This window comes from Eschrichtius robustus, chromosome 3, assembly GCF_028021215.1.
Source record: "Eschrichtius robustus isolate mEscRob2 chromosome 3, mEscRob2.pri, whole genome shotgun sequence".
Taxonomy (NCBI): domain Eukaryota; kingdom Metazoa; phylum Chordata; class Mammalia; order Artiodactyla; family Eschrichtiidae; genus Eschrichtius; species Eschrichtius robustus.
The window spans coordinates 3655095-3799273 of NC_090826.1; positions in this window are offsets into that span (position 1 = coordinate 3655095).

Consider the following 144179-nt stretch of genomic DNA (forward strand, 5'->3'; position numbering starts at 1 on the left):
CAGAAAGTCTCGCTTTTCCAGGGATAGGCATCCTTGGCATCTACCTCCTTGCACAGAGAAAACACTCAATAAACTCAATAAACACTCTTGGACTCAGGGAAGCCAGTTGGACTCTGAACCATCAAGCTCTTATTGTTACGATACCCTTATCAATGTCCCAGTTGAGTTTTGCACTGTTTGGGCCTCGTGTGGGGACTAAGGAGTGAGGGGAGAGCCTGGCACTGGGCTGTCTCTTCTCACTCTGAATATTTAGCAATGTTCATCACGCCCAGCCCATGTCTCTAACAAAGCTGAAAATTTAAATTCTCATTAGGTAAAAGAGTCTGTTCCCTACTTATTTCATCTGGGTAAGAAGGCTGGAGTGAGTGCAATCAGACGGAAGTTGCTTAAGTGTCTTTGGAGGTACACGCCGGGGATGCAGCTGCAGCCTGATGGTGTCCTGCGTTCGGCTCTTTCCTCAAGGCCACCTGCTTCCCCATAACGATGTTTCCCTACATCATGCTATACATACCTTCCCTCTGTCTCACATACACACACATACACAGTGACACACGCTCACACATAAACACAGTACATGTAATCACCATTTCCATGTGGACAAGTTCATCTGGGTATAATCTGAGCTAAGAATCTAAATTTGGTCCAAAGAAACCCCCATGTCCTGGGGAGTGTAAGTGTGCAGGTGCACATACATACACACACACACATCTCCCTAACTCTGCCGCAGACCCCCGGGTCCTCACTTGATGCATAGAAGGTCATCACATACTCAGAGCCATGATGATTTCTTTGCTCTCATTCATCAGACCCAACAACCTCTTTCTGACAAGAGGAAGAGGAAAAGCTGCTGTATCACTTTCAGCTTGAAGGTAAAACTTCAAGGACACATCCAATCACCTCAAGAGCAATAGGGCTTAAGTCGAGCCCAAGCCCACCAGCCAGCAGCCTCCTCTCCTACACACTGGCCTTCTCATCCCTGCGGGTCCCCTCACTCCCATGGAATGCTAAGTGCCCTCAGGTGTCTCTCCCCCTGTGCCCTCCCCCACCCCGCCCCAGTTAAACCTTGAGCCACATCCTTGGAGCTTCACACCTACTCTGTTGTCTCTATTCCCGCCCCTCCACCCTGTAGTTCAGCATCCCACGGACAAGGACCATCCCCTGCACTGCCATCCTCTACCCAGCATCCTGTATCCCACACCCAGTGTCACCAGATCAACCTGTTTTCTTTGACTGCCACTTTGAAACTGCTTCTCGTCCAAAACCTTCAGCAACTTCCTATTACCTGTGGGACAAATTCATCTGAGCCAGGTCCCTGTGCTGCAGGAGACCCTCTCCAGTCTTTCCAATAGAGAGGCACGTGGCCCCTTTCCAGTGATGGGGAACCCCGTACACAGAGGCAGAGCGACCTTGGACCCAGACCTCTTAAAACCAGAGTCCAAGTTCAAAGTTCCCTAGGTTGACTCTTCCTTAAACATTTCCTGGTTAATGTGAGGGTTTCCAGCAAGCAGTGCCCACCCAAACAGATGTCCTTCTAGAGGAAACAGTAATAGAGATCAAGAAGGAAAAGTTTGTTTTCAAGCCTGAGTTGTGGGAGTGTGTTAAGGGCAATAGTTAATTGTATCCAAGTATCAGGATTAAAGTCAGAGCACACATAAAACAATGGTGATCCCACAAGGGCCACCCTCTGAGCTCACATTGTTCACATGGAGCTCACCTTGCCCTCAGCGGACTTGCAGGCCTGCCTTGAACAGCTGATGAAAGATGCAAATCCCATGGAAAGATGCGTGTTTGTTCACCTTGGCTGCCTAAAGCCGGCCATCCCTGCACACAGGCAGCCAGAGGCCCTGACGCAGCTGACCAGCAGGTATCTCCTATGTGGCCAGGAAATGGTTTCAACTTCCTGCAGTGCTCTTCCCACTGCCTGGGCCCCTGTCACAGAGATTAGCTGCCAGTGCCCGGGAGATGCACAAGGACATGGGTGCAGGAGAGGAATGGACACCTGGGAGGTGAAGCAGGGCATCCCCCATCCCTGGTCCATCCCCTCCTCCCGTTAGCCAGCCTCATGCCTGGAGGAGACAGCTCACTGCTCCCCCTCTGGGGAGGTGATTTGTATTCCAGCAAAGTTACCAAGGGACTCTGAATAGATGAAGATTCTGCTTAATATTTTTAGTAAAGATAACACTTTGCAGGACAAGTGCTTTTTAACACTCAAAGATGGGGGATCTGGAGTGGCATTTAAAAATGGAGCTGTTAGACAAGATTTTGCAGTAGCCCTGGTAAATGTCAAACATCTTATCAACTGGGGAAGCAGCATGTGGGCTTGTTTCCCCAAACCTGATTAAAACAGAAAGTGCCTTTTGAATATTCGTTTCTGTTTTGTACTGTGGTAGGTTGGTGGAAGAGAAACAAAGGGAAAGAGAGTGGAGAGGGAGGGGAGGGAGCCTTGGGGGACTGGAGCATAAATTTAGGCGTGTGTGCGCAGAGGAGGGAAAAACAACCCCAGAGGCCCAGAGGGGACAATGGCTTTTTTTGAGCAGAATAAATACTTTGAAGAACTAACACTGGAGAAATCGGAGTGGGGTGTCTGTGGCTGATTGGCTGAAGGGCTCTCTCTGGAGTAATTAGGGCCTCGTGGGGAAGCATATTTATGTTGGAAAACAAATTCTCCAGCATAGGGAAAACATGTGATCTCTGATGGCATCCGAGTGGCTTCTCCTCCGGTCCAGGGGCTGGATTCTCACACTGAGCTGTGCTCTGAGCACACCAGTAACAAATTAGCACAGGGCCCCACTGAACCCCCAGGTGGGGCTGTGCGAAGGACGGGGTGGTGGAGGTACTGGGCCTTTGGGCTGTTGGGACTGCCGAACAGTTGGCCAGCCTGCATCCCCAGCAGTGAACCGACCAGAAATCAATCCTACAATCAGGTGTGTTCGCCACCTGCTTCTGCACACAGAAAATAAAGGCATGTTGGTGTGTGGCCAGAATTAATTGGGCCTCCAGGATTGCAAGTCCTGGCAGCCTGGTAAAGCTATCCTGAAGAGCCAGAGCCACAAAAACGGAGGGACCGGGACAGATGTTTATTAAAAACCCTCGGGGTGTCTCCCAGAGCTGGGGAGCCAGCATGCACGGGAGCTTTTGGAACCCATGCGTGGTGTCCCCATGGCTCCGTTTCTGCTCCTCCAGGCACACCTGCTGCTCTGAAGACATCTGGCACCTCTCAGCCCCTACACAGGACGGGTCCCTTGCTCTGAAAAACAAGGTTCCAGTGGCCAATTCCAAACTCCCATGGGAGGGGCATCAGTGGCTCAGTGGGGGCCATGGTCAGCCAGGGTCCTCCCGTGGTCCCGTCAGGTGTGGTCAGAGAAGGGGTGAGTCACACAAAGGCTGCGGGCTCACCATGGGGTGGGCAGGTACCAGGAATGCTCTTGTCTGCTCTGGGTGGACTAGAAACAAGGTCAGGTGTCGCCGATGGCCTCGGGGACGCAGAGAGGACAGAGGGAGGCCTGACACTCACCCAGGGTCAGGTGGGACCGGGGGGCACTCTCCTGGAGACCCCACGTGGGCTCAGAGCCCCTCTGTTCCCTCTGCTTCTCCTGCCCCCACGGTCCTCTCCTGGACAAGCCCGTTATTCACCATGGCCGTGCGTTTTACAAGTCCACACCCCAGGGCCACCACTGGGCAGCTGGGCAGGACTAAAGTCCCAATGCCATCCTGGCTTCCCTTCCTTACCACTCACCTTATCCCTCTGGGATTGTCTTGTCCACCACTGTGGCCTCACTGCCCGACAGCAGACTGTGCCTGAGCAGGCACTTGGGTCAGTCTGCTCGGTCCATTGTCACCAAGCACCACAGACCGGGCGGCTTAAACAGCTCAGATAAGGGCTGCTTATTTCTCCCAGTCCTGGAGCCTGGACGTCTGAGATCAAGGTGTCAGCAGGGTTGGTTCCTCCTGAGGCCTCCCTCCTTAGCATGTAGACAGCTGTCTTCTCCCCATGTTCTCAAGTGGTCATCCCTCTCTGTGCGTCTGTGTCCTGATGTCCTCTTCTTATAAGGACACCAGTTATATGGGATTTGGACCTGCCCCTATGACCCATTTTACCTTAACTACCTCTGTAAGGACCTATCTCCAATACAGTCACGTTATGAGGCTCTGGGGGTCAGGACTTCAACCTATAACCATGGTGTGGGCACAACTCAGTTCATGGCAACTCAGTCAAGGGTCACTAAGAACTGGAGACTCCATCTTGGTCTCACACCCACTTGCCATCAAGATGAGATGCGGGCAGTGCAGCAGGAGCTCATGCGCTCAAAGCCCACCCATTTACCTGAGGGTGGACACTGCACCTGCTCCCCAAACACAAGCTTCTCTATGATGCTACTTTGATGCCCTGATCTGATCCCCAGAAGGATAAGTGATCCCAGGACAGTGAGGTGTGTGGTCCGGTGAGTCTGCTATGGCAGTGATGGGCTTCGCAAGTAAACAGTGAAACAAAAACATGTCAGATTCTAAACCCACGTTCACATCATACACAGGTATTACAGACATGCTTGTGAACATCATTGGTGATGACGTTGTGATATTTTGTCAACTCAGACGAATGTTATCTGGTTGCACAGAGTAGTTACCCCCATAAAGGCAGGGACCGTAGACTAGCAGAAGGCTTGCTCGCTGTGGGTGCGCTCCTGGTTGTAGACGAAGCTGATGTGCTTTCCCCCACAAAGACCTTGTCCTGCGGTGAAATCGTCCCGCGTCCTGCACACGGGTTCAGGCCATTCAGTAACACACATTGCTAGGAAAACAGCAGTTGTCCATATAATTCTCTCAGCTGCCCACACAGAGGCACAGGCAGCCAGACGGCCTTAAGCAACCTGTCCTGAGCCCTGGAGCGCGTGGCAATGTTGCATATCCAAAGCTGTCGTGATGCGCCCATCCTTCCAATGCACTTTTTGAGCTTCCTCCGAGGAAATGGAGTATTTTTCAGCTCTGCGGTTTCTGATGTGGAAATTGCCCACGTTCTTAATGTCACATTAAGCGATAAAATGACATGCAGGTTTACAATCGGATATGATCTGGGCGATGCGCGGAAGCGTGAGAGAATTCTTTTCGAATTCGAGAACCGCGGCTCTGACTTTGCAGCACGGGCTGATATTTTTTAAATGAGCTTTTGAACTTCACTTTAAAATGGGTCTCCTCACACACAACCTGAATACATTAGGAGTGACTGAACGTGAAACTGTCACCATCGTATCATTTTCTCCTCATTTTTGACTCTGAGCCCCTGTGGCAAAGTCGCTGGCCGGATTACTATTTTCGCCCTCTGGCTTTATCAGCCTCTGCGTTGATTTCTTCTCTTTGGGGGATAATTTGATTTTTTTTTTTTTTTTTGAGGCAATGGCTATTTAAAGAGCTAGCCAAAATATGAGTCCTGCTTTTCTTTGACTGCTGTGTTTTTCTCCCCTTCCTCTACTGATCCCAAGGAAGCACAATGGCTGGAATGATATTAGAAAGCTTCCAGAAGTTTTTTCTTCTGGTTTGTGTATTTGTTACCATAATCGTTTGTTGACAGTTTAGAAACACATCCACTTTGTTCAATCACAGAGAAAATAAACTCACACAATATCAAAACAAGGTAGTACTGAAATAATGCAGAACGGCAGGGCCCATCCTTCTGCAGAGAGGAGGATGAGCTTTTCCCGGGGCCCCTGATGGAGTATTTGTGGCTGGCGTGTTACCTGCTGGGCATCGGAGCTGCTGCAGCGGGGGAGGGGGGGAGCCACACCCCTGCCCTTGAGGGGAGGAGGGGAGCTGAGCCCCAAACCTGCATTTCCCAAAGGTAGAAAATGATGAGCACCCCCAAAAGGGGCCTTGCAAAGCATCTGGAGCTCAGAAAAGGGCTCCAGAGCCTGAAGTCTCTACCAAAAGGAAGGTGAGGGGACGAAAAGCTACATTTAAAATTTTTTGATAATTCCTTATATATAATTGGTTGTTAAACAGATTTTCCAGGAAGCTAGGTGTTTCCTAGCTTCCGAAATGGATGTGTGTTACCTGCAGCCACACCCACTGGGGAGCTCCATTCTGCGCTTTCCTGGGGCGCCCCCTGTTTGGGGTGACCCAGTCCTGTGAGATGCACCCCTTGGGGTAGTGACCCTTTGGAATGAGGAAGGAGACACCTTCTGCAACTTGGGCAGAAATCGGGAGAGGATTCTTAGGGAAAGAGTTTGGGATATACAGAACGTAGACTTCTTTTTAAAATCAATAACAGATTTCCAAGGGAAACAGACGGCACATTCAAAATGGGTATTTGAGGAGAATTTAGGAAAAAGACTTTTCACAAAGGTGTGGGCAGGGTCCTGGGCTAGTAACAGCTAGTTTCTGGGCCTGAAGGGAAGGAACACATAGCTCCTGGAACCCAGAGAGACAGAGAGAAAGGTCAGGAGAGGCGCCTGGTGGAAGTGATGTCTTCATCCAAGGGTCCCCGCTAGCATACAGTGACCCTGAGAGGAAGCCAGTGGAATAAATACCCCAACCTCCCCTTCTGCCCCATATCCTGCAAGTGTTCCCTGATGGCCAAGCCCAACCGGACGCCCAAGGGCATGGAGTCCACAAACGTAGGGCAGCCTCCCTGTAGGGGGAGAACAGAGGAGAACACGTCACAAGGGGTCAAGGAAGGTATCCGCAGATGGTGATATTCAGACATTCCTTCTACTACTTGGGTCACTTTTTCCCCGTTTCTTCTTGGAGTCTTTCTCTTCCCATCCCTTAAGTGCTATAGTTCTTGGGACCCCAACCTCAGCCCTGTTTAGCTCTGTGTATTCTCCTCTTGTCTTGTGTTTCTAATTGCCGCAAACACGCAGGTGACTCTGAAGTCTGCACCTTCAACTTTAGCCCCTCTTTGTGAGTCAAAGAGTCACAAGTCTGATTGCCAATCAGAGCACCACCTGGGTGTCCCCAAGCCACGGTGTACACAAGCAGTGTGTCTGAAACTCTGCCACCTCCAGCTCTCTGCCAGGTAAGAAGCTCAAATTCACCTCTGTTCCTTAATTTTGCCATAACCCACACCTAGTGAGTTATTTCCTTTTGTCTCCATTGCTTGTGTACAGTCTGGGGCTGTCTCCTCTCCACTCCCACCTGCATGGTCTCGGGTCGGTCCCTGGGCCATTCATAAGGCGGTGGACACTGTCATGGTCACATCTCCTGATATCACACTTCTGCTAAACATGAAATAGTTTTCACAGTATATGAAAAGTTCATATAAAACTTGTATATGAACTTCAAAAAGAAATAATTTGTATGAATGGAAGTTAAAGAATAAAATGCTGTGAGTCATTCACTTTATGAAGTTTGATTAGCATGAGGGAACTTTTGGGGTGATGGACGTGTTGTAACGTCTTGATGGCAGTGGTGGATGCCTGGGTAAATACACCTGTCAAAAGTCACCCACTGTGCCTTTAAAATGTGTTCGTGACATAGCATTTAAATTACACCTCAAAAAGGTTGATTTTTTTAAAAGTTCATTAGATCAGGTTCAAGGTCAGCCCTGATTCTAGCATTGCACCCACATGCACTTGCATTCTTAAGCTCCTGAACTAGTTGGAGGGATCACTGCTCACTTCCGTGAAAAAAGGCCTCCAGATCTCAGTGGCCTGTACAAGAGCTTTGTATTTTGCTCATGTCCTGCTGGGTTCAAAGACAGCCTTCCAAGTGCTGAGTCAGGGAGCCGGTCTCCTCTCATTCCATCCTGCGTCCCTACTGTTTGCTGGGACCTCAGAGCCCTCGCTTTGCATCCAGCCAACGGCCAGGAGAGGAGAGAGAATCACACAGACATTTTAGAAGCCGGGTCTGGAAGTGTGGAATATAACATCCACCCACACCCCAGTGACCAAAATGAGTCAGAAGGTCCCACCCAGATGTCAGGGGGCTGTAGGTGTCTGTACGTCAGTAGGGGAAGAGATGTGGTGAACCTGTCCCACTGTCCGCACTTCAGGCTTCTGGACAGGGACATAGCAGATGGAGTCAGAGGCATGTCTTTGGTTCCTGGGAACTCTACAGAAGCCAGAGTGTAATTTATCTAAAACACACCCCCAAGCTGTACATGCCTTTCAAATCCAAGAGCCTGTGACTGCAGTAGAAGGGGTGCATATGCCTGGGGGTGCATACCATACATGTGAGGACCATCTGCCATGTGTCACAGGGATGGGCTGAGAGTGTCCAGCTGCAGCTCCAAGCTTCTGCCCATGCCCACCCTCTGCTGGAAAGGGGACTAAACAATCTGGCTGCACTGTGGAAGTTGGGTTGGAGGAGCCAAGAGCAGAAGCAGGAGACCAGCTGGGGCAGCAGAGGCTGCCGAGCATTACCAGCGTCCATGCCGTGGATGTAGCAAGGATACCACAGGGTGTACCTCAAGGATACCACCCTGGACACTGGCATTTGACAGAAGGCGGTTATGACCACCGACCTCTAGGGATACCCCTTTCACCTTTCACGGCTCCATCACTCACCATGAGGTCAGTGGCTCAAAAGACAGGAAGTTCTCCTTTGAGGATGACACACAGGGGAGAGAAGTTTCAGGAGGAGGATGTGGGATCCCTCCTCTCCCTTGTCTTAATTTGGTCCATAGATGGCTGTACTAATCCTGCTTTTAATTTTCTGTATCTTATGACATTTTGACATCGTAAAAATCTTCTTTTCTTTTGTAAATAAGTTCATTTATATCATTTTTTTGTAGATTCCACATTTAAGTGATATCATACGATATTTGTCTTTCTCTATGTGGCTTACTTCACTCAGTATGATAATCTCTAGGTCCATCCATGTTGCTGCAAATGCCACAGTTTCATTCTTTTTTATGACTGAGTAATATTCCATCATATATATGTACCACATCTTCTTTATCCATTCATCTGTCCATGGACATTTAGGTTGGTTCCATGTCTGGCTATTGTAAGTAGTGCTGCCATGAACATTGGGGTGCATGTATCTTTTCGAATTATGGTTTTCTCTGGGTCTATGCCTAGGAGTGGGATTGCTGGACCATATGGTAGCTCTACTTTTAGTTTTGTAAGGAACATCCATTGTGTTCTCCATAGTGGCTGCACCAATTTACATTCCTGCCGACAGTGTAGGAGGGTTCCCTTTTCTCCACACTCTCTCCAGCATTTATTGTTTGACATCTTAAAAATCTTGCTGGCTGGGAAGAGACTCCTCCCAGGGCTCAGCAAATCTGGAAGACAACAAAGGGCATGGAGCACGCCTTTCAGAGGCAAACCAGCCAAACTCTGATCTATCCCCCGGTCACCCCCTTCCTCTAAATCTCACACACAAGCCAGTATTTCCCCTGCCCTAGATCACCCCAGGTCGGGTGCCAGGCAACTAGATGCCACCCCTAAAATCCAAAGCCCACCCAAATTACTCAAACTGGCCAGTCCTAAACTGTCGCCCCTGCCCTGCCCTTCCCGTGAAAACCCCACAAGAAAGACCATGGCCTATGTTTTCCCATTCATTCCTGCTTCTGCCTCTGGGCCAAGACCTGGTGCTACCCATGTGGCCCTACATGGTGTGATGTCATCTTCTCTTGGAAAATGTCAGCAATGCATCTTCTCTCAATGGCATTGGCCCCTTCACATGGTGTCACTGAGTCACACCCATTAATTAAAATCCTGAAGGTACAAATTGAGCAAGGGTCAGTTAATCCTTTCTACAACTCAACCACCATCACTGTTACAGGGGAGGTGACGCTGTGAGTCCTTACTCCACCCTCCTTCCAAAGCCTAAGTGCCACGTCCCACCTGGGAGTCTGTTACACGCATTCTATTCATTATCATCCTAAAATCCAATTGTTCGGCTCTAACTTTGCTCCCAACCCCTGATTAAGTGCAGTGTCAAGGTGGCCAGGCACCCCACTCCCTGACTGCCTTGGCCACGTGCACATCTTCTGTGGGCTTCATATCAGTGAGCCATGAACTAGAGCAGCACATTGTATTGTTAATGAAATTACCGATTCCACTGCACATCTGCAGATCTCTCAGTCCTTTTCAGAGCAATTCTGCAGCTTCCCATGTGGTCCTAAGAATACCCGTGTGGGTCTGCAGAGCAGGCACTGTTACTTCTGCCTGACCTATGGAGAAGTAAGGACCAGAGTGTGAATTGCTGGCCCAGGGACACACAGCTGGTCGGTAACAGTGCCAGGAACACACCTGCATCTCCTTCTGTTTCTCTCGAGCTTGGTGTTTGTTTTTATCCAAATACACATCCACACATCCATGAAAGAAGGGTGATAAAGGAGAGCTGAAAAATCATGCTTCACTGTGTGTCTTGCTGGAAGGTATGACAGCTTTGCCTCCAATTTGTTCAATCGCAGGGACTTGCTCTGGGCTTTGGGGTTGCAAACGTACAGAGAACAGAGCAACCAGCACCCACAGGTTTCAGGGTCTCATGGGGAAGAAAGGCTACAACCACATAGCAACCCATACCCACAACCACATCTGGGACAGGTGTTCTGCTGCAAAGAACACCATGTCATGTGGTCATCGAGGGCCAGGGCCTCACCTGTGCAGGTGTGGAGAGAGGTGTTCCTGGGGAAGAGATGTGTCAGCAGAAACCTGAAGGCTGGGGAGTGAGTGGCTAGGCAAAGGGGAGATGAGAGAGGTAGGTAGAAGGAAGGAGTATCCCAGGCAAGGAGGGAGGGTTCAGAAGCCCCTTGTGGCAGGAGAAAACGTGTGGCCCCAGAAGCCCCAAGGGACAGCCAGGAGGACTGCAACAGAGAACAAGGGAGCGATGGAGGGGAGTGTGGCCTGAGGAGTGGGCAGAGCCATCAAGCAAGACCCTGGAGGCCATGCCCAGCAATTTGGTCTCTGTTCTAAGACTAGTTGGGTGTCTGGGAAGATTTCAAACAAATGAGATGATCTGATCACATTTGCATTGAGGAAAGTGCATGTTTTCTCCTCTGAGATGGATGGAGGAGGCAAGAATGAGAACTAAGATGTTGGATAAAAGGCTGAGGCCAGGATCCGGGCTGGAGCTGATGCTGGTGTAGTCTAGACAACCCGGGAACCTCGCGAAGACCACTGAGTACCCTGCCTCTGAGAGCGGCCGTGGCTTCCCAGGAGCTCCTCGAAACATATGGCACCCACACAAAATTAACATTCAGGGGTGCCGTTCCTCCAGCTGCACTGGCACATCTGTGGGGACCTCCAGCGGCTCACCCACTCTGCGGGTGATAGATGGCTCTGGAAGGAAAGGAAACCGATGTTCCAGATGGAGGTGACCAGCTTAATTTGCAGCTTCTAAATCTGTTCAGATACAGTGTTCTGTCATTAAAGATTCATTTAGATTTATCTTAATAGGAAACAATATAACTCAGCCCGACCCATGAATGACAAATCGCCCTTCATCAGGAGAAATCTTAAAGCAAAAGATGTAACTTTCCATCATTTGATCCTGTAGTTAATTTCCGCATAGCTGACGGTGCTTTGCTGCATTCAGAATGATGAGAGCTCTCATGCTGTCCTTCTCTCCAATGTTCTACAACCGACAACATGAATTTAGGTTCTTGGGCAAATAGGAGGACCATTGGTACCAGCTTTAAGAATTGGTCAGATACATATACACACTACTGTATATAAAATAGATAACTAATGGGTTCCTGCTGTATAGCACAGGGAACTCTTCTCAATCCTCTGTAATGACCTATATGAGAAAAGAATCTAAAAAGAGTGGATCTATGTATATGTATAACTGATTCACTTTGCTGTACAGCAAAAACTAACACAACATTTTAAGTCAACTATACTTCAATAAAAATTAAAAAAAAAAAAAAGAATCGGTCAGATAACAAGTCGTGGAACCAAGGGAGTTTACAGCTTAAATATCACTGATTCCACATCACTCCTTGATTGTAAGAATGGAGAAAACCACAAAGCAAAGGAGAAAATGACAGAAATGAGTCCCCTAAGTTATATAGCTGCAAATATGCCCTAAGGAAATTCCAGCTGTATAAGGTATATGGTAGCTACCAGGGCCTTGGGCATCCAGGGTCACTGTTTTCTTTGTAAACTCCTACAAGCGGAGGCAGCATAATTTAGGGTAAAGTGTATAGAATTTGGAGTCATACAGCTCTGACTTTGGTTTCTAGCTCTGCCACTTCCTAAAGAGTTAAAACAAGGAGAGGGTCAAGGAACGTGCCCCAGGAGGCCAGCCAGTGTTTGAGCTCCAACGCCCTCAGGCAAACAATCTGAACTTCTAAGCGCCAGTTTCATTCTCCATGAAAAAGAAAGAAAGGAAGTCATTAATCCTACCTCACACGCCTGTTTTTAGATTTAAATGAAATAATGCATGTAAAACATCCAGTACAGTGAGCAGGGTCTGAAACTCACAGCAGCACTGATGGACATTTACTATTTCTGGCTGTGATGGCACATAAATCCCCTCATTGCATCTCTTAGTGTATCTCAGGCCAAATTAAATGAAAATGTGTGCAGAAGGCCTATTTCAGCACCTGGCACACTCTAGCATCTGCAGGGTGAGTTTTATTCCTCACTCTCTGTTTGAAAGCTGGTTGTATATCTGCCCCATCCTATAATCAAATAACCCCATGGTTGAGACACTTTTTCAACTGTATAGCAAAGGAACACGCTTTATTTATCAGCTAAAACTCTAGGATTCTGGCACTCAGACAGTGCAGTGTCATGAATGCCTCACCTTCAAGGACAGCATTGGGATTCAGGATTTGGTAACTTGAGCCTCACAATGGATAAAAGAACTTGGGTGCCATATCATTTATACGTCTCTGATTGCCAGGCCCCCTTGCATCCAGGAGGTCACTCACATCCTCCTACACAGAGAACTTGGCTTAAGGACCCAGCTTGAACTCAAACCATCTTGGGCCCCAAGTGTGCATGTGAAGGGTGGCTGAGGTATTCCCTTGAGCCATACTGGAGTGCTGGGGTCAAATTGCACAGAAGTAGCTGGGAAGTTTAAATGGAATCAGGTAAGTGAAATCACTTAGGAAGGGAGACACATGTGAAGAAATGTATTAGTTATCTATCGCTGTGTAACAGTATCACCATAAATTTGGTGGCTTTGAACAACACACATTTATTGTCTCACAGTTTCTGGGGGTCAGGAATCCAGGCACAGCTTAGCTGGGTACCAGCAAGGCTGCAATCAAGGTGTCATCCAGGGCTGAGTCCTCATCAGAGACTGGACTGGGAAAGGGTCTGCCCCCAAGCACTTGTGCTTGCTTGCACAATTCTGTTCTTTGCAGGCTGCCTGACCGAGAGCCTCCATTTCTCACTGGCTGGAGGCAGGAAGCTGCTTTCTCTCCAGCAAGGGAGTGAGTCACCTGGCAAGACAGACCTTACCATCTTATATAACAAGATCACATACAAGGAATCCCATACATCCTGTTGCTGTGGCTGCATTCTATTGGTTAGGATCAAGTCCCTGGTTCCATGCACACTGCTCTCAGGAGAGGGGAGGGAGGGTGTGAACACCTGAAGGTGGCGGCATGGGGGCCACATCAGAGCCCATCCACCACAGCCTGCAATGCCTGGGTGCAATGACAACTGACCTGTGAGTTATTCCCTCAACTGGGCTGTGAGCCAGTGGGGGGAGGGGAGGATTCTGCACGAGTTTATGTTCCATTTGGGAGAAAAGGAGTGTCTGAGGAAGAGGGTCAGATGAAGGATAAATCAGGGCCTCTAGCTGGGAAAATAGATGACTTTTTAAAAAGAGGGATGTATCCCTTCTGAAAATGGATCTGTCCAGCCTCCTGCCATGAAAAATGCCTTTCAGCCCTGTCCACTGGGGAGAGGCCAGCAGGGCAGCTCTGGGCACCAGGCAGAGGGACTGTCTCTGCCCAGTTAGGGCACAATTAACCGCAGGCCCATCAGCAAATCTGGTTCCCTCAAAGGCTGCCTGCTCCAAAACGTTGTGACCCAGCAACACAGAGTGACGGTCATCTGTCCAGCTGCCTGACGCCTGGGTCATTAGTGGCCTTTCCAGAAAAGAAGAGAAGCCTGTGGGGATGACCAGGGAGCATCTTACACGGATCTCATGGGAAGGTGATGCAGCAGCCACAAAACTCTAGGCGTTAAAAGCACTTTTTAGAATAGGGATATTGGCACAGATCTCTGCTGGAGGCCCTGGGTCTGCGGTTCAGGCTAGATTTGGGGGGAGGCTGTACCTGGCTTGAACTCACGGGGCCTCACGGGGCAACCCTGGAGTTTTCACTGGGAGTTCTGGTGCTCCTGGAGGCCCCGAGTCTCCCTCACGGGTCTGATAAGCACCGGAGTGAAGCTCGCGTTCTCCCATCAGGCCAAGTCCGAGAACCCATAATCAGATGGCCTGGGGGCCCTAAGACACGGCTGAAATGTCAGCCCCAATCTCCACCAAGGTGTTTCTCTCTCTCCACAGGGGGAGGGTGCTCATGAAGGACTCAGAGGTCACCCCAAAGTGTGCTCTTCAATGCATTCGTCCCACAAGAGGCTCACAAGCTGGTAGATTTGGGAAAGCGCACATGGCATCTTCCTGCTGGCATTCATAGGAGTCCTCAGAGAAAGGAATGCTGCTTGACTCGGAATTTCTTTAACATGCTTGCACCCAGGGCTTTTGTTGTTTATTGGTAACAACTCTTATTATTTCACTAAGCCTGTGCAATACAGAACACACCAGGACATGCTGATACACCCCCAGGTCCATTCATCCACATGTGTCTACCAAATGCCAGGCACTGTGACACGTTTGAGGAACACAGTCATGGAAAGAACAGACAACAGTCCCTGCCTCCAGGAGCTTCCATGCCAGCGCTGGAACAATGAAAAGACAGACAAGGAAGACACACACGGTGCCAGAGGTAAGTCCTAGAGAGGAAAATAAAGCAAAGAAGAAAACAGACAGGGTGGAGGATGTTGAAATTTGAAATGAAGTAGCTGGGGAAACCTCACTGAGAGGGACATTTCAGTCAATACTTGAAGGAAGTGAGCAGGTGCACATCTGGGGAAAGAGCACTGCGGGCAACAGGAACAGCAGGTGCGAATGTCCTGAGGTAGGTGTAGCCTGATGCTCTGGAGATGCTACGAAGGGGTCAGTGTTGTTGAGCACAAGATACGAGGTGATGGAGACAAAATCTTATGGGGTCTTATAGGCAACGGAGAGAACTTATTCTGTAAGTTTGATAGGTAACGAGGGCCAAATCCTGAAGAATTTAATGGGTAAGGGCGTATAATCCTCTAGGGTCTGATAGGTGGGGGTGGTAGTGTTTAAATCTGTTAGGGTCTAATAGGGAAGGAAGGAGGGCAAATCCTGTAGGGTCTTGTGGTTAAGGGGAGTGGAGCAAGTCCTCTAGGGTTGGATAGGTTATGGGGGATGTATCCTGCAGGGTCTGAGAGCTCACACTGAGGACTTTGGCTCTGACTGTAAAATAGGGCACATTTGCAGACTCTGAGCAGAGAAGTCATCTGGCCATGATCTCACGAAGAGTCCCTCTGGGTAGGGATTGAGACAGGACTGAGGAAGGGGTTTGAGTGGAAGCAGACAGGCTCATTTCACAGGTCACTGCTATAATCCGGGAGAGCTGATGGTGACTCCGGCCAGGGTGACAAGAGTGCTGTAACGTTGTCACTCACCAGAAAGAGTCATCCTCTATTTCTCCTTTAAGCTCTGTCCCAGATCTCCTCTCCATAAACTGCAGTCTTTAAATCTCATGCTTTGCACAAATCCTGGGCGATCCACAGTTAGACATTATTATGTTTTTTTCCACCTAATTGAGCAAGTGGCTAAGATTTTAAGACATTTTATGGTACTTATTAATCTTTTGTCAGTGTTTAATTTTATGGACAGGAACCAGTTAAAAGGCGAGCTGTAAAATTTCACTATGGCTTCCAGGCCCTTCCTTTAGATCACAGGACTCACCGCTGGGGAGGGAAGGGAGTCAGGGACTCGAGGGAAGCAGATTTCATCCCGCAATGGCCTGAGGCTGGAAGGTGTCTGGAGCCCTCCTTTTTAACTCACATCAATCAACTCAATGAATTGGTGCAGAGAGCTTCCTACCAAGCAAACACTAGGGCAAGCCATGCCCTCAATATGACCAGAGCAGCTCTGTGGTAGCCATCCAGACGTGCCCTGGGTATGCACCAGTGACTTTCCAAAAGGACAACCAGACAAGGACTTCAGCATCCCTACCGAAGTCTGAAGGGCTCCTTGCACAAGTAAATCCATTCTTATTCTCGGGGAAGCATTTGCAAAACTCTTAGGATGGAGTCACCTAGTATCTCATGAATATTCCATGAGGCACTGGAGTCTTATATTCTTCCATCATGGAAATGGACGCTGGGTGACTTCTATTTTCAAAACTCCCAAGGCCTGGGTTGTCTCATCCAATCGGTCCAAAGATGCTCCTTGGGAAAGGTCTTGAACGTTGCACACTCCTTCCAGAAGTGAGCTAGCTGTCCATTACAAAGAATACCAGGCCCGGCTCTAATTTCCCACCCCAAATACCGACTGTGTTTCCTTCAGGCCCCAAACAAGCTAAACAGGTTACCTTCTTCTATCCCAAGATATTTCCTCATTACTTCATTGGTATCAGGTGTTCAGAGATAAGGACAAACTGAAGCACACGGTGATAAGGGTGGGACTAGTGAATCCCAGGACACAGGTGCTATGGGACACACAGGTGCAATGAGTTCTGTTTTGCAGGGGCAGAAGCAGGATTGGGACCAGGTAAGATTTCCCTGAGGTAGGGACTTGTGGTTGGATTTGTAAGATGTGACAACAGGCCAAAGGTAGGACAGATGACCACACAGCACATCAGGTACCCTGCAGATAATCCATTCTGAAGGTACATTCTACCCTATGCCCATCCAAGCCCCCTGCAGCAGTAATTGAGAACCAATGAGTCATCCCAGGGCTGCTAACTGAGAGCTCTGGTCCTGTCCGTGAACACAGCCTCATAGGAAGCTACCCACTTCTGCCTCAGGTCCTGATTATCCCCCAAATGACAAGTTATAGTTTACCCTTGATGGGCCTCAAGTTCAGTATAAGAAACTGTCATATGTATGGTACTGAAATATGGGTCATTATGGTGTTAAAGTCACCTGTTATGACCCACAGGACAAATCCCTCTTAGAGGGAGCGCTGGGCTTCTCTGCCTGACATGTTGAGGCCACGTGCCTCTGCACACACCCGTTTTCCTTCCTCCCAAGACATTCAAAACAAAGCTTTATGCTCTGCTGTCACAGCATGTCCTCTCTTGAGAACTTTTTAAGCTACAATTAACTTTCTTCCTTCTTTTCCCTGCCCCCAAATCATTCACACAGATTTCATCACTTCGTTACTGTCCTTTTGCTCTTTTAATTCACCTCTAATCTTTTCTAGAAGCAACGTGGAGATTTAGGGAATTAATTCAACTGTTTCTTATCTGTGAACTCACGGTGACCACTGCCCCATGGTGGAAAATCACTCTCGGTGCAGACACAGTTCAATTGAGATACTAAAACTTCTCAGCATGGAGTCTCTCCAACAGCCATCGAAAAGCCTGCCTTTGCAGAATATTAAGAACTTGGGGAAAGGCGGGTGCTATGAATTTATTTCTGAAAAAAAAAAGATATATACCTACATACAATGCAATGAGGACCTCATTTTGTAAAAACAAATATGAAGTCCAAATATACATATAAAAATGAGAAGACGTTATACTGAAAGGTTAATATAATTGTATCTTGGTTATGGGATTAATGATCTTTCAATTCTTCTTTTCAGTTTGGTCCTTATTTTTCTTTTCTATGAGCATTGTCTATTTCTCCTTCTCTGACTACTGTTTCCAAGTTTACCCATGTTGATACATACATATCTGGATCATTCACATATAAACCACTGTGTAACATTCCACTGTATGAGCATATCACAGTTTATTTATCCATTTTCATATTGGTGAACATTTAAATAGTTTCCAATCACCTAGAGTTACCACCACTTGGCTATAACTTCGTGATGCACAGGTTCAAGTGTGTGTTCCCTGAGGATGTATGCTGAGCAGTGATACTGCTATATCTTAGAATATGTGTATCCTCCAATGTGATCACCAACACACCTCCAAAATAGGTGTTTCCTTATCAATTCTTGATAGAATGAGACTACTTTTTGTATTGTTTTGTTTTGTTTTCGCCAATATGATTGGTGTAGAATATGATTGGAGTCTTGGTATTGTTTAAATACACAGGTCCTTGATTGCAAGTGAGGTTAAATATCTTTTCCTGTATTTTGGCTGTTCAGGTTTGCTCTGATAAATTGTCTGTAATATTCTTTGCCCATCTGTCTATTGAGTGACTCGCATTGTTCATATGGATTTCTAGGAATCGTTTCTTTAAAATGAGGATCTTTTTACAAGATATTTACCCGTCTTCTCTAATCATGTTTTGACCTATTAATGTAGATGGCTTGCTAACACTAAATTGTTTCATGTCTTAAGCCTACCCCATAAGGTCACAGCCAGACCCTGCCCATCCCAACTTGAATTGAATTAATGATGGAACTTGAGCTGTGTTCTTCCCACAGTCCCGACACACACACACACACACACACACACACACACGTACACACTCAGAGGGGTCGTCAGGGAAGAAAGAATTTTGGAGAAGTGGCTTTGGTACCCAAGTCACAGAAATGTAAATTCCACAGAGAAAGAATAGGCCAAGAACTTGACTCTGGCCCAGGCATCAGACAGATGTACAACACAAGGCATTGTATTTCTCGTCTCTCTTAGGAGCTCTGATTTGAATCAAATGACTGCAGCCCTTTCCATTGTTCTGATGGAGGAAAACATATTCCTTGCATAAAGAGCTTTCTCTCTTGACAAGAACTTCCAAGCTTGTCCTTAACCAAAGTCTTTGGGGAGTGCACTCATTGAAGGCCAGACCCTTTAATGAATATTTCATCGTCTAGCTCATGGAATGGCTGGCCTCTGGGATGACTCTACAAAGACCAGTCTCTCAGCACAACTCACAGCCTGTAATACTGTCTACCAGAAGCTCAGTTTCCCGACGTCTGGAGACAGGATCCCAGTCGAAACTATGGTTTAATTTGCTCTCCTTCCTACTCTTACTGGCTGGTAAGCTGTCAATGAAGACGGTGGTTGAGTTGAAAAGTCATGATGCTACCCCTGAGATCACCTGTCTCAGGGTGCGTTGGTCAGTATGCAGGATTCCTGTACCATGAAGGACTTCTCATGAAAACGGGCTCTCATTACCATGCCTCCTGTGCCAAACTTAGTCAACATTATTAATTGAGGGTATTCTCTGTACTGGACCCTGTGCAAAGCATTGGGAACTGAGCTGTCTTTGTGGATACAGATAATACTTGACTTACCTAAATCTTGAGATGGGGTGACAAGGATGCAAAAGGAGTCCTGAATGCCCCCAAGGAGCCACCGTGAGAGGACCAGGAGGCAGTGTTTGACAGGGAGAGGAAGTGGAGAGCCTGCTGAGCATCAGGACCAGGAATAAGGTTGGAGTCAGAGAGATGGGGAGGGATGGAGATGGGGAGGGATGGAGATGGGGAAGGAAGGAGATGGGGAAGGATGGAGATGGGGAGGGATGGAGATGGGGAGGGATGGAGATGGGGAAGGAAGGAGATGGGGAGGGATGGAGATGGGGAGGGATGGAGATGGGGAAGGAAGGAGATGGGGAGGGATGGAGATGGGGAGGGATGGAGATGGGGTGGGATGGAGATGGGGAAGGAAGGAGGGGAGGATGGTAGGAGACAAAGGGAAGGTAAAGCCATGGCTAATGGCTGCAGAGCCTGCTGGCCACGGGAAGGTATTGGATTTTATTCAAAGTACAGTGAGATTGACAGGAAATGGGAAGACCACCAGAGCAGTGTGAAGAATGCATGGAAAGGGGGGGCTCAAGGGAAGCCCATAGGCTGACACAGCAGTGCAAAGAGAGATGAGTTAGTATGGACCACTTCCTTCAACCTGACCAGCAGGTATAAATGGGGGCTGGGGAGCCCCACGAGAGGACCAGGCAAGATCCAGACACGGCATCAGCTGCAGGCCCTCCCCTCGTTTGGAAAATAAGTAAGAAATTACAAAAGCCATTTTCCCAAAGAATCAGTAGCTTCCGTTTTAATGAAGGCTGAAGTCTGAATGATGTTATTCTAGCCAGGGACTTTGTTTCTGTCAGTGGTTTTTAACTAATTACCATAAATATCGTCCATTTAGAATTTCACTGTAATTCCAGTCCCTATTAGTGTGTAAGCAATGCCTTATCTTTGCCGCAAGCTACTGTTTATTCATAGAAGGAGACAGTACATCACAGACATTGTCATATCAAATAGATGTTTTTTGTATTACGTTGTGTGTGGTGTGAATGAGCCAGAAGTGATTTGCTAAGTAGGAAGTGCATTTAAAAAGAATTTTGAATTTTAAAAGAAATCCACTTCCTATTGCTTGGGTAGGGGGTGCCTTGTGTGCCAACTTCCCTTTTATCTTTGAGTTTTTGCCTTAGGGAAGTATAAGCTGGCTGGTGGGCTAGAATGTTGGAGAAGGGCTCTTTTACAATGTCCCCAGGCCACCAGATGGTGATGCTGTCCACCGTCGTTATGCATGAGGGTGGGTGTCTCGCTGGTTGCAAGGACCACACTTCCTCCATTTCTCTACTTGTCATCAACGAAGATGTCAGCTATCTGGCACGTCAATTTGGAGCCATAAGGAAATCAAGCTGGCACATTTTGCAAAGCTTAAATGCTTGGTTGCCATTCGGATTTGGAACTGTACCTCCAGGAGCCACCAAATGGAACCGCACATCTGCAGGGACCCAGGGAAAGATCACCTCTCTCCATCTATCAGAGCACATATGGAGGCAGACAGATGTTTCTGACGGAGATGGCCAGCCTAATTCGCAGTTTCTAAATCTGCAGAGACACCATGTTCTGTCATTAAACATTCATTTAGGACCATCTTAATCGGAAACAATATAACAGAGCAATGTACCTAGATGGCAAATGGTGCTTCTTGTGCATGAAATATTAAAGTGACAGCTACTAACTTTTCTCCATCTGACCCTTCTAGTAAGTACTTGTTTGGGTAAAAAAGTGCTGTGTTTCCTCAAAGCTCAGTGAGGCAGACGTTGGCCGTGCGCTCACTGGTGTTGGACAGTGTGCCAGAGGCAAAATGGGATAGACGTTGGTAAAGATGCAGTATGACCACTCAAGAATCTTCCTGGAAGGTATTCTGAGCATTTAAGAATAAATGGAATAAACTCAGGGTATGTCTCAGTAAATTATCACTCTTCTGCTTTGGATTCACTTTAAAATGAGTTACATTTTAAAACTTCTCAAGTCCATTTGACATTTCTCTAGATGTTATCAGTGCCATTTTGAAAGCTTTCCATGTGCCCGACACTTCATAACACTTCTTTCTTATTCAAAGACATATTTAATTAAAACCCAGTTTTATGGTACATGCACTAATTATTACTCTTGGCTTGAAGACTCCATTGAACCTGTTTTTAACTCTGTGACTCAAATCCTTTGCAATCATTTTGGAAGCCTGGATGTTTTCAAAATTATTCAATAGTTCCTATATAAATTGCTCATTGATTTTTTTAATGTAAAAATGAAAATAAATAGAACACCCAGGAACTGGCTATAATACAGCTAATATTGTAGTATATAATATAAAGCATATAGTATATAGTATACTATATAGTATATAGTATAATATTATACTACATATATAAGTATATATAGTATATAATATATAATATAATATGATAATAATATTATAGTATATATTATTATGGTATATAATAATATGGTCCTCCCTCTGTGTGTGCATCCCTGGTGTCTCTTTCTCTTCTTTAAGGATACCAGTCACATTGCATTAGGAACCCACCCTATTGGCATCATTTAACCTTAATTACCTCCTTATAAGCCCCATCTCCAAATACAGTCACACTGAGGGTTAAAGCTTCAATATATGAATTTTGAGTTGAACACAATTCAGTCCATAACACCCCTCCCTCGACAAATTGAATTGGAAACTGTAGGAGTAAGGGATCATTAATATTTTAATGACTTTAATTTAAAATTTTCAATTGAGGTATAGCTGACATACAATAAACCATGCATATTTAAAGTGCACAATTTGATACGTTTTTGACATATGTACATGCCAGTGAAACTATTACCACAGTCAACACAGTAAACATGCACATCTCCCTCAAAAGTTCCACCATGTCCCCTTGTAATCTCTCCCTCCTTCAACCCCCACCCCCAGACAGCCATGATCTGCTCTCTGACTCTATGAGTTTGTGTTTTATAGAATTTTACACAATTGGAATTTTACAGCATATACTTTTTCCCCCGGTCTGGCATCTCTCACTCAGCATCATTATTTTGGGACTCACCCACGTTGCTGTGTGCATTCTTAACCCACTCTTCTTTGTTGCTGAATTTTATTGCATGGTAATCACCCCAACTTTCTTTGGATTCATGTTAGCAAGGGATACTTGCTTCTATCCTTTAACTTTGAACCTGTCTTTACCTTTGTATTTAAAGTGGGTCTTGTAGGCAGCGTATTGTTTTGTTGAGGCTTGCTTGTTAATCCAAATTGACAATCTCTGCCTTTTAACTTGGGGATTTAGGCCATTTATTTTTTTAAAAAATTTATTTGGTTGCATCAGGTCTTAGTTATGGCAGACGGGCTTCTTAGTTGTGGCATGTGGGCTGTTTAGTTGTGGCATGCGAACTCTTAGTTGCGGCATGCATGTGGAATCTAGTTCCCTGACCAGGGATTGAACCCAGGCTCCTTGCCTTGGGAGCACAGAGTCTTATCCACTGCACCACCAGGTAAGTCCCCTAGGCCATTTACTTTTAATATGATTATCAATAATGCTTAGGCCTGAATCTATCATCTTACTATTTGCTTTCTATTTGTGCTGTTATTTGTTCTCTTTTCCCCCTTTTTCTACCTTATTTTGGATTTCTATTTCATCTCCTTTGTTGGCTGTTTAGCTATAACTCTTCATTTTTTAATTTTAGCGGTCACTTTTGGGCTTATAGTCTACATGTTTAACTTATGGCAGTACACTTTTATGTACTACTATATCACTTCATGTATAGTATAAGAACTTTTAAAGGTATACTTGTATTTATCCCCTCCTAGCCTTTGTGTTATTATTATTTACATTTTATATGTTATAAATCCCAAATTAAATTATTATTTTCAAATTATTTTCTTTTAAAGAGATTTAAATAGTAAAAAAAAAAAAAGTACATATTTATATTTATTCATGTAATTACCACTTCTGGTGTTATTCATTCTTTATGTACATCTCTATTTTCATATGAAAATAGAGATGTACATAAAGAATGAATAACAGTTTCCTTCTGTCCACTTACATTTTTTAAAGGCTTTATTGAAGTATAGTTGACTTGCAATGTTACAGCAAAGTGATTCAGTTATATATATCAGTTTCCTTCTGTCCATTTACACTTTTTTAAGTTTTTATTGAAGTATAGCTGATTTACAATGTTACAGCAAAGTGATTCAGTTTTATATATATATAACTGAACTATATTCAGTGTCCTGCAATAAACCATAATGAAAAAGAATATGAATATCTCAGGATATTGAATAAAGTTCCCTGTGCTGTACAGGAGGACCTTGTTGTTTATCTACATTTCTTTTAACATGGGTCTGCTACTGATAAATTCTTCCAGTTTTTGTCTGTCTAGAAAAGTCTTTATATGCCTTTATTTTGAAAGTATATTTTCACTGGGAATATAATTCTAGCTTGACAACTTTTTTCTTCAGTGCTTTAAGGATGTTTCTCCACTGTTTTCGTGCTTGACTACATTTGACAACAAATATGCTGTCATCTCTATCTTTATCCCTCTGAACCTATGCCTTTTTCCTCTGACTACTTTTAAGACTTTTCTCTTTATCACTCTTTCTGAACAACTTGATTATGATATGCCTTAATTTAATTTTTTAAAATTAAAGCTTGTTTCTTGAATTTTACTTTTCTCTGAGTTTGTTGGGCTTTTGGATATGTGGGTTTAGAATTTTCATCAAATTTGGAAGAATTTGAGCCATTATTTCTTTAAATATTTTTACAGCCCCTCTCTCTTCCTCCCCTTCCTCCAAGACTCCAGTTATACATATATTAGGCTACTTTAAGTTATCCTACAGCTAACAGATGCTCTTTTCTTCTTGATTCTCTTTTCTCTGTGTGTTTCATTTTAGATAGTTTCTATTACTGTCTCCACTCTCACTAATTTGTTTTCTTTTGCAACATTTATCTCATCCAGTAAATTTTTCAGCTCAGACACTGTAGTTTTCATCTCTAGGAATTTGATTTGAATCTTTTTTATATCTTCAACATCTTTACTTAACTTTTGGGGCATAAAATGGAGTTCTAATAATTGTTTTATTGTCATCTGTTAATTGTATAATCTGTATCAGTTCTGGGTCAATGTCAGTTGATTTTGTTTCCTCCTCATGTGTCATATTTTCTGCTTTTTGCATGCCTGCTAATTTATGATTGGATTTTAGACATTGTAAATTTTATCCTTTGGGGTGATGGATATTTACTCAGAAACAGTGCAATCCTTTACAGTGTTGCCTGTAAGATTTGTTAGGTTAGATCAGAGCAGCATTTAGTCTAGGGCTAATTGGTTTCCACTACTGCAGAAAGACTCTCCTGAATGATTTACCCAGTGTCTTTTGAATAATGAGGTTTTCCAAGCTGACTGGTGGTAGGACGCATTATTCTTGGCCCAGTGTGTGTGCTGGACACATTTGTCATTGTTTGAAGGTTCCCTAAATATCTCTCAAGCACAGCCAGAGTGGCCTAATTGATAGTAAATGAGATTGTCCATTAAGTGTCCACTTCCAGGGTGGAGGGAGCCTTCCTGCGGCCTTCTCAGCGCCCACACCATGAGCCCCTTGTTAGTTCTCTGGAAGCTTGACTGGACTCTGTTAGATCTTGGTTTCTAAAGCTTTGAGAACCCACTTGAGTCAGATGAAGCAAAGAGGTAGACTGTCAATTATGTGAGATAAGTGTTTCTCCATTTGTCCCAATTACATGATACAGAAAATAAGCTCTCTAAATAACATGCCAATTCTCAGGGAAAGACACACATATGTTAACCACCCTGGATAAAACCAGGCTTCTCTTGTGTCCTTCATGGATTATAGAGGTCAGCATCCTAAGAGTTCCACAGACGAACCAGCCTCCAGGATCCAAAGCAGAGTTGAGACCTGACTTAAAGGGACATGACATGAAAGGTAATACTCAATTACCTGGTACCTGAGCAATGCCTCAGGGCACCTGAGACATCTAAAATCCCCCTGGATCTCTTGTGGAGTCAAAAGTACCTTTATATTAGAATAACCTTTAGCTACATACTGTTCTGCCCTCTCAAGATGCTTGAGACAATTTCATTTGGTTAATGGAAATATAGAAGCCCTCGTCATTTTAACAACAGAACACTCACTTCTTTGAGCCTTGATATAGGGACGACTTGCTGGTCATCTTCCTGGAGGACATAGTCATCTATTTCTTTATTCAACAAAAATTTATCAAGCACTGTTAGAGTTCTAGATCTTTTGCCAGGCCAGGGTTAAAATAAAAACACAATCTTTGCTTTGCAAATAATCCCCTCTTGCTCAGAGGGGCATCCTTTTATGAGGACGAGCTTAAGGGAAATCTTGGGTGCAGGCTGAAGGAATATGTAGGGTCATTTATTAATTCAACAAATACTGAACATATGCATATGGCAGGCACTGGTCTCTGTTGGCAAATGGGTGGTTTCTGGTCATTCCTTGAAGTTTAAAACCATTATTCTAGTGTATTCTGTCCTTCTCCCGGTAGCTGGCAATCCTTTTTAGTTCTTGGGTTTGCTGTCCTCACAGTGCACCCGATGGAGCTAATTTGACAAGGATTTCTCACTGAAATGGGTGCACAGACACAACACTGACAGCAAGACTGCATGAAGACTACAGCTACAAAATGAAAACGGCAGGACTGAAGTCCTAGTCCGCTTTGTATGAAATATTCCAGTTTACCCCATTTACAGTCTCTCACAGGACGGGCTGGACCAGAATATTAAATGCCTATCAATATCAGAAGGGCTGCTCCTAATCAAGTTAGGTAACGAATGAAGAGAATTGGAAATATTAGAATAGTTGGCTGTTTATCACCAAGAGTGAATTACTGAGCAAGAATGAACTTGTGCTACCCACTAATTGTCAATGTGGCCTCTCTGATTGTTTCAATTTTAGGAAATGAGGACGGCTAATTCAATTGATGGACTTTTCTGACTTAATTGGCCTCAGGGTTCTTTTTGCCTATTTTTAAAACAATGAATCAATTGTCTACTATGTTCTCAGAGAGTAGGAGTAACACCCGTGCCCTGAGCCCCTAAGGAGCTTATAACCAAGTGGTTAAAATGTCAACAAACTAAAATCAAACTGCAAATCGTTCTTTCATTCGTAAAATATTTGTTAAATATTTTAATCATTCTACAGAGTGCTATGGGAATTCTGAAGAGTCCATCCAAGTGAAATACCTGAAACACAGAAGGTGCACAATAAATATTTATTATATGAATGAATGAGTGAGTGGATATATTTGGGATCGGAAGAGACTTTCATTTAGAAAGGACATTTGCTAGGAGGAGAGGTGTTTTCAAGAGAAAAGGCATGGAGTTGGAAAAGCAAAGGCTGGATTTGAGGAAGAGGAAGATGTACATTTTACCTGGAGCATGGGGATGTGCAGGAAGATGTGGAAATAAGTCTGGGTTAAAAGGCAGGGACATCTTGTAGCAGGCCATGGTCTCTGGCTGAGGAACTTAGACTCCTTCTTTAAGCAAAGGGAAACCATCAACAACTTGATGAATGTGACCAGCCAAGGCAACATCATGAGAGGGTTTGCTTCTCTTCAACATGTTTGTGGATACCAGAGCCATTAGTCCATGTATTACCCAGGGTTCTCCAGACAAACAGAACCAATAGGGGATACACACACACACACACACACACACACACACACACACACACACATACATGAAGAGATGTATTATAAGGAGTTGGCTCATGCAATTATGGAAACTGAAAAGTCTTACCATCTGCCCTCTGCAAGCTGGAGACCCAGGAGAGCTGGTGGTGTAATTCCAGTCCAGTTCCAAAGGCTGAGAACCAGAAGTGTCCAGGGCAAGAGAAGATCCAACGCCCAACTCAAGCAATCAGGCAGGAGGAAATGGATTCTTTCTTTCTCTCTCTTTTTCTTCTATTTATGTTTTCAACAGTTTTGATAACGCCCACCCACATGGGGGAGGACAAAGAGCTTTACTGAGTCCACCAACTCAAATGCTAATTTCATTTGGAAACACCCTCTCAGACACACTCCGAAATAATATTCAGCCAAATATCTGGACACCCTGTGAGCCAGTCAAGTTGGGACATAAAATCAGTCATCGCAGTTCATTTAGAGAAAATCAACTAATTTCACAAAGCAGCTTTGCTCTCTGGAATTGAGGGTTTTATCTATGAAAGAACCTGATGTTCCCCAAAATGGAGCCAACTCACTGCAACCTTGATCCCACCTAATGCACATGAGGTGGAAACCACTGTTTATTACATCTGACTTTAGGGGAAATCAGCCTAAGTAGCTGTGAGATCCTATAGTATAAGACCTGTGTCTAATAAATCCTGTGTCTAATTCAGAAGGAAACTATTGGCCTTTATTCAGCCAAAACCCAATTCTGCAAATAACTCATTCCTCTCCACAGTGCCAACTGCTCATCACTGGCGAGGAAAATCACTTTAACCAAAATAACCTGGTCTAGACCATTCTGATATGGGGTGAATATAAACAGCCAACACATTGACTCAATGAGGAAGTGGCCAGCTATGCCCACAGGATTCTGGACAGTTACGAGGGCATTTATGGTGCCTCCTGTTCCCATTATAAAGTCAATTTTATCTTCCTCCAGTAACTCTTACCATTCTCTCTCCTATGCCTATTGCCTTTATAGATCATGTTTTTATTATTACAGATCGATCTTTACGAGGCTACTCCGGTGTGGCTGAGGACACCGTATTTTCTGGAATTTTTTTTCTCTCTGAGCCATCAATAACCCCCTAGAGAAAATGTTGGAAAAGGAAAGAACCATTTGTCATTTAGTAATCATGTGGAGGTAAGATCATTCTCAGGCAGCTGGTAAAATCTGCAGCAGCAATAAAGATGATTTGAGATTCTAACTGCTGTGCTGGTTAAACAACATTGGATGGAGACTACAGGAATTGGCCACCAGAGCCAGGAGAGGGGATGCATCTCAGGTGCTGTTGATTTCCCAGGTGTGGAGAGGAACAGTATAATATTGGAGCCTGTAGACTCATCCAGCCGGAAAACCATGGATGGTTGCTGATGTAGGTCAAAGACAGTTTTCTGTGGCTCTGAGGTCCCCAGGTCGATGGGAGTACAGAGGGACTTAGAAGTAGCAATTTCCTTAGAAGTGGAATGAGACTGAGGACTTACCATGCAGCTGCATTTGCATGGCTAGCACCCTGTTTTTACTCAGAGTGCCTGTTTATTTGGGGTGTCCTTCGGGGGCTGATGAGGATTACAAAAGGGCTGGCCAAAGTCTGATGCTATCAAGGCCCCTCTCCAGCCTTGGTCTCTGACTTTCTTGTTCCAGGGATCGTCACTAAAATAACCCCTTAATCTTGAGAGGTCTCCAGTGAATTGGTCTCATCCCCCGCCCCCACCCCTTCTAGCTTGGATTCCATGATGCATCATCATAAGCCTCCGTTGCAAATAACTTCAACTTCCTTAGCCTTCCTCCCTTGATTCTTGGAATAAACTCCTACTTTGTACCCAAGAGGGAAAAATACGCTGGAGGTTCAAAAAAAAGAAAAAAGAGCGGCTGACTGGCTCACTTTAAACCCGTGATAGGAAACCTCAGCTGGAGTCCTGGGTTGGGTCTCAGGCGAGTCTAAATGCTCATCTAGCTTCTGACACGACCGTCTCCTCACCTTGCTTCTCTTCTTCAGCCACATCCTCACTGCTCTGATGACCTCCCCTCGCAGAAGCCTCCAGACAGCAACTCCTGCATATTTCTCAGCCAAATTTAAACCCCACCACACACACCTCCTTTTTCCCTCTTCTTACAGAGTAAGACATACCCCTCCACTTTTTTCTAAATTGAAATGTAGTTGATTTACAATGTTGTGTTAGTTTCAGGTGTACAGCAAAGTGATTCGTAGATAGATGATAGATAGATTGGTAGATAGATAGATAGATAGATAGATAGATAGATAGATAGATAATAGACAGATAGATAGATTCAGTTATATATATATATATATATATATTATATATATATATATATATATATATATATAATTTTTCAGATTCTTTTCCATTATAGGTTATTACAAGATATTGAATATAGTTCCCTGTGCTATACAGTAGGATGTTGCTGTTTATCTAATTTATATATAGTAGTGTGTATATTTTAATCCCAAACTCCTAATTTATCCCTGCTCCCCCTTTTCCCTTTAGTAACCAAAAATTTGTTTTCTATGTCTGTGAGTCTATTTCTGCTTTGTAAATAAGTTCATTTGTATCACATTTTTAGATTTCACATATAAGTGATATCATATGATATGTGTCTTTGACTTACTTCACTTAGTAGGATCATCTCTGGGTCTATTCATGTTGCTGCAAATGACATGATTTCATTCATTTTTTATGGCTGAGTAATATTCCTCTGTATATATACAGCACATCTTCTTTATCCTCCAGTTTTTAAGGACTTCACTCCTAGGGCATTCCCTCTGTGCTACATCAGTAATCTCTCTCTATTTGATCATTTATCCATTAGCATAGAACAAGCTCTAGTAAGCTTCTTAAAAACTAAAGAATGTTTGTTCCATAGCCCTCTCAGACATCTGTATGGAGTGGTGACTATATGTTCTCTCTCCTACCTCTCACCATGCAGTCTCTCCCCCAGACCCTCTCATCTGGTTTCTATCCCAGGATCTCTCCCATAAGACTCCTATTAAAGTTACAAAACGCAAAGGGAAAATTTCTCTTTCCCCTGCCATGTCCTCTCAGTGGAGTACAACCCAAGTGCCCCTTCCTTCTTTCTCTATGTACTGCCTCTCAGCCTGCAAACACCGCTGTCTTGGTTTTCCTCTTACTATTCTGGTTTCCCTTTCACTGTCATTGTCATGGGCTCCTCCTACTCTGATTTCTAAGTGGTGGCCCCTTCCGAGGTCTGTTCTTTTCTTCTTTATCTTTGCATCCCCCCAATGATCTCATCTTGTGGCCTTAAATAGCATCCCTACAATAACCCCCTACTTTTATCCCCACCAAAGAGCCCTCTCCCCTGGGTTGCTCCAGATGCATATCTCAACCTTTCTGCCTCTTGGGAATTTCACATTCAAGGCTGAGATCTCGATCCTCGCTTACCCCATCTTTTCCATTTTAATAAGCAACAAAACCATGTGCCAAATTCTCAAGCCAGAAGCTCAGAGTCATCCTAAATTTTGCCCTCTTCCTCCCAATGCACCCCAACCCAGCCCTCCAGCAAATTTCATCAATTCTACCTCCCAATAATGCTCTAATCCACATCACCTTCCCCACGACCATCACCTTAGTCCAAGCCACCTCCATCACTCACCCAGACCCCTGAAAAAGCTTTCTCAGAGTTCTCTCTGCTTCCACATTTGCCCTTCAAACTTAGGTCCCACTAAAAGCCCCAGTGAACAGTTTAACACAAAAATGAATCTTTATTCCTCTGCTGAAATCCTGCAGTGACACCCCACTGCACTTCAAACAAAATGCAAATTTCTCTCATGACCTACAGGGTCATGGTTGGCTCATGTCTCTTGTCCAGCTCCATCCTCGGTCACACTTCCTCTTGCCCACTGTGATCCTGTGGCACTGGACTCACCAATTCCAGGGATGCACACACTTCTTTCCCACCTCACGGGAGCCCTTTTGCCTGGGGTCCTTTCTCCTTACTTTCCCATGGGTGGCCTCTTGCACTGCCTCTCTGCTTTCAGCCATTTCCTCAGGGTTGCCCTATCTAAGTGGTCCCCTTCTTGTATGTTTTTAATCACTGCACCCTGTTTTCATTTTCCTTTAGAGTCCTACACAATTTGTAACTCTACATTTAATTATGTGTTTTTTGTTTATTGTCTGACCCTCCAGCTCAACAGAAAGTATCATAAGGGGAAAGACAACATCTGCTCATTGGCCTTTGTATCTCCAGCCCTTGGTTAAGGGTCGGCACCAAGTGTGTGGTCCGGGGATGTTGCGTGAATGAATCTGACTCTCTGTTTCTTCCATCCATCCAAGCTGTGCTCTACTCTAACTGCCCCTGTGCTTTATTTGATGACTCCCTGACTCCATGCCTTGGATCCATGGCTTCTTCTGTCCAGAACACCCTCCTGAACTCCCCCAAATGCTCAAATGACATTCTATTTGAGGCGCAGTCGGAAAGCCATCTCCTCCAAGAGATGTTCTTATATTCTCACAGTCACATTAATCAGTTTTTCTGTGTTCTCCTAGCTAAGCTATCTAATTGGACATCCCTTGTGTTGGGGTCACCTACAGCACATTGTGAGCTGAGGTAAGTGGGGGGCCATCTCCCCTAAGGGACCAAGGCTCCTGCAGACAGGGACCAGGTCCTGCTTTCTTCTGTACCCTGAGTTCCTTGGCTCTATTAATGACTCAAAGGTCTGTTGAGAGAAACTCTTGTTCCCTGTCTCTCTTTCCTGTTATTAGAACATGACAGAACAGAGAATATTTCAAATGAGATAACCTCTGTGGTCTCCCAGACAAACCATCTTATCTACTTCAACTAAATTAATATTGGGTCAGAAAATGGTCTGTATCTTACCTTGCATCATACATGTTATTCCACATTTACAAAGGTCCCAAGGGCAGACAGATGGGGCACAGGAGGTGCAACCTCGGGAGTCCCTTATTGAATGTTAGACTAGCATCTTCCCTGGCTTATTTATTCCATCAATAAGCCAGGCACTGAGCTGAACAAAGATGAGCAAGACATCTTGCTATGCTTAAATTAAATCCTGAAGGGCTTAATCTAGCAGAGCACCTAAGTAAGATGCCAGAGCTTACAGTCAGGTGCTCTTCCATTTGGAAAAGACCCACCTATGCCCAGGTGCATCAACGCCTGTGCCTTCGGGAATGCTGTGAGCAGACAGTGTGATGGTAATACCAGAAATATTTCATCTTCCACCCTCTATTCTCTGTGTTAGATTAAATGTTAGGAACGTGTATTTTTAAATTGACCAATCAGGCTATTCCTCTTCAAATGGCAATCTTTAGGGAACAATGAGGCCACGGAGACAGAGTTAAAGACTAACCACTCAGGTATTCTGGGTTCAAATCTCATCACTCCTAGGGTAGCCTTGGGAGAAACATTTTATCACTGTGGTGACCCAATTTTGACACCCAAAGCAAAATAAGGGAATGACCTGTCCTATCATTACAGGTCAAGGTGACAGGGTTTGAGCCTTTATATCACCAGAATGACTAAAAATTTCTGTTTGTATTTATTCAAATAATGTGTCAACTCATTTCTTATTCTTTTCAACACTGTGCAAAGCTATAGTCGGAGGCTTGGGGAAAAACGAGGTTAAATCTAATTCGGAAAAGAGTACGTATGTATGCATATATGTATGTATGCATATGTATCTATATATCTATATATTTTATTCTGCAATATACTCCCAGGCACGTACAAATATTTATTTTCAATGTAAGTGAATCCCATTAATCCCCTTTGATTGCTCATAGGATCCACATCTGCGACTGACCCGCTAGCCCACGGCTTGCTGTCATTCATTGTCAATGCACAGGATGGAAGATGTTGTGCATCGTTAACTTGACCTTGAATGCAAGCTCACCAGGGATGCGGAGGGCGGGCTGCGGCCATTTGCGGCTGGGGTGGTCACGTTGCCATAGTGTCAGTGAGCACATCTGTTTCCAGCTGAGCTGCTTTTGTTTAAGCTTCAAGCCTTTCCTTTCTCCTGTTTGAAAACAGTTACCAGGAGGCAAAATGATTCAAAGTGACATCTGGGTCCCTCTTGGCATGTGCATGGTAATTCCCTTCCTTCCATCCTGTAATTAAGTCAATTAGATTCCTAAGTCTTCTCTGAGGGGATTTCCAGAAATCCTTCCTCCAGATATACACCACTCACCAGATAGAATCAGTTCCCTCAAAGCACCACCTCCTCATGCCCGCCTTCTCTATACTTCCTTCATCGAGCAAGGCCTAAATCTAAGCACAGCAATTGAAATGTCCTCCAAATACGGACCAGTCGGGCAAAGAAGAGAAACCAAGTGCACACTGTCAGGACCCAGCTCTGGATAGGAGTCCCCAGCCTGTCTATGGCTGATGGTCTCTCCAGTTCTGGTCAATCTAGGAAGGCCGTTTCCTGAATGATCTTTATTAACTGAAATATTGACGGATTTAACATAATGCTTTAGACGTGCATCAGAGTTTTGGGTTTTATATCATCCAAATATCAGGGAATTAGAGGGCTTAGTGGATGTACTTCTTGGCACATACACATACTGTCTTAATCAGTTCAGCTTGCTGTAACAAAAATGCTATAACCTAGGTGGCTTAAACAACAAACATTTGTTGCTTACAGTTCTGGAGGCTGGGAGTCCAAGATCAAGACACATGATGAGGCCTGGTTTCCTGCTTTATAGATGGCTGTCTTCTCCTGTGTCCTCATGTGGGGAAAGGGGTGAAGGAGCTCGCTGGGGTCTCTTTTATGAGGACACTAATCCCATCCACGAGGGCTCCACCCTCATGATCTTATCACCTCCCAAAGGCGACACCTCCTAACATCATCACATTGGGGGTTAGGATCTCAACATACGGATTTGGCTGCGGTGGGGGGGCGGGGTGTGACACAAACATTCAGTCCATAACACACTCTAAAAAGCAAACAGATAAGTCATTTTTTTCTTGTTTACATTTTCTTGATGAAAACAGAAACTGCACGTATGTCTCATCCAAAATTCTCAGACATGTTTGATAGGCTTCATATCTGGTTTGGGAAGTCTCCAGTTACATAGAAAACCTGCTTTAACATCTTAAGTTCCATTTCCCTAAATGCCCATTTTCTGAAATTCTAAAGGGAGTTCTTCAAGGAAATGATCCACAACGTCCTATTAGTGCACATCTGTATCCTTTCCAATGAAAGAACCTGTCCTAGCAAAGAGCACCACCAAGACGCATCCATCAACTGGGAAATGCACTTACTGAAACAAGCGTCTTGGAGAAGGAGGCATCCTCTGTGATATTCTGTCATGGGCTTATTCAGAAATCCAAACCCTTAAACCAGGAAAACTATGGACACACACAAACAAATGCACACACACAGTGTTGCTGTTCTAATTCAGTTTGATTTATCCACCAACATAATCAATTCCAAAATCCCTGTCAGACTTAGGTCATTAAGACAATTGAAGTCAAGCGTGGTGATATCATTAAAAATCAGTAAAGAAAACTCTTATGTTTAAGAGTAAAACCTTTGTTTTTGACACAAACCCAGATGGAGGAAGAAAAAAAATGAGAGAAAACTGAAATTCATTTTCTTTCATAAGGTAACTTCAGCTAAGGATTCTGATTAACATGAGTGCTGGGCAGATTTAAGGATCTCACGGGCTTGTTTGCTTGGAGAATTGAAATTTCAGTTGGTAATGACATTTGCTGAAATAATAAACACTAATAACTCCACACCTAATTCAGTCCTTTCAGACTTGGCAATTCATCCTGAGATCTGTGTTAACTGCCTAGGATAATCCAGAAAACCCAAGCAGGACCTGGAAAAAAAGCTCTACACTTAGTAGGGATTCTGTAGATATCTATTTAACTTAATGGACTATTTCAACAAATAATTATGAGGCCTGCTATTTGCAAATTACTATAATAAGCTTCGGATTCATCCATCTATGCGTCCATTTATTTAAAAAGTAAAAATAAATTGAGTACCCACTCTGTGTCAGGTACTGCTCTAGGTCCTGGGGCTGGAGCTGTGTATAGGGGATTCAAGGAGTCCAACAAAGGACCTCTTTGTCCTCTGGCCAAATTTGGAACTACAAAGATATGGAAACAGGATTAGGCAGATGAAGATCAGAATGTCAGAATCATTGCTGAGGGATGCTGGCTGGAGGAGTGCAGCAATAACGGGCTTTTAACACAGAACCCAGAATTGGGCAGAATCAAGCATCCATTTCAGGTATGGATGAAATGCAAGCACCCCAGCCCCCTGCAGGGTAGAGACCTTGCAGCTAAGCCTGTCTAGGCAGCCAGACCCCAAAGGGGGAGATTTGCAGGGCCAGTTCTCTCTCCAAACTCACCAGCTACAGAAGTCACACAATAAGCAAGTGAGGAAGAGAGGCCAGTATGTCATCCCACTGGATTTCCCATCACATGTAAATTTAAAGACAGAGAAAGGAGATTTCCTTACCCTCTGTCTCTACCATGAACAAAACAACCCACTAGCATTGACTGAGTTTGCAGGGGTTTCAGACTCTAATAGCCAAGGGGTACAAACAACGAACAAGCAAACAAATAAATAAACTTGGATATTTCAAAAAAGGATAATTGCAGTAAGAATGTAGAACAGGACAATGTGATGTACGTAGGAGTTGGGTGGAGGTACAGATATGGATGTGGCAGCTATGGGTCTGCCTATGGAGCCCACATTCCAATAGGGCAGACAGACATTAAGCCAGCGATAGTACAGCTAACTGCTTCATTATAGCTGAGATAAGTGGTATAATGCAAAAATGCATGGCGCTAGCCGAGCCTCTAACAGGATGAGGACAGCCCTGAAGTCAGACACAGTCTAGGGAACCAGGAGTTCCAGGGCCCCTTTCCTCTAGACGTTGGACTTGATCATTTCCTTCAAACACACCAGTCACCAAAATGAAACACCATCTTATAAGATGCTTTTTAAAGAGCTCACACTCTATAAACAGTGGGAGAAAGATATTAATTTAATACTCTTTTGATTTTTGAAACCAATCCAAGTGAAGCTGAAAATGGAGCTGCTTCTGCTGCCCCCATCTGGCCCCCGCCCCACTCACACACCCTACAATTTAAAACAAACCATTAATCCCACTATTCTTCCCACACTACCTGGAGCAGCGAGAACATTATGGGATGGAGGGGGGAAGGAGCCACGTGGCAGAGCGCAGAGGTTGCAGCAGTGGAGTACCCAGTGAGAGGAGCTTTCCTCCCCAAAGGAGGCTCACAGAGAGGTCCAGTCACTGCCAAGAGAATGGGAGCAGCGCGTGATGAATTTTCCAGCTGATGTAAGAGTTATTTCCTCAACAATTCCTCTCTAAACACTGCTGTTCCCTCCAGATACCTTAAGCCCCTGAACATGAGTTGTTTTTCAATCATGGGCTTTCAAGTGGCTTCTTGCCCCTAAACAATTCTCCTTTTTTTGGCTTCTCCATGAGAAGTTTGGAAAGATCTTTCTCTTTTACTATTGAAACTCCAAGGCCACAGAGCACAGCAGAGGGTGCTTTTCAGACAATTCTCTCTCCAGCAGGAGCAGCTGAAAGCCCCAGACACAGCTGTTCTCAGCTGCCATGTACCTGCAGATGGGTGGAAAATACTCCCTTGCTTTTTGTTCAATCCACAAATGTTTACTGGGTGTGAGTGTGTGCTGTTGTAACAAATGATCACAAAATGGGAGGCTTTTATTTATTCTCTTTATTTACACACGTTTATTCTCTTATAATTCTGGAGGCCAGAAGCTCAAAATGTCTTCTGGGGCTAAAGTCAAAGTTCTTTCTCTCCCATGCCCTTTCTAGCTCCTGGAGGTTGCCTGCATTCCTTGGCTCACAGCCCCTTCCTCATATTCCTCCAACCTCTTGCTTTAGTTGTTTCATCCCCCTCTGCCTCCCCCTTACAAAGACCCTTGCGATTACATTAGGGTCCACCCAGATAATCCACATGTAATGGGAAATCCAATGGGATGACACACGGGCCTCTCTTCCTCACTTACTTATTGGGTGACTTCTGTAGCTGGTGAGTTTGGAGAGAGAACTGGCCCTGCAAATCTCCCCCTTTGGGGTCTGGCTGCCTAGACAGGCTCAGCTGCAAGGTCTCTGCCTTGCAGGGGGCTGGGGTGCTTGCATTCCATCCATACGTGATATGGATGCTTGATTCTGCCCAATTCTGGGTTCGGTGTTTGGTTGTTGCATCCCCCTCTGCCTCCCTCTTACAGGGACCCTTGTGATTACATTAGGGTCCACCCCAGATAATGGGGAGTGCAATGTCCCCATCATGATCTAATTCCATCTGAAAAGTCCTTTTGACATATCCTGTAACATAGTCACAGATTCCACGGACTAGGACCTGATACCCTCGGGGGCCATCTTTCAGCCGACCACCCTGGGTGAGTGGACGTTCACACCTTTTGATCACATGTCATCTGAACCTTCTCTCTGTGCTTGTGTAAACACCACCTGGGATGCAGAGCCAGCTTCCCACCCTAGAACAGAAGATTCAAGTTCACTATCTTTGCTTTCCCTCCTCCTCTGGTGCCAGGACTTCAGCACAGGACTCAGGATCGAGCAGCCAGATACTACCCACAGGTTTGATTCAGCAGTTGATGGTGCAAAAAAAGCAGGGATGTGGGGATTGATTCCAGCAAGGTGGGGGGTGGGCACAGCATCTATATTGTGTTTTGAGCAGCCTCAGTGGCAGGGGTTTTAACAACATAGCCATGGAGCATGGTTGATATGTCAGTGATGCAGGACCAGGTCTGAGGTGTGATTCCACCATGGAGCTCATAGCCTGGTTCTCTGGCTCTCCCAGAGGCCTCAGTAGGCGATGTCCTTGGATAGATTCATTTTCTACTTAAATTGGCCAAAGGCTTTCTCCTGCTGCTTGCAATCGAGAGACATGGTCAGTACATGTCGAGCGGGACTGCTCCTGTTGTCTCAGAACTGCTGCCAAGGCCTCCAAGCTGAATAAAGGAGACTCCACACCGATAAAGAGAGCTGGGAAGCCACAACGGCACGTCACCTGAGCTCACTCAGGCAACACAGCCCTCCCCATCAGCAGCCACACCAGCCCCTCAACCCAAGCTTGTAAAAAGGAAAGAGAATGAGGGTTATCAGGATTTCCAGGCTGGAACCATGGAGCAGGAACATGGGGCTGTGGGAAGAGGTCCCTTCCTCCCCTTCCAATGGGGGACGAGAGCTTCACCCTTCTCTCCCTAAAACCAAATAGAGAGTGCGGGGGCTTTAAAAGAATCACTTATAGATAATAGGATGATAGTACCTCCTGGTTTGCTTGGGACAGGTTCACCTATTTTCCTGGAGTCCTTACTAATTACAGCGCTCTCCCTCTCATAAGTGTCTAGGTTTGGACAATTGGTTCTGTGGTCATCTATTACTAAACACTTGCTTATTCCCTGGTTGGGTCTTGCTGAACTGCAAGACCTGCAGTCCTACTCTGGTCCTGGGGGCATTGTAAGAGGGTTCTTGTGAGAACATGGCCTGAGTCCCCTGAATTTTGGAGGTGAGCACGTGTGGACATAGATTCATGCCTTTGTTTTTTTGTTTTTGAAAGGAGAAATCCTGATGAGATACCAGCTCCAGCAGGGCAAGATGAAAGTGATGTGTAACAAGTCTGTGAAGGTAGCAGAAGCAACTCCCTCCTTATCCTGACCCTCCACAGCCCTCAGAGGGCACAGAGAAACCTTCTGGGCTTCTGGTAGTTTTATGTGAAGGATTAGAAGGTTTGAGCAGGGTGCAGAAGTTGTGGGGGCGCTGCAGCTGGGGAAGGGAGGGACATGGAGACCTGGACCCCCTTCTGAGCCATCCTCAGTGATGGAGGCTCTTCCATAAAAGTGAACACTACGCCCCGAGAAAACCACACTCAGCCTCTATATATAGGCCATCAGCAGCTGACAAAAATCAATGGAAACGTTTCAGGACCAGGGACAGCTCACTCACTACCAACACCTTCTCCCTGCAATAAATGACCACTGTTTCCCTATCTCTTTTCCCTTAACTTCCGTTCCAGATGTGTTAGAGCCTAGGAAAGCACAAAGCAACAGGAGTGAGCTCCACACCTCCGCACCACCACCCCCAACATGCATACCCATTCTCTGAGCTCCTCAGGTGAGGGTCTGGCCCATATGGGATCAGGAAGGGTTTTGAAACATTTACAAAAAAGAGAGTTTTAAACAGGACTGGATTAATTTTAATAAATGATAGTGACTAGAAATTAGATCTGTCAATTAAATCTACCGAGGCATCATTAAGTAAAGGAAAAGAGGGTTTGACAGAGCACAGTTAATGAAGGAGATCAGGAAAAAAGAATTCCCATGGAGTTGAGACAGCTCAGTACACCAGGCTCAGGTTCATGGCAAACACCTTTTGTCTTTGTGTACCTGGCATTCTCTTCCCCCTGTTTTCCAGTGGGGAAATAGTCTTCCCCCATTCTCAGTCTATATGGTGGGGAAGGGGATATCTACTGTGCACCTTTCTCCCACCTCCACTACCCCCACCTCCACTCGAGGAGTAGACATATGACACAAGCCTCCCCAATCAGAGTGAGTATCAAAAATCTGCTGGAACACCATGGGAAAGAACAGACATTTTTGCATTGTTGTTGCTCAGCTGCTGGAGCCATCAGCCAGAAACTATTGGTTCCCCTCTTTCCATCACAAGAGAAGAGCTTGGCTAAGGAAGATGCTAGTGTGGTAAAAAGAAGAGCCAAGAAAGACAGGGCACCTGTATCCAGCTGTGCCTGAAGCTAGATAGATGCCCTGAGCTCTTTAACTTCATGAAGCCATAAATTCCCTTTATTTGTTAAGACATTTTGAAATTGGTTTCTGTCATCTTCACTGAAAATTACTTGTCTGATACAGGTGTTCAAGTAGGTGGTAAAGGAAAGTGTATCAGTCAGGTCCTGGGAGGAAACAAAAAGCAGGGACAGATTAAGGCAAAGGAACCAACAGGGACTAGCAAGAGTGGAAAGCTTTACCAACCACAGCCTTGTGTCATCAGAGCCCCATGAGAGGAGGAACTCAGGGAAAAAGTCAGCTGGAGGAAGTCACAGCCATTTCCAGAACTGCTGTGAGGCTGAAGCAGGGGGTGAGAGGTGGGAAGCATACCTGGTCTCTCACCTTTGACCTCCTCCTTAAACCACTGGCCAAACCCAGAGGGAAGGAAGCCTGGGTGATGCAGAAAGTAGGGGTCCAGGATGCTTCTAATCTCCTAGTAACGCCCTTGTTCAGACAAGTAGCAGGTTTGGGAGAGGCTTTCCTGTGTCCAGGGACTTTACACCTGGATCAAATGCCCCACAGGAATGAGATGACACACCAACATCACAGAGGGTAATATCGGGGATGCTGATCTTGGGTCATTTCACCCTGATTTCAAGGCTGGTTCACTCCATACCTTTACACACATCATTCCCCTGCTGGTGTGTTCTCCCCCACTCCCGAATTCCACCCTTTGTTCAAGACCTGAAGCCTCATCTTACCCATAAATCTGGTCCTGAGCACCCCCAGCCTGCAGCGCTAGCTCCCGTCATAGCTTCACCGCCTTTAACTCCATGCACCTGACAGAGCGATGCATTTGGAATCAACCATGGCATCAGCGGGTCGGTGCTAATGCCTCGGATTCACTCATGTGACTTTGTCTCATCTCCCTCATGAGAGTTTGCACCACCACCGCCCCCCAAAGGGGCTGGTTCGTACACTCATTGTATTTGGATGTCTCAACCTGCCCTACCTCCATCACACATCTGTTGCCTGTTCTCCCATCCCTGCTCACTTGCCATACACTGGGGTGCAAAGAGTAGGCACTTGATGAATACTTATGGGCTGAAATGGGTTTGGGGGAGGGCTGAGGCTACATAAATCCAGAGTCCTAGAACCATAATGTCTGTAAGACATCTTTCTGAAAAGAACAGAGCAACTTCAAAACATGGAAAATGTGTGAATCAGTACAGGAAAGATGATTCCAAGTTAGACCCATGTTCCAAGCCAGGGTAAGGTTCTGAGCTTATGGGGGCAACAGGAGACCTCAAAGCTTTGGAAAAAAACTCACCCACTCAACATACCATGTCCCCTTAAAATCTGACTTAAGCCATTATTTTCTGTGCTTCTGCCTATGTTTTTTAAAGAGCTAGTCAACCTTGCAGGCTTTCCAGTGAAAAGCTCCACAGAGTTTCTTACCCGCTATGAGAAACGCTGCTTCCTTTCATGTTACTTGATATAACATCTATCATCATCTTTACCCCATGGCCCATGGCAGAGCAGGGAAGCCCCTGATGGGCCAGCTGCTGCCTTCTCTATGCAGAGAGATCCCACTGCAGCCGAACCAGAGCCCACACTCCTCCACGTGGGAGCCCAGTGGCCTGGACTTATAGCTGAGATATTGATGCACCTGGAGAGAGCATCTCGCCACCTTCACTCAGTAAGAAGGTTCTGAACTCCCCAAGCACAGGCACAGGAGATAGATATTCTTCCTAGGTGCACAGTCCAAGGCTCTGGTAAATTCTCAAAAGAGCTCTTATTTCTTATCCACTGATTTCAGCATTATTTTCTTCTGGAATTGCAATGCACGGCTCTTGGAGACCACTGGCATGTTAATAGGCTGGTTGTATGGAAACTGAGAATATTTCTGCGTTCCTGCTGCTGCAGGCCAACACTTACGAGGAGCCTTTGGTTGGGAACCAAAGGCATCACCTTCAAATGCCATTTGCTTCCTTAACTTCCAACTCAATCTGATGCCACCCTCTTGTTTCCAGAAATATCATAAATAACAACATGGTTCTCAAGCAAGAATACCTCTAGCAAGTTCATATTAAATATTTTTAAATGTAAAACATTATAGAATTACAAAAAATTCTTACAAAAAAGGAGTCTTAACTAAAAATAATAATAAATGGGGAAAATTCTGCACAAAACTCAACATAATTTCTGTTCCAGTTCACATCAGGGAGAAAGGATGCTGATTGATGGAGGGTGATCTTCATTAACAAAGGTGACACCAAAGCAAGTATGTCATACCAGAAAGGATATTGATGGGGGGATTTGAAAACATATCTCAGAGGAGGGCCAGAGCTGCCCTGGATACTTACAGGATGGACAGCACCAGAGATGAGGTCTCTGCAAGAGCACTAGCCCCACATATTTAGCTGAGAGCAGTTCACTAGATTCACTGAGCTGTTAGGACAATGAAATGAACTGATCTGATGAATCCCCTTTACATCTGCCAGTTTGGACCACAGAGAAGAAGAGGTCATGGTTTACAGTGCAAGCAGATATCTGAAGAAAGAGAGTGAGTTCTCTATTTCAAAGTCAGCAAGGGACACACTTCCTCTGGGCCACATGGCTCTGAGTTCTGCGCATACACCACTTGGGAAGACATCACCTCCATGCTGGGTTAATTTCCTGAGTTCCACAGGGGCAGCTCCTCTAGCTCCAGCCTCCCCAGCTTGTCTTAATTTTGTTTGTTTCTCCCTCAGAAAGAGCTTTGCTATTTATTCACTTCCAAATCAGATACCATCAAGTCTTCCATGATAAGGTGGTTGGGTGAAATGCTCTTTGATTACAAAATGTCAGAGCCAGACACTTGTGCCCCTGAGTCCACTCCAAACGCCCCCGACTGTGAAAATGCAAAACAAGGGGAAAGGATCCAGCACTCCAGAACTTGCCAACCACAAGCCTCTCCTCATTTATGTGCTAATAATCCCAGTGACCCTGAACTGCAGGGGCGTGAGATGAGATTCAACACTGCTTAGGTCAGTAAGAATCTCAGTGCACAGGAAAATTCTGTCCTTGCCATCCCAGACAGGGAACAACAAATCTAAACACTCATGCTGAGTAGGGCACCATCGAAACCCAATTACATGCTGCAGTTGGAACTCAGCATAACATGAGCTAAGGGGAGACTTCAATTTAAAAGCTTTATTTCAACCAGCTTTCTCAGTTCCCTTCCCTGAATGCAATTCAATCCATGAAGACTGAACACCTACTGGGTGCCAGGGTGAGTTTGCAGCATTAGTCCTGAAGGAGTTTGTAACATAAAGAGTAAGGCCAGCATATCTGTAACCAGCCAGGCTGCTTGCCAGTGCAGTCTGAAATTCCACCTTCTTTCCTCCAACTGCCTTCTCTAAGTTAAAGGACCCAGGAAGCAGAGATATACCTGAAGGTGTGTAACAAGAGAAAAAGAGACAGACAGGTGCCTGAATATCTACTTATTACACAATTGGCATCACATGCTTGTAATTTGTGCCTCAACAGGTCCAAGAGATGATAAACCCAGCTATATCGAGAAGTGGTGAACATCAGATGGATAAGATCTATAAAAGGTCTAGCATACCACCTGTGTTACTTTCTACTGTTGTGTAAAAAATCACCACAAACTTGGGGGCTTAAAACAAGACTCTTTTATTATCTCATGGTTTCTGTAGTTCTGAAGTTTGGCACAGTGTGGTGGGGTTCTCTATGCAGGGTTTTGTGAGGTTGAAATCAAGGTGTTGATGGGCTGTGCTCTCATCTGGAGGCTCGACCAAGGAAGGAACAACTTCCAAGCTCCCTCAGGTGGTTGGCAGAATGCATTTCCTGGAGGCTCATGACAGCTTGTTTCTCCAAAGCCAGCAAAAGAATGACTCTGGTTTTTATGGAGCTTCTGACTTCAAGGAAGGCCTAAGGTCCTATTTTAAAGGGTTCACCTGATTGGGTCAGGCCCATGCAGAATAATCTCCCTTTTGATTAATGTAAAGTTCAACTGATCAGGGGCCTTAATTGAATCCTTTCTCCTTTGCAATATAAGATCACCTAGAAGTGACATCCTGCCCACACACCAGAGGAAGATATTATACAGTTTGTGATTCCCACAGGAGGTGAGAATTTTAGGGGGCATTTTAGAATTCTGCCTCTCTCAGTGCCTGACACACACACACAGGCCCTTAACAAGAGGTAGCCATGCTCGTCTGCATCCTCGCCAATGTCATCATCTCTACTACATATTAGGAAACTGAGGTTGGGGAGGGTTAATTAACCAGCTCAAGATCTTACAACTGCCTGGTAGCAAAGCCAGGATTTGAACCCAAGCCTTCTCATTCCACACTGCGTGTTCTCTTCTACACAACAACCTGCTATCAGGAGCCCATTTTAAACCAAGTAGAGTTGTCAACTGTGTTCAGCCTGATTCTCTGCCTTCCTTGGGGTAGGAGGGGAAAGAGATACAGAGCATTAGCTTCTTCCTTAACAGTCATTCGCCATCTAATTTTTCTATTGTAACTCCAAATGTATTCAGCCCAGGGCACAGATATTTATGTCCTCATGAGAGGTAGGTCCTCACCCCAAGCCTAAGAATGCATCATTCTTGCTCTAAGCCTATCCTGGGACTCTAGCTCTTCTTTGCCCACTGTGTCCAGTGATTTAAGGGAAGGTCTACTTAGGGTTACTTGGAAAGGTCTCCTTCCCAATAAAGGAGAGAGAAATAAGGGGAAAGTTTATTTGTTCCTTTTCTTTCTACCCCTTCTCCATGATGAACACAGTTGCATGAGGTTGCAACGCTTGGAACTGGCCCAGAGCCCTGACCTTGTCAAGAGCTGACCTAACCCTGGCACTGACCTCTGCCAGACTTCTTGTGAGCTGGGACACATGGGCACATGATCTAATCCCCATATGTTGGCTTTCAGCTTCCAGCAGTCTCAGCTGAGAAAGAATGAGAACGAAGGGATGTGGGAAGACAGGGAGAGAGAGAGAGAGGGAGGGAGAGAAAGACTGGTTGTAAAAATGCTGCAGGAAACCCAAATACCTGTTAGGATGTGAGGAAACCCATCTTCCCTCTCACCACAAGGACTGATGCACCTGCAGCTCAGGTCATGTGTTTCAGAGCTGGAGGGAATGGGACAGACACGGCCACTTTAGGTCAGTTGTTACATTCTGTTAATCTCTCCTATATTTGCATAATGACTTTAAAGTTTTAAAGAAAATATTTTTTGATCAGGAATCTGGGGAACATTTTCGGGACTTACACTTATCACTAAAGGTCCTGAGATGGCCATACCAGAATCAGTGGCTAAACACAAATAAATATGATTTGAGTCAGAGGCTTTTTTCATCAGCTGCTGAAACTTTCCATTAACTAACATCTAACCTCTCCTTCTGCCCTCTGAAATCTCTACCCCAGACCAAATTCAAATAACAGGCTCCTTCCCTTTCCCCACTTGCCCCTCCCCACATCACCTCTTGCACCTGTACCATCACTGGGGCACCTAAAATATTGATAGAAAGAAGGAGGCAGAGAAGCAGCCGTTTACTGCCTGCCTTGAGCTCTATGTGAGTCACAAACTCCACCATTTAAGGAGAAAAGTGGAGAAGGGAACTGGGAACAGCTCAGATGGTTTGCGGTACTCTCTAATGTCCTCAATAAGGGTCCATAAAGTAAAAGAGTCCCTCTGTTTGAACATAAGCCTCAGGAGGAGGGGCATTAAATAAGCCTCCTTTCTTGATCGAAAAGGACAAGTAATTTGGGACTAAACGTGCACTAAGCCTGATAAAAATTAATGCATTAGTATCTGATTTGGCTCTTCTGCAAGTATAATTTCCTGTGTCCCAGACTGAGCTAATATTCTCATTAGCAAGCATGTGACCATGATCAATACACAGATATATTCCTTTACCTGCAACATCACTATGTTAGGTGGGATATAGGCCATAGGGTTATAGGCCCTGCCTCAAGAAGCTTACATTGCAATGGGGAAGCAAGATACTTCTGTGAACAATTATATAATAAGAGAGTAAAATGTCCATTCTAGATAATGAGAAAAGAGATAACCAAAGGCAAGACATGATTAATTGCCAAGTGAATTGTTCAGACAGTAATGACAAGAGGTCAGAGTGGAGAATGATTGCTTCAGTCGAGGGTAATCAAGGATGGTTGTATCATCCTACAATTAGAAATGTGGAGACAAGACAGAGACAGTGAGTAAATGAGTTGGATATCTGTTTCTCAAAGGGAGATATGGAAATAAGACTGGAAAGGAAGATGGGAAACAGAAGGTGATGAATCTCTTGTTCAGGAGGTCAAGTTCTGAGAGACTCCCCCTCTAAATGGCAGATAATATCATAGGGAAAGTGGGGAAGGGAAATCCGTGGAACTTATTCCCACGATACAACCTACAATATTACACCATGTCTTAACTCCATGTCCAAGTGCCTGTCTGGACTAGACTCAGTATTGGACCATGGACAGAAAGAGTCTGTCTGTGCTCACTTTAGGAATGTTCTTCTGCTTCTGGCAAGAGCAAGTAGTATTGAACTTTCTCTCCTGCTGTCAACATCTATAAACTCAAACAACATATATAAGGCAAATATTTTCTGGATTTGGAAAATAGTGAAGGAACAAAATATCTGAGAGAAGAAAACATATGAGGTGAATCTGACATTCACCCCAGCTCTCTTCCTGGGGACAAGGCAGAGCCCAGTGGTTTTGCTGGGATGAAGACATAGAGATTGGAGTTTGGTGCTGCTGGAGCAGTTGGAATCTGTGAGGCAGGACCTTGGAGAGCAAGGAGTTGCAATGGAGACACAGAAGGGGTTCCCCAAGGGTGTTTGGCTAATGGCTGGGCTTTATTCACCCAGGGTGAGACTCCTCAAATCCTAGCAGAGAGTAGCTTCTGTGGGGTTGAGAGAGGAATAATAATACCAGGAATGTCATGGTGCTTGAAAGAATTCTCATTAATTCGCTGACTTTAAGTTAAGAAAGCAACATGCAACAGGTTTCAAAAGCCAGAGGAAGAGTTTGGGGCAATATCGTAAGCAAGAAAGATGGTGGAAGGGGTGATCCTAGAAGGAAGAGAGCCACAAAGAGGGAGCAAAATATTCTGCATAAAAATGCTGCCAAAATCTGTAGATGACTCATGAGTTATGCATGTGCAGGGCAGCCCCCAGCAGCCAGCTAAGTTCAAGGGGACCGAGCACAGATTCAACAGGTTACCCACCATGCACAGAAGGAAACTGAGTGATCACAAAAATACACTGTGACAAAATTTGTGGGATGCTGCTAAAGCAGTAATACAAGGAAATATATAGTTTTAAATATTTATGCTAGAGAGGAACAAAAGTCTAAAATCAGTGGTCTACAATTCAACCTATAAATGCTAGGAAAAGAATAATAAAAAGAAAAAAATAAGAGCAGAAATCAATAAAATAGAAAACAAAATACAGAAAAATTAATGAAAATGAATGTTTAGATTTTGAAAAAAATCGAGAAAACAATACATCTGAAGCTAGCTAATCAAGAAAGAAAAGAGATATAACACAAATTAATATCAGGATCGGAGGTGAGTGTATTACTACAAATCTTACAGACATTACAGAAATGGCAATAAAATACTAAAAACAATTTTTGCTGATAAATCTAATAACTTAGGTGAAATAGACATATTTCTTGAAAAATGCAACTTATCAAAACTCACATAAGATGAAATAGAAAATTCGAATAGCCCAGTATCTATTAAACAAATTGATTTCATTTTCAATAATCTTCTAAAAGGTAAAGCTTCATGCTGAGATGATTACACATGGTGAATTCCATCAAGGATTCAAGGTAAAAATTATTTCAATCCTCCATAACTCTCTCAGAAAATAGAGAAGCAGGAAATACATACCAATTTGTTTTATGAGGGTAGCATAACTGAGATATCAAGATATGAAAAATCTATTTAAAAAGGAGAAAAAGGGGGGAAAAAGCCCACAAACTTTATCAAATCAAAGTGAGCAATATATAAAAAGATAATACATTATGTTAGGTTATAATATGAACTCGATATTTGACAAATCAATTAACAGGATTCACCATATTAGCACAAAGGTAAAATCAAATGTTAATTTAAATAAATTCACACAAACATCTGACAATATTCAATACCAATTGATGTTAAAACTGACCAAATGAAGATTTGAAGATTTCTCAATCTGAAAAGGGACTTGTACCAAAAAAAAAAAAAAAAATCTACAGCTAACTCCACACAAAATACTATATTATTGACTGCTTTCCTCTTAAAATGAGGACAGAAAGTGCTATTCACTCTCATCATTTGTATTCGACATTAGTAGGTATTCTAGCTATTGTAATGAGTCAAGAAAAACTAAGGTAAAAACATTAGAAAGAAAGAACTATCTCTGTTCACAGGTGACATGACTATTTTAATAGGAAATAATAAGAAATCTATAGTCAACTACCATAACCAATAATTTAAATATATCAATGTCACAGGAGACAAGCTATGGAGACCCTCACAAATCAATTGTACTTTTATAAATTTGAAATGGACAACTGAAAATTTAATTTAAAAAAATCAATTCAATTCATAAGAGCTTCAGAAATGATAAAATAGTACAGGATAAATTTAATAAAAGATGTACAGGAGCAGTATACTGAACAGTATACTGTTTTATACTGAACACTATAAAACATTACTAAAAGTAATGGAAGAGTATCTAAGTAAATAGAGATGTCTGTGGGATAGAAGACTTAATATCGTTAAGATATTAATTCTCTCAAAATCGATCAATAGATTCAATTTAATCATGATCTAAACTCCAGCAGGCATTAATGTAAGATTTCTTGAGATGAATCTAAAGTTTATATGAAGATCCAGAGGACCTAGAGAAGCCTAAAAGAATTTGATAAAAAGAATAAAGTTAGAGAACTTACCGTACCTGATTCCAAGTTAGTGTGGTGTTGGATATGGATAGACATTAGATTGATTGAACAGAGCACAAAGTCTAGACTAGACCCACACGTATATGGTCAGTTGATATTCCTCAGTGGTGCCAAGGTAATGCACTGGAGAAATAATATCCTTTTTGACCAATGGCTCTGAAACAGATAACCATACTGTAAAATATGAATCTTGATCTTACCTCATACTTTACACAAACTTTAATCTAAGTTTGATAATAGACTTAAACATAAAACTTAAAACTATGGAGCTTGTAGAAGAAAAAATTTTAGGAGAATATTTTGTGAAATGGGGGCAAAGCAACATTTTCTTAGGTAGGACATCGAAAGCAATAACCATAAAAGAGAAAAAAAGTTAGATTTCATCAATATTTAAAATTCCTGCTTATAAAAAGACTCAGTTAATAAAATGATTGGGCAAGTCATAAAATAGAAAAATGCTTTATAGACAATAGAACTCCTATAATTCAAAAGTAAAAAAGAAAAAAAGAAAGTAACCTAATTAAAAAGAAAGAAGCCTTTGAACAAACACTTCACAAATGAAGTTATATAAATGGTCAATAGGAACAGGAAAAAAGTGCCCAACATCATTGGTCATCATGTCAATATCAATCAATATGCTATCAATGCAAATTAAAACCACAATGTGATAGTACTTCACACCTGTCAGAGTGGCAAAAATTTAAAAAGATTAACAACACAAAGTGTTGGTAAGTATGGGGAGCAACTAGAACGCTAATACATTGTTGATGGGAGTGTGGAATGGTACAACTGCTTAGGAAAATGGTCTGGCATTTTCTCATAAAACTTAAAAAACCATCAAATGTTCCAATCTTGGGTTTATTTACATGAAATATATAAGCATATGGCCACAAAAAGATGGTGTGTGAATGTTCATAGTAGTTTGTTCATCATAGTCGAAAACTGTAAATAGCCCCAGGGTCCCTCACCAGGAAAAGAGCTAGACAGACTTTACTATATTCATACAATGGGATACTACTCAAAAACTTTAAAAAGAGTGAATTTCTGATGCATGCTACAACATGGATGAAGGCCAATAAAAAAAAAAAGTAAGCTAAATAAAACAATGAAAGAAACGTTACACAAAAGAGCAAATATTGCAGCATTCCATTTATATGTTCTAGAAAAGGCTAAACTAGAGTAAATTAAAATCAGCACAAAATTAGAGGAGAAGAATGAAGTTGAAGGACTGACACTACCCAACTTCAAGACTTACTGTAAAGCTTCAGTTATCAAGACAGTGTGATACTGGCAAAAGAATGGACAGATAGCTCAATGAAACAGAGTAGACAGCCCAGGAAAAAGTCCCATACAAATATAATCAACTGATCTTTTGCCAAACTGATGGGTCCATTCGCCCTTGCATAGTAAAACCAATCTGACACCGGGTTGTGATGAAGGAAAGTGTAGCATGTATTGCAGGCACTAAACAAAGAGTGTGGGCAGCTAATGCTCAAAAAACCTGAACTCCCCGATGGCTTTCAGGAAAAGGTTTTTAAAGACAGGGTGAGGGAGAGGGTTGTGGGTGTGTGTGATCAGCTCATGGACATTCTTCTGATTGGTTTGTGGTGAGAAAATCAGGAGTCAATATTATCAACCTTCTGGTTCCAATCGGTCTGGGATCTACATGCTTATGGTCAGCATGCAGTTAACTTCTGCTTGGTGGGAGTTTCAATATCTGCAAAACACCTCAAAGGACATGGCTCAGCCCTTAAGGAGGAAATAAAGGTCCTTGACTTTGTTTAATGGCTAAAGTATTATTGTTTTGTCTTGTTTGACTGTTTTATTTTGTTTCTGCATTTTCTCACTTCTCTGATTAAATTTATTCTTTGGAAATCAGGGGAGGCATAGAAGGCTAAAGTTTTTTCTAAAAACAAGAAGCAGGCAGAGGACATGGAGGGGGTGGTCTGTGCCAGGAAGGACCCATATGGTCCTGCTAAGTTACAGACCTTACAAAGGAGCTTAGACAATACAATGCAGCAAAGATGGTCTTTTTACCAATGGTACTGTAACAACTGGACGTCCCAATGTAAAACAAACAAACCAAACAAAACAACAATCTAGACACAGGCTTTATACCCTTCACAAAAATATTAACTCAAAATGGATCATAGATCTAAAAGTAAAATGTAAACAATAAAACTGGAAGATAATACAGAAGAAAACCTAGATGACCTTGGGTATAATGATGACTTTTTAGCTACAACACCAAAGGCACAATCCATGATAGAAATAATTGATAAACTGAACTTCATTAAAATTCAAAACTTCTGCAAAAGGAAATGTCAAGAGAATGAGAGGACAAACCACAGACTGGAAGAAGATACTCGCAAAGAAGTATCTGTGTATACTTGAAGATACACAGCTGATAAAAGACTGTTATGCAAACATACAAAGAATTCTTAAAACTCAAAAACTAAATTAATGGGCCAAAGTCCTTGACAGATATCTCACAAGAGAAGATATATAGATGGCAAATAAGCCTGTGAAAAGATTCTCCACATCATATGTCATCAGGGAAAGGTAAATTAAAACAACAATGAGATACCACCACATACCTATTAGAATGGCCCAAATCCAGAATGTTGGTGAAGATGTGGAACAATAGGAACTCTCATTCATTGCTGGAGGGAATGCAAAATGGCACAGCCACTTTGGAAGACAGTTTAACAGTCTCTTACAAAACTAAATATACTCTTACCAGACGATCCAGCAATTGCACTCCTTGGTATTTACCCAAAGGACTTGAAAACTTATGTCTACATGAAATCCTGCAAATGAATGTTTATATCAGCTTTATTCATAATTGCCAAAACCTGGAAGCAACCAAGATGTCCTTTAGCAGGTGAATGGATAAATAAACTCTGGTACATCCAGACTATGAGTACTATTTAGCATTTAAAAAAAATTAGCTACCAAGCCATGAAAAGACAAGAAGGAAGCTTAAATGCATATTATTAAGTGAAAGAAGTCCATCTGAAAAGGCTACATGCTGTATGATTCCAATTGTATAACATTCTAGAAGGCAAAACTATAAAGATAGTAAAAAGGTCAGTGGTTGCCAGGGGTTGGGGTGGGGAGAGGGATTAATAGGAGGAACACAGAGGACTTTTAGGGCAGTGAAACTTTGTGTATGGCACTCTAATGATAGATACATGTTGTTAAACATTTGTCCAAGCCCATAGGACATACAACACCAAGAGTTAATCTTAATTTAAACTCTGGATTCTGGATGATGACGACATATCATGGCTCCAGAAACAGACAGAAGAGCCACAAGCTCCAAAGCCAATGCCTAAAGCTCTTTGTCATCAGTGTAGGTTCATCAGTTGTAACAATGTACCATCTGGTGGGGGTTGTTGATGGTGGGGAAGGCTTTATACCAGTTGCTGTTCTACAGGTGTAAAGTTTCAGTTATGTAAGGTGAATAAGTTCTAGTGATCTACTGTACTGTCTTTGGTTAATAATTTATATGCACTTAAAAACTTGTTAAGAGAGCAGATCTCATGATAGTGTTCTTACCACAACCAGAAAAAAGAAAAAAAAAAAGTTCTCTGAAGAAATATGGGTATAAATATTCAGAGGATTTTTGTAGTTTACTTTATGTAAATTTCATCTTAAAATGATTCATAAATAAATATTTAACTCTAGTTAATGATATCTTGCTGAAATATTTAGGAGAAAGTATACCGATGTCTGCAACTTACTTTGAAATGCACAAAAGGTAAGATGGATTTTAGATAGAGGGAGAAACAGATATATTGATGATAAAGCAAATACAGCAAAATTTTAATTGTAGAATTAAGATGGTGAGCACATGGGTGTTCACAGTTTAATTCTGTCTAATTTATATATTTGAAAATTTTAATCATCACATATAGGGGAAAAATAAATACACCTATCTGGAAAACCCAAAGACCCTTCAGGGCAGGACTTCCCATAGAGCCAGTCTCTATGCCTTGCTGTTGCTTTACAAATTTAGTCAAACGAAAGAATGAATTCTCACCTTTTTTTAAGCTTTGTATGTCTAACAGTATCAACACCTCACTTCCTGGAAATGTAGCCCTCCCTTGGAAGCCCTTGGAAACCCTTGGAAACCCTTGGGTTTCTAGTCTGGGAGCTGTCCAGCTCCTCCTAGACCTGACTTCTAATTCTTCTGAGCCTACACAGGATTAGGTTCCTGAGGGCTTTTTCTGAGGACTCTCACCTTTTTAATCCTTTCCTTTTTGATAGCATGACTCTCAGCCTCATGCAGCCCATGCTTACTCAATGGTCTTCACCTCCCAAGCTCTTCTGGCCCCAATCACTTAACTCCCAGGTAGTTGCCTAATCTGATAGACCCTTCCATGTAGGGGGTTAAAACACATTCCATTTATTTTTCCCTGTAACCACCACTTTGAACCATTGTAAGAATCACCCCCTTTCCTTCCAACCCAGCCTGTCTCCAGCTCTTGATTTTCCCGCTATGGAACTTCAGTGGCTCCAGAAACAGACAGAAGAGCCACAAGCTCCAAAGCCAATGCCTGAAGCTCTTTGTCATCAGGTCTCACCTGGCCTGGCAGATTCCCAGGTGCTCTCCTGAGAGCTGCTGCACCTGCCTCCTCCTTGCTCTCAGCTCCACTGATGCTCGTCGAGTCTCCACCATGAGAAGTTTACCCTCAGTCATGGTTCATCTCCAAAGACCACACATGTTCCCTCCAGCACCAACATCGGCCCGAGATCTGGATTTGAGTGTCCCTCTGCCTCTGGACATTTCTACGTGTGTTACTCCAAGACCTCTCAATCAGCCTCCCCAAAAGAGAGGTATTGATGTCTGCCCCAAGTTGCTTTTTCCCAGTGTCCCTGTACTAATAAACGGGGTTTCCACTGACTCAGTTTGACCAGAGACTTTCTTGTACCCTCTGTCCCCAGACCATCAGGAGCTGCAGTTGACTCTACTTGCCAAATAGATCCTTCCAACTTGCTCCAATCCACCTTTGCCTCTCCTCTGAGGTCTTGCAGTAGACCTCGAACTAGTTTTCTGTTTCCCCCTGATGCCCCCTTCTCCCCTCACACACAGCTTTATTCTCAGACAGACGCTGGAGAGAATCTTCTAAAACATCCCAAAGATCACATTTGCACTGTGCTCTCTAGCTTACAATGGCTGTTGTCTCACTCAGAAAGGATCCAGACTCCTTGCCACGGTTGATTTAAAAGACCTAGTAGGGCTGGTCCCTGGTGGCCTGTCAGTCCCTTCCCTGACCCCCATCCTCTCATTCACTGTGCTCCAGCTGCACTGGGCTCCTCCCTCGGCCACACACACACACACACACACACACATCAGCTATGATCCTCTCTCAGGAGCACTGCCTTGAAGTTCTCTCTGCTAGGGGCCCTCTTGCTTCAGATATTCAAATGGCCAGCTCCCTAGGCTCCTCCCATGCCATCCCTCTCTTCCCCTTTGTCCTTTTTCCCTGCTTTATTCTACAAAACATCTGCATTAATCTGGGTACTTCCAGAAGCAGAGGCTGGAAGGGGATTAAGCATGTAGGACTTTATTAGGAGAAATGCTTATAAAAGAAACTGGGAGGGAGCCCAGAAAGGCTAGGAGAGCGGCCAGAGCCCATGCAGGTCTGATCCAGGTGATGGGGAGCAGCAAGAAGGCAGGTGAGAGCCTAGAACACCAGGAGATGTCTGGTGGCTTCAGCAAAGCCACTGGAGAGTCCTTGAGCCCAAGTGGGGCAAGGGAGGGGTCCCTCAGCTCTCAGCAATCAGGTCTTCATTAGGACACCATCATTCAGCCCTTGGGGAGCAGCCCATGGGAGGAGTGACCTGGGTGCAAATACAGCAATGGATTCAGAGCCCAGCAGCAGGGGCGCTTGTCACTCACGCTCCCTGTGGTGAGGGAAGCATTCTAGGGCAACCACACGCCTGAACTTCCATAGTCCATTCACGATTCTAGTTGCTGCCTCCACTCTGATAGGAAATCAACACGAGGGAGCTGTTTTGCTTCCTCCTCTAATCCCAGCACCTAGAATAATGTCTGATGCATAGTAGGTGCTCAGTTAAATTTCTTGCATGAACAAATGAATAAATGACTGACTGAATGAATCCAGGATGCTTCATTTCTGCTCCCTCCGGGTTCGTAGAACCCCTGGTACCCTCTCTCTTCTCACATAGTGTTTTACAATATTTTTCATCTATTGCCAAGTTGGACATGGGTTTCAAGGGCTGTGCTCCTGGCCATAGGTACTTGGCTCCATCCTGGTACCAAAGACCTTTCAGAGTCTGGGTTAATGTCTGCTTGATAAATCTCTGATGGTCCTCATTGGGCCCTCAGGATACTCATGTAAGAAAGGGCAAGACTAAGCTTCCTGTTTTGCAAATAGAAAGTGTGGAATGCAGAGCTATTGATCACTTTCTAAATGCCAAGGCTTACACACCTGAAGTACTGCAACCAGTACAGCCTCACGGTCTTAATCTCTCCCCATCCTGCACCCCCATTTAATGGATGGGTCAGCTGAGACTTAGGAAGTGACAGAGCCAGTGCTGAAAGCCAGAGCCTGTGACCCTTTCCATGGCCAAGGGCGGCTTGCACAGAGCCCCAGCGCCCCTTGCTGTGTGGGAAAGAACCCACCCGGGAGGCGTCTCCATAGAGCTGAGACTGGAGATCTCACAGTCATCTTCCTGCCTCTGTGGCGCTCAGGGCTCGCCTGAGCTCCTTTACCTTGGACTTCAGAATTACAAAGGTATGCAAGTGAACAGGTTAATGTTGGGACACTGCCTTGGAATTCCAGAAGAAGAGCTGCTCCAAAAGCCCACTATGATTATTCATTATTATTAATAATCAAGTCAGAGGAAGTGGAGGTGTCCAGAGCCTTTCGGATTGATGGATAACCACATCCCTTTGCTATTTGCTAATGCCATTACTTTTACAGCTTAATCTTCCTGTAACCATTTTTCAATAATCAGGGAAGCTAAATTAAATGAAATGCACCTCCTCGCGATTTAGCCCAGAATCTTGCTTACCCTGCTCTTACTGAAGGATATCAATTCGGGTGGGCAAGTTCTAAACTGCCTTTTTAAAGCTCAGGCCCCCGTTCTTCATGTTGCCACCACCCCCACGTTCCTCCTCCCAGTACACAAATTTTGACCACATTGGAGAAAGCTCGGATTCTGAGATTTAGGTACAGTTAATACCACCAATCTCATGCCTCTCATTGGAATTCTCACCTTTACTCAATGCTGACAAAGTCTGGAATGACAAAAGCCTCAAGTCACCATCAACTTTCCAGCAGAAGTTTCAGAATAACCAGAAGTTTTCCCAGATGTGAAGGCATGTCTGCTCCTTCCCAGCACTTGGTGGTGTGACACGTCAGCACGACAAAGTCTCCATGCAGCCCCTTGAATGTTTGTTGTGATGGCTGTACAGCAGACAACGCTTTTTAAGTCAAGCATAACCCACATTGGGATTAGTTCGGGATTAGTTTACTTCTGTACAGACCTTCAGTAGGGAAAAAAAAAAAAAAAAAAAGGAAAGATGGTCAAAACCTCACACACATCTGTGGCTGCTGTAAGGGATGTTTTAAAGATAGCACCATACCAAGAATGTAGAAATAAATTAAGGAGGCTTACGAGCTGTGCGCCAGAGACAGTAACACCATCTGCTTTAAGTAACAATTATTTTCCAGAAAAAAATATGCTCTAAGACTGAGTAATGTCCCTGTAGTCTAAATATTTGCTTTCCACAAGCATCCTGGGAATGATATGCAAACGTCCCGAGAATTCTGAAGGCATTTCAAAATACTGAAATGGAAAGGAACAAAGTTATTCTACTATGCAGTGTGTTCAATTGCTATGTAAATGTGGCAGCATTATTATTTATTGCTTTTTCAGCTCTGACAGTTGGAAATACTGCAGAATCATGAGACATCTGTTGAGTGGAGTGCAGGGATCTGCAAAACTGCGATTGGGATTGAACTGTCTGGGTTGTGCTTGGGCTCCGGGGTGCAGTTGTGAAGTCACAGCGAGAAACAAATTGCTCTGAACTCTTTGCAGCCACTTACTTGGTGAAAGTTAAACACTCCAGGAGGGCATTCGGGGATGTGCCATGCTAACTCCGGCTAACACACGGTTGGTTTCCGTTTCGTGCAATTTGACGCAGGTCAGACGCTGCCCAGGGACTAAGCCATCCCATGGGAGCCCTTCAGAGGGGTGGTGAGCAGCACAGGCTTTGAGGGTGATACCAACCAGTGTTCTTGGCCTTCCCCAATCAATAGAAATTGATAAGATGCCAGTCAAGAAATTCAGGCAAGACTTTACGGGGGCTCCTGAGGTCACAGGAGGGAGAGAAAACAAGTAACATGTTCTCTTGCTCACTCCCTGAAGGGGGGCAAGCTCATTCCTTACATGAGGTGAGGGAAGGGTTGTGTCCAGGGGTCAGGCCAGAGGGGTAGCTTAGGTGTTTTGCCCAGCTCTTTGCAGGTGTTGAGTGCAAGGGGCATGTGCAGTACCCTGCTTTTGCTCCCAACACCCTGTTTCTGCTCTCAGCTCTTGAGAAATGGCAGTTGTTCTTTTTTTGGTTTTTTTTGGTCTTTTTGTATCTTATTGTCCAGAATTTGCCCCAACTATGCATGCACACAGATATTTTTTAATCCCTTATAGTTTCTTTGTACTTTGTTGCTTGAGGAGATGTTTGTCCAGGTGCAAGCACTGCAGCAAAGGGTCCCAGGTCCCAGCCTGTCTCAGGGTGGACAGACCTGAGCTCAAATCCCAGCTCTGCAACTTGCTGGCTGTGGAGCTTTGGACAAGTTGTAGGACTTCACTAGGTCGCAGTTTCTTTACCCGTAAAATGGGGATAAGAACACTCCCCATGTCCTAGGGTTGTTATGAGAGCAGAATTACATAATATACATCAAGGGCTTAGTGTCCTGGTTCCCAGGACACCTCTGTCCCTGCTCTGCTTCCCCAGCTAAAGGTAGCTTCCATAAAAAATACATCTGAGACATCTTAGCCAGCACACTCTGAAAATTTTATTGACACACGGTGGGGGGCAGTCAGTGGGGAGATATGATTCATTAACTTGTGGCTGCGACTTCTGAATTGTATCCTGCAGGGTCTCTAATTCTATAATCCAGGGCCTTGTTCTAGCCTTTGATATCTCAAATCTGCCAGGAGCGGCAGCACGAAGCCCGAAATGCCAGATCTTAAATATTCCTAAAAACACCTTCCCACTTTCCCAAGCTCACTCAGAAGACTTGACGGTGACACTGAGAAAACTTTAATGAGCATCAAAAGAGCATCATTACGCACTGCCTGACCACCCCAAACCGTTCCTTCCACCTCTTTTCCAAGAATGCAAGAAAGATTTCTGATTATCAAGAATTCATCGCAAGATTCTTTTTTAGTAAACCAGATTCCTCTTTATAAATATCTACCATAACTCCACACTTAGATAATATTTACTTAGGAAATACCTGTTTAAGAAGTGCTTACTATGTGTCCAGCATGGGATTATTGTTATTTAGATTATTGTTATTATTGTTAAGTCCACTCTATTAATGACCTCTATAAGTATGCCAGTCAGCACGCTGGTTTTCTGACTGGCCAGTGGAGTTCATGGGATATTAAGGTCCTGGTTTCTAGGAATAACTTATTTATTCTCCTGGTTTATTAACTGAAAATGAGAAAAGAATCGCATAAGGATGAGATCCTTGGCACTATGTTCAACTTCTTGAGAAATCAGCACAGGCATTAAAAAAGCGCAGTCCTGCCTAAATCCGTTCCTGCTTTTGCCTTTCCCCCTGAATTAAAGGGTGCCTGTCATCCAGCATGGAGAAGCAACATCCCCGGGTGTCAGGGAGAATGCTGGTGTGACACTGGCCAGAGAGCTGGGGACAGAGTACCACATAAAGCACATGGAGATGTCCAGAAACTGGAGGCAGCAACATGGAGAGACCATGGGGAGAGCCCTGCTCCAGGCGGCATACTTGCCACCGGCTGGGTGGAGGGATGCCCTGGGGGGAATGTCCAGCTGTCTCTGGAGCTATAAGGAGACACAAGGCTGACAACAGTGTCAAAGAACGTGGAGGAAGGTCTGCTATTGCAGAAAGGCCAGAGCATCCTCAGGGAAGTGGGAAAGGAGAGACGAACCCACAGCTGCACCGGGAAGGGTCTAGAGGACAGTAACCTGTTTATACAGACAGGGTGAGCCTTGGTTCCTCCCTACAGAATGGAAAAGAACCCCTTGGAGTAACGTGAAATGTCTTGGGAGAGAAACAAACAAGAAGATAAACAGACTGGGAATAGACTGACAAGAACAGCAGAGCAGGGGGGGAGGTTGGGAACACGCAGGACACAGGTGGATTCAGATGAAAAAGAATGATTGACAGGCGGTGAGCAGGCAGAGGGAGGGAGGGAGGGAGGCAAGGCTGCCTGGCTGCAGAGGAAGGATGGGAGAGGACAAAGCAGAGCCGGGACAGGCAGATAGAGGAGGGCTCTGACTCAGGAGTGGGCCCACATAGCAGGGTGAAGCATTTCCCCATCCTGACACTTGAAACCACTCTCTCAAGAGCCACTGTTTATTGAGAACTTAGTGTGGGTCGGTATGCATGGACTTGTGTACACATTATCAACAGTGATTTCTGCCAGCCTCCACAGTTCCTTAAGCAGCAGGAGATGAACAATTTTTTTAGTGTCGTCCTCCCCTTGTCTGCAAAGACAAACAGGCAAACCCTGTTCCCATACAAGGGGCTGTAAAAATTCTCAGCCTTGCTCCAAATGGTGGAAAACCCAAACACACATAGAGCTTATATTTCTAGAAGCAATGTTACTACTATGTCATTTAGGGTCATTTGGAGGAAATGTGTGATCATGGCACATATTTTAACATTTCTTCGTTAGGAATTCTATTTGCTCCTCTCCCCAAGAGTTTATAGATTTCATTTCCTTGAAGACCTGCCATGGGCCAGAATCCATGCAAAGAGAGATTAAAGAAAACATCAAGAAAGAGGTAGCATTTGATCTGGAAGTTGGCTATAAGCACATTGTGTATTTTCGAATTACGGTTTTCTCCAGATATATGCCCAGAAGTGGGATTGCTGGATCATATGGTAATTCCATTTTTAGTTTTTTAAGGAACCTCCATACTGTTTTCCATAGTGGCTGACCCAAATTACATTCCCACCAACAGCGAAAGAGGCTCCCTTTTCTCCACACCTCTCCAGGATTTATTGTTTTTAGATTTTTTGATGATGACCATTCTGACCAGAGTGACGTGATACCTCATTGTAGTTTTGATTTGCATTTCTCTAATAATTGGCAATGTTGATCATCTTTTCATGTGCCTTTTGGCCATCTGCTTTCTTTGGAGAAATGTCTATTGTGTCATGCTTTGCAGTCTCCTATGCAGACTGGGAGTGAATTGGATAAACAGGGAAGTTGTAAACTTGGGGAGTGGGCAATGGGGTGAGGGGCTGCAGTGACACCAAGGAAGCCATGTGGGGACTCCACACGGGGAGCTGGGGGTGGGAGGAGGAGCCTATATCCAGCCCTGCACCATCAACGCTGATCTCTCCTGCAACAATCATCAAGGAACCTGACACCCCTCCTCTGGGATGGACCAGAGAGAATGGAAGCAGGAAATCCCCCTCCCCCAACTCCAGGATCTCAGAGAAATGGATGAGGGTGCTGGCCATTCAGAGAAGACGTCTCGGCCAAAACAAAACTCACTGTAAAGAGAAATGAGGAAGCTTGTACTCAAGCCCTAAATTTTTCTTTAAATTGAAGTAGAGTCGTTTTACAAATGTTACGTTAGTTTCAGGTGTACAGCAAAGTGAATCAGTTGTACATATACTTATATCTATTCTTTTTCAGATTCTTTTCCCTTATAGGTTATTACAAAATACTGATTATAGTTCCCTGTGCTATACAGTCAGTCCTTGTTGATTATCTATCATATATATATATGTTAATCCAAAACTACTAATTCATCCCTCCCCCACTTTCCCCTTTGGTAACCATAATCTTGTTTCCTATGTCTGTGGGTCTATTTCTGTTTTGTAAATAAGTTTATTTGTATCATTTTTTTTTAGATTCCATATATAAATGCTATCATATGATATTTGTCCTTCTCTGTCTGACTTAATTCTCTTAGTATGATCATCTCTAGGTCCATCCGTGTTGCTGCAAATGGCATTATTTCATTCTTCTTATGGCTGAGTTATATTCCATTGCACATATGCACCATATCTTCTTTATCCATTCCTCTGTCGATGGACATCTAGCTTGCTTCCATGTCTTGACTATTGTAAACAGTGCTGTTATGAAAATTGGGGTGCATGTATCCTTTTGAATTATAAGCCCAAACTTTGAACAGCTGCAAATTTGGAGGTTGAGACCATGTTGCTCAAGGCAACTCATGATGCAGAGGTGGGAGGGAGGCTGGACACCACGGAGGTGTGAGGCTGGGAGCACCTAGCAGAGAGAGAAGCAACCAGGTAAGCCCGGTACAGAGATGCTCTCTCGAGCAGCACCTGGCTCAAGGTTCCTCCCATTTCCCGTTGGGAGGAATCGGAGGTCAATGACAGAGCCCTTCCAAAGAACTGCCTTTGTCTGTGTCTGTCTGTCACACAGCCCCCCACCCGAGCATCATTGTTTGATGACCATCAACACGTGAGTGCAGTGATAAGATCACGTCCCAGCTACATGACTGACCAGCAATGTGATGACTGACCAGCACCTGCTAGGCAGGTGCTCACCTCATTCTCATCCTAACAAGAAGCATCTCACAGGTGGTTTAAGGATTAAGTGAATTAATATTTACGCTACACCAGGCACTGTGCGCGTTGGCTAATAAATGATGTATGTTTTCTTCTCTTTCTCCTTCTTCTCACCATCATTGTCATATTTGACACAAAGAACCCCTTCAGGGACTGTTAGTCCGGTGTCTGGAGCAGGTAAACCCTCCCCACACTTTCAGGCAAGGTCCAGGTGCCCGGGATGGATATGCCAGGGTAGCAGCTGTTTGGTTCACTCAAGTTCTGAGCATAACACTTTCACACGTGTTGCCTCACGTGAACGTCATGATAGCCTTGTGGACGGGGCCTGCTTCGGGGCATGTTTCTCATGCAGCCCAGCCCCACACTCAAAAGGCCCCAGCGCTTGGCTTAATGCTCTGTTATTGTCATCTTGAAACCCTGAGTAATTTTTTCACAAAGGACCCTACGTTTTCATTTTGCACGGGGCCCCTCAGATGATGTGACACCCGTGAGCTATTTTACCCTCCAGATTCCAGGGCAGTTAAAGAAGAAGCAGAGCTGGGTGAGCAAAACCATGTTCCTTGGATTCAGACTTGCAGGAGTTCCCTGAACGTTTTAAAAATTTTGGTAAAATACACCTTACGTAAATTGATCATTTTAACTGTCTTAAAGTGAGCAATTCAGTGGCATTTGGTACATTTATCGTATTGTGCAACCATCACCACTACCCCGCTCCAGAACATTTTCATCACCCCCGAAGGAAAACTCTGCTTATTAAGCTGTCACTCACCATCCTTCCTCCCCCGGTCCCCGGCCACCACTAATCTGTTTTCTGTCTCTATGGAATTACAAATTCTGGAAGTTTCACACAAATGGCATCATACAATATAAGGCCTTCCTTGAGCTTTTGGACCCACATTTAACTCACTTATGAAACAGAGATAATACACCTGATCTCAGTGTTGATGTAAAGGCTCAATGATAACCTGCCCAAGCACGAAGTAAACAGTCGTTATTGTCCTCGTATTAGTTGGTTATTATCATATTAATAATATAATATAATATTGGTTATAACCAATATTGGTTACTGCTTGTATTGTTGCTGTTGCTATTGCCATGACGATAGTGATGCTGTTGATGATGACTGTGACTTGAGCTGTCCATGACCACACAACCAGCAAATGCTGAATCTGAATCCTGCCCTTTGATTCTAATCCTAAATTCCAAGCTCTGTAATCTCCCTTGTTACCTGGATTGGATTTCCAAAGGGACAAGGACAGGGAGCAGGTTAAGGCCATGCAGACAGAGAAATATGATGAGAAAAGTTCTGGAGGAAGAAAGGACAGGGCAGGTGGTGGTGGGTGGAGAAGCACATGCAATGAGCTGGGCTGCCCAGTTGAGTCTACAACCTAGGGCTCTCGGTGCCCATTCTGTGAGTCTGGACTGCCCACCGCAGTGGTCTTGCAGCACCCTGGAGGTCTCTGGGTAGGCTTTAACAGGATCCAGACTCTGCTCTGTGGGAACTGTGGCTGGAAAGAAGGATTGTTCAGGATTAGAGAAGGCAATCCAGCCAGTGCTGTGTCCCGGGAACATTCTTTCTCTCTCACAGAATCAGTGATTTGTAACGTCTTAAAATAACTGCAGTGCTGTGCTGGAGCCGAGCTGCGGGGACCTCCCAGTATTCGCAAGCAATAGCTCATGATGCCTTACCCTGCATCTACCTGTCTGTGATTAAATGGAACAGGCCTGGCTTGCTACCTGGGATTCTTTCTTTCCTCTCTGAGCACGGCATTGTCTCTGCCCCCCAGTGGACCCGTATCAGCAGTACAGGAGCACGGGAACAAGACCAGCCTCTGAATACAAGGGACAGAGACCCGGAGGATGGACCACACCCTGGCCAAGCAGCCCCCATAATGCAGACAGATAGTTATCACACTTTTTGAGATGGCTCTGGGCAGGAGATCCAGATACCTTTGAAAACAAAGATTCTGCTTTTATGCAACCATCTTTTCTTGTATGAAAGTCCATTTGGATGCCCGTTGGAACCTTTCCTAGCCCTTGAACTTGAGAATAGTCAGATTGTCGTAGGGCGGTCCATGGAGGACCAGGAGAGACTATGATTTCAGAAAAGTGCCAAACAAGGAGGGAGAGATGGATGAAAGGACATGGAAAAGTGGTTGTCCCTGGATCTCCCGTTTGCAGGGGCAGAAGACATTCTGATTCTCTTTGGAAAGAGATGACCAGATAGACAGGAAACGTCCACTCCAGCTGGCATGGTCTTATCCAAGAAGCCGTCCATATAAATTCCAACCCTTCCATTCCCAGATCTGCCACTGCATGGCTTCATGATCTTTGGCAAATTTATATTTCCTGAACCTCTATTTCTTCATCTGTAAAATTGCTACAAAGCCGTTGCACGTATGGATTTTTGTGAATATTAAATGAAGTAATTGATGCAAAGCACTTAGCCAAGACCAGTGAGTGCTGGATGATGACAGCCTTAAGAAAAGCTGAGGATCCTTGGATTCTGGGTTATTTAGTTGTTCTTAAATCTCTGGTGCCCATGCTGTAAACTTTTACATTATTATAATTTTCCTGAAGTGGCTGTCTTGTTTATTTTCCTTTGTTGTTTCTCTTTTGTTTTGTTTTGTTTTTTTAGGTATGTTTTTGGAAATCAACTTTTTGCATTTTGGGGCCTTTAATCAGAATTTTAACTCTTTCACAATTATTGAAATTACATTTTCTTTCATTCCTACCATCTTGGTATTTCTAGCTCAATTCTTTCTCCCTCTTGAAATTTGCTGTATTAACTTTATTTCATGTTTTTTTTTCCCCGCAGAGGTTTGGAATATCTGCACTCTACTACTGGTAAACTAGTAATTACCTGTAAAATCTTTGCCAACAAATTTAAATATTTGTTTCTTGTAAATTTTCAAAATTAATCAGATTCTATAACCTCTTTACCACAAAGACAGCATAAATCTTTCTATATTCTCTCTCCTGGTAATCCTGGTATTATTTAAATTTTGTCAAATTTTAGTTCCAAACTGTTTTTAATTTTTTCACATTAAAAAATTAACCATTTTAACATAAATTTAACCTTTTTAACTTTTAAAAATTAACTTAAAATTAACCTTTTTAACTTTTTAACTTAAAGTTAAAAATTAACTTTAACTTTTTGACTCTTTTTAACCTTGCATAATAATTTTATTCAAAATAATACTGTATTAACACTATTTTGAAAGCTTTGACTAATATTGCATTTTATTTCTCTCTTCTTCGTATCACTTTTTTTCTTGTAACTGAACTTTTTCTTGTTCTATATGACTCCCTCTTCCTGGGTCCAGCTTTTGCTCTGCTGGTATAAATACTGGAAATTTCCTTTCAGGAATATTTCATAGGTGATACAATTTTCCTAAAATCCGCATATTTGGGAGTTAGTTTTGTCCTCTTTTTTTACTGACTCTGGCTTATTACACAATATTTGGTTCATGTCCTTTTCCCTTAGAACTTGGGAGATATAAGCCCACTGCTTTTAGAATTTAATGCTAAAAGATGATAACTGATGCCATTCTAATTCTTGATATTTGGAAAATAGTCTGCCTTTCTTCTAAACATCTTTAAATTAGCTTGTATTTAAACTTGGATTTCAAAACTTTTAGCTGTATTTAGGGCTATGTACAGTTACACGTTTTGCTTAGCATTCAATGTTTCCTTTAGACTCAAGTCTTTCCTAATATTAGGTCATTTTCTTCTGTTGTTTTTCAATTTCTTTTCTTTTTTTTTTTTTTTTTTAACCCTTTTCTTCCTCTTGTTGTTTTCTGGGTCACCCGTTATTGGGTAATGAATTTCTTGGTTCTATTATCTATGCCTCAATTTTTCCCTCATTGTTTCTCTCTTTATATTCTTGTTCTTGTGTGATAGGAGGTTGCCTCATTTCACTTCCAAATCAGTAATGGTTCTGAGCCACTGTCACTCTACTATCGGTCTACAGAATATTCCTTTTAGAAACTTTGTTTATAAGTCTTTGTTACTTTCCTCTCATTTCTTAAGAGCTTCTTGTTTTGGGGTGCAATCCGTCCATGTTTTTAGCAGGGAAACTCAACATCAGAAAGATATCAATCCTTCCTCAATTGATTTATAGATGCAATGTATTGTCAATTCAGATTCTAACAGGGATTCTATGAAACTTGACAAATTGACTCTAAAATGTACGTGGAAGTGTGAAAGACCAAAAATGATGGTAAAAATTAACATGAAAATGGAGGGCCCACACCACAGCTATCAACACTTGCCATAAGGCAGCCCCAAGTTAGGCAAGGTGGTATTGTCAAAGAAGGTGATAAATTGGCTGGACATAAAGTACAGAGAATCTAGAACTAGACCCACACATAATAAAAAGTTATGACAATGCAGAGTAATGGGAGAGGAGGAACTTTGTAATAACTAGTACTGGTTCAATTGGTTATCCATATTTTTAAAAAGTGAACTAGGTTATCCATCTCATGTTATACAAAAAAGTTTAAATAAATTTAAAACTTAAAAGGAAAAAGTGAAACTCTAAAATGTTTACTTTTTAAAAATATTTATTGTATTGAAGTATAATTGATTTACAATGTTGTGTTAATTTCTGCTGTACAACAAAGTAATTCCGTTATACATATATACATTCTTTTTCATATTCTTTTCCATTATGATTTATCACAGAATATTGAATATAGTTCTCTGTACTATATAGTAGGACCTTGTTGTTTATCTATTCTATATATAATAGTTTGCATCTGCTAACCCCAAACTCCTAATCCATCCCTCCCCCACTTTCCCTTCCTTTTGGCAACCACAAGCCTGTTCTCGGTGTCTGTGAGTCTGTTCCTGTTTTGTAGGTAAGTTCATTTATGTCATATTTTAGATTCCACATATAAACAATATATAGTATTTGTCTTTCTCTTTCTGACTTACTTCACGTAGTATAATGATCTCTAGGTCCATCCATGATGCTGCAAATGACATTATTTCATTCTTCTTTATGGCTGAGTAATATTCCATTGTATATATGTACCACATCTTCTTTATCCATTCATCTGTCAGTGGACATTTATGTTGCTTCCATGTCTTGGCTGTTGTGAATAGTGTTGCTATGAACATTGGGGTGCATGTATCTTTTTAAATTATAGTTTTGCCTGGATATGTGCCCAAGAGTGGGATTGCTGGATCATATTGTAACTCTATTTTTAGTTTTTTGAGGAACCTCCATACTGTTTTCCATACTGGCTGCACCTATTTACATTCCCACCAGCAGTGTAGAAAGGTTCCCTTTTCTCCACACCCTCTCCAGCATTTGTTAACTGAAGACTTTTTAATGATGGAAACTATAAAATGTTTAAAAGAAAATATAGAATAATATCTTTCTGACCTTGGAAAAGAGGAGGAGCTCTTAAATATAATAAAAAAAAATTAAATATTTTTAAAAGATTGATAATTTTGGCTAAATTGCAATTTGAAACTTACTATTGTAAAACTTACTATAAAGAAAGCTAAAACTTGAGAGAAGATATTTTCAACACATATAACTGAAAACAAAAAGGTTTCAGTATTTAGATTCTATAAAGAAGGCCTTTAAATAAATAAGAAAAAAAGAAATTAACCAAGAGAGAAATGTGTAATGGACATGAACTGTCATTTCACAGAAGTGGAAACACATATATCCAAAAAAAAGAGGGAGATAATTCATTCAAAACCAGGTAAATGCAAACCCAGATACCATGATAGGCTATTTTACCTCCATGGGTTTGGCACCAGCTAATAAGCTTATGTAACAGTGGCAGTGTATATTTGTACAGCCGTTTTTCAGACAATTGGACATTATCTTATAAAGTTAAACATACACACATGTGACAGCATAGCAGTATACTCCTAGGTATCTTAAGAAATTCTTGCCCAGGTGTACCAGGACCCAGCACAGTTCAGATTAGCAAAAAACTGGGAGCAACCCAAAGGTTCATCAACAGGACAGTGGTAAAAAAAAAAAAATGTATATTCACACACCAGGATATTAGGCACCGTTAAACATGAATGGACTATAGCTACACAGCCTGAGTGATTCTGAGAGTATAATATTGTGTGAAAACAAGTCTTTGTGATATGCCATTAAAAGGAATGAACTACAGACACATACAATTTGATGACTCTTAGAAACATAATGTTGCATGATAATACAAGTCCCAGAAGACCACATCCAAGAAGTTGCCATTTTTATAATAATCAGAAACGTGCAAAACTCAGCAATACACTGGTCAGAGACACACATGTGGAATTATCTTACTTTCCTTCCAGCCACAAAAGAAAGTCAGTGAAACAGTAAAGCAAACCCCATTACCAGATAACCTGAGGATGCTTTTTGAGCATCTTTTTCTTAAGAGCCACAGTGGGTGGATTTTTCTATACTATTATGTTACCTGATGATAATAAATAATTTGGAAAACACAAGAGCTAAAAAGGAGGAAATAAAATTACCCATCATCTGACATCTTTTTAAAACATCCCTGAAAAGGGACTGTTTTCTGTTTTGTAGACTGAAAAATGTCAATCTGGATCCCCAAGATGTCTTCCAGCTATCTGGGCACAGAGCTAAGGGAATAGATGTGCACACAGGAACTGCATGGCAAGAGGACTTTTGTCGGTTTAAGCGGCAGGCGCCCCAGCACTGGAGAGGCAATGGATTCTCATCAATGGTCTCACAGTCCTTAGCCAAGTGTCACACTCCTTAGCCAAGTTGCCCCACTGGCATCCAAGCCAGAACCAGCACTTGTTCACCATTTGTGTGAAAGTGTGACATACTGCAGTCTTTAGAAAATTGGATTTTTGAGGACAGAATTTCCACTTAAAATGAAATTTAACAAGCTCTCTAGAGAAATTAGCTGAGGTCAGAGATATAAACTTGCCAAATAAACATACTGTCAGAGACTAAAATGGACAAGTTTCTCCCCCCTCCACACTGCTTTTTAAACATTAAGGAGCCAAATAATCCTATTTTTCCTCTAGCTTCAGATAGAATAAATGTTCATAAATATTCATTTTTTTTTCCAACTGGAAGCATTAGGCCTTGTTACTTCGAGTGGAACTAACTGAAAATTAATGATGGTTTTTAGAAAAAGCAAGATTATATACACAGAAGCAATTAAACACAACCTATTAATTATTTAACAACTTGTTAATGAGTAGAATTTCAGCATCAGAGTTTTAGCTACTCCAGACTGCCCCTGCCATGTCACTCATATACCATCCTTTCAAAGTTTAGCTTTGAGAAGGGAAAGAATTGGGGGGATTTTCACATAGATCTGCACCTTTCAAAAAAGAATCTGGGATGCCAATTACAGAGAGATGGCAAAGAACTGTGTTGGAAATAGAACAAAGAAATCATCTCAAGATTTTGATCCAAAACCTGAGATGCGGTAAAGTTTAATTTCAGAACATTTGTTGTGAGAAAACAAATGTTAGTGCTATTTCTACTTTGTGCCTGTGTATACATATATACTGAGGATTTTAATGTGAAGTTGATGCGTCTTAAAGTAATTGTGTTTCTGCATGTTTGTGTTATTTTAAGTAAACTCAATAAACAGAATCTGATATTTACAAAACCACTGATGCTGGATCTTCATGGATATTACAGAACTTCAAGCTTTAAGTCTGAAATCTATGCCTAGTGAATATTTCACTTGTAAAATTGTCCCAACTACAGGCAAAGGCATGACACAGCAACCCAGCACTATTAGACATTATAAATATCTACACCAAAAGGATTAAGGAAGGAAATATGTCGAGTTGATAAAACACATTTACTTATGGCTGAGGTTTCTTTCTTGTGCATCCTTTCTGTATTCTCCTTGGATGTTGCAGTGTCCCAGAATCTCTCTTGGACCTCCTCTTCTCTTTTCAAGTGACACTCTCCCCTAGGCAAACTCACCCAGTCCCATGGCTTTCGTACCTTCTCTATGCTGGTAACTCCACATGGCCTGGACCACTGTGCTGAATTCCAGACGTGTTGCTCCAGCTTCCCACTCAACACCTTCACGTGCATCTCTAACAGACTCCTCAACCTCGAGCCTATTCTTCCAACGTCTCAGTCCATATGCCTGTCTTCTTTCCTGACCCAAAGCCTTGGAGTGACCCTTGACACCCTTCCTCTTTTCTTTCACACTCCATATCCAATCCATTGGAATCCACCTCCACCAGACACAAACTCCACACACTTCTTACCACCCACACAGCTGTCCTCTCCTTTGAGCAGCATTAATGACCAAACTGGTCTACAAGCTTCCATCTTTCTTTCCTCTTCTGCCTCCAGACTATTCACAGAGTAGCTTGAGTGATCTGTTTAAAATGTGAAAAACATCACAGGACTCCTCTGCCTAAACCCATTCAGTCATGCCCCATTTCTCTGAGTAAAAGCCAAAGCCCTTTCATGTCCATCAAGGCCCAACATCATCTGCCTTCACTACTGATCTGGCCACATCTCTGGCTACTTTCCTCTTTATTGCTATGCTCCAGCCACATGGGTCCCCTGTTGTGGCCAGAATATGCCCAGAGCCCTGTGCCAGGGCCTCAGTGGCTGCTCTTCCCTCTGCCTGGGTCTCTTGTTCAACATGAGCTTCATAAGTCAGACCTACCCTGACTTCTGCTCTCCCACAGCACTTCCACGCTTTCTTACAACTTGACATAGCAGTTACTTTTTCTTTTAAGTCTGTGCATTTCCTACATGTTTCCTACATACTTCTCATGTGTTTCTTATGTATGCATTCACTCATTCCTATATCTAATCATTCATTTATTGTCCTTTCCTCCTACAAAAATATAGGGGCAGAGACTGTTTTGTTTCCTGCTGTGTTCTCTGCACTAGACCAATGCCTAACATAGAGTAGGTACTAAATAAATGTTTGTCAGATAAAAGAATGAATAAAGATTGATGGCATTAATAAAATTATGAATGAACTAATTATTAATGAATGAATTATCAATAAATGAATAAAGATTGATTGCATTGTGAAGTGGATGGAAGATGGTCTAACACCACAGAGAAAATTTACAGAATAAAAAAAGGGGTTTCCAAGTCATATTTAACTGTGAAAAAAAAGACCAGATGACCAAATCAGAGATGAAAATTGCTGCATGCTAAAATTCCACCCCCACCATCTTGCAGACATAACCATGTGACCCAGACAGCCTTCCTGCTGGACCTCATGGAGGCCTCACTATCCACGTAGACACGGGGTTTTGGAGCCTTGCTACTAAAAGCGTGGTCCACAGGCATTGGCCAGCAGCATGGTCATTGCATAGGAGCCAGTTGGAAATTCAGAGACTCGACTACAGCCAGACTTACTGAGTCAGAGTCTGCATTCTGGCCAGATCTTCCAGTGATTTGTTTGCAAGAAAAGAACTACCACTCCCAGTTCATCACAGCTGGCATGTAAGCTCAAACCTACTTGCCTTCTCTGAGCTAAATGATTGTCACAACTTCTCTGCTTTACCCAAATAGCATCCATCCCATTTATTCACCCTTGTCAGAACCCAGGTCCCAATTCCTGCAGCATCCCCTGTAATCAAGATGGGTTTCCGCAATGCCCAGGAGATAAGAAAGCTGCCAACCATCTCCATTCCTTTCGTTAGGGTCCCGGCCATCAGCACACTGCTCTTGACATACTCTTGCGTCCCCCTGGAGCCCTCTGAGCTCTGGTCCCCCCACCACTGCCCACCCAGGGAAAGCAGCAAGACCCTCTCCACCCCAGCCATCTCCCAGGGAGGCGACATGGTGTCTTCAGGACAAAGCTGCAGCCGAGCTGGGAGGGGTACCTGCAGCACATTGGGTGGGCCTCCCAGGTCCTTGTATTCCATCAGCACCCTGTTTCCACGCTCTTAGTCAGGAAGCTGCTAACCCAGGGGTCACTTTCCAACTAAAACAGTGTCTGGGTCAAGGACTGAGACATTTGCAGACAAACCTTGTGGAGCAGGAGAGACAAGAAGGGTGGATGAGCCCAGAGTGCAACCCTGGAGGGTCTCTCCTCCCAACCACCCCCACCCCCACAGGAAAAAAAAGCCTACCCCTGCAGCACAGCCCAAGTGAGGGTTGAAGATTTCACCCCATCTGTCACACGCACTTATCAGCCAAAGCTGCGGAGAGTTCTAAAGGAAAAGTGGGGAGATCTTTGAGATGCATACATGCTATTTTATGAAACACAGCCTGTGCCAGACAAAACAGAATTAATGGATCAGACAGAATATGAATCTAAAGTAAAATTTTTAAAAACATCCTCAGAGTACTTACTAAAGATATTAAAAACATGAAGCGGGATCAAGCATTTCTGAAGAAGTGTGTCTAAAATGATAATATTTTAAATAGTGAACTCAGTTGGAATGCCAGAACGCCAGAGGGAACAAGAGGAGGTGGGAGGTCAGGTGAGACGCTCACCTAGAAGGATGAGGAGAGTGAAAGGACTGGGAGACAGTGGATGTGGCAGAATAAGTTCTAGACATCCACATAATAGGAGCCCCACTGGGAGGGAGAAGGGCAAATGGAAAGGAAGTTTTCTGAAAAATAAGAAAAGACCAAGAATATCACAGACTTAGGAAAAGATGTTCTTGGCTGGAAAGGGCTCACATAGGGCCCAACTGGATAGATTAAAACTATAGAACAAAAGTTTTTAAAAACATACACTACCAAATGTAAAATAGGTAGCTAGTGGGAAGCAGCCGCATAGCACAGGGAGATGAGCTCGGTGCTTTGTGTCCACGTAGAGGGGTGGGATAGGGAGAGTGGGAGGGAGGCCCAAGAGGGAGGAGATATGGGGATATAAGTATATGTATAGCTGATTCACTTTTTTATACAGCAGAAACTAACACACTATTGTAAAGCAATTATACTCCAATAAAGATGTTATAAATAAACAAAAAACTGTACCCAGACATATTACGGTAAAATTTAAGACTATCAAAGGAAAGACAAGATTCTAAAAACTTTCAAAGGGATAAAGCAGATAATCTGCCACGATAAAAGAATAAGATTGAAGGTATTGCTTATGTCTCCAATCTGCAATTGAGGAATGTGATGTCCAAAGGTAGAAGAAAAAGAATTACAACCCTTGGATTCTGCACACGGACAAGCTGTCATTAAATTGTAGGCAGAATACAAAGTTTCAGAACATTTACCACACAGTAACCATCAAGAACTGATGCTCACTAATTAAAGCCACAGACCCTCAGAGTTTAATGTATGCATAACGTACATTAAATAACATACTATAAAATAGAAAGATTTGTTTCTAGCAATAGAGCAGTCTAGAAATTCTTAAAAGCTCTCCCACTATAAACAGCTGTTGGATAAATGACAAAAAACATAACTTTAAATCAAAAAACTGAGTTTACAAAAGAGTTAAGGAAATTGTCAGAGGCCAAGAAAAGGGAGTTAAAACTAGAGCAGACGGTGAGGTTGAAGTGGTGGTTGCCCCCCGGAACCATCACCAGGGACACAGAGCAGTGGGTTTTAACAACCTCATGGGGCAAGAGGCAAGACCTTGGTCCCTGAGAGATGAAAGTTCAAAGCTGAGACCCCTACAAAAATCCAGGCCCTCTAGGGACTCAGTGAAAGGTGTCAGCTCGAGGGAAAAAATTGCCTATTGGCAAGGGAGAGGTGTAATATACTGAATGTTTATTTCCCGCCAAATTCTTTTGTTAAAACCTAACCAATCCCCAATGTGATGGTGTTAGGAGGTGGGGCCTTTAGGAGGTGATTAGGTCATGAGGGTGGAGCCCTCATGAATGGATTAGTGTCCTTATAAAAGGACCCTGGAGAACTCCCTTATCCATCCCTCCATGTGCAGACACAGTGAGAAGGACGTTGTCCATGAACCAGGAAGCTGGTCCTCACCAGACACCAAATCTGCCCGCATCTTGATCTCGGATGTCCCGCCTCCAGAAATGTGAGAAATAAATGTCTGCTGTTTAACACCATTATGTTATTCTGTTATAGCAGCCCAAAGGGACTAAGACAAGAGGCAAGAAAGAAAAACATTTTCTCAGACTTACGTGAGAATTTATGACCACAGGCCAGCCCCACGTGGATTTGCAGTTTGAATCTATACCCACTGTGGAGGAAAGATGCATTATAGCAAAATGGTTGAAAGCATGGGCATTGGCACCAAGGCCTCCTGTGTTCAAACCCAGCTCTGCCTAGACATTCTGTGTGACTTTTCTCAAATCACATAATCTCTTTTTATCTCCATTTCTGCTTCTTTAAAAGGAGGATATAAATAGTACAGAGTCTGCCATGCAAGAAGCTCTGTACAAAATTTTTGTTGGGGGAAACACTGAACAAGGTCCTGGACTTTAGTGCCTCCAGATGCAAGGCAGAAGTAAACACAGATCCTCTCTGAAGGAAAACATCCCAGCCCAGGATCCCACAGAGTACCTCAATTAAACATGAGCTCACAATTGGAAATTACAAAACACATACAAGTACAAGCCACCATGCATCAGAGTCAGCAGAAACAATATTCAGCATGATTAGACCTATAATGACTTCACATATTAGAATGGTCACATATAGAATAGGAAGTACACATGTTTAAAATGAAATAAAGGGATTGAAGATGTGAATAAATAAAAGAAAATAAATAAATAAAAATAAACAATAAAAAATATAGGCATTTATAAAAATGTTTACACAAAATTTTAAAAAGATCCAGTAGATGGAAATTAAATTAAAATACCTGAAATTTAAAAGTCAGTGGATTATACATATATCCCCATATGTATATGTGTAGCTTATTCACCTTGTTATAAAGCAGAAACTAACACACCATTGTAAAGCAATTATACTCCAATAAAGATGTTTTAAAAAAAGTCAATGGATTAGTTTTAAAAAATTGATGTAGCTAAAGAAATTTAGTAAACTGGAAAATAGATCTGAAGTAATTATACAGAATGCAGTACAGAGTGAAAGAGACAGGAAATGTGAATGAGAGACTCAAAGATCAAAACATAGAACGTAGAATGAAAGGTCTAGTGAACATTTAATAGGAGTTCCAGAAGGAGAAAAAAAAGTTTTTGAGTGAAGAAAAAGATATTCAAAGTGAGAGTGGCTGGAAATTTTGCAGAATAAATTTGGAAATTAGTGTCTCAGACTCAGAAAGCACAGTGAATCCCAAGCAGTATTAAATGGAATCCACACCTAAACACTTTGTGTTGAAACCAAAGAACATGAAAATCTTAAAATCAGCTAGAGATAAGAGATTACTTTTAAAAGTCACATAAAATGTAGGTTTTATAACAGAAAAAAAAAAAAAAAAAGGAAACCAGGTAACAGTGGAATAAAATCTTCAGATGGTTCTCACCTTAATATTGTCACTAAAAACTGCAGGATGCTTATATGTGTGTGTGACATAAAGACATTTTCTGACAAAGGATGGGAGAAGTTATTGCATGTTTTTATGCTCATGGAAGTGACCTAGGAGAAAGGGGAAATGTGGTGATTACTGGACAATGCCCTGCAGTGGGTGAGAGGGGCCAGGAGCTGGCACAGGGAAGGGAAGAACTGCTCACCCTAACAGGAGGGGAGGCAGAGTCAATGCAGGTGAACTAATGACCCTGAAGGTGGTGGCACATGGGATTCTCTTCTGATGTTTCTGGTTTCTCCATGAACTGGGAAGAAGGTCATTGCCATCGAGGGAGAATTTCAGAGGAGGGCTTGAGGAGCAAGAAGAAGGCATGAAATAGTCCTTCCTGGAAGTCGGGGATAGATACACTAGAAATTTATGTTACCAAGTCCAGTCTCATACTGCTCACCACACAACAGGCCAATAAATCAAATTGTTTGGACAGGGAATAGCAACTTTATTCAGAAATTCAGCAGACTGAGAAGATGGTGGACTAGTGCCCCCCAAAACCATCTTCCCTGAGTTAGAATTCAGGCTTCTTTTATACTAAAAGGGGAAGGGGGTGTGGCTGCTTGTTGCAAACTTCTTGGTGCCAGAATCCTTTGTCCTTGCAGCTGTCCACGTAGGTCACGTCAGGATGTTCCTGTAAACCTCCAACAAGACAGATGTTATTCTCTGCTCTGCAACTTTTGATCTCTCTGTGAATGGAAAAGTGTTATATTTTTAAAGGTCAGAGCCTTGAGAATGGGCTATCCTGTATATTTCAAGCTATAGGCAAGATTCTTAGCTTGTAGCAAAAGCAATAGAATACAAAGGTTAAAGTAAAAGAAACAGATCCAATATGGAGTCAGATTTGTTCTTCCCTATTACATTTATAGTGGGATATCTTGCCCCCACCAAGGACCCCTTCAGGATGTTGGCTGCCTGTGCTTGGCACAACCAGAAATACAATTCTGCTACTCTCCCCCCATGCTCTGTGCCCAGGAGCAGATGTGCAGTAGCTGGCGATTAGCCAGATGAGGGTTCTGCAAGGTGAGGGTACAAGGAACACTGGTGTTTCTGAGGACAGACATAAAACCCGTTAGAGTCACTGCCTACAGGAGCCATGTGGGACCGAGGGTGAGTGAGAAGAGGAAATACTAAAATAAAATAACATAAATTAAACCAAGAGAGGTGCCTTGCAAGGGGCAATAATGGCAGCGTGAGGTGAACTGAAGCATATAATTGCCCAACTGTGTGCACCTGAGGTCCAAAATCAGGAGAAAAAGGAAAAAAGAGTGCCCATTTATTTGTCTTTTGAATAAATTGGGGAAAAAAAGCCCTGACCCATTTTATTCACCAGTGCTTCTTTGTTCATAGAAATATCAGCAAGAAAAGGCAGATAGATCCTTGGCATGGGTGATTATGAAGAAAAGTCCAAATGTGGACATCCATGGGCCAACTGCTGGTCTTGCCTGGGCATCGGCAGTCATGTGGGGTCCACTTTGGGTTCAGCCTGGCTGCATCTATTTGTGGTTATTCATCTGCTGCACAGCCATTGATTTTATTTTATTTTTTTCCTTGCCTGTGTTAGCAGCTGATTGAGGAATAATCAGCTGGATCAACTGCAGAGCTATGCGAACTAGCTGTGAAAATGCCATAAATAACTCAATTGGCCACTTCGCATGAGGGTTATTTCTGTTCTATACAAAAAGGCTTATGTAACTCCCATACAACTCGCTATTTGAGTTGTTAGCGGGTAGAGAAAAGAAGGGAACTCAATACTTTTCTCTGGGAGAGAAAACCCTATATATAGCAGCTCTCTATGATCTGGATGCAGCTCTGGGGGATTTCAGTCTCAGATCACACCCCCCTCTACTTTCTTTCCTCCTGTTTTTCGCCAGCAGCCCCTCCACCCAGGTGTGTCTGTCATCTACTGCTACATAACAACCAGCCCCAAACGGAGAGGCTTAAACAATAGCCATTTATTGTTTCCCATAGTCCTGTTGGTCGGTTGGGCACAGCTGGATATCCCTCTGTCCTCTGTGGTATCATCAAGGGTGATTCATGTCAGATTTCAGCTGGGAGCTTGGCTGGGGCGTCCACACCCTGTGTGTACCTAAGGAAGTAGCTCAGAGTGCAGCATGCAGGTGTGAAGGTGACCCTGATGAGAAAGACCAGAGAGTCTGCAGCAGAGTTGGCCAGCCATGGATGCCCTTCCATCCCATCGGGTCTGCGCAGGGCTCTTTGCTCTCTACTGTTTCCTCAGTCGCTGGAATGTGTTTCATCCTTCCACCACCGTGTCATTCTCCAAGGCTGTGTAAACCTTGTCCCTCCTGCTCCTCGACCTGAGAAGCCTCTTGAGTTCCTGCATGGGTCACCTGTGTGGCTGGTTCTTGTTTGGACTCTGAGCTCCACTGGTCTGTGATATGTAGTACTGGGATAACACCAGGCATTACCTTCTAGAATGTTCCACTAGGGCATCCAGGAGTTGGAAACTGCCATTTAGCAAAGCTCACTGATTTCTCTGTGTGTCATCTTTCCAAAAACAATGCCCTAGGTCGGTGGAGCACAGAGATCAGGAGACCAAGTGCACGCACACCAGAGAGCGTGCGCAGTCAGGGGACCTGGGGCAGGAGTGAGGGAGAGATGCCAACAGGGGAGCTGGGAAGCAAGCTGACCCCCCCAGCATGGCAGGACAGACCCTGGGTTGGGCACTGTAAAAGCTGTAATAATAATCACCACCTCCAGCTCATTGCTCTTGTACTAAAAGGGGTTACCTGATCACGGTATCCTGAGAGTTGAATGAATTAAGGATCAGAGTGCTTAGGAACGAGCCTGGCACAGAGTAAGTGCTAGCTAAGAATGAACTGCTATGACAAAACAACCTTGGCCCATCACCATTGGCCATGGCCTTGGCTAATGTCCACTGCACTCTGTGCCAATAGAAAGGAGTTCATGTGTGCTGAGGAGTTGGTTCCACGACAATTAGGGGAGTACAGTAATGCCATCAGTTCTGTCCAAGGGAGCTCGGGCCTCTGCAACCACCCACTGGCTGCCCAGCACTGTGCTTTTGCTGTTCGTGAACCAGGTTGTTAATCCTCTTGCTAATAACTGGGGCCCATGCAGTGCAGCACTGCTGTCAGCCCCCATCACGATGTTGCCATCCCTGACTTGCTTCCTCTCCTACTCTGCCATTTCTCTCTGCCACCCTGACTGCAGGCCCAGCTGCTCCAGCTGGACTGTCTGCTCTCCCTGGATATTTCTACCCCCTCCCCCCAACCCCGTGGCCTCTGGCCCTCCCCAGCTGCATGGATGCATAGATTTACCTCTCTTCCTGGGATGTAATTGTCTGGATTATGTTTCCATATGCCAATTCATCATTCTGGGTTTAAGCACTATTTATATAAAGATTGCCTTTGTCACTCATTCTGCCTTATTTACCTTTCAGCCTGAAGTTATTACCCAGGTTTCAAAGGGCTGCCACACACCTTCCTTTCAAAGACAGCGTTGTCAGGCCCATGCTGCCATTTTTCATTAGTGTTACAAGGCTTGGGTAATGTCTGAATTGAGAGCAGCTCTGAACTGGCTGCCTATAACCTCATGCTGGCCTTCCAAACGACTGCAAAAGCCCCCTCTCTGTTTTTGTCATATTCCCAAGTTTCAGGAAACAAGGAGAGGCACTTTTCTGAGACTGAAGGACAGCCAAGCTGAAAACCTGGTGTTTGGGGCAAAGGCACTTCCCTGGGCCCCCTGAGCACACCTCTTCTGTAGCAGATGCAGGATTCCCTGGGGCTCTTCCCTAGTGAGGAAGACCCGGCCATGGCGTGGGAGCTGGGAAGAGGGAGCTTGCAAGGGTAGGAGGTAGGCTCCGACCTGGGAGGCTTTTAAGAGCTGGGTGTGAATGCATCTAAACCTTCACGCCTAGCAGACTCATCTCACTTCCCCATCTATAAATAACTTCAGATGCCATTCTTTTTTATTTGATCTGAAAAACCCCACTCCTGTGTAGATGGACTCCCGTGCAAAAAGAAGTCCATTTTGGGAGCCCTGAGCAAACTACTCATTTTTCTTTTCCATCGATTTGGTTTTGTTCTGACCAAAGATGTTTATGGAGTACCCACTACCTGCCGGGCTCTGGGGCAAACACCGGCTCCAGGAGCTTCTACGTGAGTGACTGTCCCTCTGTCCAACCATTGAGGCATGGCATTCATCTGGGACCCGCCTTCTGATTCATCACCCCACTGCCGTGGAATCCACATGATACTGTAATAGGGAAGAACCTTTGTATTCTATAGAAGTTAATCACTAAAGGGATGTGGCCTAAAAGCTTAAATTATACATAATGGCCCAACTCTGGGAACCCTGCATCCCAGGAAATGAGTGTTAAACTAAAATACCTTTGTTTACCTCACAGGAAACTTCCTGACCAGTCTCACCTGTGAATGGTTGAGGGAAGGAAGAAATTAACACATCCCCTCTGGAGTCTGGGCAGAACCAGGACTTTATCCCCTCCCCTTTTAGTGTAAAAGAAACCTGAATTCTAACTCAGGGAAGATGGTTCTTTGGGACATGAGTCCAACATCTCTCAGTCTGCTGGTTTTCTGAATGAAGTCACTATTTCTTGCCCCAGCACCTTGTCTCTCGATGGATTGGCCTGTCGTGTGGCGAGCGTTGTGAGCTTGGACTTTGTAGCAATACAGCACTTGGGGACGGCTGGGGAGCTTGTCAAGATGCAGATTCCATTCTGTAAGCCTGAGGGTCCTGAGGCTCTGAGTTTCTGCTGAGTTCCCAGGAAATATGAGTCTCCCATCTGAGGGCCCCTCTGAGAACTGTGCTGTGTCCCTTCCACACTGTCGCCCCTTCCTGATGCTTCTCTGCCTGTGCCCCAGGCCTGGCTGCAGACCCCAATGACTTCCCTGCCTCATCATGAACTCTGTTTCTGGCCCCTGCCCTGCCTTTGGTCTCTGGCCAAGGCAAGTGGTTCCAGATGCCTTGCCATGAGTTCCAGCATCCTTGCCCTCCACCTCCCACCAACCACACCTCCTGTTGCCCTCCAAATCTTCCTCAAAGGTCTCTGCCTCCAGGAAGCCCTCAGGGTCTGCCCCTCTCCTTCCTTGCAAACCTTTATGCAGCAGGAGGATGTGCAGAACAAGTGGTGGATGGGGAAGGTCATCGTGCTGCCAGATTAAAGGTGACCGTTTCTGCCTGTGAGTGTGTCGCCAAAGAAGGGAGCTGTTTTCTTTCCAAAGGACAGTGAGCCTTGGGGTGATAGCCCAGGAGTTGCCTCAAGAGAGTCTAGATGCCTTTGTTCTTCCAAATGTTGAGGTCCAGAGCTGAGCTCTTTGTTGTGAGTGAGGGTGGGAGGGGTGAGAAGGTAGAGAACTGGCACCTGCATTCCCAGAGGCCAAGGAGGGATGACCTGTGGATGCTTGCTCTGGTCAGCCCAGGGCTGTGGGCTCTTGAGTGGGGGCAGCAACCTGGGGGGCTGGGCAGGACCCCTGAGCTGAGGCTGTGATGGAGGATGGGGACCCAAGAGCCCTGGTCTGTGGTCCACTTTGGGGTGGGGCCTAGAAGTTACTGGCATTCCGTTTCCCCCAGACTCTGGAGGGAGAAACCAAATCAGGTTTTATTTGATTTAGAAAATCATGAACCATGCCGTTGCTTGTGTCTTGGGCATCCTGGAGCATCTTTACTTGTAAATTGCTCCACATGGACAGAACTATTTCCCCACAGCAGCTGTGGATGCCAGGCTCCTGAATGTGGGGGGTCAGGGCCCTCCTTGGGGCACATGGGGTCACCTGGGGTGAAGGGCTCTGTCCTGGCTGTGGGTCAGCAAGCAGGGGCCCCTGCCCAGTCAGTGACTTCTGTCATTCCTATTCTCATCAGACTCTTGGGGCACAGCCACCCAAAGGGAATATGTGGAGTAGGTGTCTCAGTCAGTAACAGCTGCTGTAACGAGGGTTAGAGGCCCTTGTTGGGGCAGCTTAAACAGCAGACATTTATTTCTCACAGCCCTGGAGGCTGGACGTCCAAGATCCTGGTGGCAGCATGGCGGGGGGTTCTGGTGGGGACGCTCTTCCTGGTCTGCAGACGGCCGCCTTCTCACCGTGTCCTCACATGGCTGAGGGTGAGATCGCATCTGCTGTCTCTTTATAAAAGGGCACTGCTCCACTCTCACGACCTCATCTAACCCGAATTCTCTCCAAAGTCCCCACCTCCCAACCCCATCACATTGGGGGTAGGGCTTATATATATAGATTTAAGGGGGCCATACATATTCAGTCCACAGCACTGGACAAGTGTGGCAGGTCCCCTACCTTATGTCTCCTCTTGCTGAATGACAAAGAGCACAGGTGAAATGGCTTCAAGGTGGCAGGAAGTCAGGGGTTCCTTGGGGTACCACCCTCCCTCAGTCCCCAGAGCCCTCAATGGCACACCTTGTCTTCTCCTATGGAGATGCTCCCTCTGGCCTCCTGGAACTCCCCATCTCTCATCTGTCCTCTGAAGGTGTGTCCTGTGCTCCCTCTGGCTGGGACTCCCTCCTGGTGTCCCAGCCGCTCAGCGGTGGTGGGGCTGGTTCTGGGTGCACGGCTGAGGGTGAGGGTGGAGGATTTGGCACACATAAGCCAGCAGAGAATAGTCCCTCTCTTAGCTCAGCTCACAAACTTTAGGGTCAGTGGCTAAGATTTCAATTGATCTGAGTCACCAAGCTCTGCAGAGCACAGATTTGAGCCTTGGATACTGAAGGGCCACAGAAACCTATATGCAATGCAAAATCCCCAGAAGTAGACACAGTGGTCCTGGTGGGAGATCGGGGATGCCCGCTATTCCTCCAGGTGTGGGAGGAGTCAGGCCAAGAGGGGCGGGCCTGCTCTCTGTGTCTGAGGCTCTGCTGGTTATTGATTTGGACACCGTGAAGTGGCTACAGGATGCCAGCCAGAGATCCAACTAGCACAGGGCAGACAGGGAGGGCAGAGGGATGGACAATCACACCTGAGCCTCCAGGGCTGAGGCTGCCAGAGCCCCTCTGCCTTGTTCACTCCACTGTGTCACTGGGGAGCCCTTCCGGAAGCAGGACACAGAATGGGTCACTGGGGGAAGCAGCGCCTGCCAGGCATCCTTGACTGTGTTCCCCTGTGAAGCCACCCCTGAAGCCCCCACCCCCTGCATCCTCTGCTGGCTGTAATCAGGAAAACTCGGAACAAAGTCAGAGCCCTTTGGTGGGGCCTCGGGGAGTGGGGCACCCAGGCTGGGGGAAGGAGGGGAAGGCCTTTCTTTTGAGGTCTGTTTGCTTTTTCATTTTGAGCCCCTGAATTTCTGAACTAATGGTCATTTCCCTGTAGATCCATGAAAGCAAATGATTACAAGAAGGAAGGAAACTAGGGTTCTCCCAAGAACAGGACCGAGGGTGACCACTGGAGGGTAGATAGAGGCCAGGAGTGCGCTGGCTCTGACTATAAAAACACAGTCGCCGAGATGAAAGGGACATGGATGCAGTGAGATGACCAAGAAGCCCGTGGCAGGCTCCCGGGAGCAGCCAGCATGGTGCGCACCGCTTGGCAAGGCGGAGGCAGCAATGGGGAGGGTAGCTCCACCAGCTGACTCGACCTGTGTCTGGATCCAGGAGTAGCTCGTGCTGCGGAGGAAACCGATGATGTGAACTCACCTTATGAGACTGAAGCGCTGACAGTCGCCCGAGAGAAAATGCTTTGGTCAACTTATTGAGGTAGAAAACTGGGAGTCCTGAGACTCTGAAGATGGGGAGGGAGAGATGGACGTTTAGGAGGTGGAAGCCAGAGAGCTGTCAAAGGTGAGAAAGAGGATGCCTTGAAACTAGGTTTTTTTTTCTGAGTTTGGACAGGGCTGCCCCTGCTTCAGGAAGAAGTCACAGGGACTCAGACCTGAGCCAGGAACCTGGGTCTCTCCCCACTCAGGACAGCTGACCATCTCCTGCCACCCCACCTCCATCCTTCCCTGGGTACAGGATGTTTCGCAGAAGCCTGACACTCTTGAGAAGGATTCTGACACCAGGACTCCTTGCCTAGTCTAGGAGGCGAGGAGATGAAGCCTACACCTTCACCTGGTTCCTTACTTCCCTCCCACCCTCCGCTCCTCTTCTTTCTTTCTTCTTGGTGCTTAGCATATTTTTGTTACTGAGGCAAAATTCACATAACATAAAGTTAACCAATTCAGTGACATTTAGTACATGCACAAGGTTGTGCAAACATCACCTCTATCTACAATAGTTTCAAAGCATTTTCTCCAACCCAAATAAAAACCCATACCCACTATTCAGTCACTCCTCATTCCCCCTCCCCATTTAGATCTTTAATTTCTTTCTTTCATAGTTTTCTGTATATAAGCATTTCGCCTCCGTGGTTAAATTTATTCCTAGGTAATTTATTCTTTTGGATGTCATCAAAAATGCAATTGTTTTCTCAATTTTCTTTTTGTATTGTTCATTGATGGTGGATAGAAACACAACTGATTTGTGTGTTGCTTTGGTGCCCTGCAACTTCTCTGAGTTTGTTTATTAACTCTAATAGGATTTTGAGTGTGTGTGTGTGTGTGTGTGTGTGTGTGTGTGTGTGTGTGTGTGTGTTTGGGATTTTCAATATACAGGATCATGTTATCTGCAGATGGAGATAGTTTTATTTCTTCTTTTCCAATTTGTCCAAAAACATTGGACATTGGTCTTCATTTCTCAGCTTACTTTCTGGCCTCTGACCCAGGAACCTCCCCTGAGCCCCTTGCCCAGCCTGGCTTAGCTGCCCCTGCTATGTCGTGTCCCATTCCCTGCTTGTCCCTGTTGTCATGCCCCATCTACTTTGTCATCACCTGTCTGCAAGTCTGCAGATCCTGTGTGGGCAGGTGCAGTATCCATCACAGTACCCACGGAGACCACAGAGCCAGCACGGCTCTGGAACGTGGTAGGGCTGCATGCACTTGGGTGACAGTGACAGATCTGCAGAGTGGCTTCATCACTGCACTCTGAGCATCTCCTACAGCCCCTCTCTGGGATGTCTCATCCCACTAACCCCCTCCCTTCCTGCACAGACCCCTCAAATTCACAAAGTCGTATGGTCCCTGTCTTCTGGGCCTGGACAGAGTGAGGATCACACTTGGGGTCAGAAAGGGGCGATGAGAACATTGGAGGTCATTCTGATGACATTAAGCTAAGCTAAATTATTGCTCTAATAAAAGAGCAGTGGCCTATTCTCAATTTTCAGAAGGAAAGTCATGTTAATTATAGCATTTTCTCAATCTTAACCTTTTATCCCAGAATTGTTTCTTAAACCTTTGGGCAGCAGATGTCACTTGCACCCAAAAGGGCACTGGCACACAGCGATGAACAAGTGGAAATGAGAGCAAGGGGACCCCTGGACACACCCATCACACACGGATTTCCAGGGATGCAGACTTGTGTTTGTGAGTTTGTTTATGTTTCCTAGCACCACTGTTTCCACTTCCTAGGATGGAATTAAGCAGACCGTGCTTCATCACATTCTGCAAAGAGCACGTGACATTTAGGTGTGTCCACTGAGACACAAGGAACCGAGAAGCTCTGCTGTGCCCAGAGATTTTCACAGCATGTCCCCCGACTCTGGGGCCTTCAGGTCCAAATTGCAGTCTGTGCGAAGGATGAGTGGGGACTGGCCGTGGCCAAGATGGTGGGGCTCCAGGTCCCACTCCTGCTCCAACCAGAATTGCTCTGCTCTCCAATGCTCTTTGCATTGGGTTTCCATCAGTCAGAGCTTTATCAGGAAACAGAAGCCACCCAAGGATCTAAACTGGAGGGATTTAACACAAGGAATTGATTATCCAGGTAATGGAAATGCTCCAAAGCAAAGCCCAGAAACCCCTCTTTACTGGAGGCTCATTGGGAAAAAGCTGTGTTCTTGAGTACAGGAGTTACCTGATGGAAGGGAGAAGCACACGGGACCTGTTCTGAGGGCACTGGACACAGGGCTGATGCAACCACTGCTGGAGATATTGCACAAGGCAGAGAGAGGGGGGAAGAAACACCCCAGTTTCTCCTCACCCCTTGCAGGCTGGGCTCCTCCTGTGCCCTGATCAACCACATCCAGCTAGAAGTCAAGGACCTGGGAGCCCAGGAAACACAACCTGTAGGGGCCAAGTCCACAGGCAAACATCAAGAGGCTCCAAGTGAAATATCACAAGAGTGATTCAATTCAGTCATTCGATGAAGTGGAAACTATCACTATAATCCCATCCCTTAGGTTAACAGATGGGGAAGTCACCCAAAGAAGACAGCAACTTGCTGGTTGATGAGCAACAGGGGCTAGACCTACATCTTCTCACACCCAGAATGTCCATCTCCTACCACACCGCGTCACTGTTCACATTTAAAGCAATTCCCCAGATGATCAAACATCTGTAATACACAAGTCCTGGAATGGGTTGGGGGAGGTTTAGCCAGATGCATGAGTTGTGGTCTCCAACCTTTAGAAGAACCTGCAGCCAGATTGCATGGCTTTTTCCTAGGCACATCCCCTCCCAACAGCTCCACATGTTCTTCATTATCTTGTAAAAGACAAATATGGTTTATGCAAACTCTCATAGTATGTTTCTGGCTTGTCCCTTCTGAAAGGATTTCCCCTCGAAATGTATGTCTGGCTATTACCATTTTTGCATACAATAGCAAAAACACAAGCCCCCCTGAATTTATAGAGGACTGCAATTTTAATCATTTTTTATGGTCCGCCTTAATTGTATATCATCTTTAATGACAGTTGAAAAAATAAGTTATTCTTGTGGACATTTTTATGACCTCTTTAATATTGCAGATCAGGAGTTTTATTGTATTGCATTCTGGGTATGACACCCAAACTGGGAAACCAGAGGGGAGAAAAATGTCCTGGCCAAGTTATTGATTGCAGGGAGGAAAAATGCTGATAATGGTCTTACAGGAGAATTGTTCCAGATTACACGGGTTACCCTGGGCTTTTATTTCTGTGTCTGTATAATGATTGTAATTTTACTGCAAAAGCTGAGTGTTGAATAAAGACTTCCCTTAAGGGGTAACCTAATTTAATAAAAAAGCTCTGCCCAGGTTCAGTATTACAGAAAAGCAGGGGATGTTTCAAGAGCCGCCCTCCCATCTCAGACGACAGCTACCTTCCCACAGGGCTGTTTTGCTAGCTTCTGCTCTGTTAGAGAATTTGATTTCTTAATATAGTTCTGTAACGCAGGGGAGAAAAAAAATAAGACTCACTAATTGTTAAATCAATAATGTCTTAACTTCTTTTCAAAATTTAAAGTGGGAAAAAACCCTAAACAAACCCAGGAAAAGGCTCTGTTTGGGGTCCCCACCTAAGGCCTCCTCAGAATCCTATCTTAGGGTTGATTCCCATCCTTGGGAATAATATCTCTTCCTTACCCTCCAGCATCCCAACCAGCATCCAGCCCCTGCTCCTAAGAAGATGGGTACCTCAGACCATCTTAGTTCTGCTCTCGTGAGGAAGGAGTTAACGTGGCTGACGGGTTCTCTCTGTGCATCTCAAGGGGCCGACCCCTTCCATCAAGGCCAGATGCAGGCTGGCCCTGCACACCTTTGGAGCTGATGCAGCGCAAATAGCCTCCTCAAAGCCGAGACTTCAAAAGTCCTGTATCCAGCCAAGAAAGTCACCTGAATCATCCCCCTAAGATTCTTTCACCGCCTTCCCAGATAGGAATACCTAATGGGATAGGATGCTGGTACCCCTTATAGGGCTGCATTTTGCCCACCAAGGCTAAGGCCTAATGAGCTCTTTAACTGCATGTGAGACCCAGGAAAGATAGAGAGTCTTGCCTGTGAGAATATGGATGGATGAGAAGGGGCAGAGCAAGGAGACAGGTCTTGACAAGAAGCTAGCTCAGAAGCTTCCAGTAGCCCCGTGCGAGGGCTCAAATAGATAGGATCCCAGCTGCAGGTGACCTGAGTGATCACGTGGACAGCTGTTCATTGTTTCTCCGGTGGTGTCACATCCCGCTGAGCAGAGATGCACACGTGTGACCTGCTGCTCTTCACGGAGGTTTAGGAAGTTGGCGCTGCCATGAAATATTTTTCTCCAGAACAAATACACGTTTCTCTGAAAGAATTCCTTCTTCCACCTGTCAGGTCTGACAGAATTCATGCGAACCCCAGTGAACCATATCCAGTTAGACACCCAGGCGACACGGAGCCGGCTGGCTTCCTCCAAAACTCCCCATCAGAAGGCCCGCTTTCCATGGGCACCTCCGATTAGTGCATTTCCAAGTCCAGTCCCGACAACGGGGGAAACGCTGCAGACGTTTTGCCAACATCTTGTTATTTGTGTTTCCCTCCCTGGGATTTGCCTACCTTGCACTTTCTGGGATGTCTTGAACCACACAGGAGGAGCAGGTGGGAGGGCCGCTCGAGTCTGCAGAAACCCACCTCTGAAGGGGCAGATGGCATCGTCGCCCTCAGTCTCCCCACTTCCGGCCCGGGGTCCCCTCCAATATTCCAGAGGTGGTCAGTGATGCAGAGCCTACCACTTTGCCTGTTCACTCCTAGTATCTGGCTCCCAATTGTTTCCCTTGGGAGCTGGGACATACACTGCCTGCCAGTTCCACAGGACTATCCACTTCGGACCCTCCTCTGTGTCAACAGTGATGACAGCCACTCCTGAGCACCTGATATACATGCCTTCATTCCTTTAGATGCCACAGATGGCATCTACCAAGTGCTAGTTCTGTTCTAGGCCCAGGTACACCAGTGAAACATACAGACCTCTCCCCATCGTCTCGTGGGGTTAATATATTGGGGGGAGGCAATCAAACAGGTAAGTAAATGATATTAGTAAGTGAGATGATGTGAAGTGCTGTGCAGAGACACAGATGAAGGAGGGAAATCAGAGATGGCTGGGGGAAGATGTTGGGAAGGATGAAGGAGAGGATGGACAGGAGGATGGAGTAGAGGATGGACGGGAGAATGAAGGAGAGGATGCAGGGGAGGATGGAGGAGAGAATGGAGGGGAGGATGAAAGGGAAGATGAAGGGGAGGATGCGGGGGAGGATGGAGGAGAGGATGGAAGGGAGAATGGAGGGGAGGATAGAGGAGAGGATGGAGGGGAGAATGGAGGGGAGGATGCAGACGAGGATGTAGGTGTGATTCTAGATTGTGAGATGAGACATGACCCGAGGTGGAACCAGCATGGTCCTGAGGTTGTCCAGCAGAGGGAACAGGAAGGATGGCTCTGGGCATGAGGAGGCATGAGGAGGGGAGGGTGTAGGATCCCAGTGTTCTCGTGGAGTGGGGGTGGGTAAAAGCAGAACACGGAGGGCTCCCAGTGATGGCAAAGATGGGGCTCTGATGTGGAGGAGCTGCGGGATTCTGAGAGAGGAGCAGCGAATCTAATCTGTGATTGAGTAGGACCCCCCAGAGCTGTACTGAGACTGTAGAGTTCGAGGACAGAGGCAGGAAGAGCTCTTAGACGGCCATCAGGACACTGCAGGTAGGACATGATGCTGTTGGGCCCAGGGCAGTGATGGGAAGGGGGTTCTGGATTCTGGGTATATTATGACGGCGGAGCCAATAGGATTTGGTGATGGCTCGGATGAGGGAAAGATGTGTCAGGCAGGACTCCAGGAGCAAATGGAGATGACTACGTAGGGAGCCACCTGGTACGTTTAAGCTTGAAGCACATGGAGACAGGCAAGCAGACAAGCAGGAGCATTCAGGTGTCCGGGGTACAGAGGAACAGCTCCAGGTAGGGAGATGAATTTTTGTGTAATTAGCCAATCAACTGGAGTTTTAAAATCATGGAAATGAATGAGAACACCCAGCAAAGAGCATAGCATTGATAAAGTGACCAAGAAGCCCAGCACTGAGCCCAGGGCTCTCCTGCAGGACCAGGGCGATGGGAAAACCAGCAAGAGAGACTTAGGAGTGATCAACTGCATCAAGAGCTGCTGACAGGTCAGGCAAGATGAGGCCTGGGAATTCAACCACTGGATCTTCCAACCCCTGTTTAAGTCCCTCGCAACCTTGATAGGAGTCACTGCAATGCAGTGAGAGTGGGCAGTCCTGAATGGAGAAGGTTGCTTCTCTTCAGGATATTCTTTTTTTTAAAACTTTATTAATGTATAATTGGCATAAAATGAAGTGCACATATTTAAAGCATACAATTTGATAAGTTTTGACATACACATGTGTATATGTACATAGGTGTACATAGATGTACATACGTATGTCTATATGTCTGTGGAATCAGTAAAGACCAGGAACACATCTCTGACTCCCAAAAGTCTCCTTTTGCCCCTGTGATCCCTCTTTCTTGCCCCTCCCAGCTGATGATCTTCTTGCTGATGTAGGTCGATTTGCATTTTCTAGAATCTTACATGCTCATGGAATCATACAGTATGTACTGTTTTTATGTCTGGCTTTTCTTCCCCCCACTCAGCCTAACTGTTTTGAGATTGATGGTATTTCTTTCTGAGTAGTGTCCCTTTGCATGGACAAACCAGTTTGTTTATGCATTTGCCAACGGATGGACATTTGAGTCATTTCTAGTTTTTAGCTATTGCAAATAAAGCTGCCACAAACATTTGTGAACAAGCCTTTGTATGGATGTTCAAGTGTATTCACTTTTCTTGGGTAAATGCCTAGGAGTACATTGGCTGGATCGTATGACAGGTACACATTTAACTATTTAGGAAACTGTGAAACTATTTTCCAAAGGAGTTCTGCCACTGATCATTCTCACGAGCACTCTATGGAGGGACAGAAAGCTCTGCAAATGTCTGCAGCTCCCAGGGTTCAATACTGTGAAGCTGGTCACACCTGGTCTTCAGCAGTTCATTAACATCCAGCGGACCTCTTCCTGTCCTCTTCCTCTAATTCTCTGTCATGGGTGAGTTGCCCATATATCCCAGACTGCCTGGGGGGCCTGCTTGCCCTGGGATTTTAGGCTAGTTGGTTTTCCCTGTGACCTCAGGTCTCTGATGCATACAAGAAGAATGTGTTATTATAGTTTTTTTTCTGTTTTTGTCTGATTATCATAGGAGTGACACTTGCACCTTTTCTACACCTGAAATGGAAGCAGAGCTAGTATTCAGTGTATTGCGTCTTAATCTTATCCGTAGCCCTTCGGCTTCTATTATCAACTCATTTCACAGGTGAAGGAACTGAGGCAGAGAGAGAATATGTATGTCACCCAATGTCAAAGAGCTATGAAACCATACAGCCACTATGGAAAACAGTATGGAGGATCCTCAAAAAATCAAAAATATAACCTTCCTATGATCCAGCAATCCCACGTCTGGGTGTAGATCTGAAGGAAATTAAATCACTCTCTGGAAGAGATATCTGCACCCCCATGTTCATGACAGCATTATTCACAACAGCCAAGTCATGGAAACAACCTAAGTGTTCGTTGACTGATAAATGAACAGAGAAACGTGGTGTGCACATGGGATAAAAATGGAATATTGTTCAGCCATGAAAAAGAAGGAAATCCTGCCATTTGCAAGAACGCGGATGAACCTTGAGGATGTTACCCTAAGTGAGATAAGTCAGACAGAGAAGGACAGATGCTTTATGATCTCACTTATATGTGAAATCTAAAAACACTGAACTCCAAAACAGAGAGTAGATGGCTGGTTGTCGAGGGCTTGGAGTTGGGGAAAATGGAAAGATGTTGGTCAAAGTGTACGAAGTTCCAGTTGTAAGATGAATAAGTTGTGGGGATGTGATGTATAGCATGGCAACTATAGTTAACAATACCGCACTATACACCTAAAAACTGCTGACAAAGTAAATCTTAAATGTTATCACCACACACACACACACACACACACACACAGTGATAGTCAAGTGAGGTAGGTGATGGATACGCTAACTAACCTTTTTGCAAAATATCATTTCATAATATATGGTATATAAATCATCATGTTAGAAACCTTAAACTTACACAACGTTACATGTAAATTATATCTCAATAAAACTGAAAAATACAAAAAGAGCAAAGTGGCAGGGCTGGGATTTGAACACAGGCAGCTTGGCTCTGAATCATGAAAGTACCACCTGCCAAGAACACAATATGTTCTTAATTTGTGTTTGCTGAATTGGACATAGGAAGGAGAGAGAATGAGTTTTGCTGACCTTGGCAATGCCGCCCTCTCTGAGATGTACATGCCTATGGATGCACCTGCACGACAAGCCTCAGCACCCCTCCTTCCAGGGTTCCTGCAGGTAACACCTCGCTCATGCTAGCTCTGGGATCTGCAGAGGTCCAGAATAATTCCTTGTGCGAGATCCTTAAATGAAAGTCTTTGTTGCAGGGCTGTAATTGATTTCTGCATCAGGAGCATTCATATGCATGGAAAGACAATTACATTGTTAGAAATTCCCAACCATTTAGATGTGTTCAAAGTTGTATTTTCAGAGATTCTTACAGCTTTTAAATCATTATCTGCCATCCATTGGAAGGGTTTAATGGACTTCTTGTGAGTGCCTTCATAAAGTATCCACTAGATAGATCTGAACTACTAAAGTCTCCCGTTCCTGCTGACAATGTAAGTTTGTATCATTAGTTTCAGTGGTTCAAGTACAAATCAGAATGCAGAATGCACACACACCCCATTAGGGAACATAATATTATCGCTTTTTAGACATATTGAAGTTACTTGGGTAAACTGGGGAAACCTTACCACTTTAATATGCTAATGTCTACTTGAATTCTTCTCCTTAGTACCCCTCAACTCAAAATGAAATGTTATTCATAGAGATTTTGCCTTTTAGACTGCAATGTCTAAGAATATGGATTAAAAAAATAAAATTCTCCTACTTCCAGAGGACTTCGCCCCCCTCCACCTTCCCCTCTTGGGATGGATGCTCCTGCAAAAAAAATGCACCCATAAAATGTCAGCCCACACTGCTCTGAAGGTCAGGAGACACTGCACTAACCAGCTGATACCTTCCAGCAAGTTGGTTCACCCCTCCGTGCTTAGTTTGACCTTCACAAGCAGGACTTCCAGGGTCCGTGCATCAGCCATTTGGAGTGGACTCCAATGCCACGTGTGTGTACATGTGTGCATATGTGTGTGTGTGTGTGTGTGCATGCATTCATATGTGTGCATGTGCATGAACATATTTGTACCTATGATGTTGGTTAGCACTCAATTAAACCAGGATTAGCACATTCATGATTTCTTAACAGCAGGCTGAACTTTGGGTTCTGTTTGGACTTGTTTGCATGTCATTTAGGTAATGATTTTGTCTCTCTTAATGAATGGATGATAAAACCAAAGTAGAGGGGCAAAAGAAAATGCCTTTGATGATCCAGCAATTTACAACTGTCTATAAATGACTAATACGCTGGATGAGAGCCATTGAGGAGGTCCTTATTATAGCGACTCTCACACCGTTATTACAGTCTGAGTGCGCTGACATGTTTTTAAATTTCCCTTTAAACGTTTGCTGTTATGGTTATGACTGTTGTTGCTATCACCATTGTCATTATTTTGCCTGGAGAATTATCCCAAGAGGCAGCAGATGGTTACTAAGAAATTGTCTTGAGATGCCTTTCTGAGAACTTGGGTCTGTGCCTTTGAGTCCAACACTGGGAGGTGTGGGTATGCATGGGAAATAAAAAAAACAACACTTGCACAGATCTCTCCAAGGAGACTGTTTGTACCAGCACAGAGCCTAACAGGCGTGCCAATATCAAATCTGACGTGAAATGTAGGAGGTTGAAAAATTGTAACCAAGGGCCAATGGCCAGAAAAGGCACACCACAGCTGCGAATCCCAACACTGGCACAGTACATCAATGCGATTCATGAATATTTAGGTCGACCAGCACAGATTTCCATCCGTATATTGAATATGGCAAATCAAACAGGATGATGGAAAACAAATACCATCTCTCTGGAAATCCCAGTGAGCACAGGGCAGTAAAGCTGACAGAAAGTCATTTCAGTGTGTTTGTAAAATACATTCAAAGAAGGACAAGTTGGAGCTGTGCTATACAGCAGGAACAGAGCCAATTTCTCATATTTTGGAGTTCACCAAGTTGAGACACAAGCAAATAAACCCAACCTGCTGTGGTCTTTCCCTAGGTTTCATGTGTGTCCCGGTCACCACTTGAAAGTTTCCCGTGTTGCGTAGCTTACCCCTGCAACAGAGTTCATAAGCCCAGGTCCGGGGCCACCAGAGCCCTGGTTTGATTCCCCTGATGCAGGTAGACTCGCTCAGATCAAAACACCTTCAATACCTGGGCTACCTCTCCACATGTGGTGGAACCTGCCACAGGGCATCCAGGGCATTGAACACCTGCTTGGATCCTTCTTCTTGAAGCAGTCACTGAACACTTCTTTGTATTCAGACTTACTGGTCAGTCCCCATCGGCCGCAATTCCTCTTCTTAATGCTGATACAAGGGAAGACACATCCCCCAATGCCAGACTCTGGGCTCTCACCCATATAGCAACAAATGCAAGAGCAGTGGAGAATGCAGATTTCATCTATTCCCCTGAATGAGCGTGCCACCCCAGGAGGATACCAAGCCTTGTCAAAGCTTGGCCCCCTCGTTACATCCCGGCAGACTCGATGGTGACATCTCGCCGACATCTGTTGACACATCATGCCCACCTCCTCTGTCGGCACCACTTTACCACTTTACTCTGAAGGAGTTGTTACTGTGAAAGCTTTTGAGGCCAACTCCTTGCCCCAAATTACAGGAAAAACCTAAACTCTCAGCGTTCCTTTCGCCCTGATGTGTCTGGGGGGTGACGCCGGCAGGGAGGGTTTGACAGGAGGGTCCAGAGGGCAAACACTCCAGCTCTTTGGTTTCATCAATCTCTTTGAAATACACAACAGAGCACCTGGCAAATATGAACGTTCTTAGCAAGTTCACATAAATAACCATGGAAATCGCTCCTGGGTCCCAGCCTCCCAGACAGGTTGGAGACAGACTCTATGTGGAGAGCAGTTCACTCAACAAGATGAAGCTGAGCCCTTTCTTTGTGCAAACATCCCTCCACTGGCCCCAGGGATGCAGGGATGAAAGGGACCTCACGGGCTGGTGGGAGAGATGGACACGCGGGCAGAAAATTGGAGTATGATGTGATGAAAGGCATGATGTAGGGAACTGGGAGTCAGGGGCTATGGGGCACTGAGAATCCACTTAAACCAGACAGTGTGGGAGGGGGAGAGCAAGGCATGGGGGCGATGTTCCAGAGAAGTGTCAGCTCTCCAGTGGCAGAGGAATGACATGCTAGTGAGTCCACTTAGGGAGCAGAAGTAAGCCCAGAGGGACCTTTCCGCACAGTTACTTTCTGGGTGGGGATGTAACCCCAGGTGAGGGTGCCTTGACTTTACTGCTCACCTTGAAACCCCCAAATGACCTGAACTGTCTCTCCAGTTCTGGGAAGGAAGCCAAATCAACAGACGGTGGTTGGGAGCCCCTGGTGCTGACACACAGGGGAATGTTTAGGTCTGGGAACAGGAAGGCTGTCACCTGCCTTCCTGATATCCGAGCTGTGTCTACAGTAGCACTGTGTACCTGATTTACAGAGCCTGGACGTGTTGGGGATGCCACCAGTGCAGGGACCAATGCACGGCCCTTCAAGTTAGAGTGAGCCCTTGACATTATCCCCGGAGGAGGGAGAAAGCCATGTGCTAGGACGGGTGTGCACGTGGGTATCTGACCACGGAGAGGGCTTGGGAGCCGAACTCTGGCACTGATGGTCACTTTACATCGGACCCTAAACAGTCATTTCAGGCACCATCTTCAAAGCTTGGAACTGCCCCTCACTGCTAAACAAACACGGAGTTAGGACTTTTCATTAATTTTTTTTTTTAAAGATTAATTTAACTTTCTAACTGTCTTGTGACTCTGGGCACATTGCTTAACCTCCCTGCCATGTCTCCTGTCTGTAAAATGGGATGACAGCTGTGTCTTCTCCATGCAGCTGCTGTGAGCATGTACAGAGGACACAGGGCACACGGCCTGGTTAGTGATGGTTGTTGCATTTCACCACTTTCATTGTATTGTGATTACACATGTATTTTAATTGTGACCTAGTTGGTCAGCCTTCCTTTGGCTATTCCCCCTTCTTTGGTTTCTTACTTGCCTGTTCTAAGTCTGGCTGCCTGTCCTGGACCCTGCCCTGGGGAATCCTCCAGGGTGGGGGGCCTGGGGGGCAGACATACTTCCTATCTCGAAAGATTGACAAAAGATGACCCCATCCATCCTCTGACCCCTTGAAGGTGGAGCAAAGGAACATGACTGCACCCAGCAGTGGTCCTGCCCCAACCTCTGGCTCTCACGTGACTGATCCTGAAACCTTGGGGTGGAGTCAGTGCAGACTGTGGGCAGCCAGAGATGCCGTGTCGAGTGTGTGGCTCTGTCTAGCCAGCTGTCCTTGGCATCTGCTGTTGCCCAGGCTCTCCTGTCTGACCCGCTTATTGATCCTGTGGGCTACACAGGAGCCTTCCAATAAATCCTGTCAGCTTAAGTAGCCAGAGGAGGTTTCTGTGATGGTAACTAAGAACCTTGAACTGCAAATAAATAGTTGGCCCACGAAGTGGTGGCTTACCTGAGTGAACCAGGATGGGCAGAGACCAAAAGTGACTCACCCCCTCCCTTTGTTCTTCTGTCTATCTCTCTCTGCAAAACCCCCGTCCTTTGTTCCATCAAATCCCACTGGGGCCAAAAGCACCATCAGGAAACCCAGAGGTGACAGCTCCTTAGCTGTGCTTAAACCCCTTCTGTTCTCCTGGGGCTTGAACCCCATAGGGCCCTGCTTTCAATGTCAGAGCTCCTCTAATGCACGTGCAAATTGACATTCGGTTTAAACACAAGTCCAAGCATGGAAGGGAAAGCTTTGCCCCTGCTAACAGGATTTCTTGCCTTGGGATGGGGGAGTGAGCCATCCTGACCTTTTAAAATAAGAAGTCTCCTCCTGCACCCGATCCCAGGGCCAGCCTTGGATGGCGAGAACTGAGTCCTCTTCTAACCCCTGGAAGCTCAGCCACCTCAGCCAAGTCCTTCCTGCTCTCTGGGCCTCGGTTTCCTGAGCTGTGAAATTAGAGTGTTGTCTCCTTCAGTTACCTAATTAACACGTTTGTGTTGAGCAAATATGATTGCCTCTTGAGTGATTTATGAGTGATTCATGGAAAGTGCCAGGATGGGGTTTCAGTAAATGTTCTACGTCCTCACCATCAGGTAATGAAGGTTGTTTACCATTGAGTGTACAAGGTTTTCAGGGAAATTTGATTACCATCATCCTGGGGTCAAGAACCAGCACCACCTGCTGCCTTTGCTGGGCTGGAGGGGGAAGCAGACTTTGTGGGTCCAGGCAGGACGGCTGTTCCTCCTTTGAGTTCCTTTGAGTGTCAACTGGTCGAAAAGCCCAAACCCACAGGGGCGAAGGGAGGGCAAGATTGGGAAATGAATTCAACACATTCTTTTCGAACACACATTTGAACAGGAAAATTAAACATACCCAAAGAGGGCTCCCTGGTGATGATGTTTGCTTTAACAGGACAGCGGTCCCTGGACGTTTGCTCCATGTTAACTTGGAAAGTCCTGCTTCAGCCCCTGCTCTTCCTGTCACCTCCTGCTTTCTGTCCCAGGCATTGGTGATGGTAGGTGATGGTAGTGACAGTAAGGAAAGCTCCGAAGTTTGTGGAGGGCGACTCAGGGCCACATCCCGCGTGGAGTGCTCCATCTTTGTGGATTAATCATCAGAGCAGCTGCTGTCATTGCCAGGATGGGGTTGGGGAAACCAAGGCTGACCAACCTCGAGTTGCACAGCTGCTGAGGGCAGAGTCGGGTCCTCCTGACTCCACAGCCACTGCCCATCGTGATGGAAAGAGTGGTGCAAACGGAGGGGCAGGTGAGAGCCCCAGATGGTGCAGGACAGAGAGCAGACACCAGAGAGCACTGAGTGAGAAGGCCAGAAGTCGACCCCCAAACATGCCCACATCCTAATCCCCAGACCTGTGAACTGTCACCTTACAGGACAAGGGGACTTTGCATGTGTGAATAAGTTAAGGACCTTGAGATGGAGGATCATCCTGGCTTATCTGGGTGGCTCCAATCTAACCCCAAAGGCCCTTATAAGAGGGAGGCAGGAGGGTTGGAGTCAGAGAGAGATTAGAAGATTCTGTGCTGCTGGTTTTGTAGATGGAAGAAGGGGCCACCAGCCAAGGAATGCGGGCACCTCTAGAAGCTGGAAAAAGCAAGAAGTGGGTTCTCCCTGCAGAACTCCAGAAGGAACCAGCCCTGCCTGTGCTTGATTTAGCTCAGCAAGACCCATTTCAGACTCCTGACCTCCCAAACTGTACCATAATACATTTGTATTGTTTCAAGCCACTAAATATGTGGTCGTTTGTTACAGCAGCAACAGGAAACTCATACACCCAGCCTGCAGCCCACAGAGGGAGGCCAGCAGTTGTGGGCAAAGCCTACTCCTTGCCAGCCCCGTGGCCAAGTTCAGGTGTGTGAAGCTTCACTGAGAAGTGGAGGTGGTAACAGTTCCTCCTTCCCAGGAGTGGCTACAAAGCCCTCAGAGCAGTGCCTGCCTGGCGAAAGCTGGGTACCACCAAGATGCGGGACACACAGGAAGCATCAGTTGCCAAAGTCAGTGAGTGTTCCAAGTGCTGCTTCCGGAGGGCCCTCCATCTTCCAGAGCTACATATGCAGCCTTCAGGTGTCAGAGTCTGGGTGGTAAGAAGGTGTCCCGTTGCTCCCCCAGAATTCTTTATTACAACATCGGGCGGCTCTTTTGCAGACAATAACATCGTCTGCAAAGATGATTTTGTTGACTCACTTCCCATCCAGGCCCCCATTGGACTGTAAACTCCGTGGGGCAAGCATTCTGTCTCTTCTGCCCACTGTTACAGTCACAGATCCCACCCCAGGGCGTGATGAATAGTAGGCACTCAACAGGTGTACATGGGATCAAAGGATGATTGAACAAATGAACAGCAAGGCTGCATGTCCCTTCCCTGAGCTGGGCTGAGGTGTGGACGAGAAGCAGCTCTAAAGGGGGGGTTGAGAGGAGCAAGGAAACCACGGTGGGACAGAGCAAGGAGAAAAGGCACGGAGAAGTAAGGAGAAGCAAAAGGAACTTTCTTCTGAGATGAAGACATCGCAAACCAAATGGACAGGGGAGCCCTGGGAATTGCCATTAACATCTCGGGGTGGAGAATGGCACTCAGTGATCAGTCCTCGGCTGGGGAGGGAGAAGCCTCCAGAAAAATGAGGAACAAAACTGTTCTCCAAAGGTCAAACATTTCCTCTCACTTCGCAAAGCCTGAGGTTTTTGACTTCTCAGTGGACAACTAATTCACTTTCAGACAGCCCCCTGCTTGTTGAATGTTCCCCAAGGGACGTGAACGGTGATTTCAATTTGTGTTTGAATTCATGCCCCAGCTCAGGAAAGATGGCAGGTTGGAGGCAGTCCTAAACAGTGAGAACTTATGCTCCTCTGCTGAAGCCGTGGGCTGGGCTGTCAACAGCCGGGGGTGCCAGCTCTGCTGTCTCTAGAGGACCACAGAACCACTGTACCCTGGGATGTGCATGACACAGGCTGTGCTTTGGGGAGGCAAATTTCATGCCAAGTGTTGTAAGTCCAGTTACCTTACTGGGAAGCCTGGTGCTTCTGGTGAAAAGAGTAGTTTAGGGGGAGGGTGCTTAGCTACCCTCCCCCAAATCAAACCCAAGTGGATCTGCTTGGAACATAAATAAGGGGCAATGCTGTAGGGTTAGCTGGAGATGAGAAGCCCAAATGTGGGGTGGGAGTGTTCACAGCTGTTGGGAGCCAGAAGATGGATGAGTTTTAAATGATTCTGTAAAAAAATTTAAAAAATGAAAAATAAAATAAAATGATTTTGTGTGTTACCTGCAAAGCCTGCACGATCACTGCAGGGGTCCACAGGGTGCAGCCCTAGTAAGGCCACCTGCCAAAAACCTGGAGTGGAACGTCGGGGGGCTCCCACCCCACTTCCTCTTAGCTGGTTTCACCCTCCATTGCAGTTGGCATCATTGGTCATTGGAGGTAACAGTGGGTGACACCAAAGACCCCAGGCTGCTTCTCTAGGCTTGGGACCAGCTCTCATCTCCAACTATGGAGTGGAATTTCACTGTTGATGTTTTATAGCTGGGCTATAGCCTGCATTCCCAGAGGCCTTGCTCCCTTCTGGAAAACCAAGGTGGGCATGCTGGCCAGAAAGAGAAAACTCAGCACAAAAGGGTTGGAAGCAGAGATGGGGAGGGCCTATTGCAGTCCTTGGGCATCCTTTTCACTCCCCGAGCCTCACACTCATTTCTACTACTTGCAGACTCACCTTTCTTCATTTGCAGTCTCGAGAAGGAAGTTCTGTAAACACAGAGCCCTCAGGAAGCCATGAAGCAGCCTCTCATAAATTTTCGGGGACACTTTTCATACCATAAAGGTTATGTCATGATCGCTGCCCAGCTTGATTGCCAGCTTGGAGTGTTTGCCGGGTAAGAAAGGAAAAGATAACTCGTGGGAGATACAGCCTCATTATCATGTGACATTTAAGGGTAATTTACACCCGACATCACACCACTTCTGCTGTGGAAGTAGCGTTGCCAGGAGTCTCCATCTTAGCCACTGCCACGACTGTGTCAAGAGAATGGAAATAAATTGATCCGGCTGAGTTCTCTTTGCATTTTTACTGCCTATTTATCAACATGAGTGAATAATAATACACATGGCATTATTTACAGGTCCTGGAACGGGGGTGGAGCTGTGTCTGGGGGCAAGTTCCCTAAATTTTGGAGGAGGTATCCTAGAAGAGAAAGAATGGTGGTCCTTGATCATACCATCAGGGCTGCCAGGGTTTGGAGTCCATCTCATGTTTGATTTTTACGTGAAAATTTCTATAAATGGTCAGCATGAGATTCCTTCCTCTGAGCACTTGGGAAGACCAATGGCTCGCTCATCACTTCTGCAGCTATTACGTCTCCAGCAAGGCTTGGTGTGTGTGCATATTTTCCACAACGTACAAACATGCAGCTTTATGACTGCCCCCTTGGGAAAGAGGTTTTGTGTAACCTCACCTTGCTGAAAATCTCACCCAGGTTAAACCACAGGTGTGAGAACCCAGCAAGGCAACTGGGGGGATGAAAGGAAGGGAGGGAGTGGGGGAAATGGGGATGGGGGGGCTTCCACGCAGGGGCCCATCTTCAGGAGTTCTAGTGGAGAAAGATGCCAACTGACCAACGATTAGGAGATAATGATGCCTTTCATTAGGAAGAGTCGCTGAGTTTGTTCAGAACAGCTGCATCTAACACCACAGATAGAATTAACTCCATCATGACCACGCCACACACACATCCTCAGAAGCATGTCTTCTTCTGGTCACTCACATGGATGGTGGGCGTCTGTTGGGTTGCACTGCCAGGGTAGCTCCCAGGTGCTTCTTAGAAGCTGTCCTGGGGTCTCCTCTCCTTGCCCAAGGATTCAGTTTAGGTCAGAGAAGGCCAAGGACTTGGCATTTCCAACAAGCCCCCGGGTAACCCAGAATGGGCAGCTTCTGCTCCAGCCTGGGTTTAGCGGTGCTGGATTTGAATCCTGTTTCTTTCACTCCCTGCCTGAGGGGTCTCAGCCAGGTTTTATAAGCTCATGAAACCTAGAGTTTCCTCTTCGTAGAAGTCTTGAAGAGTCAAGGAGACACACTGGAGAAAGACCGATCAGAGCAGCTCCCCAGAGGACCCACTCAACTCATGGCTTCCTGCGGCTCTGCCCTGTGGGACTTCTGCTGAGCACCCCCCATAGCCCGTGTCTCAGCCTCACCCTTGTGTCAGATGCTGTTGGATCCCTCAGCCTCTAACTGTGCTATGCATTTCACCCCATAATCCAGGCCCCACTTCTTCTCCCCATAAATGAACCCCTGGTTAGATCATCCTCTTGTTGCAACGTGGCTGTGACAGGCATTGCAGTTCTGTGGACAGCTGCATGATTCTGTCACTGTTTAGACCTGTCCCTTTGGCAGAAGACCCACTCCAGTTCTGAGGAGAGCTGAGCACATGGAGATTCAAAGACTCCCCACAGCTGCAGAGCCCAGGCTGGTGCCAGAGCTGGTGCGAGAAGAGAAGAGGACCATGCCCAGGTTCTGGAGAGGGATGCTGGCAGCAGGGCCGGTGCATTTCCAGGAACCTGTCACCATCCACCATGGCCAGACCCAGGGATCACAGGCCAAGGCAGGGACCATTGCCCACGGATCACAGAGAGAAGTCAACAAATCAGCAGCTGCAGCGCCTCCATCCAGAGGTGAGAACTGAACAGCTCAGAAAAAGATTAGTGATGGAGCAGGGCGCCCAGCAGATGCGCTGGGCCCCACTTCAGGTTTGTATTTCCAAGGGTGAAATGAGACTGGAAACCCAGCCAAGAGAAATTAATTAAGGCAGCACACCCTTAACTGTATTTTTCTGCACAAATGGATGCAAGGCCAGGGAGCTATGATGTGGTAGAAAATTGCCTTGGGGAATGTTGGGAAACTTCCCCACATTCCCCAAGGCAATTTAATGAAGGAATGGCCGGGAAGGGGGCAGGTTGGGGAGAACACCAGAAAGCAAGACTAAGAAGTCCAGTGACAAGCCCCAGGGGGACTTCCCAGTGCCAGGAGGCTCCGAGTGGCGGGCAGGAAACTGAGGCCCGGCCGCCCTAAGAGAGCTCAGATGGCATCAGATACCCAGATGTACACGGCCTCCTGGACATCCCCCCAAGCCTGCAACTCCGAATCCAACAAGCCCCTCAAATCCAACTCAACCTCGAGGGGCAGCAAGCACTTCCCCACCCCAATCAGCAGGTCTCCAGAAGCCAGCTGGCCACTGTTCTGGTTTCCATCGAGTGGGTTGGAGGGAATGCAGTTTTCCTCTTGGGAAAAACCCAGTCCCCTTGGGGACCATGACACAGCACAGAATTTTTTCACCTCTGCTCTTCTGTAGCTGCAGGACTCATCTTCCAGCTGTCCCAGAATGCAACCAGATGGACCAACCAGAGGACAGAAGGTCTGCATGATGCTTCCTCCATGGTGGTTGCCATGATTGTACGTTCTGAGGCCCTCCCTGGCACTGCAAGTGGCAGCATGGCCCCAGCCACAGCTGGTACAAAATGAGTTGGAGGTAAATCTCTCCTCTTGAGCCCATGCACTCTAAGGGGAGCTGTTAGACAATCGTGAAAAATGCACAAGTGATAAGTCCGGAAGAGGTCCAGGTGAAGTGCTCTGCAGGTCAGAGAAGGGCGAACCTGAGAATAGTTGTGCTGTCTCTCTGCCCAAAACCTTCCAGAAGCTTCTCATCCCACTCAGTCAAAGCCAAAGTCCTAAATGACCTATGAGGTCCCACTTGTCCTGCCCCCATTCCTTCTCTACCTTCTGCTACTAATTCCTCCATTACTTAGGGCGCTCCACACAAAACCACCAGGCACACTCTCACCCCAGGGCCCTTACACCTGCTGCTCCCTCTGCCAGGAACCCTCTCCATCCCCTCCATAGCCCAGTAGCACAGCTTTATCTCTTGCAGGTCTTGATTCACCCTTCTTATAATTGATCCCTTTTCCCAATACCATCTCCAATCTCTGTCTTTGTTTCATTTTCCTCCATAGCATTCATCACCAGCCAAACCCCTAATTATTTTGCTTATTTGTTTTGTTGACTGTTTGCCAGATTCTACTAGAATTTAAACCCTGTGAAAATGGGGACGTTGATTTGTTTGCTATTGTTTCCCAGTGCCAAAAACAGTGCTTGGGGTGTAGCAGGAGCTCACTAAACAATAGTTGAATTAATGAGTGGTTCCTTTGGTTGTTGGGTTTATCGTGTCCCAGAAACGATGCGGGGGAGGAGGTGGTTTGCTGAGAAAGTCAGATTGAACTTCAAGGACAGATTCCATGAGGAAAGACACCACTTGGTAGACACTACAATGCAGTACTAAGAATACAAACCAGGTTCAAACTCCCACTGGGCCACCGGCTGCAGCTGCCTATGCAAGTAACTCAGCTTAACCACATCCTGGTTTCCTTGTTGATGGACCCATGACATTTAGAGCACTGACATTATAGGTTTCTTACTAGGCAACATATATGCAACACAAGGTAAGCACTCAACAACCTCAGCCATCATCACCATTGACCCTCTAACTAGAGTTTTTATTTTCACCTCCACCTGATAAATGGGAATGACCAAGTGGGTCAAGTTCAGCAAATCCACATCTAAGTGTTGGTCACCTACTGGTCTTGATGGCGAGGCCTCTTTGCACCTGATGCAGGTGGCTGTCCCTAAAGGAACCAGCTTGTGTCCTGTGGGGTGAGTGTCATGGGGACTCCCTGGGCGGGAGGAGCCATTCCCCACTGTTCATGCATCTTTGATTTCTGCAAATTCCATGTAGGTCTCTAGAGTATGATAGGAAACTTGAGCAAGAGAAGAACTTATTATCTTGTGTTTCCTGAAGGAATTAATATTATTATGAGTTGTTGGCTTTGCAGCTAGACCCCTGTGCTGTTCTAAAGCTATTTAGGACAATCACAATGCTCTTATATGCCAAATCCAAGCCACTGACACATGGTTCAATATATAAGAATTAAGGGACAAGAGTGGAGAATGCAGAGTTAGGGCTGTAAAATACTACTTTTATTAAATAAATAAACTTTAGTGACTGGGATATAATAGCAAGCAAGGATAGACACACCTTCAGCTGGAGAAGAGAAAGAGATCAAATAGCCACACAAACCAGTGTACAATGACCACAATGCCAAGTGCCATGCATGGCTTGTAAATGGTGCCAGGAGTGCCCATTATAAGGGCTTCAGTCCAGACAGAGTGGTTAGGGGTCAGCTTCTGTTGTGGGCAGAATTGTGTCCCCCCTCCCCTCTAAATTCATATATTGAAGTCCTGAGTCCTCGTATCTCCAAATGTAGCCTTATTTGGAAGCAGGGTTTTTGCAGATGTAATTAGGAAGTTAGGATGAGGTCATGCTGCAAGAGGGTGGGCCCTCAGCCAATATGTCTGGAGTCCTTATAAAAGGAGAAAATCTGGACTCAGACACTCTTACAGGAAGATGAAGGCAGAGGTCTGGGTGATGCTTCTACCAAGCCAAGGAACGTCAAAAACTCACTACCAAACCCCCAGAAGCTGGGAGAGACACCTTGATCTCCCAGCCGCAGATGGAACGTACCTGCCAACACATTGATCTCAGACCCGTAGCTTCCAGAGCTGTGAGACAGTAAACTTCCATTGTTTAAGCCACCAGTCTGTGGTCCTTTTTTCCCCAGGAAACTAACCCAGCTTCCTTGAGGAAAGGGTAGGAGGGGTGTGAGCTGGAAGATGAATGACCATGAATCAAGCAAAGCAGGGAGGAGAGGGAGGTGCCATCTGAGAGAACAGCATGTAGGGGGTGTCTAGGAGGTGGGAGATGGGAGTCCAGGGGTCTAAAAAGAAGTCCAGTGTGTCCAGAGCAGGGGAGCCAGGGGACAAGGTGAGGGAGGAGCTCAGAGCGGCAGGTGGGCTCAGGCCTAGTATAGGATTTTGTCCTCATGGTAAAGCACCATTGAGGAGGTTTAGGTTGAGTTTTGAAGAGGTCACACTGGTTACAAGTGGAGAGAGATATGGAGAAGGGCCACGTGTGGGTGTCCACACAGGGGCCAGTGTGAGAGATATGGGGGCTTAGACACAGGTGCCGGTGGGGGTGGAGAAGGATGGAGAAATTAGGGAGACTAATGGGTAGGATCAGTAGGACTTGATCTTTGCTTAGCAAGGGGGAGAGGGAGGAGCTTTCTCAAGGACGACTCCCAGGAGTCTTTGCGGTGACTTTTATAGGGGAAGGAAAGCTGCAAGAAAATGAGAATTAGAAAGGATCATGAGTTTCAACCTGGGTATTTGAGGTAACTTGGCAGCACCCCAGGGGACAGTTCAAGGAAGACGTCGGTTAGAAAGTGTGATGTTGAGAAGGGAGGCTTGGGGTGTCATGTGGGTTGAATGTCTGGTTATGGACAAGACTGTCTGGGATGAGGAGAAGAGAGGGACCAGCACGAACTCTGAGGGACTCCCTGCCACCTTTAATTCTGGGTAGAAAAGGAGGAGCCTACAAAGAAGACAGAAAGGGGGAAATCAGGGATGCCATGAAAGACACAGGAAGAACCTCTTCCAGGAAGAGGGTGTGTCCAACAGTGTGGAATGTCCTGGGAAATGTCCATCAGCCCCAGAACCCAGAAGGGTAGAGCTGAATAATGGAATAAGGGAAAGCGTCCTTATAGGCAGAGATGGAGATAAGGACTCAGCTTGAGATGTCAGGTCTCAAGACGGCTGCTGGACATGCAAGTGGACATGATGACTCAGGAATTAGACAAAGAGGTCCAGAGTTCTGGAAAAGTCCAGCTGGAGATGTGGATGTTGAAGTCCTCAACATACAGACGCTATTTAAAGCAGATGAAACCACCATGAGGGTGAGTATAAACAGCTAAAAGGAGGAGGAGAGCTCCCGGGTCTAAGCGTTGGTCACTCCAGTGATAAGAGGTCATGTTGATAGGAGGGACAAACACAGGAGGTCACAGACACAGAGTCAAGGCAAGGGACAGTCAGGAGGGGGTGGATCCTCAAGTGAAGTGCAAGGGGTTCAAAGAGGGTCAACACACAAGAGAGGATTTGTCCTGAAAACCAAGTAAAGAAATTGTTTGCAGAAGAGAATAGTCAGCATTGAACTCAACTCCGTTGATAAATCAAGAGAGACAATGGTTGAAAACTGAGCATTGGGTTCAGGACCACGTAAGTGATTATTGATCAGAAACAGTAGGAGATGATTTAGATAGATGATGATAGATAGATAGATAGATAGATAGATAGATAGATAGATAGATAGATAAATTTTATATATCTCTGTATCTCTCTTTATTTATCAGGTGAGGGGAGAGATTTATTTGAGGTATTGGCCTAGGTGATTATGGAGGCTGAGAAGTCTCATGATCTGTGGTCTGCAAGCTGGACACCCAGGAAAGCCAGTGGCAAAGTCCTAATGTAACAGAGAAGAACAAACCTGACTCCGTATTGAATCTATACCTTTAGCTCTAACCCTTGTGCTCTGTTGCCTGTGCTTAGTCATGCAGGCTCTGCACCTTTTGTTAAAGAGGGTTGCCTATAGCCTGAAATATACAGGATAGACTATTCTCAGGGCTCTGACCTTTAAAGGTAAAACACTTTTCCATTCATATAGAGGTAAAAAGTTGCAGAACAGAAAAATGACAGCTGTCTTGTTGGAGGTTTAGAGGAACGTGGTGACCTGACCTACGTGGACAGCTGCAAGGACAAAGGATTCCAGCACTGAGAAGTTTGCAACAACCAGCCACACCCCTCCCTTTTAGTATAAAAGAAGCCTGAATTCTAACTCAGGTGAGGTGGTTTTGTGGGACACTAGTCCACCATCTTCTCGGTCTGCTGGCTTTCCAAGTAAAGTCACACCTCATCTCTCTATTGATCGGGCTGTGGTGCAGCAAGCAATATGACCTTGGAGCCAGTAACACTAAGAACCAGGTGAGCTGACTGTATAAGTCTCAGTCCAAGGGCAGGACACTGATGTCCCAGCCTCGCAGTTAGGCAGAAGGGGTTAACGCTTCCTCTGCCTTTTCTTCTATTCAGACCCTCATCAGATTGGATGAGCCCACACACGTTGGGAAGGGAAATCTTCTTTACTGCATCCACCAATTCCAATGTTAATTTTATCTGAAATAATGTTTAAACAAGTATCTGGGCACCCAAGGCCAGTCTAGTTAGGTAACACATAAAACTAACCATCTCACTGGCCACTGGGTTCAGCACTGTGCCGTTGACTTTTGGCTGTAAAGGAGCAGTTCTGCGGAGGTGGCGAAGGCAAGAGCTGACTGAAGTGGGTTCAGGAGAGAGTTGCAGAGAAACTTTTGAGGACAAGTGCACGCAGCTCCTTTGAAGAATTTCACTGCATGGGGAGGAAAAGACACAGGCAGTAGCTGAAAGGGCATTCTGATCAAGAGATGGTTCTTCTGAAGACTGGAGAAGTAAGAGAGTATCTGCATGCTGAGAGAAACAGTCCAAAGAATCGGAAAAAACAGTGCTGCCTGACAGAGTGGGGAGAATGTCTGTAGCGGTGCCCTTGAGCAGACAAGAAAGAGGGGATCCAGGTACAGAAGGGTGAGACCTAGTCCTGGGGGCAGGTGGTTACTGCTCAGAGAACAGCAGTGCCTTCATGGCAACAGAAGCAGAAGTAGATTATGTGCAGGAAGAAAGGCAGATGTGGATAGGGGTACGAAGGGTACAGAAAGTCTTCTGCTTTCTCCTGTTTTCTCAATGCAATAGGAAGCCACATGCTCAGCTGAGTGTAACTTTAGGGGGAAAGGATGGGGATGTAAAGAAGGAGGGAAGCACGTAAAGACCAGGAAAGTGGGGACATTCACAGCTCAGGAAATAGGACAGGCTTCCTGGAAGCACTCGGGGATCCACTCCAAACCAATGACAATCACTAAAAATTACAACAGGAGTCACTCAGAAGAGAGGAACAGAAAGCCAGGAGGTGAACATCCTCCTGGAAAGCTCGTGTGTGCCCAGGCACTCTGCTGCGGGAGGGGTCTGCAGTGCAGAGTGTTGCAGGGGGAGTAGTCAGCTCACAGGGGGTTTCAAGGGAACAGGGGGAGAGACGGCTGGTATGCAAGACAAGGAACAAGAAGAGACAGAACTGTCTGCAGCCCTCGTGATGAGGCCCTGGGGGGAAGGCAGTGTCACCAGGGGAGAACCAGGACATGTTCAAAGGCAAAGGGAAAGATCCATTCAAGAAAAAGGGAGGACACAAGGGATTTGTTCCATGACGGACCATGGGCTTCAAAGGTACAGCAGATGGTCTTGGGTCTTGGGAAGGACAGGAGATGGGATCACAACAGGGGGTGAAGAGAGCCTCCTGGGGATTCGGGTCTGGGGGACCAGGGATGGCTGGCAGTCCTGAGCTCCTGGTACTGACTGATGTACGGTGAAGGATGTGGTGAGACCAGTCCCGACAGCCTGAAGGCAGACAGTGGAGGAGAAGCAGGGGGGAGGCTGGGACATCACCTGGCCCATGTAGAGGTCTGGGGATGGAGGCAAGGAGGCCAACAGAGGGGTGGTCTTACTCGGAGCATGAGGAGATTTTCTGTCTCTCCGGGCTCCAGCTGTGGATGTGTGGAGGCTGGTTTGTGGCTCATCTAACACTGAGTGTTGGGTGCCAGCTTTGCTTCTTCCCCTGGGAGCATCAAGACCATGGTGGGGGGGCTGGAGGGGCTGCTCTAGGAGGACAGGCTATCTCTCGATGTATCAGTCATCTACACTGCATAACAAATTACCACAGTTTAGCAGTTGGAAACTATGCCCTTTGGCCAGCTCACGGTTCTGTGGGTCCGAAGTCGGGACAGGGCATGGCTGGGTTCTATGCTCAGGGTCTCACACTCATGGTGTTGGCCTGTTGTGTTTCAGCAGAGGCTCTGGGGGAAGGATCCACTTCCAAACTCATTCAGGTTTTTGGCAGAATCAAGTTTCTTAAGGACAGAGGCTGCAGACATGTCCTCTTGCTGGCTGTCAGCCAGGGGTCACTCAGTTCCCAGAGACCATGTGCTGCCCCATCATGTGGCCCTCCATCTTCAGAGCCAGCAATGAATAATCTCTCTGCCATCATTTCCCTCTCATGCTTGACACTCTTATGCCTGGAAGAGCCACGTCTCTTTTAAGGGCTCACCTGATTATGTCAAGCCCACCTGCGTAAGCTCCCTTCCTCAAGGCCAACTGGGCCATTGCACATACCCTGGTCACAAAGTAGAATCTGTCATATTCACGGTCCTGGGGGTCGTACAAGGCACACACACTTGGTCCCTGTTGATGGAAGCCTGGTACCAAGAGGATGAGCTTCTCCAGGCTGTCGATCTCAGAAACTAACACGACGTTGTAAATCAACTATACTACAACATAAAATAAAAAATTAAATTTTAGAAAAAAAAAGGTAAAGTCATCTTCTATGGGATAAGGATGTGGTGAGGCAAGCAGGCTGGATTCCAATGTGTGCTGAGCAGTTTGAATTGTTGAGAAGACTATGGGAGGGTGAGCTGACCAGGGACACAACAGGACCGCTGGCAAAGAAAGTGTGACCAAGTCTCCTTGACGACTCAGAACAGGGCAAGCATGCCTACAGGACCAAGTGAAAGATGAAGGAGTGCAGGTCTTTTCTTTCTTTATGCAGCCTGGAAGCATCCTGAAAACTCTCCCCGCTGCACCCCTGACACCAGTCTCAATTGCTAAGGAGGCTCAGTCATCAAGAGCCCCCATCTCCTTCCCTGACAATTCCCGGGGCCCCCTATCTGGGCATCAGCCTCCGAGGCCGCTCTCCTCCTGGGTGTATCCCAGCCTCAGCCGGGACATCGGAGGACTGGGAGCTGCTCTAGCAACAACACGTTCCTCAGGAGGAGAGGACAAGGAGAAATCCAGCCTACAGCCTTCCGGAGCCAAGAATGTGTTTGTGTAGGTTCCGAATTGAATAAACATACAGCGTGCAGCTTGCCAAATGCCAGCACCTTCATTTTCTAATAACAAATGGCTGGTTAGAATCAATAACAACTCCCTGCTGCTGTGCTATCAGCAGCGCGAGGGCGGCAGAGGCGGCCTGGGCTCCAGCGGAACAGCTGCTGTGCCCGCGTCTGAGGCCTCAGCCGGTGGGGTGGCTGCCACAGAGCCATGCCGGCCTCACTACTGACACTCACTCCTAATGCTCCTCCTGCTATTCAGCTTCGCAGATAAAGCAGAAAATCTGCGGGGGCGTGTAGGATCCATGTAAATTGTGTTTCAGCTTAGAGGGGGCCTGTGTCCAGGATGTGGAGAGAGAGGAGGAAGCATATGCATTGTCACGGCTGGAGACATCAGCAAAGATGGAAGCATGGAACTGATTCTTTAACATAGAGGGGGTTGGGAGTCAGAATGACATAGAGCAATTTCTAGAGCTGGCTCTTGCCAGCTTGTGTGACCTTGGAAATGTTACTTAACCTTTCTGTGCCTCACATTCTCATCTATAAAGTGGGGGTTATAATAGCAACTGTCTCATGGACATTTCCCAAACATTCATGTGAAGCACTGGGAGAGCTCAGTAAACAGTAGCGTCATTACTGCTCCACTCACTCTCCCCAAAGACCCCTACTGGATCTGACCATGAGCCAGGAGCTCCTTTAAGGCCCTGGTGGGCTGCAGGCTCCCTCTGGCACTTCCAACAGTACCCAATACAGCCCTCAACTCAAGGGGCTGCTCCCTGCTTTGGTGCTGGTTGGGCTGCTAGAACAAAACCACTTCAGAGACAAACATTACCGTAGTGCAGTCAGCCTCAAGTGAGATGCTGTGGCCTGCTGTCAGCCCCAGCATGACTAAAGGATTCTCTCATGTCACAGCTCCTTCATGAACAATGTACCAAGGTCCATGGGTACAAAGTCAATTATGTGCATTCACCATATGTACCTGTTTTCTCTGGGTCCACCTTGCAAAGCACCAACCTCAGGCGGGACAGTACCATTGTAGTCATCCTGATATCTGCCTCTACCTCTCATCAACCATGTGTAGATGGTAAATGGATACCCATAGGATGGAAGGATAGCTATAGGATGGATGGATAGCCATAGGATGGATAGATAACCATAAAATGGATGGATAGACATAGAATGGATGGATAGCCACAGGATGGATGGATAGCCATAGAATGGATGGTCAGCTTTAGAATGGATGTATAGCCATAGAATGGATGGATAGCTATAGGATAGATAGATAGATAGCCAAAGGATGGATGGGTAGCCATAGAATGGAAGGATAGCCATAGGATGGATGGATAGGTATAGTATGGGTGGATAGGTAGAGGATGGATGGATAGCCATAGGATGGGTGGATAGGTATAGTATGGGTGGATAGGTAGAGGATGGATGGATAGCCACAGGATGGATGGATAGCCATAGTATGGATGGTCAGCTATAGAATGGATGGATAGCCATAGAATGGATGGATAGCTATAGGATGGATAGATAGATAGCCAAAGGATGGATGGGTAACCATAGAATGGAAGGATAGCCATAGGATGGATGGATAGGTATAGTATGGGTGGATAGGTAGAGGATGGATGGATAGCCATAGGATGGGTGGATAGGTATAGTATGGGTGGATAGGTAGAGGATGGATGGATAGCCACAGGATGGATGGATAGCCATAGTATGGATGGTCAGCTATAGAATGGCTGGATAGCCATAGAATGGATGGATAGCTATAGGATGGATAGATAGATAGCCAGAGGATGGATGGGTAGCCATAGAATGGAAGGATAGCCATAGGATGGATGGATAGGTATAGTATGGGTGGATAGGTAGAGGATGGATGGATAGCCATAGGATGGATGGATAGCCACAGGACGGATGGATAGCACTCATTGTCAGACACTCAGGGTGGACCTTGTCACTCCTCTTGCTCAGAAGCTTCAGTGGCCCTTGTTGATCCAGCATAGTGTGCCACACCCTTCCTCACCTGGTCCTACCTGTCCTCTTGGCTTGGAACAGGGTCCCTTCCTATAGATTCCAGCTATACTGTGCACTGCCTGGCTCATCAGGCCACATGCTTTGCTCTGTCCAAATTTCTTAACCTCATCCTTCCTCTGGATAAGCTAGCACAGGTCCTCTAATGCTTAGCTCTGGAGGTCCCCCACAGTTCCTCCAGGAGGAGCTGATGTTTCCCCTCTTCTGAGAGCTCCTCACACTTTCCACTATTGGTTGTTGGCAGTCAGGTTTCCCTCTAGATGATGAAAAATGGGGCATGCTGTATTCATCTCTACACCCCACAATGCCTAGTGCTTTGGTATAGAGTGGAGCCACAATAAGGATGGGTGGATGGATGGATGGATGGATGGATGGATGGATGGATGGATGGATAGATGGATGGACTGACTAATTCTAACATAATTAGCCCTTATGTAAGGCAGTAAGGAATAAGAGAGAGAACAGTCTCTGCTGTGGGATCAGAGGGCCCCTTTAATTGATTCTCAGATTTCATAGACCTCAGGCCTGTCTTGTTTCCCAGTCTGTCCTTCCCTCCCCCATCACTTTAGCCCACTTCCCCTGAGTTCTCACTCTTGTTTCTCTACCACTGACCATGAGCTCTTCTGCTCAGCTAGACCCTTGACACTGGCCCCTAAATACCTGACCCTGTCCAGTGACCCCATAATCACAGCAAGCAGAGCCTTAGATCTCAGACCCCCTGAATCACATCTCTGTCTGCCCAGAACTTAAGCACATTTTCCAAGGACAAAGAGGTACTGTATGGACATCGTAGAGATGAGAAGAAGGAGGAAGAAAAGAGCAAATAAGAGGCCACCATTCTCATGCATGAGCTCACTGCTGGGGAGACAAACAACACAGCTGTGTCGGGCCAGAGGAGGAAGGGACGTGTCCTCGTAAGATGCAGGAGGGTGTTCTTGGGAATCCTGTAGGGAAATCCCTGGGGAAGGACTCATTTATTGAGTACCTAGAATATGTTCCACAAATATCCTTTAACATCTCCTAGGAGAGAGAGAATATTAACCCCATTTCACAGTAGGAAACTGATGCACCCAGAAAGTGATAACATGTAGAAGATCCCGCAGCTAATAAGGGGATTGAGCCAGAATTTAAGCCCAAGTCTCTGACTCTAAAACCCCTTACAGAACTCTGGTTGTGGCCCCAGAATGATTTGGAGGGAAATAAACAGGAAAATAATGAAAAGGGAGAGGCGGGTGCAAAAGGCAGGGTAAAACCATGGCCCTTTGCCCCAGATGTCCACTCGTCTTGGCTGAAACCACAGGAGAACGTGTGAAAAAGCAGCCGGTGCTGAGTCTGTGGGACGGGAACATTCTACGGTGCCACGTAGCAAATCCTGGGTTCTCTGCTGCCCCAAGATGATGTTAGCCCAGCATGTGACAGCGATTAATAGCTTATTTCTCAAATCAGCCCATTAGAAATAATCATGCAGGCAAGCACGGGCCATTAATCTGCCTTGGAACCCAACCCGCACAGGCTGACAGGGGGACAAGGGGATGAGATCGTTGGAAGTGCCCAAGGCAGGGGACTTTTGTGCACCAAGAGAACATTGCTGTGAAGTGGGGGAAGCCAAAGCCAGGCCCAAACTGTGTCTTGGGCAGGATCTACAAGGGACCCAGAACCTGAGTGACCGCAATGGACACTGAGCTTTCTTCCTAAGGGCAAAGGATGGCTCCACATGGAAGCAGCTGCCTGCAGCGCTTCATTGAGAAGGATTTTGAGCCCATGATCAGTCATGCTTTCTGTCTTGGGTGATGGTAGGCGAGTGAATGCACAAGTGCCCTGAATGTGATGTCCCTGGACCCAGTGCCATGCTGGGGGCAGGAGGGAGCACCCGCCCCAACAGTGGAGTATTTTATCACTGACATTGTAAAGCATCGTCTGCACATGGTAATAAGGAGAAGGAGATGGACTTAGTTTCATTATTGTTCTTCAATTCTCTACAGAAAATGCTCCGCCCTCTTGCCTGTTCCAGGGGGTACCACTCCCACCCACTGCCCCCTCCCCACTTGGTAGGGCTCTCATGCCGACTGGCGTGCACTCTTCAAGGTCTCCCCAGAAGACCCTAGCATCTCTGCATCCTTGGGGGCTCCGACCCCTCCTTTCTCCACCTCCACCCCTGATTCTGAGAGCTCCAGACACTTGAGGACTAAGAGGGAAGGAAGGAGGGCAGGGCTCATGCAGTAACCTGGCCACAGAGGTGAGGTGCAGGTGAGTCAGCCCCAGAATCCAAATCCCAGTGGCCTTGCTGTGTAGCCAGGACCACCCCTCCCTCCAAGGTGCTCCCTCATTCCTGCAGGAGCAGACAAGTGACAGGGGGCTTTCTGGTGGCTTTTCCTGGAGACGTGACATCTTGATTTTATGATGAAGGGCAGTCCTGCATCAGCCTAAGTTTCCCTGGGGGCTGGTGGCAGCAGGAAGTCTTCCCACCACCCCTTCTGGAGGACATCAGTGCCTCTGTCACCCAGCTTTTCTTTTTTTTTTTTATTTTTAATTTATTTTATTGAAGTATAGTTGATTTACAATGTTGTGTTAATTTCTACTGTACAGCAAAGTGATTCTGTTATACATATATATGTGTATATACATTCTTTTTCATATTCTTTTCTATTATGGTCTATCACAGGATATTGATTATAGTTCCCTGTGCTATACAGTAGGAACTTGTTGTTTATCCATTCTATATATAATAGTTTGCATTGGCTAATTTCAAACTCCCAGTCCTTCCCTCCCCACCTCCCCTCCCCCTTGGCAACCACAGGTCTGTTTTCTATGTCTGTGAGTCTGTTTCTGTTTTGTAGATAAGTTCATTTGTGCCATATTTTAGAGTCCACATATAAGTGATATCATATGGTATTTGTCTTTCTCAGTCTGATTTACTTCAGTTAGTATGATAATCTCTAGGTCCATCCATGTTGCTGCAAATGGCATTATTTCGTTCTTTTTTATGGCTGAGTAGTATTCCATTGTATATATGTACCACATCTTCTTTATTCATTCATCTGTCAATGAACATTCAGGTTGTTTCCATGTCTTGGCCATCGTTCTTTAGCTGCACATCAGCATTGCTAGGGTATCAGTTGGTTGGTCCCATTCTCTTGGCTTCTGGGCTGAAGTCCCCGTGTCCTCTCTGAGATGGATGAAGCTGAACATCTCAGGAAAGTGTCCCCTGAGAACCAACCTCAGCTCCCTGCCTCCATTGGACCCCAAGATCTCTGACCTGACCAACCCTACCTTTGCTGAGCCCTGTCCCCAGCCTCTCACCTGGCTCCTTGTGTGGACATCACCTGGGCTGGACACCTAGGTAGGTCCCAGGGCACCCCCAGGTGTCCACAGCATCATCTCTCCAGGTTTGGCCAAGTACATTGACTGGCTTCTCCTGCCTCCTGTGAAAGTTGGATGCCCTTGTGTCCCTCTCCTTGTTCTTCAATGTGCAGGTGTACAGAAAGGGCAATTGACCCAGCACAAAGCCATGATAACACAGCAAAGTCTGAACTTGGCAGAAGGATAAATAAAGAGGCAATTCCTCCCCTGACAGAAGGGTTATTTCGAAGAGCAGACCTCCCTCAGGCAACTGGGTTTACGTAGAGCTTCTCAGAAAAGCAACCTTGCAAGCAGCACTTCTAGGTGAAATAGTCCTGTACAGAGACACGTACCATCAGCTGATTTCTTGATGTGGCTGAACTGTAGCCAGGAACAGACTCCACGCTCAAATGTCCCCTGAGTAGCTCTCCACATAGACTATCGTTTACATAACGGATGACTCTCGCCCATCCTAATGTCCTCATGAGAGGCTCAGAGTGGATCCCCACACTCTTTGCTATGGCTGATTTTTTTTAAAACGTCCAAGTGTGTGATTCATAGTCATTTGTTTGGGCAGCTCAGATATTTTCATCTACACAAGAACATGTGGAAAAAGCAGAATCCAGCCTTCCCATCTGCCCCAGCTGTACAATCCTCACACCACACAACAAACAACCAAGCTTCCTTCACCACCCAGTGCAACTTCTCCTGTTGGTTAACTTGATAATGAACTTTAATGACCGATAAGTATCAATACTTCATAAAACAACAACAACACGACTGGAATTTGCTGTAGATTGTAGCCTCTTATTCACACCCTTCTCCTGTCTCCTGTCCCAGGGAGATGCAACCAGTGGTCCCCGTCCCACATTTCCTCTGGACTTCCTGTTCTCAGGGCGATGCCAGGCTCTTCATGACTTATCTACTGCATCAATCTGTACAGGAACCTGTTTAATAGAGATGGGGTATGTCAAAGAAAATGTTGTTGCCATATTAATAAACAAAGGATGTTGCCGCCATCAAGCCATCACATTACAGCCCCCCTCCCACCCCCGACGGTGAGCCCTGAGGGAACTCGGGATGGAAACAGGATGACCACCATCAAGCCACTGCAGTCACCCATGAGGGTGCACCCTGAGGAGACTCAGGATGAGAAAACACAGGATACTGGCCTCAGAGAGCTGAGGTGTATATCAAAGGAATGATTTCAATGAGCCCAGACTCGTGCATCTTCCCATACATAGAAAAATGTTAAATTCCTTGACTTGAGATGTCTGGTTTTCTTTAACTAACAGTAATATTTTGATGTTCCCACTACCTGGTCTTTGTTGAAAAACTCATATATCCTGGCTGCTCCCTTACTTCTTCACAGCAGTCCCTCTGAGCTGTCTGAGTTGCTGCATCCTGGGCTTGAGTCCTCAGTATGTCCACCAAATAAAACATAACTCTCAACTTTTAGGTTGTGCATTCTTTTTTTCAGTCGACAGGTACAATCTAGTGTAATAAATATTTCTTTGGGCAATTCAGTGAAAATAATCCAGGGAAAGGATTGGTCTTAGTTGTACCTTTTGATTTCCCAGGCAAAAGAGCTTTGAGGAAACATCCCTAGTCATCCCTCTTTGTACGACCGTCCTGTCAAAGTGTCCTCTCTCCCCATCCCGATGACTCTTCTTCAAGCCCCACCCTTAGCTTATCACAATGGTAGGGGCAAATTTAGGGTGAGAGTAATGGTAGTTTTCACAAAGGAGGGAATTTCATTAGGTGAGAAGTCTGGATGGAAGCCCAAGATCACCTTGTGTTTCCTTATCAGAGAACAGGGCCTGGGAAGAAATGATGGAGCCAGATTCCAAGAAGCTTCTTATTCTTCTTTCTTATGTTGCTTCAAATCTTTTCTCATTAGAAAGAGTGATGTCTTGCCCTTTTTGCATAAAGCCAGGGACAAACATGAAGTTCTTCTGTGATTTTTAAAGCTAGAAAATAATCCGCCAAGGCGGAAAAAAAATACAGCCCCAAATGGAGGCCTCTGTAAGTAATAAATCTGCTACCTACTGTAGTCTGTTTTCCTGAAACAAAAGTGACTGCAGCAAGCGTTTTTTTATTATTGCTCATATAGTGTTTAAATATTTCAGCTGGGAGCCGCTGTGTGAAGAGGGACAATAGCCCATCTGACGTGAGATTTATTAGAGAAAGTTGGCACAAATATATTTGTAGGGAACAAAATATGTTTGTAGAGATTATTCCAGATTTACAGTGATTAATAACTGATCGGATGCTGCAAACGTCAAAAGCCGTCTCCCCGGCAGTTTCCATGCTGGGTCGAATCAGAATCGAACATGGACTTCAGTGGTGCCAGGAACCTTTTGCTAAAAGAATGAGGTTTTCCTAATAGCACGAGATGAACACCAGAAGCAGACTTTCTGTTCAAAAAGTGCCAGATTACTTAGTTAAACACTGACTGTCGAACGGGATTTGGAGCCAGGAGGCATTCGCGGGCTTGGCACAGGCAGGGGCTCCCTGAGACCCACAGAGGAGATGCCAGACACCAGAGATTTATCTTTGCTCCAGGGATGGAGGGGTCTGCAGAGCAGGGGGAGGGCATGAGACTGCCCTTGTATGCATCTCCTCCCATCAGCTGTGTCCAATGCACCTCTTTTGGGGATGTATACTTGAGACCCTAAGCAAAAGCGAATTGTCTTGATTTGAGGGTGAGTTCTGACCCCTCAAGTATTGATCAAATATTGATGGCTCACACACATCTCGGCAAAGATAAAAATTGGTGCTTATCCACAGAGCTATGAGGCACTCCCTTGAGATGCAGAGCCTGTTGGTGAAAGCTCCCTGCCGCCTCCCTGCAGACATGCAGCGTCCAAAAATGGGCAGTGGCGACCCCCACAGCAGCATGGAGAGACCCGTCCCACCCATAGGCGTTTTCCCTCCTGGCGAGTGCACTACAGCTCTCTGAGGATGGGGTGAAGACTATGCTTCCTCCTGGGCAGCTGGCCCCTCAGATACTAGATACTATCCATCTTCTCCCACAAGCTGAAGTTGGCTGGAAACAGCAGCCTGATTAATAAAACTCACAAGTAGCCCCCGAGGTCGATGCTAACAGGCTCTCAATAAACAGTCCATAGATTGAATCTTATCACCCCAGAAGGGTGAGTGGCCCTTGTTGAGAGCCGACAGCCGTGCCCATCTGCCCCACCAATGACAAATGGCTTGCAATCCGTCAACCGTGATGATGAGCTTCGGCTGGAAGGCACGAAGGTGCTAATGAAGACTCCCCCTGCCCGCTGCTGCTTGGGGCAGGTGGGCTCGGGTGGGAGTTCGTTTCCAACTCATGCGCGGTGGCCGGTGGGGTTTCCAGCCTCCCCAGTTGTTGCCATGGAGAAGGAATTGGATGGCTTTAATACAGCTGTGCGGATGTCTCCCCAGAGACACGCCATGACAAGTTGGACTGGAAGTAGCAAATGAGCAACTATAATCTTCAACTGTATGAATAAGTGATTGATTGGGCATAGGGGCTGTAAACAGCACTCTGTGTTCTGGCAGCGCGGGACCTAGCAAAATGAGATAATCAGTCTGAGAGAGACACACACAGTGCGGCCGCCAGCTCCCCGTAACCTTCCACGGTGCAACATCCTGGTCGAGGGGAGTCTGCCCAGAGCTAATGACTACCTCCTGTAGGCCCTGCAGAGGCCCAGCCGCTCCAGGTCCCAGTTGGCTCTGAACCAGTTTCTGATGAGTTCTGTCACGTGCGTGGCGACTGGTACTTTTTAAATAATGGTGTCTGTCTGATCTCCCCACCAGCTCCCGAGCCAAGTCTGCTTGGCCTCACTGAGGGACACGGGTGGGTACTTGGTGGAGGTCAGAATCCATGGAGACGTGAATCTCTGGGACCGTCTGCCAGCACTCCTTCTGAAGGGACTGCTCCCTGCCACGTAGGGACTCCTCGTCCCTGGCCAGACCCAACTGGATCAGGACATTCCACATGCAGGCCAGAGTGACCAATGACCTGGGGAGGAAAGGTGAGCTGTGCCTACCAGCAACCCCTCTTGAGCTTTTGGCATTGGAACCTTGTAAATCTGGCCAGCAAGAAGTGGATAAGAGAAGTGAAGCATCGGGGAGACATCCAGGGCTGGGCCAGCAGGAAGCCGGCCACAACAGAGAGTAAAGAAGAGACGGGGAGACAGGGGGTCAGAGACAGGAGTCATTAACTTCCACATCTACCACGGTTTCCTTCCTCAATGCCCAGGTGTGGTTGTATCAACCACTTTCCTGTATTTCTGATGCTTTGACATCTTGTGGCCCTACTGACCCTGGAGGGACTGCCCTTCTCTGGACCAGCTGATCCCAGAGATAGTGGGCACCTCACTATGAGAATGTGCTTCCAATGCAAACCAACCAATCCGGAGCCCACACCCCCATCACCTCCTCCATCAATTCCAGGTTACTACCCACCTGCCCTAATCACTCCAGAGCAGGTACCAGACAACTAGCAACTGCCCCGAGCCCACTGAAATCATTCAAATTAGCCAATCCTAAACCCACCTACCCCGCCTCGTCTGTTGTTTTCCATGGAAACCATGGTTAAGGCTCTTGCCCACATCTTTTTTTCTTTTTCCGTCTGCCTCCTGACCAACGCTGGTGTTTCCCCCATGTGGCCCTACATGCCAAGACATGTCCCCTCCCTTGGGATCTGTGAACAAAACAAACTACCTTTTCAATGGTAGTTATTTCCTGATCTGGTGGCCTTGCCATACCTAAACAAGAATAAAACCTGTATTTTAAAACAGTGGTATAGACAGACTCTATCTTCACTCCCTTTCAGCTTTGATGGCCTGCCAGACACACGTTGGGACACCACCCTGCCACCTCCCTTGCAGTCAGGTGCGGCATGTCACTGGTCAGGCCAGTGGGCAGTGGGCATCCATGTGATTGCTGGGCAGAGCACTTGACTGCTGGTGGGAAACCCTCTGGCTCTGTCTACTCCCTCTACCACTACAGTGAAGCTTCCATCGCATGGGGTCCCTGACAGAGACCACAGGTGACGGACATGGAGAGTCACCTGGACTCCCAGCAGATTACATGTGAGCAGACGTAGACCTTTGCTGTGCAAAGTCACTGGTGTGGAGCTGCTTGTTACTGCACCTTAACCCAGGCTGTCTGAGCGATACACTGGAGGCTGATCCACCCATTTGCAATAAATTCCCTGTAACTTACATGGACTCCAATAGGTCCCTGTGCCTTGCATCCAAAATATCCCTGATCAGAAAACCGCACCTAGCAGGCAGCGTGAGGAGGTGGTTAGCAGGACAGCCGCTGCTACCTTAGAGCCGTGGGGGCTTAGCTGGGTCACGGGGTCCCCTTCACCCCAAACTCTTCACCTATAAAATGGGATACTGCCTCCAAAGCTGTGTGAGGACTAAAGGGATTAATAGTAATTGTTCTAATTGCTTGGCACATATTAACTCGTTTACCTGCCGTAGATGTGATCACCATCGATATTGGCATGGCCAGTACCATCCATAATACAGGTGAGAGGTAACAACTAGTACCATTCACTAGAGCACAGGTGACATATAACACGGTGCCTGAAGCCTGGGGAAAGCTCTGTAGGAGGGGCCGAGTGGCAGCGTTCTGGGTGTGATGTGAAGATGGTGGGTGGCAGGTGGAAATTTCTGAAGGCAGACACTCCCCCCACCATATACACTGTCCCACTGTTCTGACATGTGCCCTTGGCCCCCACCCTTCACCCATCAAGAGGCAGAGGCCAATTCCCATCCCCTTAAATATGGGCTGGCTTGTGACTGCTTTGTCTAATAGAATATGGCAAAAGTGGTGCTGCATTTCATCCCAGCTGGACCTAAAATATGATGTATCATTCCCTTGTTCGCTGGAACACTCCACTGGGAGCCTCGTGTGGCCCTGTGAGAAGTGTGACCACCCTGAGGCCACTATGCTGTGGGGAAGCCAAGCCCCACAGAAAGGCCAGGAATGGTCTGTGGTCAGCAGCGCTAGGCTCTGGGTCTCCTGACTGAACACCAGACATGTGAGTGAAGACGCTTCCAGAAGACCCCAGGCAGTGATTCTCTCCCAGCCTCTGAGTCTTCCAGCTGAGGCCTCGGACCCCATGCAGTGGAAGCAAGCTGTCCCCACTGGGTTCTGTCCCAACTCCTGACCCACAGGCTCTGTGAGCAGATGAGAATGACTATCCTTTTAACATAACAAATTTGGGGGTGAGTGGTTAACAGCAGTAGCACCTGGAGCAAAGGCAGAGCCAACAGGATGTGCTGAGGGGCTGGATCAGAGAGCAGCAGTGATGCCCCAGTGTTTACTCGCACCTGGAGTGGAGATGATGGACATCCAGGTAGACCTTCCTGCTGGGCAGGTGCATTGGGCAGTTTGCAATTCAGAGCTAGAGTTGTATGACAACGCAGCGTCATCAGACAACAAGGATGGAAGGAGGTCACTCAGAAATTCGGTGCAGCTAGAGAAGAGGTCCATCTCCTGGTCCCAGGTGTATCTCCAACAGAAACGCATATATACATTCACCAAAACCCCACAAGAATGCTCGCAACAGCACTCTTCATAATGGTCCCAAACCAGAAACAATCCAATTGCCCATCCACAATAGGATGAGGAAATAAACTGTAGTCTGGTTGGACAATGGTGAAAAGAAAAACTCTTGCTCCATAGAGCAATGTGGATTAATCTCACAGATAGGATGTCAAAGGGGAAAAAGTCAGACAGGAAAGGGTATATGCTTTAGGGTTACCTTCACAGGACGTTAAAAAAAAAAAAAAAACGGGCAAAACAAACTGATCATCATAGAAATCAGAAGGTGGTAAGAAGGTGGGGGTTGTAGTGGCTGGGAGGTGATCCTGGGAGACTCCTGGGTGCTGGAAATGTCCCATAGCCTGGCCCTTGCCGCGCTGGTATAGGTGCACTCCCTTCATAAACATTCATCAAGCTGTACAGTTTGTATACTCACCTGCATATGTTATATTTCCCTTTAAAAAGCCTACCAAAAATCTCCCATATTTTCCATGAAGGTGGCCCCATGCATCACATCAGGATTTTCCATAACAAAGCTGGGATGAAAGGCAGCTGTATACTTTCAGTCTCTGAACAATTATTTAACCAGAACCTCCTTTCTCTGGGACTCAGCTTTCTGTTTAAGAGAGATTTTTCTTTACTTGCCTCAACTGGTTGGTAACAAGTCCCCATACCCTATAAATAAAGTACATCTCCCTTCTAGCAAGGTCGGTAATCTCTACACTGTGGTCCTATAATACCACTGCTGACTAAAATTCATTCAGCTGAGAATTCAATACCATTGCTGCTGCATCACGGCTTTTTCCTAAGACATTTTTCATTTGTATCAATGCCTTAAGATTGATCAAAATGAGACATTCATTAAATAATTCTTAAAGTTTCAAGAAATGTATAATTGACTCACTTTAATTATGACATAAATTTACCCCATCATTTTTATCACACACCTCGTTGTGGCATTGCATGGATGGTTTCCCATCGGTGATGGGGGGACAGCATCCCACTGACCAAGAGGAAGGGTCCCAGCCAGGGTCACACCTGAAGAGTGAACTGGCTTAAAAGGAGAAGACATGACGGCCTTGTGTGTGATGATTTACTCACACTTGAAAATTCACAGGATAAGATGTGACCCTGGAATAGGTTTGGTGGGGAAATTAGTGCCCAGAGTCCAGGGTCAAGCCCTGGAAAGGGCAATGTCACCGTTATAGGAGGCTGTCCCTGACGACCCCATCCAATTCCCACTAATCTCTTTGGCGTTACATAAGCCAAAGGTAATAGGGGCTTAATGGTAACAGAGACGAGGTCTGCAGGAAGCAGGGACCAGTCAGAGTTCTCCCCCATCCCCCACCCAGACACCTGCACAGGTGCTCCCCTGCTCCCCCCACTGGTCCAGTAATGGGTCTGGACACTCCCACCAGCCCCCAAATCATCTTGTGTCCTATAACGTGGTCTGCATTCCTTTCCAGTAAACAAAAAAAGCTAGAAGAATTAAGTGTCTTCAGGAACCAAACGGCCCTCTTGGCTCAGAGAAGCTGAGATGGTGAAAGAAATCAATGTGCATTTGCTACAAATGTCACAATGAGCTTATGACTCAGGAGGGATGGATTTCGAAAGCCTGCCCTCCTCTGTGCCTTTATAGAGACTGGCATCTGTGATCCACACAGACCCGGATGGAAAGGGACCCCTTTGAAATAAGCTTCAATTTTCATTGTTCTCCCCTAGAGCCTTTTGGCTGCATGTGGTCACAACATCTCTCAAATCACTTTTAAGCAGCATTGTAGTCGTCTTTTTTGCTTGTTTGTTTATTTTGTTGTCGTTTGTACTCAAGGATCCTCAAGACATTGTGACTATTGGAGGGAGGGGTCCTGGACCATAAACTTTCAGAAAGATAGGTGGATAGAGAATAAGTGGAAAAGAAAGGAGGGAAGGAAGGGAGGAAGGGAGCAGGGAGGGATGAAGGGAGGAAAGAAGGAAACAAGGCTAATCCATTTACAGATGATGAAACCAAGCCCCAAAGAGGTCCCCTGACTTGTCCACAGTACACAGCTTGTCAGAAGCAGAGCTGAGTGAGGAACCCAGTTGCCTGCCTGCGGTCTAGTCCTCCTTCCACTGTGCTGCACAGCTGGGATTCTCAGGATCTTTCTAGAATATATGGAATTGAGCTAGACCTTGAAGACGAAGGATGTCTAGACAGCCCAGTCCTGGTAACAGGGGACACCTGACTGCTGTATGTCAATTTCTCAAGTTTTGGGAAACCCCAAGTTTCTCTATTTCTCTCCCCTCTTTCTTTCTCTCCTCACATTTTCTGAGACTTTTTCTCAGCCAGAAACTTGTACATGGAGATACAAAAGCAAGCACCACCTCCTGGGTATTGAGGAGCTCAGACTAGACTAGAGGTGTCAGAGGGACCTGTGGGTCCCATGAACCAGGAAATGACAGATGTTGCCTGGACGAGCTCCAGTCTCTCAGCTCTAACTTGGCCACCCCATGCCCTCCTCCACATAACTCCACCCTGACTCTCACTTACAGCTGTTTCCCCAAGCACTCATCCTGGGTGTCAAGGAAAGATACTCGATAAGCACATCTTTTTTTGACAGGGACCTCATACAAGCTGTAGGGAAGTAACGGTCATCGCGACTGGACACTTTTGGATTTGCTTTTCTTGGAAAACTCAGGATGGGGACGATACCCTTCATGGGACATTTGTAAGCAAGGAAGGTAGGAGAATGTACACAGGATGGCCAGGATTCCTTCTGAGCTGATGATTTAATGATCTTTGGTTTCCTTCTTAAAACGCACACACACAGATAAGATTTGTCTGACCCGATAGCACATTTTCTTCTGAATATCCTGCAGTTTGTGCACTGCCGTTCTCCTTAGCACAAAAGATTCCTTTCTCTGTTTCAAAGTCACCTGCGCCTCGGTCATTCCAAGCTGTATCTGGTGAACATTGATAAGGTGCAGTGTGCCAGCCTCCCTGGGTGGAGCACACACTGGTTAAATATGTTGGGAGAGATTATGAGAGTTTTGACAATACTTCTAAGCGGCTTATGTGTCAGTTTCACCTTTCGCCAAACATCTGTTATGAGGATTTAGATAAGATGTCTCCTGAGTGATGTTATAACCCACACACAGTCACCTACCCCTCCTCATCACCCCCGGGAAGACAGGAACAATTTCACTGCAGAAGATTCAAACTTGTTTTGGCTGTTAAGGTCTCAGCTCCACACAAAAGAGTTTGGTCACGTGAGTAAAGGTCACACTACAATGATGCCTGGGTCTTCAACACACACTCAGACAAGCCCATCCTTGGCCACTGCAGACCTGGATAACCTACTCTAAGTAGAGCTAAGGGTATTTAGGTCAGATGTAGGAGTGAACTCCAGGACCATCCCTAGCAGACTGCATTCATGCAATTCCATACACTTGGCCATAACCGCAGTGTCCTCCCACTGTGGGCGGGCACCATTCCCTGCCCTGGGCTTGGCCACAGGACATGCTTTGGCCAATGGCATGTTAGTAAATGATTGCAAGCAAAGTCTTGAAAGCACTTTAGCCATTGGAGTGGTTAGCTCATACCCAGGCTGGCCTGTGCTCCCAAGCCAAGCATGGAGCTGAGGTCCCAGCTGACATGAGCAAACCCAACGTAACCCAGACCCACTGTATTAGTCACGGTTCCCCAGGGAGACAGAACCATTAGGATATATAGAGCTGGAGATAGAAACAGAGGTATTCCTATCCATAATATATATATTATAACACATGTATATGTACATTTAAATATATGTATTATAATATGTATATGTACATTTATATTTATAGTTCTACATATATGTGGAAAGAGAGTCCTTATAAGGAATTGGCTCATCCATTATGGAGGCTGAGAATTCCCGTGAGCTGCTGTCTGCAGGCTGGACATCCAGCAAAGCTGGTGGTGAAATTCAGTCCAAGTCTGAAGACCTGAAACTAGGAGCATGAAGGGCAGGAGACAGATGTTCCAGTTCTGCAGTCAGACAGACAATACAATCCTGCCCAGTCTTCTTATTCTTTTTTTTTTTTTTTTTTAATGAATGATCATTTCAATTTTAATATTTGGGAAGTTAATTTTTTTGGCATGAGTCTACAAATGAGTATTACAGATGTTGTATAGCTTTTATAGTATGGAATTAAAATCCTTGAAGAGTAACAAATCCCGACTAACCTGAGAATTACTGAGGTGAAACAGAATAAAATCATCGCAAAACACCACTGTCTATGATTAACACTTACATTACTCCTAGGACATAATTACATAATGAAATGCTACTTTCTCTTCCAAAAGCAGAAAATGCAGTTGAACAATTATTGCATGACACCCTCCAGTTTATAGTTAGTGTTTATGGATTTTTTTTTTTTTATCAATTTTATACACATCCGTGTATACATGTCAATCCCAATTGCCCAATTCAGCACACCACCATCCCCACCCCACCGCGGTTTTCCCCCCTTGGTGTCCATACGTTTGTTCTCTACATCTGTCTCAACTTATGCCCTGCAAACTGGCTCATCCGTACCATTCTTCTAGGTTCCACATACATGCGTTAATATATGATATTCGTTTTTCTCTCTCTGACTTACTTCACTCTGTATGACAGTCTCTAGATCCGTCCACGTCTCAACAAATGACTCAGTTTTGTTCCTTTTTATGGCTGAGTAATATTCCACTGAATATATGTACCACAACTTCTTTATCCATTCGTCTGTCAATGGGCATTTAGGTTGCTTCCATGCCCTGGCTCTTGTAAACAGTGCTGCATTGAACGTTGAGGTGCATGTGTCTTTTTGAATTATGGTTTTCTCTGGGTATATGCCCAGTAGTGGGATTGCTGGATCATATGGTAATTCTATTTTTAGTTTTTTAAGGACCCTCCATACTGTTCTCCATATTGGCTGTATCAATTTACATTCCCACCAACAGTGCAAGAGGGTTCCCTTTTCTCCACACCCTCTCCAGCATTTGTTGTCTGTAGATTTTCTGATGATGCCCATTCTAACTGGTGTGAGGTGATACCTCATTGTAGTTTTGATTTGCATTTCTCTAGTAATTAGTGATGTTGAGCAACTTTTCATGTGCTTCTTGGCCATCTGTATGTCTTCTTTGGAGAAATGTCTATTTAGGTCTTCTGCCCATTTTTGGATTGGGTTGTTTGTTTCTTTAATATTGAACTGCATGGGCTGCTTATATATTTTGGAGATTAATCCTTTGTCCGTTGATTCATTTGCAAATATTTTCTCCCATTCTGAGGGTGGTCTTTTTGTCTTGTTTATAGTTTCCTTTGCTGTGCAAAAGCTTTGAAGTTTCGTTAAGTCCCATTTGTTTATTATTTTTTTTTTATTTCCTTTACTCTAGGAGGTGGATCAAAAAAGATCTTGCTGTGATTTATGTCAGTGTTCTTCCTATGTTTTCCTCTAAGAGTTTTATAGTGTCCACTCTTACATTTAGATCTCGAATCCATTTTGAGTTTATTTTTGTGTATGGTGTTAGGGAGTGTTCTAATTTCATTCTTTTACATGTAGCTGTCCAGTTTTCCCAGCACCACTTACTGAAGAGACTGTCTTTTCTCCATTGTATATCTTTGCCTCCTTTGTCATACATTAGTTGACCATAGGTGCGTGGGTTTATCTCTGGGCTTTCTATCTTGTTCCATTGATCTATGTTTCTGTTTTTGTGCCAGTACCATATTGTCTTGCTTACTGTAGCTTTGTAGTATAGTCTGAAGTCAGGGAGTCTGATTCCTCCAGCTCCGTTTTTTTCCCTCAAGACTGCTTTGGCTATTCGGGGTCTTTTGTGTCTCCATACAAATTTTAAGATGATTCAGTCTTCTTATTCTATTCATGCCCTCAACAGATCATACAATGCCCACCCACACTGGGGAGGGGGACCTGCTGCACTCGGTCTGTGATCCAAATGTTCATCTCATTGGGAAACACTGTCACAGACACTCAGAAAACGTTTGGCCAGATATCTGGACACCCCACCCCCAATTCCTGGTCAAGTTAACACATAAAATTGACCATCACCCTCGCCAAACCCCACAGAAGCAGGAGCAATGCGTGGGTCTCACTCTGTGTCCCTGAAGCTTTATGATCTCTACACAGCAAAACAGAGTGAAAATTGTTAACATTCATCTAAGACTCAATGTGTGCCAGGCTCCATTCTAAGGGCTGTAAAATCCCATCAAACCAAATGTTGACTTCAACTTTGTCAGGCAAATAGGGTTTTTCATGCCTTTACAGATGAGGAAATGGAGGCACAGGGACGTTAAATCACTTGTCCAATACCTCATGGCCAATAAGTGGTGAAGGCAAGAATCTATACCAAGAAAATGCACCATAGTATTTGCTGGGTACTCTGTATCACATACCAGCACAGCACTGTTACTATCGCTGCTAGTAACAATGGCAGCATTACTGTCAATATTACTACTGATATTTTCAGTATAATATCACTAACACTATGACTATACTAACAGTAAAACTATTAATGGTGGTATTACTATTACTATTCAGGTATTTAGATATTGTAAATCCTTTCTAAGCAAAGGAACTGCATAGCACAAGCTGTCATATATGGACAAGCTAAGGCTTACTTTTCCTCTAAGTTTTTTTTTTTAATTGAAGGATAGTTGGTTCACAATGTTGTTAATTTCTGCTGTACAGCAAAGTGATTCAATTATACATATATATACATTCTATTTTTTATATTCTTTTCCAATATGGTTTGCCATAAGATATTGAACATAGTACTCTGTTCTATACAGTAAGGCCTTGTTGTTTCCTCTAAGTTAATGCATTGTACTTCCCCTTCTGCCAGTCTGTAAACTACTAAATGGCACCCCCAGAACCTTGCAGCAACCCTGGCACACAGCAGGAACTTAGTAAATGATTGTGGAGTGCCTGGACACCTGTCCACAGAGGGCAGGATTAAGGCGAGGTCTGTGATGGTTTACAAAATAAAATTGAGGGTCTACATCAGGTCTGGGACTAGGGTGAGGCAAATGAGACATAGTAGGGAGGTCACTTTCCAGAGGAACTTGCACCTGTACGACCCCCAAAGCAAGCAGCCCTGTTCTCTACAGAAATGCCCAGTAAGTCCCAGGCCTGCTCTATTCAGAGTCAACCTTCAACTCTCCTGTGAAAGGAGCTGCAACTAACACTCAGTAGTCTAACTGGTTTTTCTTAAATGATTTGGGGAATGCCTCCCATGATTAGTCTGCCGTTGTAAGGAGATTCCATTCTCTGATATCTGATGACAGGTGGATTAGGAGATGGCCTAGGTGCTGGTTGAAAGTAAGAAAGAAACCTCTATGTCACAGCTGCCACCATCCTGCAGGTAACGGATCCAACACAGGTAACAGAGCGATGAATTCTCCTGAGTATCACCCAAAACTCCAAAGTAAGACTTTCCATAATAAACTCAAATTCCCTTTGCTGTAAATATTCTTATTTACCCTTCTACAAAGGACACACACCCAACTAATGAGAGGGGAACCTTATTTAATTTTTAAACATGCTTTTGGGAAACGTAGCCAGCTTATAAGATGATTTAGTGAGTAAAAATTATACTTGCTCTAAAGAGGAAAAAGAACTTTGCTTTCTATTTCATGGCACTGAACACCCTGAAGAGTGCCGCTGTTGTTTAATGAAAAGAAAAGGGAGATGGTCACATATGTATAACAGAAACTGATGACTTAACAGAGAAATGCACAAATCCAAATGGATAAGTGTGGGCTCTCTGGCTGGGTTAAGAGAAGAAAGCCATATTGTGCTGAGTGGCTTGTTTCCTAATCAGTCCATGTCCTTTGTTCCTGGTCTAAATTGCATTCGGGAAAGAAATGCAGCTAAATGTTCTGTGCCTGCCACTCGAGAGGATGGTGATGCATGACCTGCAGAGGGACGATTCCACAGGGGAGGAAGGAGTAGCCAAGGAACCTAGTCTCAGCCATGTGGGTTGTAGGAAGGGAGTTTGAGGTTATCCCTGAAAGGGAAAAGCCAGAGGAAGGTGTGGTCCATCCAGGTCATTGGCAGACGTCATCTGCAGGGCAGAAAGGCCAACAGCCCACCCACTCCAGGCAGGGCTTCTCCCTTCCTCTTCCCACATTGAAAGGCATGTGTTTGGGATTAACAGATACACATTACTATATATAAAATAGATAACCAACAAGGACCTACTGCATAGCACAGGGAACTATACTCAGTATCTTGTAATAACCTATAAGGGAAAAGAATCTGAAAAAGAATAGATGTATATGTATGTATAACTGAACCACTTTGCTGTACACCTGAAACTAACTCAACATTGTAAATCAACTATGCTTCAATAAAAAAAGAAAAAGAAAAAAAGAAGAAATGCAGGTCCCTCTTCTGGCTGCCTGAGTTGCAGAGACCCAGGAAGCGTAACTTTGCTTCTTGATTGACAAGGACTCTAGACTCAACTCTAGGACACTAGAATTTTCCACCGCCCATGTCAGAGCAAAACCTACCAGGAGGTTTGGCATAAGCATAGCTTCTATTTTTCATTTTAATGACAAAGAAAGTCTTTATGATTTAATGCTCTCTGAGGAAGGAATACTGGGTCGAATGTGCAATATGACCACAACCACATAAAAATTGTGAGTGAAAAGAACAGAATACAGTAAGCCAAATAATAGCTCTGGTTCCTCCAGTGGTGAGATTGTTATGGATTTTGTTCCTTTTTTAAAAAATTTTTCTTCCCACAATTAACTTACAGGACTTTTATGATGCAAAAATTTACACAACACTACCAATGGTATTTAAAGAAAGAAAAATGGCTAACTGGCATTCTGGTCTTACATGGTAAAGAGAAAGTGGGGGAGGGATAAATTAGGAATTGGGGATTAACATATACACACTACTATATATAAAATAGATAGTCAACAAGAACCTACTGTATAGCACAGAGAACTGTACTTAATATTTTGTAATTACTTATAAGGGAAAAGAATCTGAAAAAATAGATATATATGTACGTATAACTGAATCACTTTGCTGTACACCTGAAACTAACACAACATTGTAAATCAACTATACTTCAATTAAAAAAAGAATAAGACAAATAAAAAAAAATTAAAAAAGAGAGAGGAGCTCCAGAGACAGAGGTGAATAAAATGACTCAAAGGGAATGGAAGTCCGTGATAAGACTTCTTGACAGACCTCAGCTTGAACTACACCAGCATCGAGAGAAACCAGTTTACAGCCAGGAGAAAGCCCTGCAAAGTTCACTTTCATCATGTGTTTTAAAAGATTTCTATAACTCCAGGTCCTTAACTGTGTTTGGGAACAAAAATTGTTTCCAAGAGGAGCTGACAGACTGTCACTTTGGGGAGAATTATTTAAAAACTAGGGGTCCACGGAGCCTGCACTTTGAAGGACAAAAATGGAGAACAGGATCCCTCCCTATGAGGGGGAAACTTGTGGGTTCCGCTCTGATGAGAGCAGAGACACAGCATGATGCTCTTCACCCCTGTCCTCACAACCCCTCTCCCGCCACCTAGGGAAGCTAAGGGTGTCTGACTTCTGGCAGGAATCCTCCCAGGAGAGAGAGCCTAACACTTGGCAAACTAAAGAAGAACATCGGCTCTGAGAGATCAGGGTGGAGAGACGTCTCCTGCTGGAGAGATGGGCTGGAAATGGAGACATCCCCACATCACGTGAATTGCTCAAGGTTCACCCAAGTTGATGCGGGAAAGCTTTTGGGGAATCACACGACTCTGCAAAAATGTAAGCTCTCCAAAAGGAAGGAGAGAACCAAGGGGAATTTAACATGATTTCCAGGAATCCCTACAGAGCCGAGGAACACTGAGAGCAGGTACACACCACTCTGTGGGGAAGCCCAACTTGAAGTGAGCTGCTGTTTTCTGTTCCCCCTCTGGTTAAGAAATCCTATTTCCGAGCCATGTTTTTGTCTCTCATCCTAGCCCGCACTGAGATACAGGACAATCAGTGCTGGTTAAGGACTTCTGGTGGATTAGACTCTTAACTCTAAACAATCCCACCTCTGCCCCACACCACATCTTCAGGATAGGAATGGAGACACCCTGTGCCTGCCCTAGTTATAACCCCTTGTAGGGGAAGTCGTCCCCCTCACCGGCCGCATGGGAAGGGCCATGGCTGCACGATGCACCATATCATCCTGGCCCCTGCTGGCACTGACTGGGCAGATGTTGGATGCTGGACCATCACCATGCACAGGTGACCTACAGCCCATGACCCAGCATGAAGGGATGAGCTGAACCCAGGAGATTCCTCACTCAGCATTGGAGATGGGAACCAGAGGAACCAGACAGGCATCAGCTGGGACTGACATCTGAGGATGCTTCCAGAGGCTCTGAGAGCAGAGGTCAAGACAGGTGAGCCACAGGGAGCCCAAGCACGTGCAAGGAGTGGGGATGGGGAAGAAGAAACCATGGGTGGGGCCTGGGAGAAAGGACCAGGCAGAGATGGGCAGAGAGAAATGGAATAAGCAGCGCTTCTGCCTGGATCCCGATGACGAGCCCATCCAGGACACATGCACCTGTTCATGGAAAGGAAACCAAAAGTAAAATCGCTGCAAATAGGAAATTAGAAGTGGAGCCACTTGGGAAATAAATGGGAGGGGACCCCTGGGTGAGTGAGTTCAGAGACCCCAGGTCCATGAGGGTCCATCCCCGGGGTGGGGGCCTGGGGGCTGGGGGCTGGATGCAAAGTAAACCCCAAAGAGAGGCCAGGTGCCCCACAAGGAGGAGGTCCTTTCACGGTGTGGGTCCGGGGGCTCTGCTCTCAACAACCAGACAGGGGTCTTATCTCCACCTGTTTCTCTGCCGCCTCCCGTCCAGCGTGGGCCTGACAACCAGAACAGGAGAGCAGCCCTCGGCAGGACGGCGCTTTAGGAGCATTGCTGCTGAAGTGGGTCTGTGGCTGCTGCCTTGGGAACACGTGCTTTCCTGACCCCTTCTGTGAGACACCCACCTGGAAGGGGCCTCACACACCCCAAAACTGCTGTTCTGCTTGTGAAATTTTCAGATGGTTCCTTGTCACCTGTACCTTCCTTGTTTTCAATAAGCAGGTTGGTCAGTGTTCAAACTTCCAGGTATGAGGTGAGTAAGTTCTGGGAACATGATGCACAGCAAGGTGACCATAGGTAACAACACTGTATTAAGTACCCAAAAGGGCTAAGAGAGTAAATCTTAAAAGCCCACACCACACACACACACACACATACACACACAATACACACACACACATACATACACAAACACACAATACACATACACACACACACATAAACATACACATAAACATGCATACATACACACACAATACACATACACACATGTACACACATACAGAAACACACAATACACATGCACACACAATACACACATGCACACACAAATACACACACATACATACATGCACACATACACAAACACACATACACACATGCACACACAATACACACACATAAACACACAAACACACAAAACACACACACATAAACACACAAACACACAATACACACATACACACACAATACACACACATACACAAACACACAATACACACATATACACACAATACACACTTACATACACACACACTTACGCACACTCATATGCACACACAATACACACATACACAGATAGACACACACAGTACACACATACACACATACATACACAAGCACACAATACACACATACACACACAAACACATACACACACACATACACCACAAATAAGTATGTGAGGTGATGGAAGTGTTAATTAATGTTATTATGGTGATCGTTCCCCAATATATACATGTACCAAATCATCACTTTGTACACCTTAAATTTACATGCAGTGTCAATCCAGTCTCAGTAAAGCTGGAGAAAGATAAGCAACTGTCTATGTTCCTGCCTGCCCTTCCCCCACATTCTGTCCCTCCACTCCCTGACCTGTACCCCTGTCCCAGGCTGCCAGGGTGGTTTTTCCTCCTCAGCATCAGGCCCCACCTTTCCCACTTCCAAGCCTCTGTGCATACTGTTCCTGCCACCCAGACAACCTTCCTTCATTCCAGGCCTACAGAGACCCTTTCCATCCTCCAAGAATCGCTGTAAAAACTACCTCTTCTATATGCTGGTGGTCCCATAAGGGGTGGGTTCAGTGTCCCTCAATGACCCACATAGCACTGGCTCCTTTTATGACACATCTGATTCCTCCTCCTGCTTTAAAAAGGCAGGTAAGAAGAAGCAAAAATGTCACAGGGCCTGTAGGCAGAAACATATGTGTGAGTCCCAGACATGCCAAATGCGGCCAAATCAATCACAGTGACAGTCATTCATTACCCTTTCCACACCACCTGCTCTGTGCTGGGCTCTTACAAATAGTAATTAATCCTCACAACACTCCAGCGAGAGGGGGACCATAATAATTCCCATTTTGGAGATAGGAAAACCGAGGCAGACAGAGGTTAAGCACCTTGTCTAGGGCCGCACAGCTGTGAGCGGAGAGAGGCTTCCACCCGGGCAGTCTCGCTAGGACACCTGCGTGCCTCCTGGAGCTGGTGGAAGCAGCATCAACCTCTCTGGCTAAAGTGTCCCCTGGTGTGAAATGGAGAAAATAAACACCACCACCCATCATTCATTCATTCACTGAAGAAATATGTGTCCGGCATCAACAGCCCCGCTCAGAGGGCCCCAGTGGGCAGGAGGCATGAGAGCCTGAGACCTTTATGGACGCTTGCCTGCTTCTCCCCTCCATGGGTGGTCCGCCCAGCCCCTCTCAATGGCCCCTCCCGGCAGACACCACAGGCACCTGGGACACTGGTTTCCCCATACTCTGCTGCAATCCCAATTGTGTTGAATAAAATAGTTGAAGCATGGGCCATCCCCTCAAATGGCTCACTGTGATGATCACACAATGGAAATAGACTTTTCAGTGGATAATCACATACACTAATGGAGGGACATGGTCACAGCCCCATATGTTGGTAAAAGTGACCAGTGCTGGAACTCCCTGGTGGTCTGATGGTTAAGATTCCAAGCTTCCAATGCAGGGGGTGCACGCTCGATCCCTGGTCGGGGAACTAAATCCCACATGCCACGTGGTGCACGGTGTGGCCAAAAAAGAAAGTGACCAGCGCTGAGCAAACACCGGCTCAGACACGCAGCCGGGATGTCCACAGGACTTAGTTCAGGGCTCAGAAGACTTTCCTATAAGGAGCCAGATGGTCGCTCTCTTAGGCTTTGTGGGTCAAGAGGTGAACTTGAGAATATGATGTAGGTACTCTTTTTTTAATTGGAATATAGTTGATTTACAATGTTGTGTTAATTTTTGGTGTAGGGCAAAGTGATTCAGTTATACATATATATATATGCTCTTTTTCATATTCTTTTCCATTATGGTTTATTACGGGATATTGGATATAGTTCCCTGTGCTATACAGTAGGAACTTTATTGTTGGTGTATGTACTTATATAAGGAGAGGAAACAAATTGCCACAAGTTTTTACTGATGGCTGTTATAATAAATGAGTAACATTCTTGCGATACAAGAATAAAATTTTTGTGTCTAGGATAACATTTTGCTTAACTGGGCTTAAAGTTGGTGATTCCTTTCATCAATTCGATTGCAATATGCATGTAGATAAAGCATTCTCAGCTCACGGTCAGTAGGGAAACAGGCGGTGGCTGGATTTGGACTTTGGGCTGCTGTATGGGTTTCCCATGTCTGCTGTAAAAATTTGCCACAATCTTCATGGCTTCAAACAACACAATTTATTATCATTCAGTTCTAGAGGTCAGAAGGCCAAAAATGGGTCTCACTGGACTAAAATCAAAGTGTGGGCAAGGCTGTGTCCTTCTGGAGGCTCCAGAGGAGAATCCCTTCCCTAGCCTCCTCCAGCTTCTAGAGGCTCCTACATTCCTTGCTTGGGTCCCCACCCAGGAGTCACCTCACTTCTAGCTCTGCTTCCATCATCATGTAACCTTGGACTTCCCTCTTTCCTTCGTTAGGATCCTGTAATGACATCGCCCCCACCCTCCCACACCCCAATAACCCAAGATCATCCCCCATCTCAAGGCCCTTCATCACATCTGTGAAGTCCCTTCTGCTGCATAAGGTCTCATATTCACCAGTTGTGGGGTGTAAGCCCTGCCCATCTTTGGTGAGGTCCCTATTCCGCCCGCCACTCTGAAGCTTGCAGACCCCTGTTTTGTTCACTGATGCTCATGTAAATGATGCACGAAGGTAAAATGACAGTTGTAGTTCAAATGAGAAATCTGAGGCCCTCCGTTACTTGTATAAAGTCTCAGAGCTGGTGAAATGGAGACCCTGGATTCAGCCTGGGTTCCCACTCCCCAAGAGTGCATTGCCATCTGAGCCGTTATTGAAATTCTACATGGGAAGGGCAGGGTCCACCCCTCGCCTGCAGTGCCTGGTACACAGCTGCTGAGCAGGAGGTTTCCAGAATGTATTCTCAAAGCAAATCAATGTAGCAATTGTTTAATATGCCCCAGTTTAACTGGAGAATCAATTTTCACCCTGATGTTTTGACATGAGAATATGCAAACTGTAGAGGTCATGATGATTCTGTGGAGGCCTGTTAACTAAGCCAGCAAACCCCACCAGCACCAAGGCTGACCCGATCCACCAGGACCCACTCACCAACTTCAGGGGTCACGTGACTGAGAGGCCCGAGAGCATCCAAACTCTGACCGCTCTGTTGCTTTCCACCATCCTCTACTTGATATTTTTCTCTTTAAAGTTTTTGTAGGTATCGTATGTTGTGTGCCTTCCTCCAGCCAGAAGGTGAGTGGGTGAGCAAGAAGCTGGTCTGTCTGGTTCCCTACTGTCTCCAGCTCCTAGGCCAGTGCCTGGCACATAGTACGTGTTCAATAAATGTTTGTGAAAAGGAAGAAAGAAAGAGAGAAATGGAGGAGAGAGAGAGAGAGGAAGGAAGGAAGAAAGGAAGGGAGGGAAGAAGGAAGGGAGGAATGGAGGGAGAGAGGGAAGGAGGGAGGAAAGAAGAAAGGAAAAGAAAGAAAGAAAGAAAGAAAGAAAGAAAAGAAAGAAAGAAAGAAAGAAAGAAAGAAAGAAAGAAAGAAAGAAAGGAAGGAAGGAAGGAAGGAAGGAAGGAAGGAAGGAAGGAAGGAAGGAAGGAAGGAAGGAAGGAAGGAAGAAAGAAAGGAAGAAAGAAAGAAAAAGAAAGAAGAGAAGAAAGAAAGAAAGAAAGAAAGAAAGAAAGAAAGAAAGGAAGGAAGGAAGGAAGAAAGAAAGAAAAAGAAAGAAAGGAAGGAAAAAAGGAAGGAAGGAAGGAAGAAAGGGAGGAGGGAGGAAGGAGAGAAGGGAGGAAAGGAAGGAAGGAAGAAAGAAAGAAAGAAGGAGGACGGGAGGGAGGAGGGAGGGAGGGAGGGAGGGAGAAAAGAATATATAAGGAAACCTCTTCTTCAAAATTAATCTTGACTAGAGATATAGAAACACCCTCCTGGGCCTGATGCAGTACGAATGTCCTGGGAGAGGTGAGGTAGTACTTTAAAAGGTCCTCAGTCTCGCCTGAATGTGTAAGTTCTAGAACCTTCCCAGAGTAAGTAAGAGGACACGGGAGGTGGAGAGAATCATAAGACCAGAGGGCCCTACTTGGTGTTGCTGAGGTCTGGCTCTGCCCTCGGTCCACTCTTTGCTTCCTGCACCCTGCTCCACTGTGCTCCATGGGATTCAGGGGGAAAAGCCACTGGAAGGAAGTTAAGCAGGTGCCGTGGTGCCCACCACATGCACAGCAGATGACAGGCACAGAAGTAGTCAATCTGCATTAGCCTCCTGTTACTAATATCCCCAATTTTGCATCTGAGTAACCAGAGGCATCGAGAAGTTAAGAAAATTTGTCTGAGGTTAAAGTATCCACAGGAAGCTTATTTGTCCATTCACAAAGTGGTTCTCAGCACCTGGTGGCCCGTTCTGCCTGGTCCAGAAGCTCACTGTCCATGATGGCATTCCCCTGGATGTCTGTTTATCATCTTTATGCTTTTTGTGATATGCTTATGCCACCTGTACTGTCATTCACTTAATATGTTTTATTCACTCACTATTCTTCTAGGAGGAATTTGGGTACTATTGCCATATATGGAAAACTGTTATCATTTGACATAAATGGAATATAATCATAAAAATAAATGCAATGAAAACAGACACCCAAATTTTTAAAAATACATCTCTGTGTGTATGTCCATGTGTAGAAATCACAGGTACATTTGAAAGCAAAATTTCTGACCTGTAAATAACAAAGAGGTTGTAATAACAATACTACGAGCTATGAAGTCTATGTACAAAACAAGGTTTAGAAGTGTAAAATGTAAAAACCAAAATCAAGCCACACCTTTACTGGAAATAGACTTAAGGCTTTCCTTCCTTCTCCAAACCCTGGGATTGGGAATAATTTCTTATGCAAGTTCCAGCCTAGAAAATAGGTTTCCATCCATGTCTCCACTTTCAGACACAAGACACTGTCAGCAAAGGCATCAACTACACATAGAAAACATTTATGACTGTAAAGCTAATTACTTACAGCTTGTACTTAAGATGCAAAAAGTGCCCATTTCCCAGCTCAGTGACCCTTTTTATGCGCTGCCGTGAGCTATGCATGCCCTCTCATCAGTCCCTGCAAATATGCAGATGCACAAAATTAGTTGGTCCACTTCATTTTCTTACGTCTCTGCCATACTTTAGAAGCCCATAAAAGTCAAGCCGAAATGGCCTGAAAGAAAAATCTGAATCCCATCCTGATGAGGACATAAATCCAACATCTGCTTCGATGGATGCTGGTATTTGTTCCCATTTCAAACAAATAATCTGCAGATCTGGGAAGCCAAGAGGACCCTGTCCGACTTATCTACCATGTTCAAGTTCATTTGGGTGAAGTTTGCTCCTCTCCGAAATATCCTTAGGCCCATTTGAAGACAGGGCTCTTAGCAAAGAGAAAACCGGTGACTGAAGGGATCAGCTGGACATATAGAAATCAATGTTATTATTAAATAAAACTCTATAATGTAGAAACTTATTAAATAAAACTCTATAATGATCGAGAATTGTACGCCTAAGACATGCTGAAAAGGAGATGCTTTGCACATATTTCTTCTGGTGCAGAGTCAAAATGTACCACCTAAGAAAACAAAGTGATTAGGATTCTGTAATAGCAAAAGGAACTCTATGTCATGTATTGGAATCTATAACACTGTGACATGTTTTCAAATTCAGCCTTATAAAGTGCACCTCCCTCTGCACACCTATCATTCCCTAAATTCCTCCAAATCTCCTAATAGTTGAAATATTCCAGCTACCATCTTTCTGGAATGAGGATGAAATGATCATGCCAGATTCAGTGGTCTGAAGCCAATTCTAATGCATCAGCTTAATCAGGAAAGTACTGATATATTTGTTCCCTCATCACATTATCTGCTTGCAGCTCCCTTCAAGGCATCACTGATTCTGTAAAATATTGTGTCCTGCATTGCCCACAGACAGCTTTCTGCCATTTGGATCAAGGGAGAGTTGAGTTCAGCCAACCAAGCATAGTGTCTAATACAGACAATGTCTGCACATCTCCAGCTACCAGGGGGGTGGAAATGAAGAATTCATCACACTGGAAACACAGCTCTGCAATGATGGTGAGTAAACACCTGAGCCAGTGATGAAGGTGTCCACCTATGAAAGAAGAAGTTGACGCAAGCTCAACAATGAGAATCCAGTGAGGGTCAAATTCATTCATTCATCCAGATTGTTTTGAGTGCCAGTCTATTTCACTCACTACTAAAGAGGAGCAAAATATAGTATTAAGGTGGGGATACGTATTATTATAAGATTAATACAAGCATTTATTAACAGCTATGTGCTAGCTGCTTTACTAAGCACATTGCATGCATCACTGAATCCTCAGAGTAACTCCAAGCAATGGTACTATTACTTTGCCCACTTATTGATGAGAAAACAGAGGCACAGAGAAATTAAGTAACTCTCCCAAAGTCTTAAACAATGAGTGGCAGAATCAAAATGAGGATCCAGGCAGCCTGACCTCCAGAGCCACACTCAGTGCAGATCACGTCCTGATGAGTAAGGCAAGGACCCTGTCTTCAAGCCACTCACACCCAAAACTGGAAGAGGAGACAGATACAAAGACGCTGGTGAAAGCTATTATAATGTGATTCTTACTTCTGGTGAATAAAATAAGAGATGGGATTTAACTCTCTGCTGAAGCTAACATGAATTAGACAAAAGATGTAGCATACTGGTTTCTAAGACACTGCAGACAGTGTCTTAAAAACCAGACGATGAAGGATTCTGGTCCCAGAGAGATGGGAAATGAATAAGGTGAGCCCTGTGATTGTCTAAGCTCTATGTGTGTTCTGGAGCCTGGCAGACTCCCTGGATGAAGAGACAGAGTTGAGAATCTGTGGAGACAAAGGCAGCCAATGTTTGCAAGACAGAGTTCCAGAGAGGAGAGAGGTGCAGAGGGAGAACCCCAGGGATCTGAAGAAGCCCCTTGAGCATTCAGCCAAGTACTAATCAGTGCACAGGTATAAGGAAACTACCCAAGGCCAGGGATTAAGATGACCCCAAAAGATGAGAGCAAACTGTGTGCACTACTCACACAGGGCCAAGTATAGTGCCTGTTCCCACCAGTATGGAAACTTCCAGACTCAAGGAGCATTGGGTAGACTACTTAGAAAACTTTTGCCTTCATAAAGGGGAATTATTAACCCTAGTATAAGGACTGCTTTGGTCCCACCAAACAAATCATAACAGCAAGATCCTAAACCATCAAACTCTTTCCAAAGAATTAACTGCACTGCAGAACAAAGCTCAATAATGTTTGTAGGAAAACAAAAACATTCAGCAACCAACAAAACCAAAGCCACAGTGTCCAACATTCAATCAAAGCAAAAAAGAAAAAAAAAGAAGAAGAAGAAGAAGAAAGAAAAACACAACTATGATGAGGATAAAATCGATCAATTGATCACACTGGCACTGACACAAATGTTCAAATTGGCAGATGTGGACATTTAAAAAGCTACTATAACTGTATGGGGGTAGAGGTGGGGGATGGAAGAGTAGAAAAATTATTTAAAGAGATGATGGCTAAAAATTTTCCAGACTCAAGGAAAACTATAGACCCACAGATCCAAGAAGCTCAATAACCCCCAAGCACGTGCAACAGAAGCCTCACCAAGACACATCACAATCAAATTGCTCAAAACCAGGGATAAAGAGAAAAGTCTTAAAAGCAGCCAGAGAAAAAGGATACCTTATGTACAGAAAAATCAAATCTGGTTGACTGCCAATTACTCATCAGAAACAATGCAAGTGAGAAGACAGAGGAGCAACATCTTTAAAGTACTGAAACAAAAACTCTGACAACCTAGAATTCTATACCCAGAAAAAATATCTTTCAAAATTGACAAGTAAGGTAAAGATCTTCTCAGATGTACAAAATCTGAAAGAATCCATCACCAGCAGAACCGCACTGTAGGAAATGTTTAAGGATCTCCTTAAGGAAGGAGGAAAATGATTCTGAATGGAAATCTAGATCTAAATAAAGGAATTAACTGTCCTGGAAATGATAGCTACAGGGGTAAATATACAAAATTATCTTCTTATTATTTAAATCTCCTTGCAATATAATTGACTGTTTAAACAAAAATAATAACATTGTATTGTGGGGTTTATAACATATGTAAAGGTGAACTGTATGACAACTACAGCATAAAGGGCACGAATGGAGAAGTGGAGGTATAATATTGTAAGATCTTTATACTATACAGGGAGTGCTATTATAGGACTTGTAGGCAGGCTGTGATGTTAGAAGTATACACTATAAAGCCCAAAGAAACCATTAAAATAACAAAACAAAAAATTGAAGCTAGTAATCCAACAAAGTAGATTAAAAGAAGTCATAACAAATACCTGATTAATTCATAGAAAAACAGTTAAGGTAGAAAAAAAGGAATAAAAGGGAAAATGGCACAAATAGCAATATGACAACTTAAAACCTAAACATATAAACAATCATTAAGTGTAAATGATCGAAATACACCCAATTAAAGTCAAAGATTGGTAGATTGAATTAAAAAGAAAGATCCAACTCTATGCTGCCTACAAGAAATGCATTTTAATATAAAGACAAATAGATTAAAGGATGGAGAAAATGATATGCCATGCTAACACTAATGAAAATAAAGCAGGAATGGTTATATTAATATTAGAAAACATTTATTTCAGAGTAAAGAATATTAGCAGGGATAAAGAAGGTCATTTCGTCATGATAAAGAGGTAATTCATCAAGAGAACAAAACAATTCCAAATGCTTATGCACATAATAACTGAGTTCAAAATCCATTAAACAAAACTCATAGATCTGCAAGGAGAAATTCACAAATCCACATTTATGGTCAGAGATGTCACTATCCCTCTGTCAATATAATTGATAGAAATAATAGATAGAAAAACAGAAAGGGTATAGATGATTTGAATAGTACTGTCACCCAAATTGACCTAACTGACATTTATAAAATACTCCACCCAAAACAGCAGAAACTCATCTTTTGCAAATATACAAGGGGCATGTGGCAAGAGATTAACAATTCTATGGACCATAAAACAAGTATTAACAAATCTAAAAGGATTTAAGACATCCAATGTATGTCCTCTCACCAAAATAGAATTAAATTATAAACAAATAACAGATATATCACATAGAATTTCCAAGTGTTTGCAAACTAAATAACACACTTCTAAGTAACCCATTGGTTAAGGAAGAAATAAAAAAGGTGAATTAGAAAGTATTTTGAATGGAAGGAATGTAAAATCATTACATATGAAATTTGAGAGATTCTGCTAAATAGTACTTAAGAGAAATTTTATAGCACTAAACACCTATATTAGAAAAGAAGTCTCAAACTGATGACTTTACCAATTTAAGAAATAATTGGATGGCGGTGTCTGCAACTGAAATCCAGAACACAGAAAGAGGAAGGGGTTTATGAATGAGACTCCCTGAGTTACTCATAGGGCACCTAGGTGGTTACAGGTATTCAACGGTATATGATTCTCAAACTAGGGATAAGTGCAGTCTGGATGTATAGATTTGGAATCATCAGATGTAGGAAGCAATTGAACCACAAGTGTAAATGAAATCACCCATGGAGACTATGTAGTGTGAAAAGAGTAAATAGCCAAAGGCTGAGCCACAGGGCACAACAAAATTTGAGAGGTGGAAGGAAAATCAGAATATTATCAATTGGGCAAAGAAGGAAGAATCAGAGAGCAGGGAGACAGAAAGAGGGCATAGAGAGGTTTTCAAGAAAGACTGATGGTGTCAAATGCAGCAGAAAGATCCGTGGAGGGAAAGATCACAATATCCACTTCACCTGGTTTTAAGAAGCTCTTTTCAACCTCATCAAGAGTGCTTCAGGAGAGTACTGAGAAGTGGAAGTCAGCCTAAGTCGTTAATGGGAAGCCAGGAAGTTGAAATAGTGAATGGAGCATTCTTTTGAGAAGTTTAGATCAACAGTGGGGAGAGAAATTGTTAACTCAAGTAGAAAATGTGAGCAAAGGAAGGTTTCCAAAATGGGAAATGCTTGAGTGTGTCTATAGGGAAAGTGACAGAAGACGTTCAAGAGGCAGAGGTTGAGGATAAGGGAGGATGAGTGAATGATGAGTAACATTCCAGGGAAAAAATATTGTACCGGCTGTACAGTGAAGAGCTTAGTTGGATCAGTGGGCTTGGCCAGGAAGTGCCATATGTTGTCCTTTGAGATGGAAGAATACAAATGATGTAGGGATTTCGGGCTGTGGGAAATTCTCAACCCTTAACCCTAAATTCTGTCTTGTAACAAAACTGTGAATGGAGAAACTACAAAACTAAATTTTAAGATATGTGCTATCAAAGGAAATTGACTACAATAGTCCCCCCTTATCTGTGGGGGATAGATTCCAAGACACTGAGTGGATGCCTGAAACCGTGGATAGTCCCAAACCCTATATATACTATGTTATTTCCTATGCATACACTCCTATGATCAAGTTTAATTTATAAATTCGGCACAGTAAGAGATTGACAATAACTAATAATAAAATAAAACAATTACAACAATATACTGTAATCAAAGGTATGTAAATGTGGTCTCTCTCTCTTTCTCTCTCTCAAAATATCATATTATACTGTACTTACCTTCTCCTTCTTGTGATGAGGTGAGATTCACATCCTAGGTGGGACAGAGAGGGACAGTATGAGATTTCCTCACACTACTCAAAATGGCATAAAATTTAAAACTTATAAATTGTTTATTTCTGAAATTTCCCTTTTAATATTCTCAGACCCTCAGTTGACCACATCTGGTCACTGAAACCACAGAAAGTGAACTGCAGATAAGAGGGAACTACTGTATACAGAAAACAGTTCTCGGCTGTGACCTTGGATGATTTTATATTTATAAAATGTCTTTTGTAAATATCTTTACGTTTGGATTAGCTTAGAGTGCCTGATTCATGGTAAACCCCATACTGTTATGTAATTCAATATAAAAATTGATGTCTGCTTCCAGAGTGTGCACCATTTGGAAAGCTGGGTAGGGTACCAAGGAATTGTGTTGGTTGGTGGAGGTAAATCAAGTTGGCATTAATCGCTCACTATGAAGGCTGCAAAGAGCAGATAAACTTAAAAGAAATTTGTATATTCACCCATAATCAAAAGAATAGACATAAAACCCATAGTAAGA